General features: G+C 40.8%; 6 protein-coding genes across 6 annotated transcripts; 2 read left to right on the top strand and 4 right to left on the bottom strand.

The window, feature by feature from the left end:
* Positions 1–10501: 10501 nt before the first annotated feature.
* On the bottom strand, positions 10502–23286 carry vcam1b (vascular cell adhesion molecule 1b). The gene is made up of 10 exons (XM_040048574.1): positions 23005–23286; positions 20170–20472; positions 18919–19224; positions 18580–18837; positions 18227–18493; positions 17292–17570; positions 14170–14472; positions 13811–14083; positions 12132–12392; positions 10502–12005 (listed from the first exon to the last, which is right to left on the bottom strand). Exons 1-10 carry the CDS (start codon positions 23048–23050, stop codon positions 11845–11847), a joined length of 2457 nt encoding a protein of 818 aa, XP_039904508.1. The 5' UTR covers positions 23051–23286; the 3' UTR covers positions 10502–11844.
* A 1353-nt stretch (positions 23287–24639) lies between these two features.
* Positions 24640–57628, bottom strand: cdc14ab (cell division cycle 14Ab). Its single transcript, XM_040048576.1, is given in 17 exon segments — positions 24640–27428; positions 32137–32491; positions 33164–33280; positions 33380–33427; positions 35128–35159; positions 35161–35229; positions 35874–36054; positions 38853–38991; positions 39593–39823; positions 46592–46679; positions 47419–47481; positions 47838–47904; positions 53042–53121; positions 54526–54618; positions 55583–55658; positions 56139–56229; positions 57462–57628. Coding segments are annotated over 17 exon segments (1806 nt in total). The 5' UTR covers positions 57508–57628; the 3' UTR covers positions 24640–27398.
* A 6418-nt stretch (positions 57629–64046) lies between these two features.
* rtca (RNA 3'-terminal phosphate cyclase) lies at positions 64047–69306 on the bottom strand. The gene is made up of 11 exons (XM_040048577.1): positions 69127–69306; positions 68872–68972; positions 68223–68366; positions 67963–68086; positions 67326–67384; positions 67107–67248; positions 65690–65811; positions 65384–65442; positions 65066–65160; positions 64888–64992; positions 64047–64708 (listed from the first exon to the last, which is right to left on the bottom strand). Exons 1-11 carry the CDS (start codon positions 69175–69177, stop codon positions 64610–64612), a joined length of 1101 nt encoding a protein of 366 aa, XP_039904511.1. The 5' UTR covers positions 69178–69306; the 3' UTR covers positions 64047–64609.
* Positions 69307–71559: 2253 nt separating this feature from the next.
* lmnb2 (lamin B2) lies at positions 71560–81400 on the bottom strand. Its single transcript, XM_040048575.1, has 13 exons — positions 80965–81400; positions 78479–78615; positions 78180–78336; positions 77758–77883; positions 77503–77601; positions 77030–77101; positions 76811–76936; positions 76448–76668; positions 76038–76275; positions 75849–75956; positions 75240–75359; positions 75062–75142; positions 71560–73976 (listed from the first exon to the last, which is right to left on the bottom strand). Exons 1-13 carry the CDS (start codon positions 81181–81183, stop codon positions 73941–73943), a joined length of 1740 nt encoding a protein of 579 aa, XP_039904509.1. The 5' UTR covers positions 81184–81400; the 3' UTR covers positions 71560–73940.
* Positions 81401–87032: 5632 nt separating this feature from the next.
* On the top strand, positions 87033–92577 carry rpl36 (ribosomal protein L36). The gene is made up of 4 exons (XM_040048440.1): positions 87033–87144; positions 89637–89731; positions 89992–90126; positions 92460–92577. The coding sequence occupies exons 2-4, from the start codon at positions 89639–89641 to the stop codon at positions 92547–92549; spliced, it is 318 nt and encodes a 105-aa protein (XP_039904374.1). The 5' UTR covers positions 87033–87144; positions 89637–89638; the 3' UTR covers positions 92550–92577.
* Positions 92578–94890: 2313 nt separating this feature from the next.
* pde6d (phosphodiesterase 6D, cGMP-specific, rod, delta) lies at positions 94891–108054 on the top strand. The gene is made up of 5 exons (XM_040048438.1): positions 94891–95172; positions 101975–102063; positions 104098–104223; positions 105490–105595; positions 106134–108054. Exons 1-5 carry the CDS (start codon positions 95123–95125, stop codon positions 106213–106215), a joined length of 453 nt encoding a protein of 150 aa, XP_039904372.1. The 5' UTR covers positions 94891–95122; the 3' UTR covers positions 106216–108054.
* The last annotated feature ends 2407 nt before the right edge of the window (positions 108055–110461 follow it).

Here is a 110461-nt window from a genome sequence, read left to right as displayed (position 1 = left end):
CTCTGGCCTGACTGTAAACTAAAGAGAGACCAGAATGAGAGGCAAGTTGCTGCTGGTCGGCTTTCACTGCTCAGTTAGTACAATCTGCACTTTGTACGGACACAACGAGCATGATCAAGAAAGATAACCTTAGTGACTTATGATCGTAACAGATGAGTCTCATCTTGCTACCTACCTTGCCTAACATGTATGATGTAGAGAAGATGGAGTGTGAATAAGTTGTTAATAATTCCTTTAAAAGCCACCATACACCACTGATATTAAGTAATACATTTTTTATATCAATTTATGAGGATAGTTTTCTTAGTGATGCATAAGACTGTGGAACTACATGTGATTGTTTGCTTCCATAGATAATTCACTTACCGTACGTTGCCTAAAATGCATAGTTCGGGTGAGGTTGAGCAACAAAACTATTTGGATGAGTCTTCACATATCGTTCTCAGCAGAGTTTCCTGTACAATGGATTCTTATGTTTGAGCGTGTAACCCATTTGGGAACTCCTTTGTCCTGTTTAGAGATATCTGGATTGTTCCAAATGGGTATTAGTTTACATGGCATAAGTGAAGAAAACAACAAACAAATCTCACCACGGTGTCAGGGAGGTGTTCATGGTAAGGTTTTTAAAGTTATAATGCTTAGTTCCAATAAAAGGCAGATCAGTGTTTTTAAAATTATTCATAATGGTTTGTTTTTCCATAACAATAATGAGATGTTTGAGTGTTTATACTAAGGAATTTGTGAGAAATGATTTTAGGCAGAATCATCATTTTAATTGCAGCAACTCTCTCCATGAGTGATACAAATATGTTAGATCAACCTCTACCATTTTAGTAAAAGGAATGTGATTCAACTATACTGAAAGCCTGGTGGAAAAATGTATGCCTAAATATCTAATGTTATCTGGCTGTAGTGGATGTGTTTAGAGGCAAAACTGTTGGTTTACTCCAGTTGATGAAGTCAGAGAAGGAGGGACAAACAGGGTGAAGTGGAGACACCTGGGAGGAAACAGCTGAGCTGAATACGCTTAATGATGCAAGAGGACTCAAAACTAACCATGATGCACACAGAACAAGAGACTATCACAATAAAACAGGAAATGGTGATGAAGACTATAATACATGAACTTGACATAGACAAAATGGGAAGCAAACATGGAGACATGACTGTCTGGGGGGGGGACAACCTTCAGGGCATTGAGGGACCAGATGGATATAAGGACACAAGTGAGGAGACAAACAATAACAGACACAGAGACGAGACCAACTTCACTCAGGACACTTCGGACAAGCGACAAAGACAGACATGGCAACATAGGGAGGCAAGAATACAAGGAGGACTCCAAGGTCAAAATTTTACATAACAAGACTCTAAACACAAAATACTGAGATAAAACCCAGGACCATGAACCCACAAAACACAAACCACTGAGTTGATGACCAAGGAACCATGACAGAGCCCCCCTTATCCTATACAGCTTCTAGACGTCCTTAAACAAAGACAAAACCTAACCTGCGGCGGGCAGGCAAATGGGTTTGAAAGGAGGGCCTGAACCAAACACATAAGTAAAATCAAACTAAGCAGAAAAAAAAGTCACACAAATTGTCCCAGGCTGTCCAGGGAGATAAAAACGGGTTCATGAGGCTAGTACGCCATTGGAGAGGTGCAGGGACAGACACCTATAAAGTGCTCAGGGCTTCTCAAAAGGCAAACAGCTGTGACAAAAGAATTCTGGGGTCTCCCCGGTGACCAGCAGTAGAGACAGCAGGGCTCTGGGGGCTGACTGAGTGGCCAGCTCCGGTGTCATGGCCAGAGGCTGGCAACAAAGGAAGTCCCCTGGAGGACAATGCCAGAGACGACATTTCACCTCTGGTGGCTTTGCAGGGGGCCAGCAGTGAGGGCAGCAGCAGGTGAACAGATTCACAAATGACCAATAACACAGATTGGCTTGAAGTGGCCACCAAGGCCAGCATGAGGCCAGCATTGATGGTGGAGAGTCTTGGACTCCAGCAGTGTGGAAGACTTGGGCACTGGTTCTGGGTGCCCAGGACTGGAGCAGAGATATACTGGACTCAGGGAGTGAAATCACTTTAGCTTTATTGCTGATTATTTTCAGAAGATACCAGAATAATGTCCCAGTATGCGGCAGCACACTGTATGAATTTGCAAAGAGGACCCAAAACACAGACACCAAGGAACGTGGACAAAACTTGAATTTTAACAGAAAGCGAGCCGTTTATTAAGGCTGGTAAAAACTGGACAAAACAAAAGGCAGAGATGAAGCTAAACGATAACCTAAACTGGGGAAACAAGAGATAAATATATACAACCAAAACATAAAACTCGACGTGGATACAAGGATACCTGAAACCTGGAGAATAGAACATGGAAACGTGGCACAAAAGACAACAGATGACCTGACAATGAATGAACAGAAACACACAGGGGGTGTCCAAATTCATGGGCTGCATCCTCCTGAGGACGCATTTGTAGACCGATTACGTCACATTAACGCAACGAAGGCTGTCTAAATTCGTAGAAGCCTCTGAATGCAGCCAATAAATGCGTCCTCCTTTGCCCTGGATTTGAAGGCTGGGTGTGTCCTTCGTGGCCCACAATATCCCAGAATTCATAGCGTGCCTCAGCCAATTCCAGTTTCCAACAATGGCAGTCGCTACTAAGTTTTAATATTACTCTTATTACTCTTTCTGGGTCACAAAATAAACTTTTAACATATTTCAGTTTATCAAGACATCACATATTTGCAAAAGAGCTCTGATGTTTTCGGAGACGTCTGTTACCCACTCGATAGCTAGCCGGGAGCTCGAGGGTCACTGAATGACACAGAAACACAAGGCTTAACTACACAGAGGGAGCAATAAGGGGAATGAAAGACAGGAGGGAAACACAGCTGGGGCAAATCAGGGCTAACAAGACAAGGGAAGCAAAACCAGATACATTAACATGAGACATGGACTTTCAAAGTAAAACAGGAAACATAACACAGATACATGGACTTTCAAAGTAAAACAGGAAACATAACATAGAGACATGGACTTGACAAGGGGACACCTCAGGCAGGGGAGACAGAGCAACTAAGAAACACAGACAGAAACCAGAACATCAACAAAGAAACAATAAATAATGGCAGAATCAAAGTACAATAGTAAAGAAAACTCAAAACTCTGGGACAACGACTCAGGTCTCCTAACAAACAGAAGTGTGAGATGGTTTAGAATTTACACCAGTGTCCTGTTATATTTTCGATAGCAAGGAGGAGACAGCTGAGTTTATTAAACTCTACTAGACCGTCCAATTTCACAGCCATTTACTTCTGGCCTACCCAACCTTCTAAGGACCCGGCCCACATAGACCTCGAAGGACGGGTCCTCAGGAGGATGCAGTCTATGAATTTGGACACCCCTGCAGACTAAATACACACAAGGTTGATTAGGGGAAGTGGAAATGCATGGAGAAACAGCTGACACTAATCTGACATGAGACAAAGGAAGCAAAGCCAACTACACTGACATAGGACACAGACCTTCAGAATAAAACAGGAAACATGAGGCGCAGACATGGCAATACGAACTTGACAACATAAGACACGCAGCATGAAACATATAAAGGGCGAAGGAGGCTTAAGTTAAGCCTGTGACCAAAGACATTTGTGTAGAAGCCTTTGAGATTTCTGAGGTAAAATCCCATCATATTCACCCATTATAGAGATTTTGATTAAAAGCCACATTATAACCATCCAAAAGTATACACGTCACGAGTTACGATGCTACAAAATGACACTACGCATTATTTTAGAGCAGGGGTCTAAAATAATGGGCCCTCAGCCCAGGGCCCACGTCACCCCTTCTTGCGGCCCTTATATTGACATCAAGAGATATAAGTTCCTTTTTTTTTTGTTAGGGAGGATTTGTCTGTTGCAGAGTGCAATGTTAAAATAAGTTCTTTAAAAAGCAAAAAGTTACTTAATATAAAGGCAATATGAGCAGAAGGTAACAACATGTTTTGTGTGAAAAACTAATGTGTACATTTATGTCTGCATTTTTATTTTGTTAAACATGAACAAAATTATGACCAAAGTCCTGCCATGTGTCTGGGTACAAATATGTTTATTTGGTAGTCCACTCAGTTAAGAGTGGGGGGGGGGGAATTGCATTCCCATTTGCAGTTTTGTCTTGTTGTACAATATTTGAAATTTTTAAAAAAAACTACATTTTCAGAAATATTTGTGGGTGTTTTCTTGTTTGTTTGTTTGTTTTTGTACTACTTGAACACTAAAGTGGCCCTCCAATGAGATGACAGTGCCAGCAGTGGCCCACAGCTCATTTAAGTTTGAGACCCCTGCTTTAGAGCCACAAGTTTGTATGACATCTAAAATGAGACAGTCTTTAATTGATTGAGGTTGCTTTTTCCATTGAATTTATAAAAATAAATTTTCCGTAAAGCAGTTGTAATATCCACAGGTGTAGGTGGGTGGCAGGCAGAGATGTGGACCCAAAAACACAAGATCAAAAGGAAACAGGAAGTACAAATACTGAGACTAAGACACATTGGCTTGACACAAGGACTGGAGAGAAAAACAGACAAACATGGGTACATGACCAGGAAGGCTAAAAGACCAGCTTAGCAAAAATTCAATTTAGAGACGTGTATAGACACAACTCAAACTGGGAGCTGCTTCCAGAAGGCCCTATAAGCTGAAGGTTTGTTACTCCCACTCTACTTTTAAATACTCCAGGATCCGTAAGTAAGCCAACAGTCTGTGGGTGAAGTGCTCTAATTGGGTTTATGTGCTCTTTAAGATAAGATGGGGCCTGATTATTCAAGACCTTGTATGTGAGGAGAAGGATTTTAAATTTGATCCTGGATTTAACAGGGAGCCAACAAAGATACGCCAATACAGGAGAAATATGCTCTCTCTTTGTGGTCCCTGTGAGTACTCTCACTGCAGCAATTTGGATCAACTGAAGAATTTTCAGGCAGTTTTTAAGACATCCTGATAATAATGAATTACAGTAGTCCAGGACAGAGGTAATAAATGCATGAACTAGTTTTTCAGCATCACTGATATTGTGCAATTGGAGGAAAGCAGTCCTACATATTTGTTTAATATGTACATTGAAGGCAATATCCTGGTCAAAAATTATTCCTCACAGCGTTACTGGACATCAGTAATGCCATCCAGTAAGTATCCAGTTAGACACCATGTTTCTCTGATTTTTATTGGTGAGTACAATGACCTCAGTTTTATCTGAATTTAGAAGCAGAAGATTAGAGGCCATCCAGGTCTTTGTCTTTTATCTAGCTTCATGGACAGATAAAGGTGGGTATCATGTGCATAGCAATAAAAATTAAATAGGTATAATTCAAACCACTGCAGCACAGTACCTTTAATCCCTACAGCATGCTCTAATCGCTCAATCAACAGTATTGAACGCAGCCCTGATGTCTAGCAGGATAAGCACAGAGATAAGTCCATTGTTAGAGGCCAAAGAACATTGTTTTCAACCTTCATTAATTCTGTTTCTGTGCTGAGATGAACTCTGAAACCTGATTGAAACTCTTTAAATAAACCACTGGAACTGCAGATGATCTGTTAGATGTTTCACTAAATTTTGAGATTAGAGGAAGGTTTTTGCTTTGTGCCCTGTTTAACCTTGCCCTCTTATCTGTCTTCAGTGATTCATTCAGTGAAACAATGCTTGACACTTCTTTTTTGTCATTGTTGCTTTGCTGTGGACAGGTCTGAGTACAAACCCACTTCAACCCATTATCACAAGACAGCAACCAATTACCTAAGAAATACTCACCTGCAATATGCCTGCCCACCGTTCACTGCTCTCTCAGTCCATTCAAACAACGTAGGAACAAGCAGTTAATGCAGATGAGGAGTATGGAGCTAGTTCAGGAGCAGCAGGCAATAACAGTAAAAAAAAGACCAAGTGCACAATATCAGACAATATTCTTCAGGCCTAGGACAATGGAAGGCTTAAGGCTCCACTGGAGAAAAAGAAACAGCATGGCAAGACGAAAGATTAAAGGCCTTTCAACACCAGTTTGACCTACTTTGACTAGAGGCCCAGCTCCAACCCTTTTCAGGCTTGAGACATTTATTATAATAGAGGCTTCAAGAGTACATTGATTAAGATGGATCTTTACAAGAAACTACAACCAAATGATTTGGGGGTTTTTTTGTTTTTTGTTGGGGGTGGGGGGCGTTGCAAAAATCAAGTGAAGATGTAGATTTGTAGTGGCTGTAGCTCAGGAGTTAGAGGTCATCTACTAATCAGAAGGTTTGTGGTAAAATCCCTGGCTATGACAGTCTGCATGCCTAAGGATCCTTTGACAAGGTACAGAAGCGTAAGCTGGTCTCCGATGCATTCACTGGAGTGTGAATGTTGGATACTTAGGTGTAGAAAAATGCGCTTGTGTGAATGGGTGAATTAGGCATGTTGTATAAAGCGCTTTGAGTACTCAAGTAGAGTAGTAGTATTTCTTTTTATTTGTTTTGACTCTTTTATTTACAGTGAGTTATAAGTGTGATATACCTTCTATACTAGGGGAGTATTTTTTATACAACCAACTTAACCCATAAGTTGCACCTTACTAAAACCACTGAATGAAGCTCAATATTAAAGTTTCAGCAACGCAAGCTGTATGGGATTTCTATGGGAAATAATTAAAAATAGCATGATATTTAAAAATAAAAGCCTTGCCCTGCCTCAGCTATGAGCAGCAGATGGTGCTGGCATACAGCTGAAGTTCAGACACTCCAGGCCAGCGCAGAGTCTTTCAGGTCAAAGCCCAACCTGGTGTCGGATAGCTTTGTTACCACATCTCTAATCTCTCTAACGTGTCTCTCTCACCTTATCTTCTTAAATTTGAGAGATGAGATGAGATCAAGATGCTCACCACATGTCAAACCACTTATGTTGATAGAATCGTCATTTAAATGTAAAACAGAAAACATTAGTCAGCTGGTTATGAAATCAGTATGTGCTGTGAGAGGACTGCTGATCAGTTTCCATGGTAACCATTAGACTCACTGCCCTCATTTGGATAGAAAAGAAAACGCCAACGCTGCAGCAGCATCATTTTGCACGTCCTCTACTGTGAAAATAACAAATAACATAATCCTTCAGTGTTCCTGCATTTGCATTGCAGATGTGTTCTCCCCCTTGTACCACTCTAATAGAGCCTTGGGTGACGTTGCATTCATGCCCCTATAAATTGCTTGAAAATAAAAGACAAATTGTGTGGAAGGAACTGGCTGGGATGCTGAAAATGTGAGTAATATAAGAGTGCAGTGCGTGGTGTAGCCCCATAGTTCTCGTGGTAAAGATAGATGTGGTCTATACGGTTCTGTGTTGACTACCACAAGGTGAATGAGGGTCACAGTTTGACACCTATCCCATGCCCCAGGCACGGCTTGTTTTTTCATGACACTGGATTTAACCAAGGGCTACTAGCAGATTCCCTTGTCCCTAGAGTCTACAGAGAAAGCGACTTTCTCCACTGCATACGGTTTGTACCAATTCGTCATACTTCTATTTGGCTTGTTTGGAGCCCAAGCCACTTTCCAGTTCCTCATGGACCTGGTACTGTGTCCGCATGCTGCATATGCTGCCACCTACTTGGATGGCGTTATCATCCATAGTGACACCTGGGTGGAGTATATGTGGTGGCTGGCTATTACCGGCGGTATATGCCAAACTTTTCACCTGTAAGGGTGCCCCAGATCTGGCCCAGTGGACAGAGCCGCACCAGACAGCCTTCCTGCTGGTTTAGAAGGCTCTCTGTGGGGAACCTCCTAATTTTTCCCTGGCTGGGGCCATTTTGTCCCACCAGGTAAAGGGGAAGGGACAGTGTGCTCCAATTACAGGGGGATCAGACTGCTAAGTGTGCCAAGGCGCTGGGGGAAAAAAAAAGTTCATCTGTTAGTCAAACGTCAGATAGAGGGCGAACAATGCATCTGTTTTTTGCAGGTGATGGGATCCTGGATTATCAACAAAGTGTAGAAGAGTGCAAAGTGGAGGGAATAAGAATCATCACCTCCAAGTCTGATGGCATAGTCCTTAGCCTAGATTAACAAGGTCCATGTCAGGTGTTGAGGAACCAGGACACACTGATGAGAAGTAGGCTAGTGGAACAAGGAGGCAAAAGTGGGCAAGAGATGAGAGATGAGAACAGGGCACTGTTGGAATTCTACTACACAAGTAACGCCAGCAGAAAGGGTTACATGAAGAGGATAGACAGGTGGCTCCAGCAACATCTGAGATTTCTGTCCAGAAGAGCACAGTCCTTGAAACTGCAAAGATAATGTGCAGGACCCTCAAGCTCCCAGACCTCTAGTAGAGAAACCGAGGTTAAAGGATAAAGAAAAAAGATTTATGGCCTGCATCTCTTACGCAGTCGTTTCTATGCAGATGGAGACCTGTTCAAATAAAGCCTTGGCCGTTTAAAGTAACACGGATAATTTCATTCCAAATGCATTTGGAATACAAAACTGAAAAATAACATACATTTATCTGTCCAGATGACTGTGGCATCTATGCAGGCACACTCATGGAGTGTGCGACTGTAGTTTATGCACATTCAGCTGAAACATTTTAGGGACTCTGTTGATTAATGCGTTTCTCTTTACTCCATCTGGTGTTTTTCATATTGTGTGTCCTGATGGGCCTCCAAGACCTCTCACCTCCAAGTGGTGTTGTGTAATAAGTGAGGACAAGAGTTCTGCTGTGTCTTGTCATTTTAATCTCCTGTTTCGTTGGTATTTCCTGTCAGAGCAAAACGAAAATGGATCTCCTTTGTATTCCTGACCTGGAGCGTCTTAAGCAGTATTTTTAAACAATTGTTTTTAGTTGTTCAGTTTCAGTATAGATCATTTCCATCTTCTGAACTCTGGGCTATTATTCACCCTCAGAGTTCTAGTTAAGCTCACAGTGGGTATTCTTGTAAACTTTCCCTTTCACTCTTACTGCTATCCTTCTGTTACAAATCTCGGGTTGTACATGATTTAATTATTGATAAACATATTGATTTATTCTGTCTTGCAGCAGGATGATTATGTTAGTTTAAATGAATCAAAACCTAAGTCTACTAACTGTCTGAATGCCAGTACACGTAACCAATGTCATAAGTTTTGTTGCAGTGGTGGTGAAGATATTTGCTATTAAGTGAAAATTGTATTTTAGATAGTATTTTGAATAGTATCTTATTTACTTTGTATGTGTGGTGTACCTTTACTGAGCAAAGTGCACTTCTGCTGCACTTCTGTTAGCTGTAGCTGTTTTCTCTGTTTTCTTATTTCTTAAGCTTCAGTTTTCACCACCTGGCTTGTTTCTGCAGTTGCATATTAGTCCGTGTTGTTAATTCACCTCTGTTTGTTTGAGAGCAGCATGTTGAAAGCTAAAGAGATGGCATTATTATCTTCCCAGAGAGTCTGCATACGGATCAGTATTTAAGGTCTGACTTTCATCATCCACTGAAGTGGGTTTTTTTTTCATGCCTTCAATCTCTTCTCAAAGCCCTCACAGTATGGAAACTGTAATAGGTCAGCCTTCCAAAGGTCCGTTTATCATAGAGATCTATGCAATGATGTTGACGGCTCCCTTAAAATGGTAAATAGAACTAGAGAAGCACAGACTGTTACAGAGTCTGACTCGAAACTGGTCCAAATACTTGGTCTGATCCATACTGACTCCCCTCTTCACACCTCGCTTCTGAAACCTTCCTGTTTCTATGACAACGGGGACCCAGTTAGCTTCACACTGAAAACAAAAGCCAACAGACCTCTTTTAATTTATCCTTCCAGTTTGTTGGACCCTTCCATGATTGGGCACATCCTGCTGCTTCCTGATAAAAACAGGGCTTTTAATGTGGTTTTGTGGTTTTCTTGGTTTAGACCTTTTCAACAACAATCAGTAGATTTTCACTGGGCACTAAGTCTCTGGGCTTTTATGACACCTTTAGGACTTGAGTCCAAAGATGGATTATGAGAAACAAGGCTAAGGTTGCATATAGGAGAAACACTCACAGACTAGAAGAATGTATTATAAAGCTTCTTTTTGTATATTTATGCAGTATTTATTTTTGGCAGTAGTTTTCTGTGTCTTCGGGTCAGTTTGCCTTTTTTGGTTGTTTTCTTTGTTGTTGTTGTGGTTTTATATCTGTCTTTAGTTGCTTTGTAGTTTGTGTGTGGGGAGTTTGGTGAAAATTTCTTTCTTGGCCAGATCTTTCTTGTGAATGAGCAGTAAGGAAAGAGAAAAACAGACAGTGTTTATTTAATTTTGGGTTTAAAGGCTGGCGAGCTGAAATGACTGAAATGCAGCTCAGCCGTCACCATGGTAATAGCTGAGTCAATGCCAAGGATTCCAGTAAACACCGAATCTAACAGAAATAAAAGCGAAAGCTCGCCACTTACAGGGAATTCCCGGGGAAATCCCGCACACTGAAATTTCAAAAAGCCTGTGATAATAAATAAAGACATAAATATCTTTATTGAAAGCAAGCAAAAAGAAACTGTACACATATTTACATATCATCTCTAATAACTCTGCAGATAATTCCACATCACACCAAGTGTGCAGCAGTACCACGGCGAGAGTTCGGAGGAGACTGAAGACTTTCTGGAAGAGTTCAGCCATATGGTGTCAGTCAGAAAGTCTCCGTTAACAAGTTGAGCAACATCTTTGCTTTCCACAAATCTTTAAGCTGAGTAGCTCTCACTGAGAGGAATGTTCACAGTCACCGAAAAGTCACTAACTCAGCTGACCCTGATAAGAGAATAAAATGCTGCTGAAAGCTGACAGTGAAAATTATTGCATATAAGATTATTGAGCCATAGGTAGTGTTTATTTATCAAGCTGGACTCTTGTAGTCACATGTTGATTAGTGCCATGGATGTTGGTAACTTGCTGGGAGAACAGCCACATTTTAAAATTTGGCAGCCATGAACTTGGGAGAGGTTTCTGGGTAGTTTTGTCACATGTTGGACAAAATTAGCTTCATGTGTGAACAGATAGCAAGCCACATGTTGAAATATTTAAACTGTATATCAGGAGGTAGAATTCCCATGTCACAATAACCAAGGATAAGATGTGACAGGATACGACAGGATAGGATAGGGTTTGATATTATCACATGCTGTGATACACGCCTGCTTTTGGCAAATGGAAGATAACTGTATGGCAATTCCTGTTGGGATATGAGGTTGTATTGGGAGGCTTATACCATGTTGGGATTGTGAGAAGTGGTAGTTAAACGTTAAGAGGTAGTAGTCACATTTTAGGAAATGCTAGCTATAGGTCAAGATGGGGTAACCACATAATTGGAGATGGTTAGCACACAACGCCTTATTAGAAGTGGTGGCCACACATCAGCATGTCTAATTCACATGTTACATAACCACATGTCATAAAGCAGTAGCCATACAATGGGATGTGATTGGGCCATGAACTGTAAAACGCATCTGCAGAGTTGGCAGTTACATGTGACGTGTAGCCATGTGATGGAACGTGTTAACCACACGGAAAGACAATATAGCCACATGTTCCTGGATACTGAAAATCATTATGTCATTTGTTAGCCGCTTATTGCTGGGACAACATGGTCACACCTATGAATATCAAAGCCGTGTGTTTAAAAGCACAAAGCACGTGTTGAAATAAAAGTCATCGGTCATACTGAGATATTGTCCTGCAGCAGCCACATGCACATGGTAGTCACATTTAAAAAAAAATCTGACAGCCATAGATTCAGATGTGTTGACGCTACACACTTGGTAGCTGCATGAACCAGGGGCCTTTTAGGCCAGGGTTGGCCTCAGGCTGAAGGTGGAGCAGACTGGGGCAGTTGATAAAAGCCTTTCTTCCTGGATCTCCTCACGTAGTCGAGGAACAGAGCGGAAGCTGCTAGAACAGTGGCGATGCAGACAGCTGGGATGATGATGACGCTGAAACTGGGTGGAAGCTTGGTACTTCTCTCTGCACAAGAAAATAGGCCAGTTTTGTGAAACTGTTTACAGAACTGCTGTGGGTAACATATGTTCAAATCAAACTTGAGCATTTTAACTTAAAGGGAATAATAAAATCCAAACTAATTTTACTGACCTCTGACACTGATGCTGAAGATTTTGACTTGGTACCCAAGGTCATTGGTCACGTTGACCTGGTATAACCCCGAGTCTTTGGCTGTGAGATTGACCAGTAGGAAAGTTCCATTAGTAGAATATAGCTCTGTGCCATTGGTCATTTTCTTGAGAATCACAGCTGACGGTGGGAAACTGATGGTTTGGCAGCAGACAGTGACATTTTGCCCCTCCTGGACCACTGTAGACGGCAGGATGTGGACTGTGGTGTTCCTCGGAGGAGCTGGATAAGAAAACAGATTAAAATTAGATCTTCCTTTTTGTTGTTGTCGTTGTTGTACAACTACTTTTGCAAGAAATGTGAAAAGACCCAACTGAGAAACTTGTCATTTTGGGGAGTTTAGCTTTGTTCTAACTAATATATTGTGTTCATACAATATATATTACAGTTTACAAATTACTAATAACATCGCTGTACTGATTGTACTTTTTGATTTCGTGGTTTGTAACTAACTGTAGCAACATCCTTGGTAAGATGCACATCCAGCTATAGCAAGGTACATTTGCATAGTACTTTCCCAGTCCCTACTGTCCAATCAAAGCACTTTAGACCACAAGCAACTGATATCCATATACTCATAATGCACTTTATCCTATAAACTCTAAGAATACTATCTACCTCAAATCCCCATGCAACTCAGCATCTATAGCTATAGGTACAGTACTATCTTTAATGCAGTAAAATCATGCTTTGAGCATAAACCACAGTACACTTGGGCTACACTGTGTTGCTGGTTCTTATAGTTTATTCATCTAGTTTACAGTGTATTTTGCTGATTTTACAGTGCATTCTGTAGACGTCGCTGCAAGTTCATTCTCTGTTGATTTTCCAGAAACACTTCAGTCATAGTTTGACCAATTCAATTTTCAATTCAATTTTATTTATTTAGCATCAAATCACAACAACAATTGCCTCATATCTGTTTAAACTAACCCGTCCTCTTTTAACATAAGGACGTGTAACCTGAATCTCAGTGGAAAGAGGGTCATACAGTGAACGTGAAAAGCGTGTGAAAGCAGCTCAGCTGAACCTGCTGACCTTCTGTCACACCTCTAACCAACACATCATCACCTGATAGCGGAGAGCCCTGCCACAGGAAAAACAAACAGTGCCAGTTTGATACTAAACATTCTTTCACATTTTGCTTCTTTGCGTTTCATCATTTAGTAGGTCATCTACTCCTCACTGTTTCACTTACAGCTCATGGGGCCTTTTCTATAAATATGGTTATTTTTAACCAGTTGGGTTTAGAAGGCCCACGGACATGATTCTATTTTTATGCCTGTCACAACCTGGATCAGCTCTGACGCAAGAGCAGACAGAGAAGTTTTGAATGTTTGGTAAAGAAATTATCAGAATGTCTGCTTTCATAAGATTCACTTTTGCATTATTCAATGTATTTCAACCTCTTTCACTTGATGGCCCTGTTAGGAAAACCACAGCAGCAAAACGCTTTAACTTATACTGAGTTTTCATCCTTGAATGCATGGCGGCACTGAGCCTGGCAGCTAACGTTCTGAACTAATGACTCCACTGTAATGCCGGAAGTTTATTTCTGTCTCTGGCTTCTGATTACAACTGTCAGAGAAAAAAAACAAAAACAAAAAGAAGCCTGTTATAATTATTATTAATGATCTGACCTTTGACAGTGATGGAGTGAGAAGCCACTTCAGATCCATACTTGTTGGATGCTTCACACCGGTAAAGGTCAGAGTGTTCCAGGAGGATGGGGGAGAAGGTGAAGGTCAGTGGTGATGAGGTGGCTGGTTTGATTCTTTGAAGCTCCATCCCGTTTCTGCTCAGCACCAGTGCTGGGGCCGGAGCTCCATCTGAGAGACAGCTAAAGGTCACGTGACGACCCTCCACCAGCTCCTCGTCTGGCCTAATTAACAGTGATGTATTCCTCGGAGGATCTGAAAAAGAATTAGATCAGGAGTTTAATAAAGCTGGATCTGAAAAAAATGAGAGCTGCAGAAAAAACATAACAACAAACACTTACAGTGGACCTGCAGATGGATGCTGGTCCTCTTGGACCTCCACAAGTCTCCGCCTTCTTGCAGTAGGTCTGCGCTGCAGGTCAGCACCTGATGATCCTCGTCAACCCGGTGATGGAGACTAAAAGAGACGTTCTGTAAAACACTGGAGAAACTGAACGACTTTTCCGCCACCGTTTTGTTTCCCAAAAGCCACTGAATCCTCAGCTGATTAGCCCAGAAGACATTAATGACATCACAGCGGAAGACTGCTTCTTCCCCCAGCAGGACAGGGCCAGGATTCTCCAGTACGGGATCAAATGGAAACGCTGGAGCGAGAGAGAGAGAGAAGTAAGTAGCTAATGATGATTCAGGAGTGTGAAAATATATAAATTGCGCCAATAAGAATCGGCTTCCAAAGATTTAAACATCAATTGATGGCTAATTATACATAAGAAACATTTTTCATCAAAGTCAACAGACATCAAAAGTAAAGTTTTTTAGGCTTTTCTGATATTTTGGAATTTAAAGCGGTGAATCATAGTTGGGATTCATGATCTGAAATTTTTAGATTCAAAACAGCCCCCTGCCACAGAACTCTAAGACCACGAGAAAGACCTGCAAAATGTCAGTACTGATTCCAGCAGATTCAAGGACCCTGAATCCTAGCGAGACCCTTTCCTTCAATATATGCACGGCTTTTTAAAGAAACTGTTAAAGAAAATTGGACTGCTAATCTAATACAATTTAAACCAATAAAATATGTTCATCTAAAACCTCCTCATTCACCTCATCGAGAGCTCTTCAGGCCTAACAAAGCACCAAACTTCCTTAATATCCTATAAACTCACAGATCCCATTTAAAACCTTTGAAATGGGATCACTGAAATCTCAAAGCTTTAAAAACTCTTTAAAGAATACTAGATTCCCCTGAAAGACCTCAAAAACCTCTTTAAATGAACTTCTGAAACCTAAATGAGTCCTTTTATGATTCTCAAAAACAATTTTGGTTCCACTGAATCGTTTTCAACACCTGTAAAAGCAGGGAACACTGTAAACTCTGAAAATACAACAACCAGTGGACTCTAAACTATGGAAGACGAACGAACTGCAACTATGGAAATTTCTTTTCCAGATTTCCGAGATCAAAGTAAGAACTCTGACTTTAAAAACCTAGTAACAAAGTATGAAAATATTTGGAACACACGAGGCATGCAACAAACAACTGCATCTCTAAAATCTTTGTCATTGAAAAGCAAGTTTAACAACTAGAATGTAAAAGTCCGTGAATGGAGAGCTGAGCAACCTTAAGTGACTTGGAAGACTTTCAGCAACTTGATGAGGATGGTTAAGTTATGGTCATTTTCCTGCTTCTTGTCCAGTGCCGTAACGAGGTCATGCACTCTAACAGATATTCCAAGTGTGGATGTAACTGTCAGAAACACTGAGTCCTCGCCTCCTTTCTGTGTGGGAGGATTTTGCATGTTTTCAGTCTTTGTTGAAGTGGTAGGGGGGTAAAGATGAGTGCATGGGCGAGTGTTTGGCTTCTTTCCCCCATGTTGTCATTTCCTGACAGAGCGTTGGAGTTCATCTTCTTCAGCTCAGATCTGACGGTCAACAAACCTTTTAAAATGAGCCTCTGTTTGTGGCTCTCAGATCACGAGCGTGTTAGTAATTGTTTGTCACTGCAGTTTCTCTTGGAGCTGCTTTTTAGCTCTGATGTGATCCGGTGAAACACAGTTATTTGTTTTATAAAAACACACTGACTTTGGAGAAAAATCTAGAAAACCTGATCTAGGTTAACTGATCAGTCATGAAAACGGCGATGTTTGTCGGGGCATGGTCTGCTCTTTATCGCCAAACCAGTGAAAGCAGTGGTGTGCAGCTCTACCCCCACACTGATGAGCAGCTCGGCGTCAGGACATCTGTGCAAACATTACTAAGCCTCATGTCTGTTATGAGCAGTTCATCTTTTGATTGCACCTCTGAGATTATTGAATGTCTGACTCCTGTTGTGTGAGACTGCTGGGAATAAAACTGACAAACATCACATTTTCTTATGTTTTAGAAGTTCTTTCCTGCTTGTGCTGTTCTGCTTTACTTGTAAAGGTTTCGCTTCAAGTTTTTAGTACATAAAACTCTTAAAATATGAGGACACAAGTCAGACACTAAACAGTGTAAAAAAAAAAACCACCCAACAACAACAACAAATCCTTTTCATTTATCTTTAAATTCCTCTAACTTCCTCTTTTCCTCTCATTGTTAATCTAATAATTAACAATTATTAAAGAGTCTTTATCATATATTTTGCAATACAATTCCTACTGTCAGTGACCCGGTGTTTATGTTTTTGGACTGTGCAATAGGATATTCTAAATTACATTAGATTCTCTGAGGGGTTTATGTTTAGTTTGCCTGTACTTTAGTGTTCTTATTAGATCCTCTGGCTTCTGTTTAGTATCTAGATCTTCCTCCCCTCAGCGTCTGATCTCCTCCTGTGGTTAGTTTGTCTCGTCTTCCCAGTCACCATGTCAAGCTTGCGTGTCATGAGTCTGTCAGAGTGTTCCTGTTTCTTTTTGATAGTCCTTGTCCTCTGTTCGGTTTATCTAGCTTTGCTTCCCCTTTGTCTCGTTATGTCAGATTAGGTCCAACTGTGTCTCCCTCCAGTTGCGGTTCCCTCGTTACCCTCCGTGTACATATTGTGTGTATTGTTCCTCGTCGGGTTGCCTGTGTGGCAAGCGTCAAGTCAGGTATTTCATGTTTAAGTGTTCCTGGTCGACGTTTTCACGTCCCTGTTCATGTTTCACGCCTTAGGTTCCCAGTTCATCCTGTTTTCAGAGTCATGAATTCAGGTTTTAGTTGCTTTTCCCAGTTGAGGTTTTGTTAGGTTAGTTGTTGTGTCTCATTTGTTTGTTGCTCAGTTTTTCAGCCATCAATAAAGGCTCGCTTTTAGTTTAAGCTTAGTTCTGTCTCTGGTGTCTTCATTTGGGTCCACTCCCCACTCGACACCTACTGCAATCTCTAAATGGTTTGAGAGGATTCTTCAAATGAACATGAAAATCTACTTATTAGGTTTAATAGGTGTGATTTGAAACCAAATAAAGTGGCAGTGCGGGACTATAACTGCTATCAGGTGTGTCAGACTCACAATAGACATGGACTTGAATGTTTCTGCTCCTGTTGACGGTCTCGCACTGAGCCTGACAGCTGTATTCACCCCGATCCTGGAGATCCAGGTCCTGCAGATGGAGCACAGAGAGTCCGTCCTGCGGCCAGGTTGTCTGAAGGACAGTCTGGTTCTGGTCTTTCCTCAACCAGGTGAGGAGGATGGGGGTGTGCAGACAGCCGGAGGCCTTGCAGCTCAGACTCAGAGCTGAACCTCTCGCTGCAGAGACCTGAGGACTCGCCTCGACCTGTAGAGGGTGAGCTGGAGGAACACAGACATCTTACTGATCCTGCATGTTCACACTGAAAGCAGTTATTCTAATCTTGTCTGTGAAGGCTCTTTTACAGGAGAGGCTTTTTTTTTACCCTTACACCATTAACTTGAATAGTTTTTCTCTCACTTTAAACATGGATCCAAACTAATCTGCAAAGTGGTTAAACTGGGTCTGGTCCATTGTAGCTTAATCAATAATTATAGCTAAGCCTCCACTTTACTACAGAGGTTCCTTTCTCTGTGGCTGCAGGGCTATGAGATCAAACTCAAGAAATGTTTTGATAAGAAATGTAACACTTCTCATTACTGTTCCTACTACTACACCCTCATGTTGGAGGAACGAGACACTTGACCTGCACCTGAAAAATTACAAATGAAATTGATGACTAATCAATTGTATTGCAAGATAGATATTGTGATATCTATGATGCTTTATGTCTGCAATAATCTGGTGTGACATCTGAGGAAGAATATTCACAGCAGGTTGAAGGATCAGGAAATGGGATTAGAGACGTCCATCACAACACATGATGGTCATTTAGGAGTACCTTCACATGAGGTACTTTCATTAATTTCATTTCATATTAAAATTTGAGAGTTTTTCTGAGATCACCTTGTACGATACAAACTGGAGGAAAGACTACCTCTGACAGTGATGGAGCTGGAGGCCAGCTGGGATCCGTACAGATTAGAGGCATCACACTGGTAGACGTCAGAGTGTTCGAGCAGGGCGGAAGACAGGTTGAAGATTATCGTGGACGCTCTGTCAACGCTTTGAAGCTCTGTCCCATTCCTGCTCAGCACCAGTCTGGGGAGCGGAGCACCCTCTGAGCTACAGACAAAAGTTACCTGCTGACCCTCCACCACCTCCTCACCCGGAAGTACAGAGAGGGAGGTGTTAGTGGGTGGACCTGTTAGGGAGACACAAGGGACACAACTGACTCATTGAAACTAAAGGAAGTGCACATACTAAGAGTGAAACAGGACCATCACTCACTGTGAACCGTGACGTCCACGGTGCTACTGTGGGTTCCTTCCGTGTTTCGCGCATCACACTCGTACCGTCCAGCCTCAGACAGTTCCACCGCTGTGAAGTTGAGCTGACCGCCTTGACCGTGTTGCAGAGTTCGGCCATCTGCTGTCCTGAAACTCCAGGTGATGGTCGGCTCAGGATTTCCCTCTGCCAAACAGGTGAGAGTGAGCGGAGAGCCGGCCATAACTTCCTTAGACTCCAACTTCTTCACGACAGGAGCATCTGGAGACAGAGAAGTCGGGTTTATGAAGACACGGACAACAAGACTCAGACGTGAGGACTCAGAACCAAACCCAGACTCACATAAGACATTTATTGGCACTGCGCTTTCTCTGGTCTTCTTGTTATCTGGCAGGTCCTTCAGCTTCAGTGTGACCCTACAGGTGATATTCCTTCCCTGATCCGTGTTTTCAGCTGTGAAGTTGTAGTCAGACTGGACTGCCCCGGATTCACCATCTTGCACTGTGGTCTGCAGGATAGTGTTCCCACTGTGCCAAGTGATGTTCACCTCCTCATCAGGATATATGTTAAATGCCTTGCAGGTCAGGGTGGACTTTACCCCCAGTTTGACATTATCCTGGCCTGTGATGACAGGGTCCGACGGGAAGGCTAGAACAGCAGAGACACAGAGGGCAGGCATTAATTCTTATAACAACAACAACAGTCTAATAGTAAATAAAAACGGTGCAATTCTACTTGTAGCACCTTAGGTTTGGTTCCAATGTGGTTTTTGTGTCTGGATAATTCATAAGCTCACAGTTTTTTTAATGCTAACTTCTCTGCATGGATGCTGGTGAGGCATGAAGGTAACGCCACTTTGACAGACAGGGGTCCCGACACAGACAGCCAGCTGGTGACTGATTAGGCTGATTCTGGTGTCCATAATGATTCAGAGTGAGGTGGATTACATTGTACTTGCTACAGTGGATTTTTGTTTGCTGTAGTAGAATTAAAGTGATGCACTAGAAAAGCATATTGCTGGGAGAGAATGAAAGCCTCTAAAGTCTTTTACAGGACTTAAAAGCCAAGATTTGTTCACCTTTTCGCTTGATTTTGGTAACCAAAACGGCTCGGTATAGTGTGGAAAGGATCGCGGTTTGGATTAGAATGGACCCTTTCACAAATCTAACTACGTATCACAAGGTCAAACTTCTTCTTCTTCCTCTGTGATGTGAGCCTTGGGAGGGTCGGAAGTAATCTAATGGATTACCCTGCACTTTGAAAAATTATCCTAAAGTGACAGCAAGTGTTTTAAAATAAAGTAAACGTGGTTATGAAAAATGAAGGCGTAGGATATTAGAGGAGGAAACAGTATTTGGTGATGCAAGGGTCTTAGACCTCTGTTTCTCAGCAAAAGGTTTTCATCCAAATTTCTGTGATTCCTAATCACACTCTGCACTTCGATCTCATCTTGATCTTAGATTTAAACTCTACTTTATGTGTACAGAGGCAAAATTACAAAAGTGCACTAAACTCATGTTGTTTTAAATAGAGCAATAATAAAATATATAACATAACGTTTCAAATGTATGCTGCATTTCAGTGGTAACTCACAGTAAACCTGCACCGAGCGTTTCGCTTGTTTCCTGTCTCCATTGCAGCTGACTGTACACAGTATCGCTTCATCATGCTCCATCTTTACACGCTCAAAGGTCAACACAGAACAAGTTTGGTTGGTGCTGATGGACCCGCTCAGAGGCCGGTCCCCCAGAATGGACCAGGAAACACTTGGCGTTGTGGTACAGCCCTGAAACAAGCAGACCAGCTGCTGACGCTCACCCAGACCGAACAGAGCGGTTTCAGGAGTTATGTCCACCCGTAGAGCCAAAATGTACTTCGATGACATCAGGAGCACAGCTGTGGACGGAAACAACAAAAATTATACAAAGCAACAACATAGCTGGGCCAGGTTCCAGAAAACAGGTTTAGTGAAAAGTTAGAGTTTGTTAACCTTGAGTTGAACCTCAGGTAAACTTTGCCTCAAATACAGATGATGTATGAATGAGGCTGATGAATATATAGCGCTAAATCACAATAACAGTTGCCTCAAGGTGCTTTATATTGTAAAGTAAAGATGCTGCAATAATACAAAAAGGGGGGGGGGACTCAATAATTAGAGGACCTGTGGGGAGGAAGAGAGGACAAAAGACATTGTAAGAGAGCCAGAGACTTTTAATAACTAATGATTAAATGTAAAATGGTGTATAAACACACTGTGAGTGAAAAAAGGAGACCGAAGAAGAAATATCATGGGAAGCCCCCAGCAAGCCTAGACCCACTGCATCATAACTAAGGGAGGATTCAGAATCACCAGAATTCTTAAGACTAATCTTAAAAGTAGAGTGAGGGCCTGTCTCCCGAATCAAAACTGGGAGCTGGTTCCACAGAAGGGGGGCCTGAAAGCTGAAGGCTCTGCCTCCCATTCTACTTTTAATTTACTCTGGGAACCACAAGTAAGCCTGCAGTGTGAGAACAAAGTGCTCTAATGTGGTGATATGGTACTATAAGGTCATTAAGATAAGATGGGCCTGATTATTTAAGACCTTGTACGTGAGGAGCAGGACTTTAAATTTGATTCTGGATTTAACAGGAAGCCAATGAAGGGAAGCCAATACAGGAGAAATATGCTCTCTCTTTCTAGTCCCTGTCAGTACTCTTGCTGCAGCATTTTGGATCAACTGAAAGCTCTTCAGGGAGTTTTAAAACATTCCGATAATAAGGAATTACAGTAGTTCCAGCTAAAAGTAATGAATTCACAAACTAGTTTTTCAGCATCACTCTGAGACAGGATGTTTCTAATTTTAGAGATATTGTGCAAATGGAAGAAAGCAGTCCTACATATTTGATTAATATGTGCATTGAAGGACATGTCCTGGTCAAAAATGACAGATAAAGTTGAGTGTCATCTGCATAGCAGTGAAAATGTTATTGCTATGCTCTCTAATGATACTGCCTAAAGGAAGCATGTATAACAAAACTGGTCCTGGCACAGAACCCTGTGGAACTCCATAATTAACCTCAGTGTGTGAAGAGGACTCTCCATTTACATGAACAAATTGGAGTCTATTAGACTACAATTTGTTCATGTAAATGACTACACCTACAGCATGCTCTAATCGCTGTAATAAAATATTATGGTCAACAGTATCGAACGCTGCACTGAGGTCTAGCAGGACAAGCACAGAGGTGAGTCCACTGTGAGAGGCCATCAGAAGATCATTTGTAACCTTCACTAAAGCTGTTTCTGTGATGAGCTCTGAAACTCTTCAAATAAACCATTCCTCTGCAGACGTTCTGTTAGCTGTTCAACAACTACTTTGTCAAGAATTTTAAGAGAAAAGGAAGGTTATCCACGTGGATGGAAATGTATCAGCACCTGATGTTCTTGTGTGTCTACCAAGCAATAACCTGTGGGACTAAACAATTTAGCCAGTGTAGAAGAGACAAAAACTGCAGTTCGTCTGTGCTTCCATGTTCAAATGTCCACGTTTACAACATTAAAAGCACATTTACAGTTTGGTACAAATAAACAGTTTTGGTTTCTGTTGAGCTTCCACCTTCATAAAAACTTTATGATAGCTCATGTTTTTAGAACTCATTCATTTGGATACTGGCGAGACTTAAATTACGGGTGTGGTTGCTTTGATTGCTGGGGCTTGCAGCCTCGCCTTGTAAACTGTGCTGGACCTCTCCATCGTTTCTGTGGTACATTTTGGAATATTTAATGGATTGTGAGATAAAAATGACAAAATAGTCAATAAAAAGAAGAGCCCAAATTCAGTACCTAGAAATAAAAGAACTGAGGTGGCCAGGTGTCAGTCTAAGCAGCCACGGCCTGCCCCCACTATCAGTGCAGTTGTTATGAAGGGGAACAGCTTAATTTGTACCATACTGGAAAGACACCTTTTAATTCTGTGAAGCTGCACGTTTTAACCTGAGACTGACCCACTTTTAGAACCATCCACGAGTGGCCATTAGAGGAATTGGAGTTTCTGGCATTTTTGTGTTGTCACTCGGGTTTCCAAATGTTGGTTTTTTTTTAGTAGGTTTGTTTGTTTGTTTGTTTGTTTTGATTGAGTTACACCAAAACATAAAAGAGTTTACTGTAAATTGCAAAGGAAATGAAACATTTCATATTTTCATGAAGTTGAATGTGGCTTTTAATGTGAGTTTTCGATTTTTCCTCATATATTACGCATGTTTCTAATTTTTATTCTTTATTTGCGCTATACTAACCACATGCACAAAAGCTGATGAAAAAACGAGAAAATGACGAACGAAATCTCAAATGAAAATCCAGAGGTTACAATAACCCCCACCCCAAAAAATCTCTCTACGTTTCAAAGACATCATATAACAACCAGATTTATCAGAAGGAAGGACATTTACCTGAGATGAGCTGAACAAAGAGCCTGCGGACACACAGAAGATCCATCTTCTCTGCTGAGGCCACAAACACGCTGATGGATGGATGGATGGATGATGGGCGGATGGATGGGTTCGTGAACAAATAGAGCAGCGTCTCGTTTCTCGGAGTTTCGGGATCTGAAGCAGAAAATCCGGCGATGATGAATCACTGAGGGTCTCTGAAGCCCTAAACAGGGCTGATGAAGCAAACGCCCCCTCCCGTCATCCAGCTCCAAGCGCGTGTGTGTGCACGCGCGGGCAACAGCGCCCTCTGCGGGACACGCGGTGAGCGGGAAAACTTCACCGTCGCTTTGTGCTGTGTTCACTGCTCCTCGGCCTTTCCTCTCGTTCTCTTTTCAACATCCTGTCGCCTTTTCTTTCTCCTCGTGTCTGTGCACTACACGTTTCCAGCTTTTTCTCTGTCATGCTCCTGTTAAATTTAGTTATTCTCTACATGTGATATTCCTCGTTTCACACCTGGGTTATTTTCCTCTCACTTTTGGTTTCTCTATTTATGTGAATCTGATGTTTTTTCAACGATCTTTTTCAGTGACATTAAATCACCCACAAGACAGAAGCGTCACAGGCAGTGGTTATAGTAAGAAGGACAAATCAGCATTTTTCTTGGACTCCCAGCAGGAACTTTGTGTCCTGTGAGGGAAATTCCTAGCGCTGAATCCCAAAAAGAAGAAAACATGCCGTATGTTTTCTGGTATTATTGGGCTGACTAAAAGCTGGGACTAACACCTTTTAACAAAACGTGAACATGAATTCACTTCAATGCTGCCTTCTCACTTAGATACATTTAAAGTCAAATTTTTCCTTTTGCTGTCAGTGAGCTGATGAAGCAGCAGCAGACATGCTGAATCACATTAAGGAGTAAATGAGCTGAATACAGTGAAGCTGTCACTGTGGGGCCTCTGCCTGACTGATTGAATGATCTGGAGACTGAGTGATAACAGCCTGAGTGATTTACAGCCTCTGTGATTTAGTATTGATTAGTCTGATGAGGATTCAGACTAATCAGTCCTTTTCCTGATGAAGTCAGAGGTCTGGACAGCCCCCCACCCCAGGCTCTGAGATATCTGACCTCTGATTTACTGAATCATCACTTCTGTTATTTGTGTTGCACTTTTCCTTTCTTTGGTCGTTCATCCCACGCTAGTCTTGGACTTGGGACAGCTTCTTCTATGCTGGATTTGGCTTTTGTTTGTATACATGTGTGTTTTACACTTGGACTAATGTTGTAGAAAATCAGGTTGGTCATGTCCAGAAAAGTTTATTCTCAAATGCAGCACACAACAGGACACTGTGAGCTGCAGACACAGCGGCACGGCTCAGGTGAAAGCGCTGCTTGGACGGAGTGCAGAAGAGGGGGAGCACACGTGCGAGCACTGCAGGACGTTTTTGTCCCTGAACTTGAAAAACATCTTTGCACTCAGGAGGTGGCACCTCAGAGTCTTAACATCTGACATGCACCTCCACTGGGAGAGAGCCACAAAACTTAAGGGTTAAACGAAGCTTTAAGACTGGTTCGATTTTGGGTCTGACCTGGACTTGTCCTGTTCCAGACTTTTCCAACCACACTCTGGTAGCATCAACAGATCAAGAACAAACTCAGAGTCAGAGGAATTGTTTTATTTCCTGTTATTGCTCAGACAGAAATTCTGCTAAAAGACAAAAAAACTACAATGTTTTTTAAACCTTCCCTCAGTAAAACACTTGAGTAAGACATTAAATACACATCAGACATCCATTTCCACTTCTTCATAACAGCAACAAGTTGTGCAAAAATAAAAACCTTCTGTGCATTGCTTATATTTGCAGTGCTTAACAAATGTATCAGACCACCATCTAGTGCACGTTTTGTCACAGTCGACCTAACTCTGACCAAGCTCTATAATGAAAATCTTATTTTTAATGTTGTAAAATATCATTATTGTTGTTATCCATGACTTTTCACGTTTTCTGCTTTACAAAAAAAAAAGCAGAAAACAGTAAAGCACATAATTATTCCCATGTCTCTCTCGGAAATGAGATTAATAAAATTACCTTTTGATCCAGATGCCAAATTACACTTATTTATATGCATTTGCAAACAGAAAAATTGGTTTCGTTTCAGTGGTTGGACGTTACGTTCGATTCACAGTCCACTGTCCCGGATCAAGTTTGGGTATAAAAACTTCAGGGAATTCAGTAATTTTCAGTTTTAAACAAGTTTGTGAAAAACTTCTGAAATATTTGTTCTCGTGTAAAACCGGTGGTCTCATAAATTTGTTCAGAACTGTATGTGACTTTCATCCATGAGATATTTAAGGCACTTCACGTCAGTTTAGTTAAACCATCATGTGACCGAGGGACATCACCATCGAATAAAGATTTCAGAACGAGTGATCTCTCTGGGTTGGTAGCTGGAGATTTGACTTTATTTGCCCACGATAATGTTAAAGACCCAGGAATCTGCCACAAATGATATATAAACTCATTTCTTACACACACCATGAGTGCAAAGGAAGACAACACTGTGCTGATGTCATCATCAAGCGCGTTTAAAGCTTCAGGAAAGTTACACAGGGCATTGTTTTATCCAGCACAGCGTGACCTGTATTTTACAGCAGGCTAAAAGCAGCAGTAAGGTGAAGCACATTAGTCAGCTGATGTGGTCTCACGTTCAGTCCTCTGCACACAGATAGAAATGACATGGTGCAATGACACCACCTCACTCCTGTCTGTGGCTTAAGTTGTGAATCTATGCACAATCCAAATTACAAAGACACTGTTAGGACTCTGGAAATGTAAATAAAGACTCAATGCAATGATTTGCAGTGCTGCGCAGCTACAACCCTCTGTCAGACAAGAAAGGCACAACATTCCTCTCCCAGAGGAGAGAGGAGTGCTGTTGGAAGCAGAGGGAATGCTGCACTGTGGGAAATGTGAAAGTGTCCCACTCTTTCTGACACTGCTCATATTTTTCTTAAATGGCACATTTTCTCAGCTCATGTTCTCAGACATGTTTTCTGTGCTATAATGAGAATAAAGAATGTTTACCACATTTGCAAATCCTTGTATTGTATTTATTTACATTTTACACAGGAGTCCAACTTTTGGGTTTTTGCAGGTTTAAATTAAAATAAAATCCTGAGGTGCTAGAAAAGGTTCTATGTTTCATAAACCTTTAAAAAGTCACGGGGGCTTCCGGAGGTAAAAGGTGTTCTAATCTAGAGGCTCATTCTCGGAGGACGTACCAGCAGAGAAAGTAAGTTTAACTTCCTGTTTCCTAGAGAAAGTTCCTGTGGCGATAACCTTTAGAATAATACAGAACACTTATTTTCCACATAAAACAACACAGAAGATCACAGTCATTCCTAAAAAGAGGACTCTACGGGCCACATAAACACACGAATCCCTTTTCAGACTGACACCGTTAGCTAAACACAAAGTGCTTCCTGATGCTACTCACAGCAACAAGTGCTTCTAGTGTAAAGAGCATGCCTGCTGATGTCTGCTGTCCACATGGCTAAAACTAACCCTGATCCCACAGCTTAAACTCATTACTATACAACCACATGCTTCACTGCCTGCTAATCATTTTCCATTTACTGTTCACTCCTTTAAATTGTTTCCCTTCCAGCTCTACTGGTTAGACTGTATATAAAAGATGGCAGCCAAAATATCAGAAATCTGGCCTTGAATTAACTTCTTGTTGTTCTAAACTGTACTGAAGTGGAAATGGTTCCTTGTTACCAAACTTTTAATTCAGTCTGACAAATTCATTCAGAGAGGTGAGGTTTCATTTTACAATCACGACGCTAAAAAACTAAACTGGTTCTTTAAGGTACAGTGAGTAACAACACACACATTCACACCCATTCTCACTTTAACACCCTGAGCTTAGTTAATGACATTCTGTTTTTGGATCCCTTATTCTTCTGCTATTAATAATGGTATTCCTTTAGATTAAATTAGACACACAAACACAAAAAAAAAAAGGGCTGATCGTCACATCAACCAAACAAAATGCTGTTTAACCTATCAGAAGCCGGACGGAAATACTGTAACCATGATGACAGAGCAAATTGTCATCAGCTGATCCCTCACTTTACCAAAAAGTTACACTGATCATTAAAACAAAAATACAACTTTCTGTCACAAATATAAAATATATCTTTTCCATGTAAATATATCTTCATGTGTGCGGACTATTTATTTACAGACAGCTCATTTACACAGTCTGACGAGCAAGCAGCCATCACCTCACAGGACATTCAGTCCTGACAGAGAAAACATCTGAAGGTTCCCTCTGAACATCCAATTTAGGAGCCGGGTTGTGGAGAGAAAAAATAAAAGAAAAATGTCTTCAGGTCAGTCGGGTATTTTTAGTACTGGATGTACTCGGACTGAAGAGACTGAAAGAGAAAACAAACAGTGTGATTAACTTTAGGGCAAATGTGATCCCTGCATTTCCTGTGGGGGGCTTTAACAGAGCTGTGGGGGGACGATGTGGGAAAAGGAAATTCCAGATGAACTGACATCCATGAAATCAACTATAACAACCAGGGCTTATCTAAAACTTTTGTTCTATGCACGGTTGTTCATCATGATATTTACAATCTATATTGATCATAAACATCATGGCCACCTTAAAAGTCTGTACAAGAAAATTCAGAGTTCTTTCTAAAGTCATAGCTGAAAACATGAAAAGCTCTACAGTACTCTGTGGAGCTGGTTCATGTCACCAGCACCAACATAAATGTAGCTGGGAATGACATAACAACATGAAAGGGATTTTCTGATTGTGTAAAACTAAAATAAGCACACAGGTGTCTAAACAGAGTTGTATCTACAGTGTCTTTGTGTGTTGCTCCCTGCAGACCATTTGCACTGTGCCTCTGCAGACATGCCCACATTTTTACAGCAGACACTGCTGCTCAGTTTTTCATTATTCCGAAAGCTCATTTTACATAATTGGCAACATTTTTCATCAGAAATATATGATGACAACATTTCTCTGTGCTGTGGCTAATATATATAGTCTCTGTCACAGTAGCATTGCATTGTCCATGTATGCCTACATGTATGCTAAAGCACTCACAAATACCTTGACTAAGCAGCAATTTTATGAACCGTTCAGAAACCAAGCTGTACGCACAGTGCATGCTGCAAAAAACGAAGTGAACCCTTAAATTTACTAACTCGTACAACCCCGTTAGAATCTCCATCAGATGCTTCCTGTAGCTGATTATAGTGCTTGCACAGTCATGAGGAGGAATTCTGGGCCATTTCCTGCTATTTCCTACAACTGTTTCAGTTCATCAATATTTGGCAATGTCTTGATTAGTAAGCCTTCTTAGGACTCAATAAGTAGGAGGTCAGCACTGTGACCTCCCACTGCTCCAAAACATTCATTTTTGCTGGTTCAACTGTTCTTAATTTCCCTAACATGCTGACATGTTAGGGAAATTAGCTTGTAAACTGCTGACTTGGCATTTTCCCCTAAAATTCCTGGATCCAGTTTTAAATGACTTGTTCACTCAGGCTCTGAGGTAACAAACGCTTTACAGGAGGGACAAGGTCTTGTGTTTTATGTGCAGAGCCTTAGGAGTTTGTGATCACACCTCATGAGGTCACATTTCTATTCTAGAAATCAGATTCATGTCAGCTGACTGGCTGCACCGTTCTAGCAGCTTTATTTTCTTCTCTGAAACCAGCTCAGAGTTTTGTTGCCTGTGCGCTTGGGATCGCTGTCTTGCTGAAATGTCCACCATCGTTTCATCTTCATCATCCTGGCAGCAGATTTTTATCAAAAATGTCTTGGTACATTTTTCCACTCATTCTTCCTTCAGATTATATGAAAACTGCCACTGCCGTATACTTAAAAGCCCCACACCATGATGTCCCCACCTTCAAACTTCACTGTTGTCTTTGGGGTGATATGCAGCGGCTTTTGGCCTCCAAACATGGTGTGTGTTATGGCATTCAAAGAGTTCAGTTTTGGCCTCATCTGACCAGAATATATTAGGGCTCTTTGACAACAGAATTTTTTTTCCCTCCTCTGTCTGAAATCTTGCAGAGGCCACCCAGTCGTGGTCAGTTTATTGTGTAATGATGTTCTTTCTACTTCAGCAGTGCTCAGTGGAACTCACTGGAGCAGTGTAAAAATTCTAATGTAGCCAATGCCATCAGTATGTTTTACCCCTCTTGAGATGTTTCTTGTATGACTCTTTTGTATGAGACACCTTTTCATAGGCCATCAGTTGGCACTGAACCAGCTGATATTAGTTTGCACTAAGCGGTAGGATTGCTTTCTAATTACTGACAGATTTCCGCTGCTGTCATGACTTTCCATGCCTGTTTGCACCTCCCTTTCTTAATCAGTTCAATACTTTTTCCTTTATCATTTCTTATTATTACACATAATGTATGGATATCTACGGTTTCTTGAAGAAGTTTCACCTCTCATCTGAGAAGCTTCTTCAGTTTTGTGTGTGTGGGTTTCCCTGTAAGTCAACAAACACAGACCAGCATCTACTTTTTGACTCACACCACTCATCACAAACTTGGGAGTAATCAGGACCCTGCAGCACCGAGCAGAAAACATTCCCTCTAAAGCAGAAGGGGAAGAAAAGGAACACACCCCTGTAAAGAAAGCTCTTAAAACACATGGTTATCCCGACTGGGCTTTCATCAAATCAGGAAAGATGCACAGAAAACAAAGGTCAAATGACAAACAGAACAACATGGTCATCCCTTGTGTAGCAGGTTTATCAGAGAAACCCAAGAGAATTTTGCATAAGTATGACCTCCCAATGTACTTCAGACCCAACCGCACCCTCAGACAAAAACTGGTTCATCCCAAGGACAAAACTCCCAAACACAAACTAAGCCACTTCACAAAGTCATGGCACAACATAGAAGAGCCACTTCGACAGGACAAGACTCAGCTGTACACTTGCATCTAAAGGTTAAAGGTCACTCTTTCAAGGATGCCAATGTTCATATTTTGGACAGAGGAGACAGACGGTTTGAAAGAGGAGTGAAAGGGGCCATTTATGCCCACTGTGAACGACCATCCTAGAACAGAGGGGGTGGTTTAGGACCCCAACTGTCTGCCACCAACAATGCAGTTTTGAGATCCTTTCCCAGGTGCCTTAACACCCACTCACATCTTGCATCAGGTGTCAATAGTTTACACGATAGGACGAGCTATCACAATGGTTTCCCCCGAAACCTCTGCTAATAATAACCCACATCCTTTTTGACACCTTGGCTCATGTGATGACGGACATGATCAATAGTGGGTCAATGACCCTCTTAAGAGACACACCCACTAGGTTTTAAATACCTGAGACTCGCCACCATTTGGTTTTAGAACTGAAGAAGCTACTTGGATGAGAGGTGAAACGTCTTCAAGAAACTTAAAGTCCAGTCACTTCTCTTTCCAAGCTCCACAGACTCGGACATAGACATATGTAGTTGGATTTCTTTGCATGTGTGGAGTGAATGTGTTGTTACTGACATCAGGTGAGAGTTTCATCTCAAGAACACCTTTAGAAATATATCTACTTAGAAAATTGGTGGCATGTTCAATGATTCAATGATCATTTTACCTGCTGTATCCAGTTGTTAAACCTCTGAAAAAAATTAGATCATTGAATTTGGATTTGTCATCAAGCGCTGAAGACTACATGTTCACACACGTACATATCCAAGTAACACCTACAACCCCCTCTCAAATGTGTTATATTCAAACTTTAGTTACAATAAGTTAACTCTTTTTAGGGACTGAGATCTGAGCAGGTTCCTCAGCTCAGCAGCAGCTTTGTGTTAGTGTGAGTGACGTTAACATGACTGAGAGAAACATAAGGAGCGAAATGCCACAGAAACACACTGATTCATACCTCCATTAACTAAACAACATCTTTGAAAACAGAGATTCACCAGGTTCATCATGATATTAAAAAGTAACGAGAGGATCATTAACATCCCACTTATAAACCCCCAAAATTACAAACAAAAAAGAGTTCTAATGACAAGGTGTTTTTCAACCTGCAAATATTGCATATTGTATTAATAATTGTAAATCTTTGTCAATAATATGTACAAAATATTAAATCTTTAGGAGAACATAAAACACAATAAGGCATATAAACATATTTATTAGAATGGTTGTCAATTACTTATCTGTTAACAGACTACTGAGTTATTTACAGGCTTTGAGGCTTCTGTGTCTCAGCAGCTCATCCTATACCGTGTTGCTTTTTATGGGGTTCTATTTTGAAGTGGTGACACCTTATCATTTCATCCCTTGTTCTTGTTGTTACTGTCCAGTCAGAACACAGATCAGATCAGAAACACCAGAGAAGGAAACGGAAAACAGCAGAGGTCATGGATCAGAAACACACTGGAAACATCAGCTATTAAACAAGCTGTGTTTTTACTGGCTGAGAGTCAAAATGTTCCAGAGCAACTACTGTGCATTATTAACACACTTGGGGGGAAAAAAACAAAAAAAACAAAAAAAAACCAGAAGTCACAGATACAAGATTGAACTCTGTTTTCATATTTTGCTGTTGTAAACCTGCAGACTGTACGTAAAAGTATGTATCCCTGTGATGTCACTCATCCTCAGATTTAGTTCTTTGGCCCTTTCTTGAGCCAGCATGCATACACTATGCACAGACATACTGAGTAGTCAGTACTAAATAATCCACAAAAACTATGGAAAGGAGCTATTCTGTGACTACAGGTAATTTGTACACCTGTCAATCAAATAAACCAGGGCCTTACGAGATTGAACTGAGCGACTCATCTAAAAAAATAAATAAAATAAAATAAAATAAATTAAAATAAAATAAAAAATCAGTCACCCTGTTTAGCGGGTATGCAGGGGAAAAACAGTAGAGAGCAAAACTATTTTGTGTAGCAGGTCATTAACCTGGTTATGTCATGGCTGAAGTTCACCAATCAAAGTCTGTTCATTTTGCAGCCCTGAGAGTTGCTGCTCAAGTGGCTTAAAGAAATCTGCTGTTGCATCCAGTGTGTTAGTGACATGAAAACAGAGAGCCAAGCAACACAGATGGAGGGGCCAAGCTGCTGCTGTGTCAGAGGACTTACAGGTATGGAGCGGCTCAGGTAGCGTCCTGAGGGGCCCTTTGTTGCGCTGTAGGGCCCAGGGCCCCTGTAGGGCCTGAAGTCCTGAGGCCCTGGTTGAACCAGACCTTTTCCTGTAGGGGGCACTGCAGGGCTGCTGTATAGACTGATGTTGTTGTTGACTTCATGCTGTATGCTGCGAGGTCCATTACCATAGCGAGAGACAGATGGTGGAGTAAAAGATGATGACGGGGAGCTTAGAGAGATAGAAGACGAGGACGGGGGAGGAAGAGAGGAGTACAGAGTCTTCCTGTCCTTCTCGGTGTCAGCAGCGTACAGATCACTGAGAGAGCTGGCCAATCGAGAGCTCAGATTTGAGCTAAAGTCAGCAGGCAAACAACACACAAACAAATTATTACAACAAACAATACAGCTAATATAATGCAACACGTCTGCTCCATCTGAATTCAAGTCAGTGTAAAGGTGACTACACTGGTTTAAACCGGATTCCTGTTACTTTTGCTTAAATCCATTTAAATCCAGTTTAAACCTGAAACAGATCAGGTTCAATCAGCCATTGTTAAAACACAAGTTGAAAATCAGCCAAGTACTTTTACTAAATGGTAAATGGACTTGTTCTTGTATAGCGCATTTCTACTCAGGGCACTCTTTTCGCAACTTCCCTCAATCACCCATTCACACACACTTTCTATCTAACATTCACACACATTCATACTTCACTGCATCAGACAACCCTAAGAGCTGCTGCTCAAGTGCCTTAAAGAAATCTGGTGTTGCATGGATTAGTATCTTGCATGCAGACTGGAGCAGATGGGACTGAACCACTAACTCTCCAATTAGTAGGTGACCTGCTCTACCACTTCAGCTACAGCCACTAGCACTTCTGACAGGTACTACAGGTAGTGTGTTAGTACTACAGAGCAAGAAAGGAGGCGAGTAGTGAGTTCAGATGAAAAGCAGTAGGTTACAAAGGAGGTGATGTGATGTAGGTGAGAAGGGTGTGATAAAGGAGGTCTTTGGGATCACTGACCTCCTGATGTTTGACATTGTTGATGATGGACTCTTCCCGATCCTCTTGGCTGCAGCAGAATTGGAGGATGTCGGGTAATTGGTGGACTTGAGTGGGGAAGTGGCGCCCATCGACAGTCTGGACACAGACACAGAGACAGTGATCAAAAGTCACGATTCCTATGTCCTCGTGTGCACTGAGGAAATCTGTAATATGTTTGGCTGTGAGGAATTGTACCTGAGTGGTTGTGAGGCTGATCTACTGTGCACATTTATCTCCTCCACTCTGAAAAATGACATCTTTGTCAATGCAGGCTCCGAACAAAACTTAAGACAAGACAGACTACATGCCAGTGCCTGAAAAATCAGCCTGCCACCTTTCAGCAGGGGAGCAGGGGAAGAAGAAGGAGGAGAAAGATAGAGGAGGGTTCACTTGTCCTGGTTTATAAGAAATACTTTTAGTTCAGTGCCAAGCAGTTTTTCGGGATTCGGAGCGCTTCCTGCAATCAGAACACACACACTTAGGGCCATCCGAAAAGAGCCTGTGAGTTACTGCAGTGCAACAGTCTCTTGTAGCTTATTCCTTTAAGTGAAACCAATTTAATATCTCAGGAACTGCATTAGGATCCCAGGAGCTCTGATGTTCTGTCCACATATAAAGCAATTTGCACGCAGCCTTGAAGGTGACGCTTGATTGCCAATGGAAATTCCAGACTTTGGTTAACTAGTTAACCCTTTAATAAATTTACCACCCCCTCATATCTCAGTTAACAATATCCTTTGCTTTCACTGGTAGTCACTTCAATTGCTTGTGTGAAAGCTGAGAAAGTTTAACTCAGGTTCCTCCCACTTCGTGTATGTAATCATTATTTTGGCCACTCCTGCTTCATATCACCCAAAGTGGTTGTAGTTGTCACAAGCTCTAGAAAAAGATGAACTATGAATCATTTAAGCGTAAATTAACACACCTAACTCAAAGGCTGAACCAGGGTTGTGTCTACACATAATTATAATAATACATTTTATTTAAAAGCACCTTACAAGACACCCAAGGACACTTCACAATAAGAGTAAAAAACATATAACAGAAGAAAGACAGCACGAAGAACACTTAAAAACAAGACAAAATAAACAATAAGTACACATTCAATATGCACACTTGAACAGATTTCAAGGTTATAATCTGCCTGGGAGCAGAGCAACTGAAGGCTCTTCTTCCCATGCTACTGAGAATTTGCATATGATCAAGGAACTGACCTCCCAGCCCATTGTTCACTCAGTGGTGCTAGTCTCAGTCATTATGCAAATGTACTGTTTATAAGCTTGGGGAAACCCTCAGTCAGCTGAGTCACTTGGATGAGTGACGAAACGTTTCTCCCACTGAAAACGCTACGTCTAGATGAACAGAATCAACTTTTGGGGACCCTCTCACAAAAATATCATTTATTCATATTTCTTCACCTAAATCGATGAAAACTGCCCAACATAACACAGTTTAACAAGACATGAAACCGCATTTTTCCACCAACAAGTTGATTCTCAAAGAACTATCAGCAGAATACTAGCATGCATAACTCTGCATGGCACAGTTCCTGCAATATCGAAATCTGGTGCTCAAAGCAATAAGGTACAAGAGACCGCTGCACGGCAGGCTTTTTTCGGACGGCCCTAAGTGTGTGTTCTGATTGCAGGAAGGACTCCCAATCCTGAAAAATTGCTTGGCACTGAACTAAAAATATTTCTCATAAATAACAACAAGTGAGCAGTCCTCTCTCTTTCTCCTCCTTCCTCGTGACTTAAAATCATGTCATCAGACTGACCTCACAACTCATTAGTTAGTCAGTGTTGCTAGTTTCAACCATTATGCAAATGTACCGCTTATAAGTTGGGGAAATGTGCAGTCAGCTGAGTTTGAAGAGATCACATTTTTCCCACTGAAAAGTTTCAGCTGTGATGGGTGGTACTGATTTGGTTAGGTTTTAGTACCTCAGGGCACTAGTAGTGGCTGGACGGGGGAAAGCGTCGGCTCTTTAAGGCTCTCAGTTTGTCTCCCTGAGTCAGGCCCAGCCCACCGTCTGTTTGGTCACCCTGAAACATAAAACAAAAATACCGTATGACAGCTGACATGTTGCACTTCACAATAAGAATAAACTCACAATAAATAAATAAATGATGCTATTAACAATAATAATGACAGAATAATCATAATGATGTAAAAGAAAAACTAACGGTAAGTAAAGAATATCAATGAGTGCCTAATACCTGTGATTAAAAGTGAACCATCAACAAATAGCTGATCCTGACCGATCATTAGTCAAAGACAAAGTTCCTGTTTCCAACTTAATCCTATCACCAAGAAAAGCCTAAGACTAAATAGTCATGCAAAAACTAAACACCAGTTCAATCTTTAAAGCTCAATACACTTAAATAAAAGCAGGCCAGCTTTCAATGTTTAATTGTGCAATATTTTGGGAGTTTGTTGAATTACCTCACAGAAAATTCACTTCTTTGAAATATTGTAATGTGATAAGAAACACAAAGAAGAAACAAGACTTTTTTTTGATAAACATCACATAATGTGTTTTGAGGATACTGATTATGAATGCTGAAGTTTGAGGGTAAGGACAATTTCAGGTCAAATACACAAAGCTTCTGCCTGTTCTCTGTGTGTGTGTGTGTGTGTGTGTGTGTGTGTGTGTGTGTGTGTGTGTGTGTGTGTGTGTGTGTCCTACCTCATGTAGTTGGTCGGAGCTCTGCGATCTGGACAAGTTGCCGTTAGGGTTTGTGTTGATGTGTGTAGGGTTTAATGTGAGCTCCTCCATACTGGTGATGAGATGAGGCATAGCCCTCTCCTCCTGCTTGGCTTTTTGGGAATGCTGATTGTCTCCGAGTGACCACAGCGCTGCCTGCTTCCTGTTAATGCAAACACACATATTTTAACTCTCACTGTTAATGCTACAACTGGTTTTCTTTAAAGATCCTGCTTCACAGTTGCTTAAATTTTGTCTCATGCAAATAAAAAACTTATTTGAATTAATGTTTTTGTCGGATCAAGTTGTTGTCAGCCAGACCCTGGATCTTTTTGCTCTTTGAAGCTGTTGTTTGACTGATTGATATAGCAACAAAACCTTAAATCTATTTGGTTAATCTTAAATCTCTTGTGGGGTTTGAAGGCTTATTGGATTGAAGAACCAAATAAACAGGATCAATATAACTAGGACAAACTGAGCCTTGTTTTAACTAACTTACAGACAACAGGACCCTGAACTGCAAACTACTATATCCCAACAAAACATTAATTTGTCACACTGGATAAAACATTGTTTTTGAAGTGATAGATCACCAATTAAAAAACTTAAGCAGTTAAAAATTTCAGCTGTTTGTTGAGTAGCTGCAAAGCTCAGACTCAAACCACTATGTGCTGATTGAAATCTTCACCACGTTCAAACATGTGTTCACAGAAACATAGTTTAATGACAAAACAAACTGAGCTGCTCTATACTAGCCTGCAGTAACTTGGTAATCTGATTACAGGTTTTAAGAGCAAAACTGGATGGTCACACCTTAAAGTAGTTTCTGCACTGTTTCAGATGCAGGATGAATACAAGATGAGGCTATTTTGAGGCACTATAAAATTAACTTTATTTTCAACAGTCACCAAAACATAAAACTGAATATATAGAAGTCACCAGTTAAATCTTCTAAAAACTAAATTTAAAAGTCGACTGACTTTAAAAGTCGACTGCCCTATCAGAAGGTTTCTTGAAAAAACAATGATATTACTATCACAATATTTTCTGTTTCACTTCTTTTGGTTTCTTTCTGGGAGTAAGTGCTGGTGGTCATGAGTGTCACACCTTCCATTTACTTTCATGCGCTTCTCACATTTACTAGAATACCCGTAACCCATGATCATTCATGTAGACAGTGCAGAATGAATGTGACATTAACTTGTTGCACCATCTTGTGGTACAAACTGGCATTACACCAAACTATAGTTCAGTTTTTTTGTTTATTTCTTTTTTTTACACTGCACTTATGTAGTAGATACAGTTGTGGTCAGAGCTTTACTTTCACAAATCACATGCATGGATGGCAAGGTATTTTTGGATGGTGGAATAATACAGACATCTTTTATGACTGTATTACTACTGTATTATAATTTTGGTGCACAAGTTTGAATTTATTTTGGATTTTCTTTAATGCACACAGAATCAAAATAATACATAGAGGCTCCTCCAAAATTTCTTTAGGAAGTTTTAGATGTCACAGGCCTTTGGTTACTTTCAATAATTAACAGTTCTCTCTCCACTGGCTGTGTCGCAGAATACTTAAAGACAGCCTCTGTACAACCATCATCAAAAAATATGGTCTTGATCCCTCTGACCACAACAATTACTGACCAATCTCAAAGTTACCTTTTATAGTTGCATCATGCAACTAAAAAAAAACATTCAGGTTCACAGCACTGAGGCTGTGCTTATTATGGTAAAATGACATTGTAAGTGGTGACACTGCTGAAACTGTCTTATCTTATATTAGGGAATGGATGTGTGCAATTAAAAAAAAAAAAAACTCATTTAGATAAACTGCATCCAAGCATCAAGTCCTTTTATCAGTTTATGCAAAATCAGCTGTCAGTAACCTGGGAGTGATATTCAATTCTAATTTCATCTTTGTGAAACATGAACAAGATCACCAGGTCCTGCTACTACCAAGAAATATCACAAGGACAGGATCACCTGAGAAGGAGAATTGTAGATTTACAGAAGTTGGGAAGATATTTTTCCGGACCACTTTCTAAAGAACCATACTTCCCAAGAGCATTACTTCCAAGAATTGTACAAAAGTACAACTTATTTGGATTGGCCGACACTTTGCCAAGGTCTGGACAACGAGCCAAGCTCTCACCCTCAGATGACAGGAAACTGGTGGAACACCAAGTTAAACACAGTGTCCCTATCCACAGTGAAGTGAGTATTGCTTCAGGATGGACTTGGAGGGCGCCGACCGGGGCACTTACTTCAAAATGAACACATTTAAGCTTGACTGCAATTTGCAGCTGCGCACTTGGACAAGCCAAATGCCTTCTAGAGAAATGTTTTATGGTCAGATGAGAAAATGCCTGAGCTGTTTAGCCAAAATGACAGGAGATATGTTTGGAGGAGTAAAGGTGAGTGTTTCAAACGTAAGAACACTGTACCAACTGTCAAGCACGGTGCTGCTCATGCATCATGCTCTGGGGCTGTTTTCCTACCAGTGGTACTGGTGCACTGCATAAAGAGGATATAATGAAGAAGAAGAACAACAACTACCTCAAAATTATTCAGCTTCAGCCGAACTCATGAGCTAGATGGTTAAAACCTGTGCCCCCAATCTTTTTTTTTGTTTGTTTTAAATACTTAAAGATGTATGACTATATAATCATTCCACCCTGCAAAAAGAGCAGCTACAAAAAAAAAACAATTAAAAGCCCAGAATTTCAGTAGCATTAATGCCCACAGTGAGTATATGTAAACGTACCAAACAAACCAGATGTTTGTGGACAAAATATGAGTAAATTTTGGAAGCAAGTTAGTTTGATGCATCATACAACTGAATACTGTTTATCTTCACATCTTAAGAATTTGTTTGTTGTTCTTTCTGAAAGATGAAAACACTCACAAAAATGAAAGGCAGAGATACAATCAAACAAATAATGAGAGACCTACTCCTCTAAGAAGTTCTGCTGGGGTCCAATCACAGAGCCCGGTCTGCAGATCCGTATCCATGCGATGGCCTCACCTGCCGTGAAGCGGTAATGTTTCATCAGGTAACAGCCAATTAGAGTTCCCGTCCTGCCCAGACCAGCTGACAGAAAGACAAAGAAGTGAACCAGTGAGTCAGCAGAGAAGTATTAAAGTAGACTTCAAACAGCCTTCTTGTTTGTTTCTATCACAAACTCTGTGGATGAACACCACTAACTCACTGCACCAACTGCAGATAAGTACCACATGCTAAATGACAATAGACTGGTCACTTCCGTTAAACTTCTAAAGCCTGCCTGAAGGGTCTAGGGATTTGGAAAAATCCCCTCACTTGCTCCAAAATGTAAATATTAGGGCTGCAACGATTCATCCTGCCTGCTCAAGGCTGATGCCAGCCATCCTATATTACATATAGCCTTACCTGCAGCAAACAGGGGTAAGTCTAAAGGGGGGCATGGGGTGTATTACATCATATTTATTTCAAGGTATTCATAATACTTTTTCAGATTGAAAGTGAAATAATATAAAATACTGTGTCAAAGGTTTTGTTTTTTTTTGTTGTTTTTTTTAAACAAGTTAATAAAAAGCCATGAGCCAGTAAAACTGTGAGCCACTGACCAGGGGGGGTTTAGGTTGGACACTGAATTATTAATAATATTAATTAACATCTACACCATCAGAACCAGATAGAGGACAGGACATACCCTTGCAGTGGACGGCCACAGCACCATCTGTATTCTCACAGATGTGCAAAAAGCGCCGTGCGATGATGTCGTTGGGTGTGGTGCCATCTGGGAAGAAAAGGTCGTAGTGGCTGAAGCCTGCATCAGTGAAGCGTTTGGCGTCGTAGATCTTCTTGTTAAGACGGATGATAGTAGTCACATTGTGTTTTCTGAAGTATGGGAAGTAAGCCTCAGGAGCATGCAGAGGGTAACCTGCAGTAGGCAGAATGACAACAGATGTCACTTACATCCTTTAATGCTTTTGTTTCATTGGGAGACTAGATTGGCCTGACTTTGGTCAATGTAGTCACACCTGGTTAAGCTGTGATGCCACATCATCGTCATTTGACTCAGAACACACTATATATTGTTTCTGCTTATTTCATCCTGGTGTATTTGCCTCTTTTCTCATTTCCTAAGGAGAACAGAGGTGACGAAAAAACAGTCTGTATTGCAACAAAGAAAAAAAAAAAAAAAAGTTTACTGCTCTATTGCTTCCTTTACCTAGAAAGGTACAACCTAACCCGGGTCCAAATAGGTGAGTGCATAAACTATTGCACTAACATGAGACCATTAAAGACAATACTCCTTGGGGTTGCATGAAAAAGCTCAGCAGACTTTTACGCCGGATCCCCAATCTGCTGTGGTGGCCTGTTTGCATAAGCACTTTAATATCACTGGGTGACAAACAATCTACCCAAGATTTTAATGAATATTCCCCTTGCAGGAAATTTTAACTGATCAACTTCTGTGTCGGGCAGTTTTGAATAGATATGTAATTCAGTTCCTCCCCAAGAATTAATTAATAGCCCAACTTTTTTCTCACTTTATTAGCACTCCACATAAATATTCCTAAATGTTTTTGTAAATGAAATCCTTCAACTTGACTCAACTCTACTATTTCCGTTGTTTTGCATTAAAATTGAATACCACCTCAACGTGTGGACCGTTATAGCGATGCATTTAAAAGTTGTGGCATCATTTGTATGTGACACAAAAACAACAACAAGGGCGGATGTCGAGGCGATTGTACGCCTGCTTTTTTTTTTTTTTCAGGCTCGGGGACCACGCTGTTCAGTTTGGCCATTTCCCTTGCTGCTGAGTTTCAAAATTTGCAGTTTTGATTTTCATGAAGGAGTCATTCTTATGATCACTGAGTGACTAGCCAACCAGTGGCATACAGTGTATAATTTCACATTTTCAGATAGATTCATGAACTATGTACCAAATGGAAAACCATAGTGGGAAGGGCTGAGGGAGAGCATGGATCTCCGCTACACGCTTAACCAAGACTAAGACTAAGTATGTATTATTGTAGGGTCTACCTTACAATATAAAGCACCACGAGGCAACTGTTGTTGTGATTTGGCGCTGTATAAATAAAATTTAATTGAACTGAATTGAATGAAAGCAATTAACAATCAGCAATCTCTCTTTAAGACAGCCTTTTGACCAAATCTGTCCCCGGGCTTCAAACAGGGAACAGCACAGGGCAGTTGATAACGTGGGAAGATCCCACAGTGGCACAAGCAGGCTAGAAGTTTACAGAAAATTACAGATTTCATCTGGCTATTGGTGAGTGCAAAACTAAATCAACTGGTCTGAAATAAGAAAAAAAAATATGAAAAAGTAAAAGTTGTATAGATTTAAAGAGTTAATATGGCTAATGAACAACAGTTTATCTATGTGAAGTGTTTAGATGTACACAGCTTACAACTTGTAAAAGTGAAACTCCGTAACATAAACTGTTAACCCTACTGGAGTGTGTGCATGTGTGTTAGACTGAAGATTGTAAGAGTGAATGAGAGCCCCAGCTGAGTAGAGACAGGGATGTAGTTTACATATATAATTATTAGAGACTGAAAAGATCTATTAAAAAACAACAACAACAACAACAACGAAACATCAATTTCCCTCATTTGCTGGTGATTTCACCAATATTTACAAGCTAAAGGCATTTGTAGTTTACACATTTATGCAACACAGTAAACTTATACATCTCTACTAAACACAGGTGGATGTTAATTTGTCTTTGATATGCCTTTTTACATAAAAATGAAAGATTTCCTTTTTTTTGTTATTATTTTATGTGTTACATAACATGACACAACATGACAACGCCAATACCGCCTAGGCCATTTCTATGCCATGTCTACCAGTTCACCACCAGCTCATCACCATGACAGCCACTCACTGGGAATGAAGACTGCTAATGCTTGAGAGAGGGTCCTGGAATAGGAAAGACCCCATCTAAAGCTCACTCTGTCAACATGAAAACCAGGCCTGTTGTACCTACATGCCAGGATACAGAGAAGCCAGTTCAGAAACCCCTTCAATACTTCACTGATGCTTTTGCAAGAGAGGAGTATGTGACCCCGCCATACTTCAGACCTATGCTACAACCATTTAACACTAGTCTCCTGGCACCCAGAGACGGGGATAGTAAGCTGTGTAAATCCGGCAAGACTAGCATTGTGGTAGTAGCATCTGCTACTCAACACACTCAATACAAGCACTAGCTACAGGACAGTGTTGCTACTTCTTGCGAACTAGTATATAACTGCAGCATAACAAAAGTTCCCAGTGACTGCATTGTGCACTCAACTGTGGACATCTGTGAGTAGCAAGATGAGATTTTTGAATGTCATCTGACACCATGTCACCCTATTATATAGGATTCCCTAGTTCCTCCTGACAGGAGCATTGCTGAGCCAGCCAATAGGGCAAACTGTGCATTGTATGGCCCATTGGCCACATCTAGTCCCTTGGTTGTTGCTGACTGGCCCACATGAGGTCAATGGTAAATTAAGATTGAAAGTACATAAGTACCATATTTACCGCACTATAAGGCGCACGTAAAATCCTTAAATCTTCACAAAAATCGACAGTGCGCCTTATAATCTGGTGCGCCTTATGTATGAATTTTGGTTTGTGCTTACTGACCTCGAACCGGTTTTATGTGGCACACTATGCTCAAAAATCTGTCAAAAAAAGATTTTTAGTGCCACTTTTTGGAGCATTACGGTTACCGTTGCCAGGAGCCTCGCGGAGTAATACGTACTGTGCTTCAACACAACATTACCGTGTTGTGTGTGTATAACGACTCCAAAATGGCACCCGCGAAGAGACACGCTTACGAAGCTGATTTTAAACTTCGAGCAATTAGTTATGCAGAAGAGAATGGAAATAGAGCAGCTGCCAGACAATTCGGCATTAATGAGTCCATGGTGCGCAAGTGGAGGAAGCAAAAAGATGACCTAAAACAAGTAAAGAAGACCAAAAGGAGTTTCCGAGGGAACAAGGCGCGATGGCCGCAGTTAGAGGACAAAATTGAACAGTGGGTTATTGAACAGAGAACAGCAGGTAGAAGTGTCTCTACAGTCTCTATTCGACTCAAGGCAACAGCGGTAGCACGTGACATGCAGATCAACGACTTTCGAGGGGGACATTCTTGGTGCTTCTGTTTTATGAAAAGGCATAATCTCTCAATCCGCATAAGAACTACTGTCTCACAGCAACTGCCAAAGGATTACAAAGAAAAGTTGGCCATTTTCCGCACGTACTGCCAGAATAAGATCACTGAAAAGAAGATCCGGCCAGAACACATCACTAACATGGATGAGGTCCCCCTCACCTTTGACATCCCCGTGAACCGTACTGTCGAGAAAACGGGGACCAGTACGGTATCTATATGCACCACAGGGAACGAGAGAGAGAAAATGAGCGAGTGGCTGAGGGAAGTTTATGTCAAGAGACCGGATGGCTTTTTCCACAAATCTCCGTCTCTTTTGATCTACGACTCCATGCGCGCCCATCTCACCGAGGCTGTCAAAACCCAAGTGAAGCAAACTAATTCAGAGCTTGCCGTCATTCCGGGTGGATTAACCAAAGAACTCCAACCACTAGATATTGGTATCAACAGGTCGTTCAAAGTTAAATTACGAGCTGCGTGGGAGCATTGGATGACAGAAGGCGAACACACATTCACCAAGACAGGGAGGCAACGCCGAGCGAGTTACGCCACTATCTGCCAATGGATCGTGGCTGCTTGGGCTAAGGTATCAGTCTCAAGTGTCGTCCGAGCTTTCACGAAGGCTGGAATAATCACTGAACAGCTAAGTAACAGCAACGAGACTGATTCGGATAATGATGAGAGGGATCCGGGCATGCTTGATGCCGAAATTGCCCAGCTGTTTAACTCAGACACTGAAGGTGAAGAGTTTGATGGATTTGTGGAAGTTGAATGAACTGGAAATGTAAGTGTATTGTTCAATATTTGATGTTTAACAGCTTAACAATGTTAATAGTTACTGTGAATGAGTTGGTTAAATTTTAACTCATCCGATTGTTTTATTCTGCTGAATGCACTTTAAACGCCTTTTAATCCGGTGTGAGAGGGATCCGGGCATGCTTGATGCCGAAATTGCCCAGCTGTTTACCGTAACTCAGACACGGAAGGTGAAGAGTTTGATGGAATTGTGGAAGTTGAATGTACCGTACTGGAAATGTAAGTGTATTTTTCAATATTTAATGTGTTACAGCTTAACAGCGTTAAGAGTTACTGTGAATGAGCTTAATAAAGGTCGAGTTATTTTTTGTTTGTCTTAATGCGCCTTATAATATGATGCACCTTATGTATGAAAACAGAGCCAGTCTTCAACAGTGCGCCTTATAATCTGGTGAGCCTTATAGTGCGGTAAATACGGTATACATTCATGCAGTTTGCATGCAGTCTGTGGCAAATCACAACACAACTATATAGAAGACTACTGTTTTTTTTAATTTACTAATGGATGCATGAAGATGATTGTAGGGTTTTTACTAGAGATGGACCGATCCGATATTACGTATCGGTATCGGTCCGATATTGACGTAAATTACTGGATCGGATATCGGAGAGAAATAAAAAATGGAATCCGATCCATTAAATATCAAAAAAAGCACCTCAAAAAACTTGCAACACGGCGTAACTCGGCTCATAACCGTAGCACGTCGGAGCAGTATGCATCACGTGATAGAGGGCTGTGTGTATTTGTAGTCTCGCTACCAAACCAGCATTTCATCTCCGAGGAAGTTATCCCCGAGAGAAGTAAAGCAAGTGTGTAAGTTCATCTCTGAATGTTTGTAAAGCATTCCCACGTTAAGCTTAACAACCGATATATGGAGCGAGTGCCTCTTCTCTCTCCCTCCCTCTCCTGCTGCTACTTCAATCATGAAACTGCTTAATGATCAGCTGACTGGCTTTTCTGTCACAAGTCCATCTCTCTTCTTTGTTTTTGGTCCACTTCGCGCCAGAAAGAGGAAACCAGCGGCTGGACAACAGCAGCACGTTTAAGCTTGATAAGCTGCTGTTAGAATTGATTTAATATTACTTTCTAGACCAGGATCCTTTTCTACGCAGCTGACGGCTGGTAACTGTGCAGGGGCGGATCTAGCAAAGTTTAGCCAGGGGGGCCGATAGGGCATTAACAGGGAAAAGGGGGCACAAAGACATACTTTTCTTTCTTATTCTCATTTAAAATGTCTAGCTTTTAATAATTAATTATCTGAATCTTACACCCAAAGTTTTAATCCGATGTAAAATGTATAGAAGTCCATTACTGTATATAGTAACTGTTAAGTCTAATATACCCTAGTAAGCTATAGTACTTTTTCCTTTGGGAAGATACCATCTGTGCAGTCTGCAATTCTGTTGAAGAAAGATGTTGAATCTATTTAATTATTCTTGAAAAAGAATTTATTTCTGTGCTTTTTTTTTTTTTTCCACACTGCGTCAGATTAAAGTTGATTACGTCGATTAAGCATCATTTTGCTGGGCGTTTGCAACCCTGTTAGTTAGGTTGCTTAATATTTCTGCTAAGTACTCTTTAAAATACCAGAATAGGGATGATGGTGTAGGTTTAAGTTTATTAGATTGATCAGTTTTGCTGAACTATGAAATATTTTGGGTGCAGTGTATTTTTTTACATACAGGTATAACAGAATAGCTTTAGTGTTGTTGTTTATTTAAACTTGAGTATGAACTTATACAAAATGCAGCAAGATATTAAAAAAACATTTTTATTGATTAAAAAAAAACACTATATCGGATTCATATTATTCACAGAATAATCTAATAATATCGGTATCGGCAGATATCCAAATTTATGATATCAGTATCGGACATAAAAAAGTGGTATCGTGCCATCTCTAGTTTTTACTAAAATATGGAATTTTAAGTATTTATTTTCTGTCATCGGCAGCAACATAGCCAAGCGCTTAGTTTGTGGAGAACAGAGAGCTGTGTTTCAATCACTATGAGGCCCAATGTGCAGACAAAATACAAGAACCTGACTGTTTGCGAGCGGGAACCACACAGCACACAATGCAACGGACGCTTACGTCGCCTTCTGCGGGTGGTGGGCCTACAGGTATGTGGGCCCATGTCCCTTTTCGGGTTGTGCCCGACCGGGCTCTACAGACTATGGACCAGCCACCAGTAGCTTACCCTCAGGCACCCTCCCTGGGCCTGGCTCGAGGGCGGGGGCCCTAGTAAGCCTATCCCAGGCAGAGTGAACTGTTCCCTGGATCTTCTGCTCTTAGGGGTTTTTGAATCATTCAATTTGCCATGGGAGACACTACCAGGGGGCAAAAACATTTCACTTTTTCCAATGCCTAACTAACGTCTACTCTTACCAGTAACAGTTTATAACGACACAAAATGAATACTGAGCAGACTGAGTTTATCTTATTGCCGCGGACCTCATAATTCGTGTAAATTAAATGCTCACCCCTGGTATACCCCAGCTGAGGTAATGGTATCTGACCTTCTGATGATGTAACTGGAGGTGTTCTAACCCTAAACCCCACTCCACCCCCCATTTCCACAACCGACCAAATTGATAACAGACAAGAAAATGATAATATATGCTAAAACAACACACACCCGACTCCCTTGCTATTGCAGAAAAGACAGGCTGCAGTCTGAACACGTTCACTCACCGTTCTCAACTTTAGTTTTAGGATGAGGACCACTGAAGGCCAAAAACTTTCCTGGTACAATCCAGTTCAGATCTCCATTCTCCACGCGCTACCAACAAAAAACAACAACAACAAAAAACCTTTAGAAGATGTAGTCAAAATTCCATTAAGAGTAAAAGCAAGCACACACATCAGATTAACAAAGCTAATTACAAGACTATCAATTATTTAGATCATGAATGAATGCTTGCAGTTCTACGCAAGAAATGATGATGAAAATCCTGAATATTTGTCAGTTAAATTTTAACTAATAATGCCCTGAGAGCTGTACTTAATCAAATTAAGAAAATTACAAATACGAGTGGTAGATGCCGTTTATGTAAACAAGGGGAACTTCCTGTATATTTATGTGTATTTCCATCAATATTTGATATAGATAAGAAGCGACAGGGGTCTAAGATGTACCTGTGTGCCAAGCTTGCTTGCTTAACTCATGATTTTGTGCATTATAGTAAGATTCTTTCCATTCTGCAAGGAGTGCTTTTGTCTACATAATGTGAGAATAGTAAACATCCTTTTAGTCTGCAAAACAAACACGCTGAATTTTGTATTAATTGTTTGCTGACTTTCTTTAAAACAAATCTTAATTCATTACAAATGTAGACAGAACTCAGTTGGAGTGACTCTCTTCGTGTTTTGCTTTGATGTCTAAAGTTATATGACTGTCAACCAGGCTCAGATTGTTTTTTTGTCTTTCTAAACCTTTCCCTTCTAACTGAATTTTAAAGACTGACTTGATGAAGTAAACACTGGCAGCGGCTGGCAACTAATGATGCGAGTATTCATACCTCATAGTGTTCGTACTCGTCTACATCAAAGGTTTCGAAGTTGAAGAAGCCATGCTGCAGAGCCTGAAACACAGAATGATTGACTCTGTAAACAACTGAACAAAACTGAGGGCAGAAAGATCGGCAACAAAGCTGCAAGATGGCTGCAGTAATGGTCTAGCAGAGCAATAAAATATAAAGATATAAAAGATATAACAAAAATGTTAAAAATGTAGAACTCAGTACATTACAAGAGTAATTTGATCTATGTAAATGTAACGTGTGTAAACTGTACTATAGACACTAAAAGAAACAGAAAATGTAATAATGCCCACAGAAAAAAGGTAGTGTGGAACATCTACTGTGGAAAAAAAATGTCATTAATCCAATAAACTAAGATTTTAAATTCAAGTACTCAGCAGACGGCACATTGACCTCACCTTCCTGATGCCCTGCAAGCAGTCCAACACAGTCAGGTTGAAGGTGCAATTCCCAAAAGAAGCATCCCTGCAGAGATACATATTGTGAAGACACCATACATTCACATAAATGGCCTCCTTGACTGCTGTTACGAGTTCAAAATTGGGGATGGAAACAAGAGAAACACCACAATAACAACACTGGTCCGGCCGGGTTGAGTCAAACGATGATTTTAATGAACACACACGTGGGAGATGGACACTGATGCAGACAGCCTCAAATCTCAAAATGGTGGAGCATTGCTCAAACTTTTATAGCGTCTGGTGCCTCCACCTTATCATAAAAAGCCTAAACATTTGCATGCTTTCTCTCACACGGCGTCTAAGCTACGACCTTGGCTCCCTGTTCATCTGCTCCTGCTGAAATGGGGCAGAAAACTCCAGCACACTCTGTTCTCTTCTATTCAGACAAATAAGACAATAACTCTCTGTGTACAGTATTTCTTATAACTCAGCAGTATAATGCATCATAAAGCAATGTCATTCATTCACAACAAGTCAGCAGTTTAAGGTAATGCAAATCAGTTTAACTAATGCAATAGTTATCAGCTTCTTCTAATTCAGGAGAATAATGCAAACTAAAACTACATAATAATTCACAATCTTTAATTCGGGGTATAACATGGCATAAAATAGCACCACAATCCAACACTGCCCGCCCAAACCAACGTTCCTCCCACCACCACATCCTGGTCATTGAAAGAGCGTCCACTGGCCTGAAGGTGTGTATAGACTGCGTAGTCCTGACCTGATGAGTTAGCTTTTATCTGCTGCGCTTCGCCAGAGGTTGTTTGGTATCCCCTGATGTATAAATCATGGCAATCCTCCTGGCACTTCACAGCGTACACTATATTACTCTGTGTTGGGAGACCCGATCCTTGGGGTGCACCAATTTTTGGCGCAGCATGTTTTGGGGTTTAAAAGACACAGAGACGCTGTGTTTAGAGAAACTGTATCTTAACTGTTCCGAGTCCTGACATATAAGGGATCGCTCCAGGTTTTCGCTTATGCAGCAGTTTTCCTTCTTTTATTGATATGTACACCATCCAAGTTTTAGGTGACCATGTCCATGTGGGTATTCCAAGAAGTAGGTTTGGCTATCAACTCTGAGTTTGTTAACCCTGAGATGAGGGACACTCTGGTTTTCTGTTCCAGAAAGAGCATCAACTTCAATCCTGAAACAGTTACCAGGGTAACACACACCTGGGGTCCGTTCTTCGTACCTCGCTAAGTAAGTTAGCTGGATTTGATTGTTGACGATTTCGCGTGATCTCGGATCGTTCGGTTCTCAGAAGCTCATCCGGGACTTGCTGTCATAGCAACAGAGCCGTGAGCGTAAACCTGCTCGGGAGCAGGCTTACTTTATGTAAACAGGATTAGATCGCGGCCACTCAGGTATGCCCGCTTCATTTATACGAAAGCAACAGCGACATTTTACCACTGTTTTACCACAAATAAATATTATCAATGTAACTAAAGATAATGCAGTATTTGATCCTTTTATTGATTCCATACAGATACATACAGGTCATTTCCTAAAAAAAGGGAAATGTACTATTAATCATTCTATTTCATGTATTTGATTATTTCAGATGTAATTCATATTTTAGAGTAGTAATAGTAAATTACTTCGTGTAATCAAGATGAGAGACCACGGCTATAAAAGCGAAGGTGGATTTGGGAAGTCTGTCGCAGCCATGTCCTGTCCGTATACGCGAGCCACCCATTGCGGAAGGTGCGAGATTGATAAGGAGAGTTCTCAGAATTCAGCGTATATTGCGGGATAGACAGGATCCTTTAGCTCAGCGCGACAGTGTGCTCATAGAGAGATATCGATTTTCCCGTGAGGGTATTATCTACTTAACCAACTTGTTGACGAGGGGGTGCAGGACCACCACCTGTCTTTTTTTGCTCTGCCCTTTTCTTGGTTGCTGTTATAAACAAACAGATTATTTCAGGGTCTCTTTTCAAGAGACTAAAAGCAATATAAATGATAAATATTACCATTCTGTAGAATATTCTTATATTTCACTTTTACTTGTTCCCATGTTCTAGTGGGTCCTGTCGTGGCTCTAATGTGAAAGAGGATATAATATAATATAATATAATAAATTTACCCTACCGCCTACTGGTGTTGGCCAGAGGGGCCGATGGCGCGATATGGCAGCCTGGCTTCTGTCAGTCTGCCCCAGGGCAGCTGTGGCTACAACCGTAGCTTGCCTCCACCAGTGTGTGAATGTGAGAGTGAATGAATAGTGGCATTGTAAAGCGCTTTAGGTGCCTTGAAAAGCGCTATATAAATCCAATCCATTATTATTATCATTATTAAATTACTTACGAGTTTAATTTGTCAGCAACTTTCTGCCAGCCCTCTCTCCTTGCTTTTGCAGCCTTTGCAGTGTTCCCTTGCGTTTTAATTAAACTCTGAAACTCCTGAAATCCCTCAATCAAGAGTTCTTGCTCTGCTGCCGAAAAATACCGAGCGCGCTCCTTCGACATTTTCGCCGACCAATCAAAGGGTTGCCGATCAATGTTTCTACTATTGATGCGTAGCCCCTGTTAAGCCACCCAGTGATCTCACATTACTTCATCCAGCTATACTAATCGTCAACAACAGGTGTGTTCGGAGAACCGGAATAGCGAGCTCAAAGTTAGCGCGATGATTTTGATCTTGGATGTAGTAAGCGAGGTACGAAGAACGGACCCCTGCTTGCTGGCAGGTTTTCTTCAACAGCCTGAGTTTCCCTGACTCCTCCCCTCCTGCTGCACCTGAACCAGCTGACAGACATCAATTCATTTCATCATTCATTAAGTTGCTATCGGGGTGCATAGGTGAGTCAATTAATTTCCAGAAGTTTATGTTTGAAACAAATACTGAAATCCATTTTGTGTATTTAACATGAACACTTTTACAGACATTCTGTCATCATTTATTTATACACAGATTTATAATAATCTCAGAATAAAATATTAGTCTCCATTTTAATTGTGACTGTGTGAATATGAATGCACCTGTCAACCTGTTTTTTAGTTAAATGTGAAACTGTGACCATCAGGGAGCCCATCATCTGTTAATGAAGGGTGATATTAGATTAAATTATAAATGCTTACACTGGGAGTTTGTCTTTAAGCATTTTTATCCAATAATGGAATTCTCTATTACTATTATTGGAATTGTTCATAAGCAGCAAACTGTTTTATTTATTTATTTTTAATAAAACAGACCTGAGGGCAGAGCCACTCTGGGTAACTAATACCCGAGGTCCATCAGTAAACTGTATCTGATCCATTTTTCCACATTCAGATCTTTAGTTTCTGTTTTCACACGTTTTGTCGCTCTCTTCTTACAGCTGAATAATTACATTTAAAATCAAAAGTAAAATTAGTATTTAGTTTTATCTAATGAAAATTCTTATTGGCCTAAATCATGAAAGCAGAGCTGTTGCTATATAAATATTATATAAATTGCAAACTATGAATGAAATAATGTGTTTTGACTGTGATGATGACAGAGTGGCCCAAACTGATTAAAATGACTCTTCTTCCCTCCTGTTTTTATGGATGAATATCTTGGTCAGCACTGACGTGTGTTCATATTCCTCGGTTCATTGGATTAAAATTGAGGCGCTGCACTTTATTTACTATTTATTTAACAAAAAAAAAAAAAAAAAAAAAAAAAAACACCAAACAAAAACACACACACTGCTCCAACATCTGGTGTGGCAAAAACAGACATGTCATTTTTATTTTAAACATTCTTCTTATTTCTGTTCAGACCCAGACACCCAAGCTGCACCTCCAACAGATGGCCTCAGTCTTTAGGAGTAGTGTTTGCTGCAGCTGCTTCAGGGGTCTGAATCCTTTATAGCTACAACTTAATGGAGCTGTGATCAGACACTGAACGTTTCACTACTAACCCTCCCTGGAAAGGTGGGCCCTACCCAAGTTTAATCCATTAGCAGCCAGGTGAGACCTCAAAGCTTCTCATGAGGCCACCAGAAAAACAGAGTCCTCCTCCGTTCAACAGCACGCTCAGCTGTTATGTAACAATTCAGTGAGTGACAACAAGAAGTCCTTTATTGTAAGCACGCACACTTACACAGAGCTCATCTGCTCTGGGCCGGTCTCTCAGTGACTGTTAGCTGTGGTATACAAACTGCTAACACCCTTCACTTAAACGATAGCTGCATCCCTAAACTTATTTTAGTAAGAATGACTTTTGTTTTATTAATGACAAATATTAAATATTCAGAGGAAAACCACAGGTCTTTTAGAATAAAAGATAAAATAAGACACACACACACACACACACACACACACACACACTCACTCTAAGCTAAGGACTAAAAATGTACCTTACTCTGTGTTCTTGGAAAGCTTTTCGACATCAATAGGAGGACATTTTTGTGCTGCTGAAAACACATTATGGTGGTGTCGCCATTAATTGTTAAAAATAATAATTTGGTGTTGAATTTGTGTTGAAGTTTGTTTGTTTTTTTTAGTTTTGATTGGCTTAGCGTTAGTAGACATGTTTGTTGACATGACCATAATAAAGTGATAAAAATTAGATTTGGGGGATTTTGGGCAAACGCTACCTTTTTACTTTTGGATATTCAACATTGTAACCGTACAGCTTTGGTTTAATGCCACAAAATAAGATAATCCCATCAAAATAAAGAAATTTGCATCTCAATACTGATACCAGAGAAGTCCTCTGAAAATATTTTATTTTATTAAACTTCCACAGAGATAATAATGCATTCAAATTATTAGAAACAAACAGTGCTACAGTAGAAAGCAAAAGTGTATAACCAACATATGCTTTCTACTAGCCAATAGCATTGTAAGGTAGGGGTGGCTAGGTTGCCAGCCTGAAGACAGATCTGTTGTTGTTTGCTTCACAACATTTAACTCAGCTCATAAGAACACTAAATACTATTATTTTTCAGACAAGTCACCATTTAATGTTGGAAATGCAGCACACAAATGGAATAAAAAAAAGAATTCTTTTTTTGAATCAACCTTGTCATTTGTTGTTGTTGTTTTTGTTGTTTTTTTTAAATCTCCAACTTGACCTGCAAGTTATGGATCTTCAACAGTGCTGGTACAGATGTCTAGTATGGTAAATGTACTTGCTGCAGTAATACTACTGTTGAGAGACTCACCTGAAAGGCAGGTAAGCAGCATTTGAGCCTGAGATCAAAGCTCTGTAGGCTTCTTCTGGGGTCTTCTTCAAGTAAATCACCTGAGGACAGATATTAATAGAGAATGCATTTAAAAAAATGCTGAATGTTTTTAAGAAGCTAAAAATTGATACCAAAACATAGTTTTGTACAACTTTTGCTATAAAACGGATCAGAATGATGACGGAAGAAGCTGAAGATTTAACAATTGTTTAAGGGTTTATTTCAATGTAGTGACAAGATAACGTGCACAGAAATCACAGACTGATTAAATGAGGCGACAGGAACTGAAATGTGGAGAATCCAGCAGCACTGCTCACTGAGTCATGAGAGCGTCTCATTCATGAAAATCAAAACCACCTTTTTTGAAACCCGGAAATGACGGAAATGACTACAAAATAAACAAACAAAAAAAAAAACAAAATGCAGTATTCCACGAGTCTAATGAACACACCGTTGTGTTTAGCGCTGTCTGCTGCTGTTTTGGGAGTTCCCCCCCAAAATTACCTCTGACAAGAAAGCCTCATTTCTGCTCTTTAATACAGAAGAATTTTAAACTTTTACAAATGATGCCAAATTGCAAAACACTTAGCTCGGTCTCTAATAAAACCTCTAACTTTGCTCTGCTTCACTTAAGCAGCATCAGGTAATGTTCATATGCAGATTCATGGTTTTCTTCCATTTTTCATCTACTGCAGAATGTTTTTTGGTTATCGGCTATAAAAAGCCAGGCCAGGAAAATCTGCTTCATGTTTTTTCTGCATTTTATCCTCAGTTACTTTGACACAAAGGCATCTGCTGTGATGCTTATACCTCTGAAGTCTCACAAGTGTCAGCTTTGTTTTTAATATGGATATGTACTGATAAATGATCAGAATTATAATATTTCTGACTGAGTCAATATTGAATCAAATCGAGACCTTGTGAATCAGAATCAAATTGATTATAAAAATCAGTGGCAATACCCAACCCCATTGCTGATGGACAGAAGCATGTGCGCAGTTGATATCCATTAGTGATATCCATTAAAGAACAGTCATAATGAACACATTGAAAATTATTGCTGAGTTTTTGTAGATTACATTTTTTTTCCCCAGTTAACAACATCACTGCTGAGTATTTGGTAGTCTAAGGAGCTTGGAAAGTATTTGGTACACTTTGTCCTCTCTAGTGTTATGCACTTCTGGAAGTAAATTAAGTCAACTTAAATGCCTTAAGCTGAATTACACCTTACATAGTTTGAGATCAAGTGCACCTATTAATGGACCTGCCCTTCCATTGTGTGCGTGTGTGTGTGCCGATGTCACACAACTGACAAATTAGTTCAAAACACTGCAAAGATGATCAAAAACAAAACACATGTCATTTGTTCTTCTTTCCTTAACTTTTTGTTTGTTAGCTTCACCTCTCCTATGAAAAGCTCTGATTTATACACAAAGATGGATAAGAAGCAGAGATGTACTCACAGCATAGCCACCAATCAGCACAGCCGCGTTGGATCTCTTCCTTTGATCGAAGCTGGTGTAATGAACAATTCGCTTCCTGGTCAGTGTGAATGACTGCCAACAACAAGAAAGAACCCACGGTTAAACAAAGTGGACATGAAACACTAAATGCATAAAGACTAATTTACACCATGGAGCCCTGCTCTCAAAAACTGACATATATGTAACTGTAGCTGGAATTAAGAAATAAGTGCTTAAAGTTGAGTTTTAAAAACATGTCTAGTGCCATCTTCTGTTAATACCAAACGTTAAGTCATCGGGTCGGTTAGTTGGTTGCAGTCAGACTTACATGGGTTTATGTTAGAAAAGTAGTAACAGAACCAAAAACTCATGGGTCACTTTTGTGCTGCACCCGGCTGTAAAAATGAGTTTTATGTTATAACTGAGGATATACTGTCCACTTTCACTCTTGCTCTTTAAGCAGTAAGTGCTTCTTCATTGATTGGGTAGCTGCACCGAAACGGTAAAATCCATCTGTTAGCCATAATGTTTAGTTTTGTAAAGCACCTTAAAAATGAGGACCGTTTTGTTTTTGCTTGCACGTCTGTCGGGTAAGTCCTGGAAAAGTTTGAGGCTGCAGTGCACAAGTGAAAGCATGTTTTCTCTCAGTCTGAAAGGAAGCAGGCTCAGGACCACTAAACCTGCTCCCTTTGTGTCAGATCAGATCAGATCTTGTGTTACCACTGTCAGCAGAAGACGTGCTGCCTGGTGTGGGATGAACACGTAGCACAGATCAGTGTTTATATGGGCGTTTTGAGAATGAACATGGGCTGTGGATCCAGATCGTCCAGTCAGCTGGACGTCATGACAAATGACAAGAAGAATGTAATCACTGTGGCAACGTGCAAACAAAAAACAGAGGTTTGAAGTCAGAAGGAGTGGAAATAAGATGACACAATCTCACAGCAGGTTCACTCACTGCCACAGAGTGAACCTGCTGTGAGATTGTGTCATCCTGCATCTGTCCTTTTGCATTCAGGGCATTCCTGCACAGGGTGAGGCAGCAGTAGAAACTCACCTTGAGCTTCTTGTTGAGCTTGCAGCAGTATCGGTACAACATGGCCAGGTTCAGAGGCCCAAAGTCTGCGTAGAAGCTGCAGACACAAAGGACATAGAGTATACAGTCAGTCAGACTCCTGCTGGCTGAAAAGGAAAGTGATACAGAGAGTGAAAGTCTCCATTTAAATTCCTTAAGTATTTCTCCTGTAAAGGGGTCACGCTTCAACATTTCAACTGTCCAAGCAGAACTAACTTCTTTTAATGTTCAGTCAGGCCTCTAAAATTTCCAGTCATCGGCATCCAGAAAAGCACTCAGTTGCTTTTATCCCTTTTACTTCATTAAAAAAAAAAAAAATAAGTAAATAAATAAATATTACACTGTTGAATGCATCTCACTTCTTTCACCTACTATGTGTGTGCCAGGTTACACATGCACAGCTCCAATCCTTGGTACACTCTTCAAATACAACATTAAACACACTCGTTGACAAAGCTGGTTACAAATGCCTGGCTTTGCAAGTTGTATATAAAACACACATAGTCAGAATGCAGTGCAGCAGGTGTGATATACTTACTTTTCATACACAAACTCGTCATCAGTGCAGAAGTAGTGTGTGTTGGCTGTGCTTTTGGGTTTACTGCGTAACGTGGCGAAATACAGGCGCTCTGTTAGAGACAGATATGAAAGGCAGTTAGATTTGCTGATTGTGGAAATCACTGCCTTTCCATTGTATACCACAACTTGCTGATAAGTTTTGAACCTTCAACGCTTACCAATAAACACACAGGTCAACTATGGGCATTCTGCTTCTTCTGCTTTTATGTTGCGCTGTTCCTGTATGTCTACAACTCTGAAATGAGGGTTTAGGAAGCTCCTCTCTATGTAAAGAGCTTAGCTTTATTTTTATTTTTTAAACCCACAAGAACATTGTAGTGCAACACAGTCTGGACTGATTATTGCTACAGTTTGATCTTCTGGAATTCTGAATTTAACTTCAGAGATTATGAAAGCCTAATAAAGGCAGCAGGAAAAGGAAAAAAAAATGGAGCAGAGTGAGCAACATTTTAGGTCCAAACATCTCGTTCATTTCTGAAATCCAAACCTTAGTGATGAAGCATATTTTTCACCCTCTCATCCTTGTTTATACACTAGTATGAGACACAGACACACACTCATAAAAGATGGCATTGGTTTTGTTGCTTTGTTTTCACCAGCTCTTTCGCTCTGCTTATCAGCTCTGAGTGATCCACTGAGTTATTTAGTTACACACAGTAAGCTTACAATGGATTTCAGAAAATTCGATTTTTTTTTTGTTTAATTCATAGCAAAACTGATTAGTGTTACTGGAGAGGGAATACAGTGTAGAAAAAACGTTTTTATGCAATGCCTGCCTCTCCACAGTGACCTTTCTGTGTGCACGATGAATCTACTGGTATACGACAAACGACAAGCTGTCATCTCTGTTTAAAACACGGAGTTGGCAGCCCTGGGGACTCCAAGCACTGACCGCACAAACAGTGAAGAGGATAAGGAACTAATCCAAGGCTAATTCTACAGAATGCTGCTGCTAGGTGTACAGCACTGTTACCCTCTTTAGAAGCATCGATGACTGATCAAATCTGAGAGGATGCCACAATCTCTATTTCAGCTCAGTAGGCTCTAAGCAAAGTTATCCATCAACATCACTTTATATAAAACCAGTCACCAATGGAAACAATCACTAACCTGCTGTGTAATGGCATAAAGTTGATTTTCTATTTATAGGATTTTACTTTTTTTTTTTTTTTTAACTCGACAACTCCCAGTTCTCCGTGGAGTTGTGACAAATAGTTTAACAACTATGTATTGTGCTTTTTTTGTCCCCTTGTTAACTCTGTAACAATACTGTTAAAGTTACCTTTGATAAACTCAACGGCTCCCAGCAGCTCAGAGTCCTGGCTCATCCTGAACAAGGCAGACAGGATCGGAGACTGTTTTGCACCCGCCACCGTCACGGATCCGTCTAACGCCTGACCTGTCTCGGCTCCGCCTGCTATCTCCACAAACTTTTCTGAACTGCTAGCAGTTCAATAAGCCGTTAGCGGGCTAGCAGGCAGCTGAACAGAGAGTTTTAACTAAAGTTAGAAACTTTCACATTAGTTCCACACTGGTCTTTTCAGCTTCTCCCCTCGAAAATACTATCCTTTCTACTCATTGCTTTCTGTTTTATAACGACAAGTATTCTCAGCCTTCATATTAGCATGTTAGCACCACTCGACGACGATCCGACACTCTAAAACTCAGATTGCCTAAATCCCTCCTTAAGACACGTTACTGTAGCAACGGGAGCCGCTCCCATAGCAACGACAGCCAATCACCAAACAGAACATGCTGCCTTTCTGCGTTGCTTTCAAGTTCCACTGGGAAACAAATAACGAGGCCTTCAATCACTCGGTCTACTCGACTAGTATTTGATAAGCTGGAAAAAGAAAAAACTAGTTGGTTCCAAAAGAAATGATGTAAATAAAACAGAGCAACGATTTGCAAAGCCAAAAACTCCGTATTTTATTCACAAAAGAACACAAATTATATGAATTAAAAATGAGTCAATGAGAGGGACAGTTCAGACTGAGCAACTTGGAGACAAAGTGAGAGAGACAAGATTGAGATGGTTTGGACATGTGCAGAGGAGGGAAAGTGATATAAGATAAAGGATGAGAGGGCGGAGGAAACGAGGAAGACCTCAGGGGATTAAATGGATGTAATGAGCACATATAGAGGGTTGGTGTGACTGTCAGATTTATTATTCTTATTGAATGTGCCAATGCAATAACAATTAATTATCAGTTTTCTTCTTCTTCTTCTTTCCTTTAACAATTTGATGTGTAAGTTGTCTTTCAGATTTGAGAGATCTCCCACAAAAGTTATATCAGGACAGGCAACTCAGTCAGCAATTGTCTGAGTATCTTGAAAAGTAACAAACCAAGAGCAATCTCAGGCACACTTTATCAAAGAAACACCATTCAAAGGTTGTGAGTCACAAGGCTTTGAACTTTTCCGTGTTTTTATATCTTTTACTTTTTTTCACAGTAGCAGTTTAAAGTTTTATGAAGCATTTCATTGTTTTCAAGAAATTTTCCTCTTGCAGTGTGATAACATCTATCACTATAATAAATAATTAAATATAAATAATATTCATTATGATGGATTTATGGTTCTCTCAGACATCCAACAACCTTGGCCATTAAAAGCATTTACAAAACAGCTTCAAATTTTCAGCTGAAAATCAGACGCAGAGGGTGTCTTTATACTGTAATCATGTCCACGTTATGCACACTAGGTAAGTACTGCTACTCGCAGTGAAAGAATTTTTACAATATGACTTGTTGGTATTACTATGTCACTATCTCTCTCTCTCTATCTAAATCATTATGGCTGATCTTGTGAGTGTGTATGGCAGTCAGCTGTGACATTGCTATCTGGATCATTCAAACAGCAGCTTAAAACCCCTTTAAAGTAAAACCGCACCTATATTGATGTCACTTATCTGAGCTGATAAAATGTGCACATTACATGAGAACTACTGTTTAAACAGAAGGTGTTTCAATGTGCTTGCCTTTCAAAGTAAAATCCAGTTAACAGTAAAATGACATTTTAAAATGTTTCCAGCTGCCTTTATCACTCTCAGACCTTTACGGGCTGAAAAATAATCTCTACGTGTTGTTTCAGCTCTCAAATGATTTTAGCCAAATTATAAAAGAACTTAAAAATAAAAGTTCAAAATTACACAAGCTGTTTTTAGGGGTTAAAAGATGATTTCTTTATAATATAAAATAAGTGCATTGAAGTACAGACACTTGTGCCAAAAAGTATACTGTGATAAAAACTGAAGTATTGACTTAACTGATTCAAGTAAAAGTGAAAAAGTATGGGCTCTGAAATGTACTCAAAGTAAAAAAAAATAAAAAGCAGCTCTTTGGAAGACATTTCTACCAGCCATTTATGTGCAAAGCTAACTGAACTATATTGATAAACTAATAAAACTATGATATTACATTGGAATACAAACATTTTAATCTAAATCCTAATTCTAATAAAACAGAGAAAAAGAAAGGGAATTATTAATTTTTTTTTTTAAACGGTTCTATTTGCTGTTGCCTACATTGTAGATGGTGAGTCTTCCTCAACACCTATACAGAAAAATGAGTATGGGGTTAAAGTGGGGTTCGGTAGGTGCGGGGATGTTAAGAATAACTGCGGTGGCTCAGCGTGGGGGCAAATATCACAATACAAAATGATTTCTAATGTGGGTTCCAGTATATTTTCTTTGTGTTCAGGCTGTGATTGGTTGACCCGTGCTGCTGAGGCTGCTCACAGGTTTATTGCTCTTTGTGGATTTACACAACTGAACGGAACAAGATGCGAGCAACGTGCTTCGGAACTTTCTGAACCAGTTAATCTTTGTCTTCCTAAATGACATACTCATCATCTCAAAGAACTTTATAGACCACCACAACTATGTTTTCCAGGTACAAAGACAGCTAGAAAACAGACTGTGTGTTAACATGAGACAGGTGCGTTGAATCTGTGACTTTTCTTGGTTTCATTATCAAAAGTGAAGGTAGACCTAGCCAAGGTTTGCAACCATTTGACGCTCAGCAGAGATGGTTTTCTTTGACACCTCTACTCAGGTTTACGGTTTAGGAGCAGTGCTCTTGTAGCAACGGAAAAGCAAAATGCATCCGTGTTGCTTTTCCCTGCTTTTTTTATTTGTGCCCAAAATAAATCTTCAAGTTCTCCACCTGCAGGATTACTTAGACCTGTACTCCACCTGTATATGCATTGTCCCTGGATTTTGTCATTGGGTTGCCTCTGCTATCACTTAACAACGTCATTGTAGAATCGATCTCCAAGCTGCTCATTTCATTGCTCTACTCTAGCTCCCTACAGCACTACAAATGAATCAACTACCGATCGACCATGTGATCCGCCTCCAGGGGATACTTGTTGTCATCATCTCAGACAGTGGCCCTCAAGTCACCTTGAGAGTCTGGAAAGAGTTCTGCATTGCCATTGGGCCAAATGTTAGACTCTCATCTGGTTTCCAGCTGCAGACTAATGGCCAAATCGAAAGAGCCAACCAGGAGCAGGAAGCAACCTTTGGTGTGTGGTATCAACCAACCAGTATCAACCACTGCAACAGGTCTCACCCTATTTGAGGCATCTCTTGGTGACTGCCCACCCTTGTTGCTGTCTGAACAAGGTGAGCTTACAACACCATCTTTGTTGCTGTCTCCAAATTACAGTGGTCCATTTTAAATTTAGGCCATTATCAACTCTGTTTCTATCCTCTGTTTTCAGCATAATTGCTCCAAGAGCACACCGATGACTCATCCAGGCCACAAAAGAACCCAAAACATCTAAAGAACTGCAGACCTCACTTGGCTCCGTTAAGGACAGAGTTTATAATTCAACAATAAGAAAGAGACTGGGCAATAGTGGCAACCGTGAGTTTCAAGAAGAAACCTGCTGCTGAGCAAAAAGAACACAACAGTTCATCTCACATTGGCCAGAAAACATCTTGATGATCCCCAAGACTGTTGGGAAAATGTTCTGTGACTGATGAGACAAAAGATGAACTTTTTTAAGGTTTGACTGCTGTTACATCTGCCATAAAACGAACACAGCATTTCATAAGAAGCACATAGCAGCAACAGTTAAACATGGTGGTGGTAGTGCGATGGTCTGTGGATGCTTTGCTGCTTCAGGAACTGGATCACTTGGTATAATTGGTGGAAACATAAATTCTGCTCTTCTCATGCTCAAAAACCCTCCAATGAGGTTGAAGCAATTCTGCAACAGTGGGCCAAAATCCAGCACCACGATGTGAAAGACTCATTGCAGTTGTTGCTGCCAAGGGTGGCACAAGTTTTTAGGTGTAGGCAGCAGTTACTCTCTCACACAGGTTTGGGTAGCTTTTATCTTTGTCTAATATTAAAATTTGTTTAATATGTGAAACATGTAAGTGCAATGTAAATAATGAAATTCTGAATGCAATATAATTTCATTGAAATTAGATTTCTTCCTCCAGCCAAATCCAAGACATCAGCATTTCTGGATAAACAAAGGTAACCAAGGTCAAGGTGTTTTGAGTCTATTATCTGTAATTAATGGCAAATCCTCAAGCAGATGACCAAGAGACGTGCTTGTTATGGGGCTTAGGCCTCATTTAGTCAATAAAAAGTCATATTTATAGATAAATATGAAAAAGAATATGTCATTAAAGTTACAATAATGAGTCCCTACAATAAATAGGAGTTTCTATTCTTTTGTTTTTCCTATGTCTTTCCTAAGTCAATCAAATAGTTTCTAGAAAATTCTTTAAACTATTCTGTGTGAAATGTAGGTGAAATGATCCTTCCTCTGACCTCAGACTGAGTTTGTGGTAAAGTTTCCTGCTGTATTTGTATTACAGAGTAGTCCTTTAACGTCCATTGAGCATCTGTATGTATCCCAATGACGACTTCAAACTCACCTGCGATCAATGAGATCCACACACAGTTGGGAGCTGATCCTGATCCAGGTCCCGGCCCCGGTACCGGCCCTTGTCCAGGTCTGGGTCCTGGCTGGAGTATCAGAGGGTTGACCTGGTGGGTCCTCCAGGACCCGGTGTCTGCCATGCTGCAGGGGAACAAACAGACTGTAAGGGTACAGCTGAAGGAAAGCGGTGTCAGGTGCCCTGGATTGGGTTACCCCTGGTTCCAGAGGGGACAGAGGTGTGAGTTTACAGCCTCCTCAGGTTTCAACACACATTCTGAGCTGGACTTCCTGCTATGCACACTGTACATCATGTCACCTACCGCAGGGGAGTTAGAGGGGCAACCAACACAATAACTAATGACATCACGGAAACAGGACCATAGGACACAGGAAGTCCAGGTCTAGAATAGTCAGGAGCCAGTTACCCATTTAATCCGCAGCACACATTCAGTTTTTACATCAAAAACACTTTGATGCTATTTGGGAAGAAACTGCATGGGGTAGAAAAGCTACAAAAATATTTTAAAAACCCTGCCAATACCTAACCATTCAACCACCCACACAATACACAGTGAGTAACATACAGTTTGAACACGTCACCAGTTGTCTAAGTAAAAATATTTCTGAAGGTGCTATTGATATGAAATTTTCACCAGTTTTTCAGTGAAATTTTCAGTACCAACCCATCCAATTCACACATGGAGAGAAATCAAACCATAGATGTCCATAATTTAATTTATGCACAATAATGAGAAATGACACATGGCAAAAGTATTGAAAACATGAAGAAAGGGAGATCCAAACAGGCATGGAAAGTCATGGCCCAAAGCCCAGAGAGCTGGGCAATGTGGATGTGGAGCACTCTGTGGAACCTGAGGAACAGGCGGTGTGAAGAGTTAGGGTCATCCCCTCCTGCCAGTTCTGGGGGTGACATAAAACTTAACTAGAAAGACACCACAGGCCACAACATAAGATAAAAAAAATTCAAAAGATTTGCTGAACATAGAATAAAAAAACACTGCTGATTTGGCCAAAACGGGCCCCTCGTACAGCTGTAAATCCTCCTATTAACGACTTCATCAGTGCCTGTAACAGTACCTCACTTTATAGACATGTACAGCTCTGATGTACTGATAGAACTTTGTTTTTCTTTTTGGTGGACTGATTTTCTCTCTTATATCAATTTATACACTGGATCTGCACACAACCACAGGCGTCCCTCAAAACATGCAGTAAACACAAACACACTTTTTTCTATTGACTCAGTGTCTTGTCCTAGTGTATGTCCTGTGTTTGTGTGTAGTAACTGGTTAAGTCATCAGTCCAAAATTAAAGTGGTTACATATGAACTGCAATTCTTGAGCCTAAATCTTGCAACCATGTAAACAGTAGGAGTGTGTGGTCAAATATCTATAAACCTCCACTCACAGCTCCTACACAACAACATAAAGCCACAGCACAGGGCTAATTGTAAATGGATTGGCTCGTACATAGCACTTTATACAACATCACATTCACACACATGCATCTACATCAAAGTGCTTCCTACTATTCATATGAACACCAGGATCAAACCACCAACCCTGTCATTAGTCGGTAACCTGCTCTACAACCACCCCAACTGAGAACTTCCTCCTTTGTAATCCCCATATCTGTATTAAGCTTCTATTTGCCATATTTCAGATCTCCTGTAGGTGGGACCAGTAAACTGGGAATGCCGTACATTTGCTGAATGAATTTTATTTTGGTTCAGGAAGCACAGCAGTCATCTCTTCCCAGTCAGCCTGTACGCTCATCTGTAGAGGCCTGATACAGCAGTTCATAGTGGGCATGCTTCCAATAAATGTAGATTCTGAGCAAAAACCATTGCTTTTAAGAAATCATACTGAAGGTTGCGCAGTAGTTGAATTGCAATCAGTTTTATGAGCTTGAGCAAAGCATGCATATAAAGATAGAACTGGAAGACAGTTTATTCATTTTATTGGTCAGGTTATGATTACAACTCAAAACTTCATATGTAGTGGTCACTGTTAGATAATCAGCAATGCTGATTTCTGAACCGGACTGACAAAGCCTCTCAAAAGTCTAACTACTACACTCCACATAAGTGTTAAATAGTCCTGATCCTTTAATCGCAATGACCCTTCTTTGCTGAGGGTTGAATTCTCATGCAAAAAGCCAAAATCTCAATCAAGGCTATGGATATATGAAAATTTTCAAAACTGAACAAAGAAAACTCAAATTTGACAAAGGAGGATACTGACCAAAAAGCATAATCCCAAATCTGCTTTCAGTCAAAGAGCAACCAAAGAACCAGGAAAGTGAAGTGCACATGGGGAAACACTGGAAATCTTTCCTTGGAGCAGTTAAAAACAGGCAGAAACGTGTGAACACAAGGAGGAGATTTATTTATTACAGTATTTATGGAAAAAAAAAAAAAAAACCCTGAGAGACAGAAACTAAGAGGGTCGGCCACGTTTGGAGCAGCTACCGAGCGTGGGGTCAGTGTGTGCACAGCGTGTTCTGCTACAGGTTGGGGTTCACCGCTCCTGATCCTTGACATTCGATGATGTAGGTGATGTTTCTGCTCAGCTCGTCTTCGCACTTTGTTATTGTGAACTTCGCCTGCAAATACAACAGCACACAAGGTTAATGACTGATCAGCTCGACTCAGACCCGAGGATGACCTGAGGTGCTGCGTCAGACACCAGGACAAGACAAAGAAGCAATATTAAAACTGAAACTGTGACTCGCGAACAGAAAAGGCACCATTGGGTGAGTCTTGTGCTGTAAGAGTTTCTGACCTGAGTCAGCTGCTCTGCGATGTGAATTGCTGTCTGTGTGTGTAGTGTCACAGCACCAGTTCGAATCCGAGACGTTCCCTTTGCCAGCGCCATGAAGATAATGAGCTGCAGAGGAGAGTCAGAATAAGGTCAGAGTAAGGTCGCAGAGTGTGTGCGTGTCGCTCTCTCTCACACTCACCTGGTCCTGCAGGAATTCGTCCACGCAGCCATTGTGTCTGATGTTTTTCAGCAACATCTCAGCAGCTTCAATACCCACTTTATCTGCATACACACCTGAAAAACAAAAATCCCATGTACTTGAACATCTGCACTGTCAAAGAAAAGTCACCACACTGTTTCAGAACATCAGCCCAACAAGCATTCAAAGCATGTTTGTTTTCAAAGAGGGGCATGGGGAAGTAATGACTTCATATAAATTACATTTCTCAATGAGGTGTCAACATTTATCACATTACTGCAGCATTGCTGCCACCTGCTGGTTCAGGTGACTCCTCACCTTTCTTTCCTAGTGCTGAACCAGCAAATATGCAACCTGTAGAGGACTCGGCGATGATTCTGAAAAAGAGGTGGAAAAGCAGTCAGGGGGCTGATCCTTTGGGAAGCATTGGCAGTTTTAAACCGAGAGCTTCATAGCGTACGGCCTCTTAGACCAGGTTTCACAAAGCTATAACTCCTCTTCATGCTGAGGATTTTAAATGATCAGGACTCTGGCCAAATGCTTTTCCTCTTTTCTAACGTTCCAGAACATTTTTTTTTCTTCCTTGCATGCCAACGCTGAATGCATCGTATGTTTAGAGCTTACATTATTCCATTTCCATTCCCGCAGGCCTTTTCCTTCTCTTGCTGTGGCTGGATGTTGATGTAAAGTTCTTTGATTTCCTTCCTGATGGTTCGAACAGCAGCAGCTGACATGTCTTTAGCCAACTGTAGAAAACAAAAACTACAGTCAGCTCAATAAAGAAAAGCATACCTGACATTTTCACATTTAGTTTTACAATAACAGACTACGCAGCACCGGACAATACATTTCATTCGAAAGTTCCTTAACTAAGTTTAAGAAAGTGAATCCATTTCCACAGAAACCTTGGCTACAGTGGCTCTTCTTAAACAGAAGGCAACAAATCAGAGAGGTTCAGATTTTCTCTGTATGTTCCAGGCACAACTTGTCCTGGCATCACATATGTTGCCCATATCTTTATGCCATATTATGTTATCTTGGCATGTACCGTTTGAAAGGGCAGCATCTCCTAAAGCAACCAGACACTCATCCAGTGTGCTGTTTGCACTTGAGATATAGATGAGAGGCTGGCACTCCCCATACTCCAAAACTCTCTGACCACTGCTAACTTGTCTTGCATCACGATTGTCTAAATGATTCCCCCATAACAACATGGAAAATTTCTGGAGTCACATGATGGTCTGAAAAATTGTCTGACTAGAATCTGCATCCCATAAACTGCTGGCAGATTCATTTCTGGGTCTTTGCACAGTACAAGGGTTAAATAGCACACTGTTCATCAGGAATTCAGTGCAGTTGTGGAAGATGACAGTTAAGTGCTAACTATACTGTTATGCACTGTCCCCACTGCTGTTCTGCACAGGACTCAAACCTAACGCCAATTCATCGCAAAGAGTGGATACGTTTATATATTCAGGAGGGGAGTGCACTCCTTAGCCAGGTGGAGACCGAGCGACCAAGTCCAACACTAGGCTGTTGGGTCTCCAGCTGTCCATGTCCGCAACAGACTTAAATCAAGGCTTAAAGTCGCCATCTTGGACTCTAGCTGGTGATGTCAGTCCTTATCCTGTTCTGAAGCCTCGGTGAGCTTTGTGTAGCTCAATATAAACAAAGTGAAAGACTGTATAAAAGATGGACGTAGCAAGGTCATCACAATAGAGTTTCAAAAAAAAACTGACGTTAGTAGGAGGCCTCACTGTGAAACTGCTTATTCATTGGGTAGCCATTTTTGAATGACAAGTCATTAGCCAACGAGCTAATAATGAGCACAAATAATCCTTTCTGAAACATAGCATGTGGCTAAGACTAGTTAATTAGCAATGACTGTATTATCAAAAAAATAAATAACAAAGAAGAAATTGTGTACCGGCAAATTAATGAAAGACTGGAAAAATAATCCAGTACACAAGAAAAACAAAAACACAACAGTCGACCCAGTAAAAACCATAAAATGAGTAATGTGAGTGAGTGTGAACTTTACTTTGAAAGGTAGAACTCCAGCAACATAAGCTCTACCATAGATCTTTGTGATGTTTCCTCTCTCAGTCATTGTGACAGGCGTCAGCTCTTTGACTGGATTCACCGTCACCATGACCTCACCTCCACCTTTAGGGTAGAAACCCCTGATACACAAATACACTGTCAGATACACACAAGTACTCCAGTAACATTTCAACTCTGTAGATCTTGGTACACTGACCTCATTCTGATGTCACAGTCAAAATGGACTCCAAACTTCTCCACAATGGGTTTGAATACCTGAAGACAATAAAAAAAAATACAATCAAATGTAATATAAAAACAAACTCTATAGACACACACTTAAAGTTCTCTGCTTTCACTTTCACTGGAAGTGCATCAAGTTAAGCACTAACTGAAGCTCTGAGTCAGTTAGCAGGGTAACAGACTGGGGTAACCCGAAGTTTCTCTCTGGTTGACTAATATCACAAGCCCATCAGTAAACTCTGTCTTATCCCTTTCTACACATTTGATCTTCACTTTCTGTCTCATAGGCCACATCAGATTACTGCTGAATAACTAGATTTAAAAGTCAAATAGAACTCCAGCAACATCTAATGAATATTAGACTTGGGTGGATGACCACTGACAGCATAAAAAGTTGTGTTCTATCAAACTTTAATACAGTCTATGGAGGATCCGAGTGGTCCAGGCAAAATAAAGTGACTCTTTCCACTCTAAAGGTAAACATCATGGTCCATACTGACATAATATACTCTTCAGTGAGTTGGATTAAAATGGAGACTGTTCTTGGTATTGGGGTACCAATGATGATTGCTTTGTCTGTTATAGGGCTGCAGTGTGTCTATGTCGATTACCTTGATAGCGTAGTCAATCTGAGGAGCCATCTCTGCGTTGGTTCCTCCCTTCAGACAGAGCTGTGAGGCAGCATCGGCATAAAGAGCACAAGGCAGAGCAACCTGCAGCAGGAGACACACACTCCTGACACACACACACACAAGAAGTGATTATATATAGATGTTTAATGTTTAAAACAAAAACAATCAATAGCTTTTGTATTACTGCCAGATAGCAGCTGGTTACATAGTAAGCGATGCAGTCAGTGGGTCAGACTTACCCTGCAGTCTGCGTGTCAGCCGTGTAGTTCCCAGCCCGGGTTTTACCAGGAGTCAGACTGATGTCAGTGGAGCCAATGCTGGCTCCTTGAAGACTGCCAGAACACAGATCTGAGACCAGCTGCAGGCCGGTCAGGTGCTGTGGTCTGCACACAATTGATCAAAATGTTACCATTTTAAATTTCAGAACTCCTGTTCTTTTACTGGGACTTTGAGGGGGCTTGTGCCTCCAACTTTTTAAGAACGAAATAGAAATGCACACGAAAACGTCGCAAATAAAACGCACCGAACAGTAATCAATAAAATCTAATTAAGATAACTGATTAAAAGCAGAGGAAGTTCTGCGGCACAGAGTCGTGAAGGTTTCTGCTGAAGCTGCTAAAAGTCGTGCTGTGCAGACTGAAGCTGAAGGTGACAGATGGTCTTCTTTTCACACAGAAGCTGCGTTTTTAAATCAGCTGAGTCTCAACAAAAGCACGCAGACAAACCGGGAGGTATTTAACTAATCAGCGTTCACACGGTAGAGCAAATAACACAAATGTAAATAAATCGGCCAATCGGTTGCTTTTGTTAATACTTTTAAGTTAACCGATGCATCAACTTTAATGAATAGGCTAACATTAGCCTGCTAGCACTGAGCTAGTAACTCACCTCAGACCCGGCGTGCTTCTGCCGGCTCGGATTTTAGTGATTTTGATGGAGGACCCGATGATGCAACTGAGCGCCGCCGAGACTCTCAGGATCTGTCCGCCCTGCACAGAGCAAATGAAGGGGAAACAGAAGCGACATCAGCGAGCTAAAAACCGCCTGCTGTCCGCCGCGCTAGCATTGTGCTAGCACATTAGCGGCGGGGAAAGCCGGCAGCTTTTCATGTGATCACCTCCCCAACATAAAGTGAGTACTCACTCCTTCCATCACGCTGCCGTCTATCTCCACAGCCTCAGAGTCCATCTTCATTCAAAACAAAGAATTTTTTACTCGGATGCTGTTGCTCAGCTCAACTCCAGCTTCCCGTACTTTTCCCTTGTGTTTGTTCTTCTTCTTCTTGGTCTTTATCAGCGGTTGACAAAGAACGAATTGGTGCATTACCGCCACCAACTTGTATGGAGTGGGAACCAGAATGACGCTTCAGGATTGGATGCTATTATACAAATGGGTTTGTCTAAGATACCTAATTAATATGGCGTTATTTTTGTAGAATAGTGGCACAAAAATAACGCCATAAATTATGACCTGATAACTTTTACTTCCTGGGTTATTTCTAAGTAAACAAATTAAATCTAGTTTCAGTTTCATTCTATTTGGGTTTTGAATCAGTTGTCTTCTTTCTTTCTCATACTCCTGACAGTATAATATTACATGCTCTACTCTCAGCACCCCCACAGTACTTACATTTTTATTGCAATGTTTCCCTAAAATGCATGGTGTATAATTTAGCCCAGTGCACCTTAATATGAGACGTAAAATGATTGCGTCTTCTCTACTCCTTCTCCCTACACTTCTTCATCTATAACCGAATGACTGCAACCACTTCCATTAATTTTCAAACTAAAATGAAAAAAAAAAAAGTGACCACACTAAAACAGTTTTTTTCTTTCCTCCAAGTGGTGGAGTAGAAAACATGATTTTGTTTATTTACTAAAATATTTTATCTGTAGTTTATGGAATACAACATTTTCCAGCCATTAACTCTCCTCAGTTCCTTTAGAATTATTTTCCAGTCCTATTGAAAAGCTGTACAGAAGTCTTGACCCCTTCATCCGCTGTTTCTTTACATTTTGCTAGGACAATGGGAAGCTGGTGCAGCAAATGGCTGAAACATGGGCAAACATGCATGAACATATAAAACAGAGTTTGTAATGAGCTTGAAAGCCAAGATTTGGTATGAGCACCTTTATTATACTCTCTTACTATCCTAGGCAGCTTTACTGTAACGTCAATGAAGATTTGAACCAAAAATTGCAAATGTGGCTTCATCACTCTTCATGAGACCCATTTTTCAGTTCATTTCTTGTGTAAAGTACTTAGGAAAAGAGTGGTGCACCAAGAATATGAAGATGACCCAAAATTAATGCTGGGATGGGGTGGGCCACAAGGGATACACACGAGCCATCCTTCAAATCTGGTCATTTGGAGGAGCCTTGGAATTTGGACAGTCTTTGTTGAAATGCCATACCTCCGTGATTTTAGCTACTTTGTAACCTTTTTCTAAAGCTAAAGTAAATGCAGGGATGGGCCACAAACCAGTCAGAGCTCTTTGCTCATTACCAAGATTACATCACAGGCTGCTCACTGTTTTGTGAGAATGTGTTTTCAGATTGATTACCGCCATTTAAGTTTACCCTGCTGGAGCTAAATGTATTGCTAAAAACGGACTGTCATGATGAATATGTGGCTGATTGTTACTCTCCCTCTTTATGCTTTTTTTTTTAAACTCAAATAATAATAATAAATAAATGTCCAAAAAAGTAAAAAGAAAGCTTAGTTTTTCTTTTGTTGTTGTTGTTTTTTTTAATCAAATACAAAACATTAACTTTCATGATATGAAAACATTTTATTAGAAAAGATCTTCAATGTATAACTAAAACATGACAAATTAACAACAAAGTAAACAAACACTAATAAACTGCGACTGAAAGTATCTTAAATCGGTTGGCTGAGGCAGCAGCAGGGAAGCTCGGACCTCCCTCTAACCACCTCCTCCTCCGGGGAGCCATCGAGCTGTTCCCGGGTCTACCCCGGCCCTTCTGATGGACATGCCTGGCTGAAACACGTTACCCAGCAGGCGACGGCCTTTAGATGTGGAGGAGTGGCAGCTCTACCAGTCGGTTAGTGGACTAAGAAATCAGTGTCATTCCGAGGTCATTCCGACCTTCAGTCAAGGGTCTGACGGGTGTCGGCCGACTCAGAGCTACTCTGAATATGACTTTTTTTGCATCAATCTTTCAAATGTTTGATATTTGTGTCACCTCAAGTTAATAATAAATGCTAATATCAGGTTAAAATGACTTGGTTGTAGTACAAATGCCTTCAATGACATGTCTCATCACATATGCAAGCAGAGACTGTTGAGCAGTGGGGCCACACAGACCCATGTTATTTGTAAAATCATTCTAATTAAGTGGCATTTTTAAATCGGACGACCCTGGACTCTGCATTGTCTGTCAGATAAACAGCAGCAGTAACTGTCACAAGTTCCTCAAAGGCCATTATTTGACTCATATTGTTTTTACTGAGGAGCTATCAAATGATGTCTGTTCAAGGCATTCTTTATAAACACGCCTCACCCCACTAATATTAATGATTTGTATGCACATAGAAGACTCTTGATACCAAATACATATGTGTAAAACATTTATTAAGTGTACAAAAAGTAGCTTGACAGAAAATCATAGATAAAACAGACAATACATGCCATAACCCCTACATGAATAATAGCATTTCTCCGGTTTTTCGGACTTCTGTTGTCATCAATGTTGGTTACTTTTCAGTTATTAGTAAAGCAACTGGCGCTTTCTCCCAATAAAAATCAAAACATTTTATATTAACTGTTCGTATCAAGTGAAGCCTTTCGACTTTTTAGTGGAACACTACAGGAATAGTGTTTAGGTAATTTTTTTGTTTATTTTTTTTACATGGACCTTGAAATATAAGTCGAGTTTCCCAGTTTCATTAAGTCACAAAAACCCTACCAGAGCCAATCTAAGAATTGTACACACATTAAAAAAAAAAAAAAAAGTTAAACTGATTACATAGAACTAGTAAATCACACAACACAAACACACGAGAGAGCCGTTTCCACAATAACACACAGCAGGTATGAGAAAAACTCATACAGTGTGCTCAAGTCAGAAACAGAGTACAGACGGAGACAGTGTACTCGAAATAGCACGTCAGACCTGCAAAAGTCTGAGGAAACAGGAATCTTACTTCCATCATTTATCCCACACACTTCAAAAAGCTTGTCAGTTTTAGGTTTCAGATTGAGAAAGCTTTAACTTTAATTTCATCATCTAACCTAATCCAATTGACACTGCACTGTTCAAAGAAGAACAAACCCAAGCAAAGAAAAACTGGCCGCTGCATGGTAAATGTTCCTAAACCCTAAAGCCTCAGCTCCACTCTGCAGATCCAGGTGCTTATTAACAGCCTGGCATGTTGGTTAGATGAGTCCAATATCCTGTCTGTCTGCACACATACGTCCTGTTTCTGGGATAAGTGTTTTGGCTCAGAGACGCAACATTTAGCAAGTCTGAGAAGCACCAGTTCTCCAACTTTGTCGAATGAAAACTGAAAACGGCAACAAGAGGCAGAACAGCAGACTGTAAGAAAACGCCACCCACCCTACAATGTCAGCACTTGTAATAAGTGTTCTATTATTGTTCTGAAGTTTAGTTTCATTGGTTCTCTGGAGGCATCAGTCAGTTTTTGTTACAAGTGCAGATTTCTTCCTCTGCAGACTACACACGGGCAGCATAGACACGCATCTGCTAACAGAAGCGTTGCCAGTCAAAATGAACCACTAGTGTTTTTTGGTCAAAAAAAAAAAAAGTGCTGGCCTCACTAAAAAAATCTCTACAAAAAACTATTAGCAACAAATAAAGCCAGTCTAGGCAACAAGTTGCAGTGTAATTCAAAAAATAAGAGCTAAATAAGAACATTCAAACACTGTAATGGAGCGGTGTGAGGGCCCTGGACTTCCTCTGGGTCTGCTGTCAGGGTTTACACAGCTGCTTTGGAGCACTCGCAGCTCTTTTAGGTGTGGATAGGACTGAGTTCAACAAAGCACATTTCCCCAAGAAAGCAGGGTTCACATGCATCACATAATTCTGACCATGCTAGTCTTGTTGAGGGTCGTAAGAACACAGACGGGAGAGCTACGTGATTTTAGGTTTGGCAGTTGTCTTGTGTTTTTTCCTGGCTTTATGGATTTCGGTCTGCAGCTCAACTGGGAGCCACATTTAACAAAAAAAGGAGGCTGCTTTTAGTTTTCAGAAATCTAAGAACGTTTTATCTTCACCTTTGAAGAAATAAGGAAGAGAAAAATACGGCGCATAGTCACAAAGAGTTCTAGGTTGTGACCAGAAGGTCAAGTATCAACAGAGTGTACCTCAAAGGTCAGAGGTGGTTAGATTGAGCCCAAAGTAGAAGAACTGGATCCGGTCAATTTGCAAACCACCTTTTGAATAGGGAAATCCAAGGTAACTGAACAAGAATGTATCGTTTCATTTGCATTTGGATGCAAGTGAAAGGAAGACTTCAAAAAATACTAAGAAGACATGCAGCAGACAAACATGAGTATCCACGCAATAAATGTTAAAGTTAGAAACACATTCAGAAAGGCCCTGATCTCACAAGGGGTTTGATAACAGATGCATTTTACTCAGTACACACCCAGTATACAGCGGGTGTACATAGCATATAGACTATATATAGTATATATACCATATATAGTGTCTATATACCATGTTCTGTTGTGCTTAGGAGTTGGGATCCATCATATCTAATCCATCGTTGCTGGCGTCTGACTAATTTTTATCGACTCATTAAAGTAGGTGCAGAAATATGGAAAGCTATAAAAACCAAGTCCATTATACAAAAATGATCTTGAATAGTAAAAACATCAAATAATGAGGCAATGGACAGGATCATATCTGAATGGCTCTAGAAGAAAAAAGTAGTATATAAAGGGTAAAAGCCATCTACTCATGAGGAAGGCTTCACATGATGGCACACTCTCTGGACGACACTTTGCCCTGTAGGAGAAACAAAAAGGTTTGTTATTGGGAGACTTCCATGTGTAGCAGTACAGATGTACAAGTTCCAAAGACTGACTCCATCCAACAGCCTACAACAGGTGCTGACTGACACAGACCTTGTGTTCTACACTGTTTAACCTCAGTAAATAAACATGTTATGAAAACTATGAGCTCATTTTGAATGTGATTGCAGCCACACGTCATAAATACGTTGGCGCAGGGTCACATGCAGCACTGTGTAGCATCCCCTCTTCTTCTAACAGCAACCCACAAGTGTGTGGGACTTGAGGAGAGCAGCTGTTGGACTTGTGGAAGAGGAATGTGTCCCATTCTTCTCTGTTAGAGGATTCCGGCTGCTCAGCAGTTCTGACCCTGCTTTGTCCTGTTTTTTTGGTGCAAACTGCCACTTCCATAGGCACTGATTTTGGTTAGTATGACCTCAGCAGTTTTCCACTTTGCCTCAGTCTCTTAAACTGGCTTTGGTCCAGAGAAGACAGCGGTGTCTATGGATCACGCTCCCATGTGGCTGCCTCTTTGCATGACAGAGCTCCAACCTGCATCTGTGGAGGGCACGCTGAGCTGTGTTCACACACTGATCCTGAGCCCATGCACTGATTTTCACCACACAATCATGACCGTTTTAAGGGCCTGGTGATGCAGATATCTAACAATGATGATATTATGAACTACAGATGATGAATTACTCAAAGTCTTCACATGTTTACATTCAGAAACATTCTGAAAAACAATTTGTAGACGCAGTTTTCTGCAGAACGGTGAACCTCTGCCTCTCTAAGATGCTCTTTTTAGACCCCGTCATGTGACTCACATGTTGCCAATTAACCTAAGTGGCTGCTAAATGTTCCTCCAGCTCTTTCTTTTTAGTACCACTTACTTCATCAACCTTTTATTGACTTTGTCCAACTGCTCTGCTACCTGCTCCTGCCATCGCGTCAAAATGAGCTCATAGTTTTCTTAACATCTAATCTAACTGCAGTGACAGCCCTGCTCCTTTACACCGAGCCAAACAAAAAGTTTTACCAAAAAGGTAAAGAAAAAGAAAAATTGTTGGCCAAGTGTACCGTTTGTGCCACTGTCTCCTCCTCGCCATCAACATCATCTACATCCACCTGAGTGTTGGTTACAGTCCTCCTGGCCACCTCCTGTGAGACAAACACCACATGACTCAAAAAATAAAAACCATGTACGAATTTCAAGCAAAGGAAACTGGTTTAGTTAGCTATGCACGGATGTCTTTACCTCGCCATCAGCATTGACCAAAGAGGTAACTATGTCATTTCCTGTGCCCCAGGAAGCCTGGCTTTTCCACAGCAAGTCAGTTGGAGGACTGTGAGCCATACCAGCATCGGCAGACCACACCTAGGTGCAGGTAAACAACAAAAAAAGCTGTTTACAACATACAGTATAACATACAGCTTCACATATTACATTTTTACAATATTACACAGCATGATCATCACGGTACAGTCTGTTAAACTTGAGAAATATCAGTCTGTCCAGGTAGGAAGTCTGAGCCGCTGGGAATCCATTTCACCTGCACAGGTGCAAATCAATGACAACAGGTGCAGTGGAGAGACAACAAGTCAATGCCCCAGAGGGTTCAGCAGACCTCCCTCCTTATCCCTCACGACTGATTTTTCTCTTGGTGTCCTTGTCAAATACTAGTAGCATGAGACCACCAGTGGGTGGCAGCACATTCAGCACAGAGGGAGAGGGAGGATGGCTGCTACAGGCCAAATGATCTTTGCTGGTGGGCTCTTTATCAGTGTTCCTGTCTCACCTCCACTACATGTGTGTCTATACGTGTCTGATCGTTTAGGGTCATGCAACCATACGCAATCTACTCACCGTGACAGACTGCCCAGCTTTCAGGACGTATTTTGGTGAGAACTTGTAGATGATTTCTTCCCCATTGTCAACCTGTCTCTTCAATCTCCAGTTGCCCAGAGGCTGGTCCTGCAAGACATGAGGAGCCTTAATACAGAAGCGCACTTTGTTCAGAAAAGGAGACACAATATAAAATTTCACCTAACACACCTGCTCAGTATCGTTGATGAGTGTGACTGCGTTTCCATCCATGTCAGTCGGTGATATGGTGACGGCTCCAGTAGCCGTAGCCTCTTCTGACACCAGCAACTGCTCCTCTCCTCTTCCAATCTCGGGCATCTCCCTAACCTCTGCTTCCGCTCTCTTCCTCTTAGAGGAGCGGGAGGATGAAGATCCTGTTAATCTGGACACTGTGACTCGGGAAGACGGGCTGGGGGACAGCTTCAGTCTAAAAAAACAGGAGGAGAAAATGATGCTGTTGGAATCAATGCTGTTGCAACGATCCCAACAGCCCAATCTGATCCAAGTATCACTTTCCACACATCCTACCCACGGTGCCTACAGTAAGTACTGGCTCTGATGGCATCCTCATGATAAAGTACTTGATAAAACATGTGCACCTGTGTTCCTCTCCCTCCAGCAGTTTCCTGTATGCATTGATCTCCATATCCAGAGCCAGCTTCACATCCAGCAGCTCCTGGTATTCACTGAGCTGAGCATTCATCCGGTCTCTCAGTTCAGCCATTTCTTGTTCTTTTGCTTCGATGGCACGGCGGTGCTTGTCTCGCTCAGACGACAGAATTTCTTCCAACTCTCTGATACGATCTTCTGAGGCAGCCACCTACAAAAGCAAACATGCAGACACCACCCAATTAAAACCAAATAGCAAACCACCAGAAATCCTGAGCTGTTTAAGGGATTTAAAGTGTGGAAGCTGTAGGAGAGGTCTCCATTTGGGTGTACTGGTGTCCATAAGGCCACACCTGTTTCTGCAGGGCACTGAGCTGGTACCCAAGGCTCTCTATTCTGGTACGCGACTCCTGCAGCTCCTCCCTGGCTGAGCTCATTGCCTTGTCATTAATCTCAGAGGACACTTTGGCATTATCCAACTGCAGACAGAACGAGACAGATAGCATATTTGAACACAAGGAGCATAAAACAAAAAGAAAGAAAAGGGGAAAAGACAAACATGTGTCTTTCACCTTGGCCTGAAACGTTTGCTCCAGTTCTTCCTTATAAATAGAGACTTGCGTATCATGTTGCCTCCGCAGGTCCTGGTTGGGATCACACAACTCTGATTAACATTCATTCTCAACAGAAAGCCTGCTGAGCAGTGCTGACACAGATGTGTAGGTGAAATGTAGCATCAACACAAACACAGTACAGACATAATAATATATACATAATATACTTGCCAAAATGGTTACAGAGAAAATTAACAAGTCCTAGCACACAATGTGAAATTGTGCAGCATTTTACAGTCAGAGCCAACCAGCATGCTCCTGTGCATGTGCGCATGGTGCCACAGGCAAAAAAAGAGCTAAAGACTGACTGATACTAAAAATGCCTTTATTATTTGTATGATAACATTTGTTTTTCAATGACACAACTGTACCTGTAAATATACTGGGTTGTAGCAGCCACAGACACGGCAACATCAGGAATTAAATCATACCTGTAAAGCTTGTGCCAGTTTGAACTCATAGTCCTGTCTGACTCCAGAGTCCACCTCCACTATTCTCTGCTCATGTCGACGGCGAGACTCGCGCACCTCCTGAGCACAAGGAGTGAGTGAAGTGTAACAGAGAAACGTCACCCAAAGAAAACCCAAAAACTTTGCTACGTTAAAATAGAGAGGGAAAGAAATCTGATTATGCAAACTTTATGGCAGTCTTGTGCACAGGCACAGTATTTACGACACAACCCTTACCTCATCAAACATAGTCTTCCTGAACTCCAGCTCTTCACTCAGTGACTGACAGCGATTCTCCAAGTCCACACGCATCAGTGTCTCTGCCTCCAGCTGGCGTTTACCAACAGCATGGCTGTCCTCTGCCTACACATCATAAGACCGGGACATTTATTAGCACATAAACAACATTAGGCTGATTGGCTGGCTCTTCATGACCAAGCAGAGAACATTTGTCATGTTAGTCTGGCATACAAAAAGTAAATGAAACATTTACTTTTGGGGACATAATACCCAAATAAAAAGGTAAACAAAATTGTAATATCAATCACGATTAAAGTATTGTGGTGATCATATATTATCATTTCTAATTATTCAACCATTTCTAGATATTTCTTTTTTCTGGCTTCATTTTTTTACTAAACATCTCGCATCTTTCCCACCTTGGCCAGCAGGCTCTTGACATCAGCTAGCTCAGAGCTCAGAGCAGCATTTTGGCTTAGAGCTGTTGAAAGAGCTGCTTCATTCTTATTCAGCTGGGCTTCCAAACCACTGGCCCTGGACATTGCTGCAGCAAGATCACCATCCTTTTTCTTTATACTGGAACAAATAGACAAGGAGGCAGAACACAATTAATATCTTTAAGTGGTCACTTAATGGCCCTTACAAGCAAACATCCAAAATCTTTAGCCACGTTAACACGATTTCAAATTTTAAAAAAAAGTATTTGATAAGGCGTTACCTGCGTGTAGCTTCTTCCAGGTCAGCCTGAGCCTTGCCCAGATCTATCTGGAGCCTGGCTCTCTCTTTAGCAGTTTCATCCAAAACTCGCCGAGCATCAGCCAACTCTGCCTCATACAGAGCCTTTAGGCCTGTTACCTAAAGAGAAGGATGCAAAACACATTACCTGGTGAAGAAAACAAACACTACTGACTGTTCCAGAATGTAAAGTCTTCCGAGTGGTTGCATATTACAACAGAAGGACATGTTTCTAAAGTTCACCTTAAAAAAAACAACAAAACAAAACAAAAAAAAAAACCCAACCTATTTCTTTTTTTTCTCCTTTCTTTTCTTTTAATCAGACAGGATTATTACAGGAACATACACTAAACTAAATATACACTGTGGCTCCATTATTATGTCTTAAAATTAAATTTGTTCCCGTTTGAATTTTATCTGAATAAATAATGAATTGAAAAAGATAAATAAATAAAACTCTTTCAGTCCAGCACTGGGGGCAGTGTTAAATTCAACAGTCAGAGCAGCCGTTTCCAGCTGACCTACTAATTTCATTCAGTATCAATTATTCTGAATGAATAGATCCAACTACCACAACTACACACACTGTGTGACGTTTTCAGTAACCATATATAATGTTAAGATGTAACAAAAGTAATTACTGTCTGAAAATAGCCTTAAAGCTTTCCTTTCACTGCTGCCACCACATTGGACTTTCCGAGTCTAAATAAGATTCAACTAACAACAAAGAGGAAGTGCATTAGCATTTGAGCAAAAAAATACCTCTTAAGTACTTCATGGGCATCTATAAAACCTATAGAAACCAACCATCGCACATTGCTTCACCAGTGGCAAAAAAGGCGAAGAAAAAGAAGACAGAACAAAGCAAGGAAGACTGGTACAACCATTCACACAATGGAGAGAGGTTTGGGATTTAAGACTTTCCAAAAATGTCAGCAAGCACGTCACACTTCTACTGGATCCAGAATTTTATTTTATTTTTTTTTAAAAAAACTTGCCTGCTTATGATCTAATTTACTTTTTTTTTTTTTATTACCTTAGTGTCACTGGAATTTAAAATAACATTTTTAGAATTTATATTACATTATTAAGTAGCAACCCTGTCAGTGTTAGCCACATTGGTAACTACTCCCTAATACCTGCAGTACAACAAAAATGACTCCTGGTTTTTTAAAAACAAACAAACAACAACAACAGCAGCAACAAAACAGCAGAAAACAGTCACAAACGCAGGCTTGTTAATTTAGTTAGCACTAGGCATGCCAACCAATAAAATCATAAGGCTAGTGTGCAGAAAAAGGTAGCATTGAGTGATCCACTGAGTGATTGCTAACATAAAAGAACACGTTTAGGGGCTCTCCTTTACTCGTTATAAAAGAAGGAACTTTGGAACATAGTATATGAAAGTGTAAAAAGGGTGGACAAGGCCAATTTTTCACGAATGTGGTTATTGCGTGCGTTCATCGCTGTGTTGATTGGGGTTGCTACGTTACAAAAAAAACAGGAAATTGATGCTGCTATGGGCAACAACGTGTCTTTGCAACACCACCTGCTATAACTCCAGTAGAAACACTACAAAACCAAAATTTATCTGTTGTAGGTCAAGTGTCGAAATAGTAGTTCCTTTAAGAAGCAGTTCCATTACAGGGTTGCTACCTGTGAGCATACAATGACTCACAGCACGAAGAAATAAAGGATCTGGCACGATTACAAGATCTACCATTACTCAAATATGTTGGGTTTTTGTTTTTTTTTTTGTTTTTTTTGATGAAGCAGAAATCATACATCATGCAAAGGTCACATATAAAATAGAAACCACGCACAAGTTAAAATTTTAACTTTAGGGCAACAACTATTCAAGATTACAACAAACACCTTTGTCCCATGATAGGTTCTATCGATGCCTATCTGATGAAGCGCAAAATTGTCTTGATACAATCATCCAGGTAAGGAAATCAATCATTATGGTAAAGAAATTCCCCAAAAGTGGATTCTGTAGGGTTTTTTTGTTTGTTTGTTTGTTTAGTTTTTTTTTGTTTGTTTTTTTTGTGTTTTTTTTTTTGGGGGGGGGGGGGGGCAAGTCAAATGAACGGACAAATTCACAAATGCAAAAAATACATTAAAATAAAAAATAAAAATAAAATTTAAAAAAAAATCACTGAGCAGAGATTGGCGCGCAGACCCACCCGCTCAGTGCTTCCGGTCCGGTCACATTTGAATACAGATGCAGTATGGATCATTACGGCAAACAATGCAAAGCCAACGGCACCAGTGAAGCTGAGTTTACCGTATGTGAGCGCAGTTAGTTACACATTTTACGCCGCATAATTAACGTGACTTATAATGACCGATTTTCCCTATCGTTCAAGACTAGATATGTGCGCGCACGAGCCTTTTTTCAGTTACACATTTTTACGACAGGGATCACGTGCTGATATTACATTTGCTGAAATATTTTCATTTACTAACCTCTCTCGTAGTCACCTCTTCTTTTTCCGACACTTTGACCATTAGCCGGTCATTCTCCAATTCCAGCGCCCGCACGCGATCGATGTACACAGCCAGCCTGTCGTTCAGATGCTGCAACTCCTGTTTCTCCTGTAAACGAGAAATCCGAGTCGGGGAGAGAGGAGTGGAGGCCGCTGACCGGCCAGCTTCACGGCTTGGGGTAGCGCTTGCAGTCGCCATAGCGGTTCCTTCAAAATTCTGCCCGAGTTTTCCTGAGCACTCAGCGAGCAAAAGAAAATAAATGACTGTATCTACTGGCTTTGTTAGATCGGGATGCAAAACAGCTCCTCTTGATAGTTAGCGCCAGGATATCGCAATCAATGAGCCGGAGGACCACGCAGTGTCTCGAACGCTTGCTTTACACAGTGATGTGATTCCAAGATGGCCGCGGTCAGGACCGCGCCAAAAGCAGAGGACACTTCCTGTCCGCAATGGCTGATGGGAAAGCAGAGGTACGGGAAGGGCGTAACGTAACGCATTACCTCCTGTCTAAACAAAAGCACCTTTAGAGGTTTTTTTCGAAAATGTCCCGTGACTTTAACATTATGAAGGACAGCTTCCCCACCAAAACCCACGAAAAATTACCAGAAAGAACTGTTCACACTTGATAGTACTGAAGAGGATTAGGGCCACTGGAAAAAAAAAAAAGCGGGAACGTATTTTTTTTTCTTCTTTTCCTGAATTCTGAGAAAAAAGTCAGAATTCTGACTTTTTTCTCAGAATTCTGACTTTAATCTCAGAATTCTGACTTTTTTTCTCAGAATTCTGGCTTTGATCTCAGAATTCTGACTTTTTTCTCAGAATTCTGACTTTTTTCTCAGAATTCTGAGATTAAAGTCAGAATTCTGACTTTTTTCTCAGATTTTTTTTCCAGTGGCCCTAATCCTCTTCCGTATGATAGCAATAGGATAGGGTTACACAGGTGCATATAAAGACTGTGATGTCAGGCCATAAAACCAAACTTCACCTTTCCTGTATGCTTAGAAATAGAAGCAGTTATTCTGGTTAATGACAGTATATTTATATTCCTGTGAGTGCCAAACATAGTGTGTGTGTGTGTGTGTTTCATTGTTCTACTGTGCTTCATTGATCTGGTAACAGTGACAATAAAGATCTATCTTATCTTATCTTATTTTATCTTTTTATACAGTATGTCAGCATTCAAAAACAACCGCTACAAATATAAAACATTCTATTACATAATTATCCCACTTGTAAGCAGTGTTGCTCAAGTTACTTGAAAATAGCAATTATTTGCTAATTACTGATTACTCCTCCAAAAAAGTAATCCTGTTACTTTATTGAATACTTATTTCCAAAAGTAATTAGCTACTTATTACTTAGTTACTTTTTAAAAACATGAAACCCAACATAATTCTATTGTTTGAGCATAATCCATCATATAAAATTGAAGTCTCTTTTAAAAACTTGTTTTATTAATTTTAATCTTTTAACTTTATGCGCATTGCAGTTAAATGATATGCAATAGTGTTTGACTTGAAGAAATTTCCTGTATATTCCAGCATATAAAATAAAATGGGGTTTTTTGTGTTTACACTCACTATTTCAAATATATGAAAGTAAAACACTGCAAAAAATAAATAAAATTAAAGATTCAGTGGCACTAACTCCTGTTGTTCTTAAATCTATTTTCACCTGTTTAGCAGGAGTGGCACCAGTGGAGGTTTTCCTGGTGCCGCAGCTTTCATGTCAATGGGGGGATCCGGGGGTTTGCTCAGATTTGAAGTTTAATTTTTCACTGTAGAAAGAGGTTTTCTTCCCACACAGAGTGTACAGCAGACGCTAAGGTTTTTGTCACTTTTTTTCAGAGTCAAACTCAAAGTAATGTCAGTACTTCCAAGCTTTAAACGCTGCATGGTCGTACTCTCTCCAGCAACACACATCTGTTGCTGCCACAGATGTCGCACGCTCATACGTCATTGTCATGAGACATTCTCACAAACAAAATCACAGTTTAGTAATACAGCGTAATTACGAGAAAGTAACAGTAATATAATTACTTTTTTGCAATAGTAATCCCTTACTTTACGTGTTACTTGAAAAAATAATCGGATTACAGTAACGCTTGTAAGTGCCAAAATTATAACTAATTGACACATTAAATATAAACTTGTGCTTTTATGTAAAATACTGAACATGAAATTAACACAAATCCATTAACATGAATTTACCTCTATTGAAAAAAACTAAACAAGACTTTTAACAAAAATCTCAAATTATGTTTGTTTGTTATTGTCCATTTATGGAAATATAAGCAGCCTCCTAGAAAATCCTAAAAATATTTTTTAACTCTGTAGAGTTTATTATGTGGATGTGGTGGCAGCGCAAAGACAGCCTGCACTTCTGATTTATAAAGAAAATTTGGGAGCTGTTTTCATTTTGTTCTCAGTGGAAGAGTTGGATGGAGGAGGTTGCTCTTTGGTGAGATTAATGGCAGAGGCGTGAATCCTATCCCACAAACCATAGACCAAGGTAACTATGGTTTGTGGGTAAATGTTAGAAATGAGAAAAAGACAAACACCCATGTCGAAAAGTAGAGGGCTCATAGTTGAAGGTTACACAAAACATATGGAATACATAATAATAAAGATTATGATCTCTACACTGAAAATAATTAATCAGCATTCACACTAATTTTAACAATAAGATGAAACAACAAGTAAGTCTGGTACCAACTAGTGAAAATAGCGACGGTTAGTCAGGTGGTCGACCAGTCGTGCACATCCTTAAGCCCAACACTCATAAGTAGATTATGAAACTAATGACTCATAGAAATGGAGTAATTTATTATTTATGAGTACACAGTTGTTAAACCTACTTAATATTTACTAATAAATGATCAGTTTAACTAATTAGCCCCCACATATTTAGGGATTTTTAGATTTACACCAGATTTTATTTTCAGACACGGCAAACAATGATTATGTCAACATCTTTAATCAATGACATTATCAAAACCACAAATGAGGTACAAAATGATTCCCTTCACTCTAAAACATCAAGGTGTATGGAGCTCTTCAAATGTAGGTTGGCTCAATACCTTGAACAGTGTACAACTCTCTGCAGAACTGGATGATGAAACATTTTAACTCCACACTTGTCTTATTATTATATATTATAATAAGACATGATTATTTATCATAAATAATTATAAATAAGACAGTTTAAAGCAAGGCAAATGCTGGCTGGGGAGATGGCAGCCCCCCAAAAAGGTAATTCAAATATGCTAAATTCGTGACTGATGATATTGGACTGCAATAATTACTCTGTTAATGTAACAATTTGATCTTTTTCACCAATTTTGTCATTTTCAAAAACATGAAGTTTACTTTCAGAGAAGAGAAAAGAAAACAGAAATGCTTTTTTTAGAACCATTTTTATTTGTTTTGTGAATGTTTTCAACCAGATTAACTGATTAGCAGGGTAGTTGAAAATATATAATAACCCCCAAAATCCTTTTTTTACAGTGTATTGCCTTCGTCAGCAGCCTCTCTACAACTGTGTGGCTGAGCTTCAGTCTGCGCTGGGATGTTGAGTTCATTCATTAGCGTGTGAAAACTTTGTGTGTGCATAGCTTGCCACATCAACAACGTATGTGTGTTTTCCTCGAGGTGTTGGAAACAGAGTTTGTTATGGGAGCCCAGCCACTGTAAAAATGTGGGAATTGCAATTGTCACAATTCACACCACAGACACGAGCACTGTGTGGGATTCATGGAGAATCAGCATGGACCCACAGTGCGAGGATTGTCACCTATTGTTGTTCACTTTTTATCACTGTAAATAAACTCACTGCCTTACACAGCTACTGTGTATTTCGGGGTCAGTGGCCACAGATACTATGTGTTTTGGGCCTGGTCAGCTCATAAAAACAGGTACTGTTTGTTGTGCTAGGCCACCGGCAACAGTGAACTTGGGTTTTGCTTCTAAGTTAGAAGGCGTCTGGGAAGGAATCTCAAAACTGGATTATAGATGGCAGACAGCTGGTGTCATAAGCCACCAGCTCTGTTCAAAGATGGTCGTTCACAATGGGCATAGATGGCTTCTTTCACTCCTCTTTCAAACAATCTGTCTAATCTGTCCAAAATGTGAACATCGGCATCCTCAGAAGAGTGACCTTTGTCCTTAAGATGCAGATGGACAGCCGAATGTAGTCCTGTTGACCTGTCTGTCTGACCTTCTTTTCTGTGCATCTTTGCTGATTTGATGATCAAAAAAGAGCTGTCTTTACACATGTGTGTTCCCTCTTTTTCCCTTCTGGTTTAGAGGGAACATTTTCTGCCCAGTGTTTTAGGGTCCTGATTACTCCAAGTTTGTGTCCCAGAGGGCGTTGGGCGTCAAAGAGGAGGTACTGGCCTGTGTGTGTGGGTTTCTGGTAAACTTCCATACACCGGACGGACGTCAACGCGCCACCTGGACCTGCCGCAGCTGAGCTGGAGGTCAGGAAGCCATTTGGACCGTCAGGAGGTCAGAGCACCGTCTGACCTGCCGCGCCTGAGCCGGAGGACAACGTGCCTTCTGGACCTGCCGCACCCAAGCTGGAGGACAGCACGCCGCCTGGACCTGCCACGGCTGAGCTGGAGGACAACGTGCCACCTGGATCTGCCGCACCCAAGCTGGAGGACAACGCGCTGCCTGGACCTGCCACGGCTGAGCTGGAGGACAACGTGCCACCTGGATCTGCCGCACCCAAGCTGGAGGACAGCACGCCGCCTGGACCTGCCACGCCCCACCTGGAGGACAGCGCGCCTTCTGGACCTGCCGCACCTGAGCCGGAGGTCAACGCACCGCCTGGACATGCTGCACCCGAGCTGGAGGTCAACGCACCGTCTGGATCTGCCATGCCTGAGCCAGAGGCCAGCGTGCCGTTTGGACCTGCCGTGCCTGACATGCCACGCCCAACCTGGAGGACAGCACGCCATCTGACCTGCCACTCCTCAACCGGAGGTCAACGCGCTGCCTGGACATGCTGCACCCACGTTGGAGGACAGCACGCCGTCTGACCTGCCACAACCGAGCTGGAGATCTGTGTGCCACCTGGACCTGCCACACCCCAGCCGGAAGACAGCGGACTGCCTGGACCTGCCGTGCACGACCTGCCATGCCTGAGCGAGACGGCCTGCACATCAATGTCCTGCCAAGCTACGGCCTACACATCCATGATCTGCCAAGCCACATCCTGTTCAGTCACAGTCTGCACTGCCAGCACGTTGCTGGTCACCTGCCATGCCACGCCGTCGCTGGCCACCAAAAGTCTTTCACCATTGTTGCTGCCCACCTGAACTGTTCCATTGCCGAAGTTGGACCTGCGGTTGGCCCTCTGAACTTTTTGTGTTGGACTATGCCCCTTTTGTTGTCTTGGGGGATTGGTTTGCTTTTGGACTATGCTAATACTAAACAGCTAATGTTACCATATGTGTCGGCCAGGTTAACATTCATGAAGACTGTTTAATACTTTATTGAAAACAGGAGCTTTGCTGACCTCTGAACTTTCTCCTTAAGTTTTGTTAAGTGTTATTAGCATTAGCTAATCCAGCTGTTAGTAAGGAGGAGCTGTGTGTCTGTCTGTGTGAAGTTGTGTGTCAGCAGCCAAAAAACCCAAAGGATCTATTGGTTCACATTTCCACCAACTACAAGAAGCATCTCACTGTACTCACCAACAGTGGTTTCTGGGGGAATAATTATTTCCTTCAATGTATATAGAAAAAAACATTTAGACATTTAGGGCAAGAAGAATCAAAAGTCTCACTAAACAACAATGGTATTTGTATTAGAATATTAAGAGCTATGGATTTTATATACTGATGCACCAAACTCGGTGAAGATTAGAAACACTTTTGCAAAGGATAAAGCTGTGCATCATCACAGCCTCCTCCATCCTCTAACCTCCAAATGCATTTTAGGAATAAAAGGACCTTTAACATAGTGTACATAGACTGATTCCAGAGACAGATTAGTGAAATGAGAAAATCCCATTAAAATGAAAAACACTTGCTCTTCCCGGGCAGCAGGGCGCGCTGTCACGCCAGCGTAACAGAAGCGTTTTCCGGGTTAGCGCTTTCATTGCCCCGTTTAACTCACGCAACAGTCCTTCCGGCCTGACCGCCATCAAAGATAGCAGGTACGATTGTAATGTCGAGAAGTTTTAGCCAAAAGCCGTTTTTAATCTTTGCCATCCGTCGAGTTTTAGAAGATTTGTTGAAACTGCTAGTAACTACTAACCTTACTTTACGTCTCAGCTCAGTATTGTAGCACCGTATTATATGAAGTTGAAGAAAATGTGGCGTCTAGTCAGCCGTGTCCGTTTTCATTATGTTCCTGAGTGCGTAGAAATCGGTGCTTCCGAGCGCAGACTGAATATTGTTGTAGTGAGAAACTAAAGCAGCGAGCAGACCTGCGGGCTCATAGGGAGCTGTCGCACAGTCTGGTGGACACTAAAGCTTTACCGGCCCGGTGTAACGGATCAGCGCCAGTAGGTCGCTTGTACCCTCAAAATTGGAAATGAAATGGCAGATTGCTCCAGGCTACCTCGCGTGTCTTACATGGCGAGTCCAAGTCAAGAGCTTTTACTGAAGGTGGCTGCAGCAGAGCACATTTTAGTAATCAGCGTTCACTCAGTGTAACTGTGATGGTTAAGCTTCCACCGACATTGACCTGTTTAGATTGTGGTTGTTAAACGGAGATTTGGAGTCCTGTTAGCACTGTAAGAAATGTTTTTGAGACCAAATTATGGTGTTGTTTCAAATAGCTCGCTCAAAAGAACCAGAAGCTCCTGCTAACATTCTTTTTGCACAGTTATTGTCTAATCTGCAGGTCGCATCCATTGAACGAGAGTAATTGGTCTGTGTGTGTATATCACACAGTGCTTTTTTTTTTTTTTTTTTTTTTTAAATGAGGTTGAATTGATTCCACTGACCTTACATCTTGCTCGACTTCCTGAGCTACAGCTACCTTTGCAGTAAAGTAAAGCGATGGAGGTCCCCATCCTATTCCTGTGTCACAGACCTTGCCATGTCACATCTACACCCTGTTTTATTTGAGCTTTCCTGCTGTCAGATGATCATAGCGCTACTGAACCCAGTGATGTAGACCACTCAAGGAGGAGAAAAGGCTTCGGTAAAACATTGCCCATGGGTGCAAAGCTGATGTGGCTTACAATCAGTGTTGGGCAAGTTACTTCGAAAAAGTAATTAATTTTAGTTACTTCTTCAAAAAAGTAACTGAGTTACAATATTCTAAAAGTAATTAATTACTTGAAAAGTAACTATTGTGTTACTTTAATAAAACATGTAACGCTCTGGGGTCCAGGGTATAATTGGCCATTTTAACTACTTGATTTTCCCTCCACATTTTCCCTTTAAAAACTATTTACTTTGCCTTGTTTGGTATCATCCTTTTCAGCACAACCTCGCGTGTCTGAATTTGCAGTTGTTTTCATTTTGACATACTGTATTAACACAATGGATCTAAAATCAGACAAAAAAAACTTTGAATGCAAATAGAAATTGTCAATTTTAAAATCCTCTGCACAACTTTTGCAAACAACAAAGTTATTTGCATCCATTTACCTTTTACCTTGATTTTTTTAAATAACTATTTCAAACTATTTACAGAACAATCAGCTGTTCTGCATTCAATAAGATGCCACACAAATTATTTGTGCCACTCCAAAAAAAAATAATTTCTGTCCACTATAAAGGAGAACATTACAGCCTGATCCCTGCAGGTCTGACAGCAGCAGGTGTATCACTCCTGTTTCTACCTGGAGACAGCAGTCACCTCATTGTTCTGACACACAACACAAAACTATCCACAACACTACACACTAACTACACAAGACAACACATTAACTACACACTCCAAACACGCTAAACGTCTCAAAACTCGCTCTCTCTCTCGCTGTCACTCCTAAAACTTCCCCTGGTTTTTTTGCTCATAAGCAGAGCGCTTGCTGCGCTGTCCTTAGACAGTAAACGTGACGAAACTATTGAGGAAAAAACGCCGCGTATATTGTTTATCATGACTCTGGTTTTATGTGGCCTATCAACACAATTAAAAACTGGTATATATCACCTTGTTGCTTTGTCTTGAAGTGGTCATGTGATTGGCTTACCAGGACTACTTTATTCTTCCTCAGTCACACAGCAGCACTCATGTGGTTGTTTTGCCCCCTTAGCTCCAGGTGTTGTGCTAGACAGTGATCGTGATTACCGTCCACGGGAGCGCGCGCAGCTGCTTAAAGCTGTAGCGTCCAGATTACTTACGTAGTCAGCTACTTCCGTGCAACTGATATAAGATGCGGTAAACTGAACACAGCTTCAACCGTCTGTTTGTTGAAAAATGGTAACGGACCGCATTTTCTTGTTAGTAACTGTAACGGCGTTGTAACGATAGGAATAGTAATTAGTTAGATTACTCGTTACTGAAAAAAGTGACGCCGTTATTCCCATCACTGCTTACAATAGAGCTTAGACAAGAGCCTGTTGTCGGTGTTGGTCTTCCTGCTATTGCATACTAAAGTATTTGTTCTGATATGTTGATCATGTGAGATTGCAGCTAGTTAAAGCCTCATCATTTGCACTTGTCTTAATGTTTGTGTGTGATCCTCCGCAGACATGGCTATTCGTTATCCTATGGCTGTTGGCCTTAACAAAGGCCACCCAGTCACCAAAAATGTAACTGCTCCCAAACACAGCCGCCGGCGCGGGGTGAGTATCTCTTGCTGAGTGACTTTACAGACTTGACTATATTACAAGTGTTAAGATAAATATATTTGCACTTCAGACAGTGGTTTGTGTACTTACTCTGTGACTGGTTTGACCTGAAGCGTTTGATGACACATAGTGTAAATCAGTCCACATAAGCATAATCTGTCAGGCATCAACATTCCTATATCACATTATGTCCAAATAGAGTCAATGGTGTTAAATGCTTTGACTTACCGTGTACTTATGTCTTTACTGCCCAGCGTCTGACCAAACACACCAAGTTTGTGCGGGATATGATCCGTGAAGTGTGTGGGTTTGCTCCGTATGAGAGGAGAGCCATGGAGCTGCTGAAAGTGTCCAAGGACAAGAGAGCCCTCAAGTTCATCAAGAAGAGGGTGAGTTTGTGTCAAAGCACTCGCCAGCCTAAACCACAGTAGTATTTGCCCGGTTACAAACCACAAAAGTGAGGACAAGTTGTAAAATGTAAATAAAGATTATGCAAATGTTGTATTATCTTTATAATATTTATAAAACATATTACATGTTTAAATAGAGCTGGGCGATATAAGATTTTTTCATATCACGATATGTTTTTTGTTTTTTTGTTTTTCATTTCAGGCGATAACGATATTTATCACGATATAAGCCAAATAACTATATTTGTAAGATTTAAATGTGCCGTTGCTCACAAGTAAAATGTGAAATAATCAGCAGCTTGTTTTGATTTAAATATTTATTTCCCATAATAAGTTCAACAGGGTAGATGTACTTAAGGAACATGAGACTTTTTCAGATAAATAAAGGCAAATATTGCAAACTACACAAAAGGCAGCCGCTAAAGCGTTTAAGTTTCAAAATAGAACAAATGAAACAGACTAAATTATCAATTCCACTTAGAAACAAAATATTAATTCTAAAAATAAATCTTAGTTTGTTTTACAGAAGAACAGACAAAATTGACTAACTTTTGTCAATATCAAATAAACTGAGAACTAAAAGGAAATTCTCAATCTCTCCTTGTTGTATAGCTTAGCTTTTCAAACAGTTTTAACAGTGACTTTAGTCTGACAAAAGCCGAATGACGAATTAGCGCTTCCAGTCAGAGATTGAGCATGCACCGCTTTATTGTATTTCCAGACTTGCTTTCGGCACAATTTACAGACTTGAAATAGCCGAAATACCTTCACACTACGGAACTTCTGCGGCTCTTCCGTTTGACAATCTCTCCGGCATTGGAACCATCATCTGTTTTCTCTTCGGTAACCTTCGGTCACGCTCGGTTGATTTTTCTGTAGTCGGCACACTCATTTCCTCCATTACCCGGGCGGCACGGCGGCTGGCTGCTTCCCAAACAAATACACAGGTGCGGCTTGGCACTTGTGCTGTACATAACAAGTCACGTGACGTGACGCTGCGGCTGTGATTGGTTCGGCTCTGCGCTACTTAATTTGGATTGGCTGTTCTTCTTCCTTTTTTTTTTTTTTTTTTAATTTATTTTTTTTAAGAGGACGAGCGGTGAGGTCTATCGCAATAGTTTAACTTTTCTATTGAGAAAAAGTTATTTCGCAATACATATCGTTATCGTTCTATCGCCCAGCTCTATGTTTAAACTGAATTATTGTACCATGATAAGAAAACTGAGCTCATTTTGACTCGATGGCAGCAGCAGGTATCAGAACATTCGAACAGGGTCAAGCTGAAGAAGTGGCACTAAAAAGAAAGAGCTGGAGGAACATTTAGCAGCCACTTAGGTTTATTGGCAACATGTGAGTCACATGACGGGGTCTAAAAGAGCATCTTAGAGAGGCAGAGGTTCACCATTCTGCAGAAAACTGCGTCTACAAATTGTTTTTCAGAATGTTTCTGAATGTAAACATGTGAAGACTTTTGAGTAATTCATCATCTGTAGTTCATAATATCATCATTGTTGAATGTGTCCGTATCACCAGGCCCTTAAAACGGGCATGATTGTGTGGTGGAAATCAGTGCATGGGCTCAGGATCAGTGTGTGAACACAGCTCAGCGTGCCCTCCACAGATGCAGGTTGGAGCTCTGTCATGCAAAGAGGCAGCCACATGGGAGCGTGATCCATAGACACCGCTGTCTTCTCTGGACCAAAGCCAGTTTAAGATAGACTGAGGCAAAGTGGGGAAACTGCTGAGGTCATATTAATCAAAATCAGTGCCTTTGGAAGTGGCAGTTTGCACCAAAAACAGGACAAAGCAGGGTCAGAACTGCTGAGCAGCTGGAATCCTCTAACAAAGGAGAAGAAGAAGAATCTTCTAGCATTCCTCTTCCACAAGTCCCACAGCTGCTCTGGTGGACTTGTGGGTTGTTGTTAGAAGAAGAGGGGATGCTACAAAATGCTGCATGTGACCCTGCGCCAACTTATTTATGATTTGTGGCTGCGATCACATTCAAAATGAGCTCAGTTTTCATAACATGTTTATTTACTGAGGTTATCAGTACCATGTTTTGTGATTTGGAGGTTATACTCATAATTTTCCATGTTACACAGCCTTCCAACTGCTAACTATGAGTTGAGATGTGTGCATTCTCACAATTTCAGTGAGGTAGTTTTATAATGAGCCATCTGTAATGTGTTGGCCATTTATAAGGACCCGAACTTTTTTGTGATCGTTTGTTGGATATGATTTTTATGCACTGACTGGACAACAGAAAAGCTCAGAGCTCTTCTAATATTTCTATACTGTTTTTCCCCTCACAGATCGGCACTCACATTCGGGCCAAGAGAAAGAGAGAAGAGCTGAGCAACGTACTGGCTGCCATGAGAAAGGCTGCTGCCAAGAAGGAGTAAAAGTCATTTAATAAAACGTGAAACTACATTCCAGCCTCGTCTTTCTCTTTTTGCTTTGTCACCATTCATCAGATCTGTTTATGTTGCTGCAACCATCTCGGTCGTCAGCACACCTGAAGATGTTTGTAGAAATCTCAAAATATAGACATAACATGCTGCTTGGCTTTAGACCAGACTGTAGATTAGCCTACTGTGGCTAAAGGAATGAATATCACCAAAGAACTTGTAAAATTACCGCTGCAGCAGAAATAAAGCATATACATTTTTGTATAGAAATGTGTACTTTAAGTATAAAATAAATTTTAGAATGGTGACTTGTGCCCATTCTTTTCTGTTTGAAAGGAGCATGAAGCTTTGGCATGTGTGTGAAAATGCTTAATCAGCTGAGTATTCTCCAGCACTTTATTCTGTCTCACACACGGTCACACTCAAGCCACTTCCAAATTTTAAATGAGTTCACAAAATTAAATGGAGAAACTTGAGGTGTGGAAGTTCAGTGGTTACCACTGTTGCCTCAGTGAGGGGTTTGTGGTTTACATCCCAACTGGGCTGTTCTTTGATGAGTTTGCATGGTTTTGATGTATGGCTTGTAGTCTTACAGAATTTGAGTGATCAGTACTACAAAACGCGACACATACACCAGTCGTGCTAAAATTAGCACTCACAAGTGAATTCAATAATGCTGATCATCTCCATCTCTGTTAATTGGCTATGCACCACAGACCTTAGTAGACAAACCGTTAATTAAAATGCCATCACTTGACCCAGCTGTATTGGCTAATTATAGGTCAATCTCCAACCTTCCTTTTATTTCAAAAATTCTTGAAAGTGTAGTTGTAAACCGCTAACTGATCACGTGCAGAGAAAAATTATTTGAGGAGGTTCAGTCAGGTTTGAACCTGAGAGATGCATCTCCACCTTCAGCTGATCCATGTACTGTTCGCTGAAGCCTCATCAGAAATGGTCTCAGTGGAAGGGTTGCTTTCAAGAAGTCATTGTTAAGAAAGGTAAACAAACAAAAGCCTGAAGTATGCCACATTACACAAGAACTGGACTGAAAATCCGTGGCAACTGGCCCAATGGAGTGATGGATCCAAATTAAAAAATTTACAGCCTGTATCTGTTAAAAACGGTGGAGGCTCTCTCATGGTTGGGGCTGCATTTCAGCCAGTGGTGTTGGAGATCTTGTTAAAATCGATGAAATTATGAATCCAGATAAGTAGCAAAAGATTTAGCATCTGCAAAAATGGTAAATTGCTGCACCCATCTCCCATTTTCCATGCAAATTATAAAGATATAAGAGGTGCTCAAAACTTCTACATAAGCCTGGTGCAGTCCTACTGTGTAAAATTGTATGCGCACACAGATTTGCCACCAACAATGAACATGTCTGTTTTTAGTATTGTTTGGTCCTGGAGAAGGACAGCCCTGTTTGGATTCTGCGTGCAAACCACAGTTTCCAGCCGTCTTTAACAACTTAAGAGAATTATACTGCACAATTTTCTCATCCAATAAAAGAATATTTACTACATCCGTTTACCTTGCATTTTATTTAAAACCTACAAAAGGATCACATATTTCTAGCTGTCACTAAGGCATATTGCCCTTCAATATAACTAAAGCTTTCAGACAGTTGTAGGGGTCGCAGTATATAATTATTTGTGACACAGTCATACAGGTTTAAAATAATACGAATTAGAACTAAATACCCTGAATTTGAACTGAAATGTAACATTTAGGACAACTGAGTTAAATTCTATCTCTGAGCTACGTTTTGATGTAAGTACAGGATATATAATAAAATATGTATAATATAAGACCTATTATTTTTTGCACCGTCAAAATTAAATGAGTGAAATGAGTGTCTTGAGCTACACTATAACTAACTAGTTTACTTGCTAAAGTTAACATTACTGTTGGCTAAAGGGAGTCCGCGCACGGCTGTGGTGTTCTCACATACATCACACGAAACAACACAATTTTGCTCCAATAAAAGTAAAATAAATGACATAAATTAAAGATTTTCTCCATTTCGGTCGTCCATCACGGATGCAGCGTCTACTGTCGCGGTTGCTAAGCAACAAGAGCCGAGCGTCGTAGGGGACACGGTCCAGTTTAACAGCCGCTCACTTCCGGTCTTTAAGGGCAGCCCCTGAATTTGAACACACGCCTAGTTTTGCGTTTTAGGAGAGTGAGTGCTTAAATGATAAAAGAAGTAAGCACACAGACAGCGCAATAATGATGTAATACTTTGTGTGTGGCGTTGCCACTGGTGACGCGTCTTTATCCGTTTTAGTCCCGCCCTTGCTCGCTATTCTCCCTGTGATTGGCTGATAGTGGTTCCCTTGCGTTTCACTGGTTAGGCTGTGTGCAGCCCGTTTGCTAGCTGGGTATATTTAGCTGATTGCATTATCGGATCAGATTTAGCCTGCAGTCCAGCAGAGTAGTGAACGTTATTTCAGGTGAATTCTGACTAGTAGTTAGCCAAGTAGTTAAGCTAACGTGAACAGCAGCCGTCTTTTTTCAGAAAAGTCTAGGTTATCTGTAAGGAGCGAAAACAAACCATTTCGGACATGTCTTCAGACGAAGACAGGGCCAAGGAAATTTTGAAGGGCTTCAAACTGTATCCTTTTTCCTGTTTGTGTTGCGCGAATGTTAGAAACACAGCAGTGAGCTAAATAGCTAGCTGTCTGGGTAAAGGCATAGGACAGGATGCAGCAGCCACATTAGCAGGATGGATGTTGTTGTACAACAAGCTTAGTTGCTAAAGCTAACCTGCCACAGTCTCTGCGCACGGAGTTGTATAGTTGCTGTGTTTCAGTGTCTGAACGGACACAACAGCAGCTCATTGAATGACGACCTGTGGGCTCACATGAGCTTCCACATGAGGGTGAATTCGCCTGCAGTTGTAGTACCTGCGGCACATGATGAGGATGAGATTTTGCTCAGGTAGCTGAGAAGTAACTGTTGTGCCTCCTGTAACTATTCTTAAGCGCCTCACAGGTATGTGACTCGCGTTGAGCATAGTCTGACTGCTGTATGGTTCCGTAATGCTGGAAGTTGAAACCCAGGTGCGCCTCTCTGTGTGATGATGGCAGACTTGATTCCACGCAGCTATTCTGGATTTGTATGCTAACCACCAGAGCAACATTGGAGATTGCAGTATGACCTGTTAAATGTGTACTCATGTAGTGAGTCAATTTTATTCCTCTTTGGTGTGCCTGTTAGCGCTCATCCAGCACATGTCTGAGAAAGTGACCGAGCAACAGATTTGTGATTAGAGAATAGGAGATGCTGTACAGGATAAGTGTTCAGCATAAGTTACCTCAGTCATTTAGGTAGGTAAATGGAGTCTCTTTAAGCTTGATGCAGCTCAACATGTCATTGATTGATTGATTCATTAATTCGGAGTTGTAGCATCCAGTTTGAAAGACAAATGTCAGAACATCAGTCTGTAAACTAAACATGAAGCTGGTGTTTTGTTTGTTTTTTAGCCAAGGGGAAAAAAAATAGACAAAGTGATTAAAGTCATGCAGTAAAAGTGCGGTAGAGTAGTATCACAATAGTCTCTTATGTGTAGGTTATCATTGTAGACTTATTTTTAGGGGTTACACCTTGTGTACACATGCTGTAACATAAGCATGAAGCAGAAGCTAAGGAGGTGTTTCAAGCACACATCTGATGTTTAGGTTGCCTATATTTTATAAGAACTCAGTGCTGAGTCAGTTCACAATCATTAAAACACTTGTAAAATAGAAGGATGTGCCTAGAAGCTCTGAAATATGCACTCAAACACAGGAGTAAAACTATGTTATAACCTGTGTCGCACAGAATTAAACAAATACACTTCATTTCTGATGCTCAGAAAACATAAAAACTGAAAAGCATGTCCAGATTAGAAATCTTACTATAGAAAAAGTCTACAGAAAAGAAGGGGGGGAATTGTGTGCTTAATGGTCTATGCCAGTGTCACCCTTTCATGTAAATTAGCTTGAAGCTACACTAGAACATCCTGGGTTAACTTGACCAGTTAAGAACCAGCTTTATGTGAGCACTTTTTACTGCAGGCTTGATTTATACATTCACACACATTTCTACAGCACTTTTACTGCATGCCTTTAACCGTTTGGTCAGACCTCTTGATGCACTGTGGTAATGGTTAAACCCATGATTTAGTGGAATGGAGCTTTACTGCCTTCTGTCCTTATTGAAATGGGGTAAATAGAATTTTCTTTTTCCCTTCTTTAGTGTAATGGTAACACAGATAAAGTCCAATATGACAACAGCCCTGTTTAACTAATATAATACTAAAGTAGTGTTTGTGAAGTTATTTCACTTTGTCCCATACTGAGTAGTCATCAGATTTGTAAATGGTGAAATGTGATGATTTTAAATGGCCAGGATGTTCTTACGAAACCCCTTCAGACACCTTGGAACTGGAAGGAAGTCTTCTAGAAGGATTAGTCAGATTTCAGCAAGCTGCTGTGAGAGACTGACAACTAAAAGAGCTACACAGCGGTCTTTGGGCTAAAGCAGACAGCTCTAGTGTTTGGTACTTCAGTGTTTCCAGCTGACTTTTCAATCTTTTGATATCTTTCTAGATATCAAAAAAGTAAAATAATGACCTTTGTTTTAACTGCATGCCAGCTTAAAACACTATTCATCTTCTTTTTATGGTTTACTAGTTGTAAATTAAAGGCAAAATATAAGCAGCTAATGTAATTGATGGTAAAACCTCAAGCAAAGAGAAAAGTTCTCTGTTTCCTAAAATTGCAGTTATGTGCTGTGAGCGAGCATCACCTCAAAATAAATGTACATCAAAATTGTATTCTTTGTTTATCCTAACATGTAATACTATAAAAGCTATTTTGGCAGCTCCACAATCAAATCTTATTGAATTCTGGTGTAAATGGCTTAAAGGTCAGTAGTTGTATAAATGTTGGGGTTAGAAAGTTGCCAATACTTGGAGCCATTAACATCTCTTTTAAAAAATAAATGCAGACTAAAATGTGACAGCAGCTTCTCACTGGGGGCTCATTAACGATGTTCTGACGGGTCTGTGCAGGCACCCTGGTGATTTACACACACACACAACCTGCAGCAGACCCACAGGAGGCTATGGTATAATTTTGTATGATGTTATTGGAGCTGAAGTGTGTATGGATTTTAGACTGTGAGAAAGTGATTGGAAGTAAATTGAATAAGGGCATACATTATTAGGTGTAAAGCATTTGTGGAGGTGATGGTTTTTATTTTGAGCCTCTTTTTTTTTTTTTTTTTGGTAGCGTGTAAAGAGGATTCTTCTGGATGGTGTAGATCTGGTTATACTTGGAGGGATTAGTGAAACTGTTCAACTCAGCATACTTTACTAGAAAGCCAAAGGAAGGGGGAGGGGATAGTAGAGGTAATGGAGTTGTGCTGTCAGTGGGATCTGACCCATACGGCTGGGATTATACTCCCTTGCAGACTCAGCCACGGACAGCTGTCGACTGCAGACACTTAGCTTGGAGGAGGTATGTACATTTGGTGCCCTTCAAGTGGAGTGGCTGTGGAGACAACTGTGCACAGACCCAACCAAAGGGAGGGTATGTGAAAGTCCACTCAGTCTCTTATATACACTGTTTGGACAAAAGCCACACAGCCACCATGTACAGGACTCAACAGATAACAAATATTTTACAAATGGGCCAAAAACTTTTTTCCAAACTATAAATGACTGTATTCACTGTAGTGAAGATTCAGTGGACTTCTCTGGGAGGTCAGAAATGAATTACTAATCACATAAACATGTGACCACTAAAACTACCTTTTCAGTTCAAAAATGGAAGTAAATAACTGATTTGGCATCTTAATCAAAAAAATAATAACATGTTATACTTATATCAAATAAATTTGAAAATTATAATAGCAATTATAGAAACATAGAAAAGTAACTTCAGCAATTAAGGACATCTGTGACATAAAGCTTACACATTTGTAAACTTTATGTCAACAAATGTGTTCTTCAAGCAAATTAGAAAACAGTATAAGAAATCCACTATTCATTACACTATTCACAGATGACTAATGAATAATCCCATAATATGACGACTTTCATTCCTCTGGGGGGTTGGCCAACAGGCTGCTGGTGGAAACTGTGCTACTGTTGTCTGAAGATGAAGACAGAGGAGAAGGGGAAGGTGTTTTAGGCATTGGTAGGAGAGAAGGAAAGGCATGAATGCAGAGGTGTGAGTAGGAACTCTACATGTAGGGACTCCGACTGGTAAAAGGAGAGAGCTGGGTGATACGGAGAGAAGGAGGGTTGATATATTGTGTGTGCAGGAGGCAGCAGCTTTTCACTGGGGGCTCATTAACAAGCAAGGGAAGCACTCAAGGTGGATTCAAACTATTCTGCCATGGTTTAGATTGGAAGTGAAGCGGCGTGGGGGTAATCTTTAAGGAAGAGGATGTGAACAGTGTTATGGAGATGAAGAGGGAGTGAGGTGGGATCATGAGTTTGATGATGGAAATTGAAGATGTGACGTTAAATGTTGTCAGTGCAGAGTGTCCCTATGGCGGGTGGGAGTTGTTAATTTCAGTGTAATGTAGGTTATGGGAACAGAGGTGATGGTGTTGGGGAGGTATGCTTTTAAGGAGAGAATGTGGAAAATTACGTGGCAGTGGATTTTGCAAAAAGGATGGAAAGGACTGTCAAACATACAAGAAAAGAGAGGAACATAGGGTGGCATAAGGTCACCTTATGTTCACCCTGAGTGCAGTCTGAAAGACATATGAGACTCCAGGGTGGTGTCAAGGGAGAATGTAGCTAAGCAGCATCTGATGGTAGTTGGTAGGATGATTTTAGAAATTAAGAAGAGGAAGCGAGTCAAGGATTAAATGGTGAAAGTTGAAGAAGGAAGCATGTTGCTCAGAGTTCAGGAAGGAGCTGGGACAGGCTGTGGGGTTTGTTGGGAAGTTATCAGATGACTGGGAATGTACAGCTGAAGTGGTGAGAGAACCTGTCAAGAAGGTGTTTGACATATCCCTTGTATTTAAGAGAGAGTATAAAGATACTTGGTAATGGAATGAGGAAGTACATGAAAATATTCAAAGAATGAGGTTAGCAAAGAAAAAGTGTGATAGTCACAGAGATGAAGAAAATAGACAGGTGTACTGAGAGGTTTACAGCAAAGAAAGAGGTGGTAAAGACTCATAGTGAGTTTGTGAAGCTGGAGACTAAGGAAGGACAAAGGACTTGCAGAAAGATCACGCTGAAAAGATTGTGCAGCAGCTTTTCCATCTCTAAACATAAAGATGGAAATCGAGTAATGAGTGAAGAATGTTGAGAAGATGGAGGAGATACAGGAGTAAGGATGGAGGACAATTTTATTTATACAGCGCCAAATCACAATAAGTCACCTCAAGACGCTTTATATTGTCAGGTAGACCCTACAATAATACATACAGAGAAAAACCCAACAATCATATGACCCCCTATGAGCAAGCACTTCGGCGACAGTGGGAAGGAAAAACTCCCGGAGGGGCGGACATCTGCTGCAACTGTTTGGCGTTAGGGGAGGAAGACGGGACAAAAGACATGCTGTGGAGGGGGCCAGAGATTAATAATGAGTATAATTCAGTGCAGAGAGGTCTATTAACACATAGTGAGTGAGAAAAGCGACTGGAGAAGAAACACTCAATGCATCATGGGAATCCCCAGCAGTCTACACCTATTGCAGCATAACTAAGGGAGGATTCAGGGTCACCTGGTCCAGCCCTAACTATATGCTTTAGCAAAAAGGAAAGTTTTAAGCCTAATCTTAAACATAGAGATTGTGTCTGTCTCCTGAATCCAAACTGGAAGCTGGTTCCACAGAAGAGGGGCCTGAAAACTGAAAAAAGCCTCCCATTCTACTTTTAAATACTCTAGGAACAACAAGTAAGCCTGCAGTGCGAGAGCGAAGTGCTCTAATGTGCTGATATGGTACTATAAGGTCATTAAGATAAGACGGGGCCTGATTATTTAAGACCTTATATGTGAGGAGCAGGACTTCAACTTCAATTCTGGATTTAACAGGGAACCAATGAAGGGAAGCCAAAACAGGAGAAATATGCTCTCTCTTTCTAGTCCCTGTCAGGACTCTTGCTGCAGCATTTTGGATCAACTGAAGGCTTTTTAAGGTGTTTTTAGAACACGCTGATAATAACAAATTACATTGGTCCAGCCTAGAAGTAATAAATGCACAAACTAGTTTTTCAGCGTCGCTCTGAGAGATGATGTTTCTAATTTTAGAGATATTGTGCAAATGGAAGAAAGCAGTCCTACATATTTGTTTACTGTGTGCATTAAAGGACATATCCTGGTCAAAAATGACTCCAGAATTCTATTGGTTAGGTTACGTATAAAATTATTGCTTTTTGTTCATCATCAATTTATCCATCCATCCTCTTCTGATTATTGTGGGGGCGGGGTTTAATTGTAGCTACCATAGGTTGAAAGTGCATTATGAGTAAATTTTCAAAGGTCATATTACAGTGTATGATAGATGACTGTTCATAATAATAGTAGCGTATTAAAGGTCTGCTTTTCACCTGTGTTTTGACACACTGTCAAAAAAAGTTGTAACGTCATCATTTTCAACATGTTCCAGCCATCAGTGCTTGAGAATTTAAATCTCTACTCTGATGGTTTTAAGGTTGTCTTCTGTGGGTTTGTGCTGTTGTCCTCCTGTTGTTTCTAACGTGAGCAGTCAGCACTTCTGTACTACAGTAGGAAATTCAGCATGCAGGCCTTCATGAAGTCTGAGGGAATATTTGTTCCAGGGTACCATGCTTTGGTGTTAATGGCTGACCAGTGTTAAGTTGTAGTACTGCTGTTGTTGCAGTAATATTGTTGAGCTGATCAGAGGTTGTGTTTCTTCACCAGATATCCTGCCAGTTTTCATTTTGCTTTGATTGGAATTAAGTGAGGGCATGGCGCGTTAAGAACAGCTTCAGTTCCTTCACGTAAGCTTCTACTGGTTTTTGGCTGATTTCTCCAGTGCAGCATGTCCCTTTTGAAAACACCAGTTGTAGAAGTATCCAGATCCATAATGTTTATTCACAGTACACGCTGTTTGTTGGGAAAAGATCATCTTTAATTGGAAATGATACGAATACAAAATTTCAAATATTTTGAATTTGGCAGCAAACACTTGAAAAAGTTGGCAATGGGGTAACACGACAGGGAAAGAGCCTGAAAATATGCATGTTGAAAAAGTCTCACTGCGCTGACCTGACATGTAGGGACTTTACAGGGAGGTGCAGGTCAGGTACACGCTAGGTTACAGCATAGCTACTTTGTAGATCTCCCACTGCAGCAGAAATTCCCAGTAAGTCTACCGGTGTGTATTTGAGTGGTGCGTTCACTTTGGTTAGGACACTGTTACTTAACTGTTTCCTGGTAGAAACTGGATGAATCTTCGGGATGCAGAGACGGGCAAAGTGCTGTGGCAGGGAACGGAGGACCTCTCTGTACCGGGAGTAGAGCACGAAGGTATGTCTGCGCTTTTGACACTGTCAAGTCATATCTGTTGTGACAGAACAACTAAATACAAATCTTCAAGACCTGTTTATCAGATGGTTTACCCACTAATTCATAATAAAACCCACTCATCTCATAAGCCAACATTGTCAGCTAATACTGATGGTTCTATATATGCAGTATCCTTCTCTCTGTTTATTTAGAGGCTGTATATTTAGACAAAGTCATTTTTTCACATCATTTTAAGTTTAACAATTATAATGTTGAAGAGGCGTTTGTGAGGGCCACTCAAAAAACACCAGATTGACCTTTTAATGTTACCAAAAGTGATTTTGCGGTTTTCAATCATCCTGTTGTAGAAACCAGCCTCTAGTTAACATTGGAAGAAATTGGTTTCACTCTTCCAGTGAAAATTGTGTGCAGCACAAACAATAAATGTGTTCTTTTGTAAATGACAGATAAGGTCGGAAATGACTGTTTATCAGGATCGACTGTTGCAGGTAAACAGGAGTGGAGTCATCACATCCATCATAAAATGTTTTGTGACACTGTGCCTTCAAATAATGTATAACACAGGACGACCAAGCAGAAAAAATGTGTTTGTCCATTATTGTTCAAGAAGTTACTTGACAGCATGATATCGCACTGACAGCAGGGAGTCTTTTATGAATTCCATTGTCATCACAGATTTTCCCGCAAATCTGAGGAGCCTGATCAATTTGTTACACTCACAATTGTTCTCGGTTTCCATTCAACCTGATAATTCAGTTACTGCAGTGAAATAATGATCAATGGGTTATGCAACTTTTTTTTAGTGACAGTAAAAAGCTAAACTTTGTCTGTTAGTGGACAATGGTCAAATCAGCCATTCATTATTCTTCACTCTCTCCCTTCCCCGTCATATCCCTCCATCAGTTTTTTAAACCATAGTAATTACACCTTCCTGTCGTTCTCGCTCTGTTCTTGGGCCTGCGGTCTCTCCTCCTGCACTTCTCCACAGCAAGTGTGAGCAGCAGCAGCCTCCTGTGACTGCGATGGCTGGTTACTAGTTGTTGCTAGGACTACAGCTGTCAGTGTAGCAGCAGCCCTAACAACTAACATGTCGCTTAATTTCACACAGTTTGCTGCATCCATTTTTTGTATCAGAGTGGCTATAGCTCAGGAGCTAGAGCGGGTCGTACTAATTAGATGGTTAGTGGTTCAATCCCTGCCTGTTCTGGTTTGGATGCCATAGTATCATTGGGCAAGATGCTAACCATCCGTCGAGGTGTGGATGTTGGATGGAAGCGTGGAGAAAGTGCTTGTATGAATGGATGTGAACAAGTGAATGAGGCATGTTGTATAAAGTGCTCTGAGTGCCCAGTAGAGTAGAAAAGAGAACCAGTCCATTTACCATTTGTGCTTTCTTTTTTTTCTGTCTTAGCTTTTCAGCTCCACTTTGCTACTTTTGTTTTTTTGTTCGATCTTTATCAGCCACTTCTTCCACGATACACTCTGTTCTACAAGGTGCATGAATGCACAGGGAGGGCAGATGAGGGGTCAGTTGCGTTGACAGATTTGATCCGATCCTACAAGCTGACCTGTAGCCTGTGTAATTATGTCTACAAAGGGGAAGAAATTGACCCACTAGGCAAATGCCAGATTGCCAGTTCATGGCTGTTAGGTGCCCAAACTTTTGCAGATGTCACTGTCTGTCTGCTGCATGAGTTTATTCATTTAGCTTTCACATAAAAAAAAAAGTAGTTATACATATACTACAACATGCAGTCTCTGGCTACTTTGTTAGACCTTGGGTTTACTCCCTTTAGCCTTCAGAACTGCCTTCATTATTTTTGACAGAGATTCAACAAGATGCTGGAAACAAAATAGCATCAAACTGTTGTTTTAGATTTGTTTGCTAAATTGAGATCACTAACTTTTTGCATACTCATATTCAAGTTTAAAGTCTTAGGTCCTGGGCCCACAAATGAAAACACTGAATGCTGGTATTACGTACCTAGCTGTTGTAAGCAGAGTTAATTATATACGGCATATCTGTCTCTTCAGCTCGTGTCCCAAAGAAGATCCTGAAGTGTAAAGCAGTGTCCAGAGAGCTCAACTTTTCTTCCTCAGAGAAACTGGAGAAGTTCAGACTGGAGCAGAAAGTTTTCTTCAAAGGACAGTGTTTAGAAGGTAATATGTGAAAACTGACAGATCAGTGTTCGTTTCCACATGAATGGAGCCCTGCATGTTCCTGTCTGGTTCTACAGGCATCCTCTTATCCACATGTGGTACAGGGACCAGTAGCTAACTGAACATGTTAAAAACAGAGTCGACTAGGTACTGCTGGAAAAGTGCTATATGTTATCCATATCTTATCTGTCTCGTATAATATAGTCAGTGTAAGATTAAACCTATTTTACTCCAAATTATGTCAAGTTTATTAAAATGTGTTTAAAATTTGTTAAAAAAAAAAACAAAGACCAAAATGAATATATACAAAATACAATATTATTCCCTTAAAAGTGATTACTACCCACAGAGTGAGCAGCGAAATGCTATTTGAAGATGTTAACATGTTTGAAGTAAACCTCCCTTTCACATAGCATCATCACTTAACCTCGACCCCTCAGCTGTAATCGGCTGACTGCGTTATGTCGTCACCACAGTGGGCGGGTGAGAGGTCACCCAGGTTTGTGAATGCAAGAACTCAAGAACAAGGCAAAAAAGAAACTTTGCATTGATACCATAGCTGTGTCTACTAAAAATCTCAGACAAGTTCAAATCTCAATGACTTGGACTTGGTCAGTTTTTTTTTTTTTTTGAAAATCTTGTGAATGTGAGAACTTGAGAAAAAGACAATTTTGAAATTGATACTATAGGTGCGTTTACTAGGAGGCTAACAGCTTTTTGTTGTTTTGACCATGTGTAGGGACAAATGAAGGCCTGGTAGTCTTAGGAAGGTTAAACAATGAATACAGTTGCTACATAGTATTATTATGTTTTGTCTTTTGGTCATTAGTTACAGAGTTCCAAACCAAAAATGATAAAATGCTCAGAATTAAAATCAAATAAAAATGTATTTTTGTGAATTCAGTAGCAAATTAATTATAAGATTCTATAATCAAGCAAGTTGAAATCTGAAAGAAGGGAAACCTGTGCAGGGTTACTAGAAGGCGGTTTGAGAAGAACAGACAGCTCACAGCCCTGGAACCTGTTGTGCATTGTCGTCACTTCCCTGTTTCACTGTGTTTGCAGTACAGTAATCCCCCTGACACCCTGCTGCACGGTTCCAGAGAGAAAACACACAATCCACACCCACATAACATGTTTGTGCTGCTGTTTTCCACCTGAGAAGAGAAATGTCTGTGAACTAATATTTAGGCCATGGTGGTATAGTAATAGCAATGATAGTGTGTGCTAGAGCAGCAGCATTGAGCCCTCTGTCTCTCTGTCCAGAGTGGTTCTTTGAGTTTGGTTTCGTTATCCCCAACTCCACCAACACATGGCAGTCTCTGATAGAAGCAGCTCCAGAGTCCCAGATGATGCCAGCCAATGTTTTAACGTGAGTCTCTGCTCAGATGTTTCCTGTACTTTGTTTTGTGTTTCTGTACTTGGACCGTCTCTGTTTTAATGCCATAGAGCTGTGCTAGGCTTTTATCTGGCCTTGAGCTACATCAGGCCTGCTTCCATAGCGATACAAAGTGTACATCAACACACAAGTGGTCTTATGTTCTTGGCTGAAATATATTTACATACCTGCATTTTATTCTGATGATCTGAACATTTGCACGTAGCCGCCCTGTGGATTTTCAGCGACTGAATCATAAAAGATCCAGTCGCTGAGCTTCAAACCGCACAAAGTGTCGTTCAGCAGCCCTACATTCTTCTTTCAGTGCGCCCGGAGGTCGTCTTTAAACAGATGACTTGGGAAGCGCAGGCTAATCATAATTAAAGTCAAGTCCCACATTTAGTTTCCTTTTATTCTACCAGTCACAGCTGTACAAAGTTGCGCAGCATTCATGTATCTTTTGCCCTGTTGTAGTGAATTTTCCGTTATGTTTCACTTTTACTAAAGGCTGACACTTGTCTTTGTTTTCTAGTGGTAATGTTATCATAGAGACCAAGTTCTTCGACGATGACCTGCATGTCAGTACTTCCAGGGTACGGCTTTTCTACGTCTGACATTTAACCCCCCCCCGAGTCTACCTTCCTGAATGCTGACACCCTGCCAAGGTCTGTAAATACCCAAGGTTAGCTACAATTCACAGCGGTAAAGAGCTCGTTGCTGACGTGGGATCAGCATGTTGGGGTGAAACCCAGCTGTGGCGCCACAATCAGTCAAGTGAGCTCGTGTTCTCTAGTTTTGTGTCGACTTGAAAACCTCTGGACCTTGGAAGAAGAGGGAAGAGGAGAGAGAACTCGATTGCTTCCCCTGTTCCAGGATCACCTCTCTCTCCGTTTTCCCCTTCAGACTGTTTCACTGTAAACATGTGATCACTGATCTCAAGTCAGCTAGGGAAGCCCTCTTGTGTTTTTTCTTTTTTGTAGTGCTGCCCTATCTCACTCCCAGGTAGCATTTACTCAGGAACAGAACAGATGTGTAACCTTCTGTGAATAGATATCATGTTTTCTAATCTCCATGTGTCATGTCATGGCTGGTCAAAGATGGACTGTTGTTGTTGAGGGAAGGTGATGCACTCAAGCAGGGGTGGGGGAACTCCAGGCCTCAGGGGGCCGGTGTCCTGCAGGTTTTAGATATCAGCCTAGGTCAACACACCTGAATAAAATGATTAGTTCACTACCTCTGGAAGTGGCCTCTGGAGAACTTCAAGACATGTTGAGGAGGTAATTTAGCCATTTAAATCACGTGTTGGATCAAGAATACATCTAAAACCTGCAGGACACGGCTCTCGAGGCCTGGAGTTCCCCCACTCCTGCACTAGAGGGTCGGGGATGACATGAAAGCTCTTATTGTCATTTTAGGTGCTACAAATTTTATTGACAACTCAGATAAAATGTATAAACCTGTTACAATGAGCACTGCATATTTTACATAATTCAAATATAAAGTAGTATAGCCTTGAGGCGACTGTTGTTATGATCTGGCGCTATATAAATAAAATTGAACTGAATTGAGCTCATTTCCTCTGGCTGCCTCCCGTTTCAGAGGCTGTCTGTGAGCGCCCACATTTCTCACATGGTATGTCTTTACTAGTAAGGGTGACTTTCCAAAGCAGGTGAAATGCAGCCTCCTTCCTTCATTTGAGCAACAGAAGGAGCACAACCTGTGCACTCTTCTCCTCCTCAGATGGTCAATTTGTTTTTTTCTAGTCATTGATTAGAATTGCTTGGTTTTTATTGGAGAAATGGAAGAAATATACATTTGTGGATATATTAATCTTTACACATTAACCCATTCGTAATGTTTCACTTTGATGAGTTGATGAGGCCCGTCTAACACTGCAGTGCTCATCCCCTGTTAGTTTTCAAAAGCACTAACCTTAGCAGGCTGACTCGTGACTGGAACAAACGCGCTTAATGTAATGTTTGCAACAGTGGTTTCAATGTAGTCTGATAGAGGGCTACACATGTTTGCTTGTTTTTTTTACACTCCTCCATGAATTGTTAAAATGAAACCTTCACACAGTTATGACATAATTAAAAACTGTTGATATTCATTGGTAGAACAAAACAAGCTTTTATTCCATTAATTTATGTTTTAATTGACCTTCACATGACTTAATTCTGATATTTCACTTTGAATAAAATCATTATCAGGGTGAAACCAAAACATGCGTCATTTTATCTTAGCTAGATCCAGATGGTAACAGCAGCTTGAATTCTTTTACAACACCTTTGCTTTGCAAATTCTCACTAAATTTTTAGCTTTGGCTTCCTGTGTAGTTCACACATTCACCTCGTTATGTGTTTTTCTTAGCTCCTATCTGGGCTTTGTAAAATAGATTTGTGTTGTAATATAATGGGAGGTGTGGATTAAAGTTACATGATGTTGGAATAACATGATGCGTTCTGTTTATTTTATTAATTAATAATTTTCCCCGACCTGGTTGGGGAAACAATTTCCCCAATTTCAAATGATGCATGTAGAGTTGTTGGAAAAATTCCCATGCACAGGTAAAGACTTGATATGCTCTTCTATGGCTAGGCCAAAAAACAGATGGAGTCTCCTCTCTAGTACTGGGGCAAAGACTTCCACAGGCCAAGGAATGTCATTCCCCTAGTTACCCGTGGGACCACCATCCCAGTTTGCCAATCCAGAGGGGACTGTCCCTAACCTCCACACAATGCAGCAGAGATTTGTCAACCAAGACAGCCCCACAGCATTTACTTCACTGCAGATACTAGTCAGCTGGCTCCAGAATCCAAGAAACAAACCAAGATTGGTACAACTGTCCTTCAACTGACTGCTCCCTTCACTTTTGGCGTCCACCATTGAGACAGGTACCAGCAACTTTACAGCCAGAAATAGAGGAGTGGCACATGACTAATTTGGATTCAATGTCCTGACCAAAGATCTACTCCTCTTGGAGCAGGCATTCTGCCAGATGGTGCCTGCACATCCACACTGGACATTTGATTGAGATTTCCACATCAGTGCATCTTCCCACACCACCTTGACAGTTGACAGCTCAGCTTCTCTCAACCTAGGTTGTGGGTGTTAAGTGCACTGATGTGGAAATCTCTTCAGTTTCATGCGGATTTTTTTTATGGATTTTTTTTTTTATTTTTTTATGGATTGAACAATTATGTTTAGAAATGTACTTAATCTACTGTAGGTCGTTTTCAGTGTTTATTTGTGACAGAGGGATAGCAGCGAGAGAGAGAAAGGGAAGGATTACAAGATGGTAGTGAGACCTGCTATGATGTATTGTTTGGAGACAGCGGCACTGAAACAAAGACAGAAAGCAGAGCTGAAGATGTTCAGATCTTCATTACGAGTGAGCAGGATGGACAGGATTAGAACTGAGTCCTTTAGAGGGACAGCTCAGGCTGAGCAGTTTGGAGAAAAAGTGAGAGAGACGAGGTTGAGATGGTTTGGACATGTGCAGAGGAGGGAGAGTGGATATATCAGATAAAGGATGATGAAGATGGAGCTAAGAGGCAGGAAAAGAGGAAAAAGCACATGCTAGGGACGGGGTGAGATGATCCGCTGTGGGATAAAAGACAAAAAATAATCACATAGCAAGCAGAAGAAACTCAAACGCTGTTTGGGTAAATTATACAGGGTGGGCCATTTATATGGATACACCGTAATAACATGGGAATGGTTGGTGATATTAAAGTCCTGTTTGTGGCACATTAGTATATGTGAGGGGGCAAACTCCTCAAGATGGGTGGTGGCCATTTAGAAGTCGGCCATCTTGGATACAACTTTTGTTTTTTCAATAGGAAGAGGGCCATGTGACACATCAAACTTATTGGTAATGTCACAAGAAAAACAATGGTGTGCTTGGTTTCAACGTAACTTTATTCTTTCGTGAGTTATTTACAAGTTTCTGACCACTTATAAAATGTGTTCAATGTGCTGCCCATTGTGTTGGATTGTCAGTGCAACCCTCTTCTCCCACTCTTCACACACTGATAGTAACACCGCAGGAGAAATGCCAGCACAGGCATCCAGTATCCGTAGTTTCAGGTGCTGCACATCTCGTATCTTCACACCATAGACCATTGCCTTCAGATGACCCCAAAGATAAAAGTCTAAGGGGGTCAGATCGGGAGACCTTGGGGGCCATTCAACTGGCCCACGACGACCAATCCACTTTCCAGGAAACTGTTCATCTAGGAATGCTCGGACCTGGCACCCATAATGTGGTGGTGCACCATCTTGCTGGAAAAACTCAGGGAACGTGCCAGCTTCAGTGCATAAAGAGGGAAACACATCATCATGTAGCAATTTCAAATATCCAGTGGCCTTGAGGTTTCCATTGATGAAGAATGGACCCACTAATGTTGTACCCCATATACCACACCAAACCATCACTTTTGTTGTTCCAGCAGTCTTGGAGGGATCCATCCAATGTGGGTTAGCGGTGGTTTTGTTTGTTAACTTCACCATTCACATAAAAGTTTGTCTCATCACTGAACAAAATCTTCTGCGTGAACTGAGGGTCCTGTTCCAATTTTTGTTTTGCCTGTTCTGCAAATTCTGTGCGCCTATCTGGGTCATCCTCGTTGAGATGCTGCAGTAGCTGGAGTTTGTAAGGGTGCCATTTGTGAGTAGCTAATATCCGCCGAAGGGATGTTCGACTAATGCCACCCTCAGTGACATACAGCGAGTGCTACGCTGTGGGCTCTTGCTGAATGAAGCTAGGACAGCCACTGATGTTTCTTCATTAGTGACAGTTTTCTTGCGTCCACATTTTGGCAAATCCAACACTGAACCAGTTTCACCAAACTTAACAAG

Source organism: Simochromis diagramma, unplaced genomic scaffold (genome assembly GCF_900408965.1).
Source record: "Simochromis diagramma unplaced genomic scaffold, fSimDia1.1 OVJJ01000557.1, whole genome shotgun sequence".
In the NCBI taxonomy this organism is placed as follows: Eukaryota; Metazoa; Chordata; class Actinopteri; order Cichliformes; family Cichlidae; genus Simochromis; species Simochromis diagramma.
The sequence above is the reverse complement of the archived record's forward strand: the minus strand, read 5'-3'. Positions and strand labels throughout refer to the sequence as shown.

What these genes read in the sequence shown, in the direction of transcription:
- vcam1b (XM_040048574.1), bottom strand. Translation starts at nt 23,050, where the DNA reads ATGGATCTTCTGTGTGTCCGCAGGCTCTTTGTTCAGCTCATCTCAG. An exon ending in CTTTGTTCAGCTCATCTCAG is followed by an intron (nt 20,473 to 23,004) that starts GTAAATGTCCTT and finishes TTCCGTCCACAG; the next exon opens with CTGTGCTCCTGATGTCATCG. An exon ending in CATTCAAGTCCATGTCTATT is followed by an intron (nt 14,473 to 17,291) that starts GTGAGTCTGACA and finishes CTCTCGCTCCAG; the next exon opens with CGTTTCCATTTGATCCCGTA.
- rtca (XM_040048577.1), bottom strand. Translation starts at nt 69,177, where the DNA reads ATGAAGATGGACTCTGAGGCTGTGGAGATAGACGGCAGCGTGATGGAA. An exon ending in ACGGCAGCGTGATGGAAGGA is followed by an intron (nt 68,973 to 69,126) that starts GTGAGTACTCAC and finishes TGCTCTGTGCAG; the next exon opens with GGCGGACAGATCCTGAGAGT. An exon ending in GCTGACACGCAGACTGCAGG is followed by an intron (nt 68,087 to 68,222) that starts GTAAGTCTGACC and finishes TGTGTGTGTCAG; the next exon opens with GAGTGTGTGTCTCCTGCTGC.
- lmnb2 (XM_040048575.1), bottom strand. Translation starts at nt 81,183, where the DNA reads ATGGCGACTGCAAGCGCTACCCCAAGCCGTGAAGCTGGCCGGTCAGCG. An exon ending in AACTGGCACAAGCTTTACAG is followed by an intron (nt 77,102 to 77,502) that starts GTATGATTTAAT and finishes GATCCCAACCAG; the next exon opens with GACCTGCGGAGGCAACATGA. An exon ending in AGCAAACGTTTCAGGCCAAG is followed by an intron (nt 76,937 to 77,029) that starts GTGAAAGACACA and finishes TTCTGTCTGCAG; the next exon opens with TTGGATAATGCCAAAGTGTC.
- rpl36 (XM_040048440.1), top strand. Translation starts at nt 89,639, where the DNA reads ATGGCTATTCGTTATCCTATGGCTGTTGGCCTTAACAAAGGCCACCCA. An exon ending in AACACAGCCGCCGGCGCGGG is followed by an intron (nt 89,732 to 89,991) that starts GTGAGTATCTCT and finishes TTTACTGCCCAG; the next exon opens with CGTCTGACCAAACACACCAA. An exon ending in TCAAGTTCATCAAGAAGAGG is followed by an intron (nt 90,127 to 92,459) that starts GTGAGTTTGTGT and finishes TTCCCCTCACAG; the next exon opens with ATCGGCACTCACATTCGGGC.
- pde6d (XM_040048438.1), top strand. Translation starts at nt 95,123, where the DNA reads ATGTCTTCAGACGAAGACAGGGCCAAGGAAATTTTGAAGGGCTTCAAA. An exon ending in ACCGGGAGTAGAGCACGAAG is followed by an intron (nt 102,064 to 104,097) that starts GTATGTCTGCGC and finishes CTGTCTCTTCAG; the next exon opens with CTCGTGTCCCAAAGAAGATC. An exon ending in CAAAGGACAGTGTTTAGAAG is followed by an intron (nt 104,224 to 105,489) that starts GTAATATGTGAA and finishes CTCTCTGTCCAG; the next exon opens with AGTGGTTCTTTGAGTTTGGT.